The following is a 122,732-nucleotide window of genomic DNA, read 5'->3' on the forward strand; positions in this document are numbered from 1 at the left end:
CATTTTGAAGAAAATAAGCACAAGGTGCTGAGTTCAATCTCTGGTACCAAAAAAAAAAAAAAAAAAGAAAGAAAGAAAATGTACTTCAAAAATAGGTATATATAATATTTGTTCTTATATCACATCATCAATTTTAAGTTGTATTTGGAATAAAATAAAATACTTTTCAACAAAATGATCTCCTATAAGAGCTTTTGTTGGGTAAAACAAACAGAAAGACAATCTAATATCTTATTCAAAATAACACTGTAATTAACCAATCTATTTGTAAAGTAATGAAACGCTTTCTTTGAACAAATATTTTATCTATGAATTCATTTTAATAAACTATGAAGTCTATAGCATTTTTTGCCATTTTATATCACTAACCGTATGTGACTACTGGAACATAAATGTAAAAACTGCATCTTTCAGGGGTAACGTGATGTTTTGACAATAATGTGTTTAAATCAGGTTTAACACGTTTCTCTCCTCAAACATTTACATAGAACTTTTATTTTTTTTTTGGTACCAGGGATCAAACTCTGATCCTTGTGATTGGAAGGCAGTGGTGGAACCACTGAGCTAAATCCCTGGCCCACATAGAACTTTTAATACAGGTTGAATTTCCGTTATCTGAAAGGCCTGGGATCAGATGTGGTTCAGACTTTGAGTTTTTCAGCTTTTGGAATATCTGCGTAAACCTCTTTGGTTCAGTAAAGCTGACATCCTGCTCAGAAGGCTCTAGATTTTGGAGCACTGGGGTTTCTGGATTAGGAATATTCAACTTCTAGAACTGCAGATGTGTAAAAAGTCATGAAACACAAAACATGTTATTTTAAAAGTAATCTAACAAGGTGAAAATACAAAGATTAGTGTGATAAAAGAAATAATTGTTTAAAAATCAAACGATTCTGAGATTTCAAGCAAATACATATTTACTTTTCTCGGCAGGTATTTTATGTGGTTTTTTTTTTTTGGTACTGGGGATCAAACTTGGGGCCTTGTGCTTGCGAGGCAGGCGTTGGAACCACTGAGCTAAATCCCCAGCCCTTGGCAGGTATTTTAACATTAGGTTCCCTTCCCTTTTTTTTTTTTTTTCTTTCTTTCTTTCTTTCTTTCTTTCTTCAAATGACTGATGCTTTTAACTTGTAGAGAGGTATGTCACTGCACTGAGGGTCACACATTTGGTGCACAGTTGCTGGTTTATGTGATTAACAATCAATGCAAAACACAACAGAACGAAATGATAAAGTCCATGCACAGAGGTGACACCATTTGCTCAAATTTATTGTACAGTCACAAGTTACACATCGGAAACCAAGCAGAGCCCCGGAGCAGCTTTCACTAACTTAATCCAAGTTAGCAAATGGCAGATTGGAGAACAGACTCATTTGATGTCCCACCCAATGTGGGTGACCACAAGAGAAGCTAAACAAAGATAATTGCTCCCTCTGTTACCTAGGTAGCAAATTAATTTGACATACACAGCTTCCAACTTGTCTTTAGATATTTGAAAGTGTTTCAAAGCTGGTAAGGCATAGTTCATGTCCAGCCTGAAATAGAATGCAGAATGGACCATTTAGGGGTAAATAACTGCACTTGTATATCCACAGCAGAATCACTCTTTCCTGCTATCAAAAATACTAATAAATCTCAGTTTAGAATAGGTTTACTGAATTAATGATGACTTTGATATTATCTAGGTTTTTGTTAGATTGTTATATTGCACTGGAGAACAAAGACAACAAAAATAAAAGATTCAGTACCTGTCCCAAGAAAGTCATTATGTAACAGAAATTACAAACAAATGCAAGTACACAATGTATGCTGCCCATTCACAGGTTCATTATACAAATTAGCCATGCAACAAGTTAAAAGGGACATTTTTCAAAGCACTGAGTATTTAGTAATTTTATTTACCTTTTTGGATCCCAAAAACAATTTGGGGTTTTTTTTTTAGTTATCAAATAACTACATAGATAAGCTATCCATAAGTACAATCAAGGTGACACTAATAGGTAATAGCCACACACAGGTACTCCCAAGAATGCCTCACCCATCTCCAACAGGCTCATCAATATATTCTGCAACACAGGAATATGTATTGATTTACACATTCTGTTTGCTTACAAAAACCAGCCAATCCATTATATACTACATTTTTGCCACCTAACTCTCCCTTAGGGTCATGATTTACTGTCAAAAATCTTTCACACTCTTGTAAAGAAGCCAGTAAAGTCTCTTTCACTAGCATTTGAAATTTCTCCTTATATAAATATAAAGGATTGCATTCATGAGAATTAACTATGAATAAGTAATTTCATAACAGCACTATGGCAATGTTATTTGGAAAAATTGCTTTGCTTTGCTTTTCAGAATCACTAAGAACTTTTAATCAGAATTAAGATGACAATTAATCATAAGAGAAAATAAAGAGAAGAAAAATGATCCTCACACAAATGTTTCCCAAAATATCAATTCTGAAATAAATACTTCTATAAGAAATCAGTGTTAGTATCAGAATTTCTCACTTATCTCAAATGCTTTTAATAGGCATTAGCTCACTCATTTTTATAAAACTGAATTATGAGAATTTTATACTTCAAATATTAATCTCAATAAATCACAAGTACAGTACGATTTGAAAATGTTGAGCAATTAAAATAGATTTCATAAAACTATTTTTTGATATTTAGTCAAAGATATTTATACATTACTTTAAGGTAAAAAGAACCTCAGCATTTTCCTCAGAGAGTAGAGTTTCAAGTTATACTCTATATATTTATTGAGAGAAATATTTTCATATTTTGAAAGGAAAATCTCTACCATTACTTAAAACTATCCTTTATAAAGGCAATTTAAAACATCTTGTTAATTGCCAATTATAACATATTTCAATCTCAATAGGTTATTCCTTGGTACACAGGCCATAAAAGTAATACACAGTGCAAAACGAAATATTGACACTTTTGTCCAAGAGTGAATTTCCATCTGATGGATATTTTCAGGAATAAAGCTATTACAAAGGAAAACAGATAAGGTAAAACTTGCCATAGACCCATTTAGTGACTGTCTGGTGGCCCTAAGATAAAAATATATTTTTCTTAAAAGAATTTAAATTTATTGATGATAAAAATACTTATTGCGTATGATTAAGATCTTTCAAGCTACTAATAAATTCTACACTCTGAAATCCATTAATTTTAAAATTCACTAAAGCTAAATATAGGGTCTTTCTATGTTCTAATTTATGCAACTCAGATGTGTAAATGCGCTTCTATTTTATGACAATATTCTCCAGATTAGCTCAGCCCCTTGTACATGGAATTATAGCACAAGATAAATGTCAATTATTTTCAAAACATAGAAAAATAGTCAAATTATTTAAGGGAAATATTTATCATTGCCTAATGAGGATGGCAGTTAAAAAGCTATAAAACTCTCAATTTCTTGTGCACAACATGATGCAATTGGACAAAAGTAGGCATAATTGATAGTCATTCCTAGACCTTGAGAACTGCGAATAAATCACATATTCCATGCATATAAAACTATGACTTGCCACCTATGCTTTATTAAAAACCCTAGAGAAGTAATTTATGTTAAAAACCTAAGAAAGCTTTAAAAGGTTTTCAGTAAGTTGAACTGCCTGTAAGAATAACTTTTTGCATTTACTCTGATAGCTGAGACTGGTTTTGCATGTTACTTTGCTTAAACTGAGGTACCAGCCACGTGAGTGGCATCGTGCTAGGGCTAGAAGGAAACCAGGGAGCTTCCGCATAACTCAGACCCCCAGTACCTTCCATGCAGCGAGAGTGGGGCCCCAAGCTCCCGTATGTTACAAAAATGATCTCAACCTGTTCTCAGTAAGTTTCAGAAGTATAAGAAAAAATACAGATGCAAGAGGAAAATAAAGTAATACCAACTAAATCTCTGCTCTAATGTAAGAAAATACTATTAAAATCAATTATATCAAAGAACTACAAGCACAAATTTTTAATTAAAATGCTTCCTTTTTTGAATTGTAAATAACCAGACGAAAACAATGGACTAGAAGTAGTTTGGAAACAATTTCCAACTCCATATAGCTTTAAACATATTTAGCTGAAATTAAACTACTACACAGGAAAAGCCATTTTTGATTATAGAATTAATTTTTAATATAAGATGGTTTAAACGATGATGGAGAACTTAAATTATACAAGTGTCATAAAACAGATTGCAGATTAAATATAAATAAAAATTTAATACCATGTACCCAGTTTTTCATATTCAAATATTGTACCGTGGCTATTATGGGAAAGAAATCATTTTTCCCAGTGCTGGGGGCTGAACTCAGGCTGTGGCCATGCTGAGTAAGTGCTCAGCCCCTGAAATAAACCTCCATCCTCCAGGGAGGAATTTTGATGGTAGCACAGTTTTTAAAAACTTCTACCTATACATGGTACTAAAACCCAATTTCACACAGTTATAAAGTCTTTAGTAGCTTGAAAAGTGAACTGTAGTGTAATGTGTATCAGCACTGAGGCCCTGTACAACAACTGACTGGGCTAAGGTACAGGGGTGGACTGCTTTCAAACTACAACAACAAACAGTGAAAAGCCACACGCTAGCTCAGAAGCAGTAATTGAAGGAAGCACTGTTTTATATCAAGTAGTAACTAGGCACTCCCTGGTTTATGTTGTGAATGAGAATCATTGCTTAAAATTTCATTATTTAAATCTCTAAAAATAGAAGTCAGTGTATACATATTACATGTATGTCTGAACTTATTTATAAAAAGAAGGTTGACAGACATTGCTCTCAATTTTGTGGTTAAACTGAGGCCACTGGGTATCATCAGCAGTCCCGTCTGGAATCTTATTCCTCATGAAGAAATTTTAAATTTATAATCAAGTTGTTAATCCTGATGAATCGAGATGTAGCATAACTTAAAAGTCATGGTTAGGTTTCTGAGTTTCCTTCACCATTTTCTTGAGGCTGAAGCTGTTCCCTTTCTTGTTCTTCTTGAGGTGGCCGGACACGTTTAAAAAAGCCCATCTGTAAGTTGAAGCAAAAATGCCAGTCTTATTTTCACATCAGTAGAAGATATAATAATGTTTTTTGAGGGACTACATTATCACCAAGAAAACTTAACTGGCACTTGGTATAATTTCTCATCCTTCAAATAATAAAGTCTTACCATAGCCCGCAATAGGTCCTTTTCCTCCTTCCTTGTTTCTTTCCATTCTTCTTTGCCACCTTCTCCCCTTTTCTTTTATTCCACCCCCTCTCTCCTCTGCCCTCTTTCTCTGCCCATCACTTACTCTGTACATTACGAACACCAACACAGCCAGCAGCAGCAGTCCCGCGAGAACTGCTAAAATGATCACCCACACGGGAACAGGCATGGGTGTGGGCTGGATCCCCCAGGTGATATTGGTGGTAACCTGTTGGGGGGAAAGTGTTTAGTTTTAAAAATAATTTGCTGGCTTAAATACTTGAGTGCCTATTAAAGTTTATTCTACTGGTATTCACACTGTATTTTTCCCGTGTGACTATTCGGTGATTACATACTGGTATCGCAGCATGGACTGACACACATGAAACTCCCAACCAAGGATAAGGTCTGCTTGCATCTGAAAAGACTTTTAAATAATCCAGTCCAATTTAGGATGGCTAATTCCATTTTCAACCCTTGAAAATTTTCAAAATGCCTTCACTTGTTTTTGTTTGTTTTGTTTTTTGAGATGGGGTCTCATTATGTAGTTCAGACTGGCCTGAACTCACTGTGTAGGCCACGCTGGCCTCGAACTTGTGGCAATCCTCCTGCCTCTGTCCCCCAAGTACTGGGATTACAAGTGTGCGCCAATACACCCGTCTCTAAAATGTCTTTACTTGTTGCAGTTAGTTTCCAACTTTCTAATTTTATGAGGAGGAAAAATCCTAAAAGAGCCCCAATATAATTTAGTAAGGTCAAGATGCTAAAAATACAAGGTCTAGTTTTAATGATTCTAGACGAGAGGAGTAAAGTAACTAATACTACACAAGGTTATAATCCGATCAAATAACTTTATTCTTTTAAATTATTGGAAGAGCTAAACAGCCATTTTTTAAACAAAATACAATCATCTAAGGCATTCAACAGAGTGCATTTATTGCACTTCCCTAAATCCTAGACTTACCAGTGTGGAGTTAGAAATGTCCTCAATGGGAAGGTTCTTATAGGGGAACTCTATGACACTGAAAGAAGCGGAAGACTTCAGAGCGTAGGAATGGTTCTGGTTTTCCTTCTGCGTGGAAAGGACAGTGAGATGGTTTCCCAGCTGCCAGGCCTTTCTTACTTCTTACATGGCTGTTTGCTGAGCGCCAAGCCTGCCTACTTACATTCATGAAGGTCTCAGTCCACAGCAGGGACTTCACGTAGAGAATCGCACTCTTCCCCCTGTCCAGCCGCCCAACCTGGCAGACGATTCTCAAACACTGAGCGACTCCACAGCCCTGCAAGAGCAAAGTGCACACTTACAAGGAAAGTTTGCTCTACCGCCGCTGCTGTCTTTGAGTATGGGGCATGTTATTTGACTCTTTTTCTGTGAAGACCAAAGAGAGATGATCCCAGTCCTTTGGTCTTATAGGAATAATGCTTAAAAGGGCTCATCAATCAAGTCTACACTTTTTGTTAAAAAGGGGTTGGTTTTAATGTGACTTAGTATAGAAGAACAATCTGTAAGATTAAAAGATTCATTTTTATAGCTGGACCTCAAAATTCTTTAAGCAAACCCAGAGCATGGTGATTACGGTAAGATACGAAAGTCAGACCACTGCATCTCTGTGGAAAAGAAAAGTAAGTAGAGTGAATTTTTTTTTTTTTTTTTGGCACCGGAGATCGAACTCAGGACCTTGCTGGAACCACTGAGCTAAATCCCTGGCCCAGTAGAGTGAAGTTTTAATTGACATTCCATGCCAACCTGTAGAAATCAAATAGTGTGCTGGGGACTCCACCACATTTAGGGATTTTAGCAGTGACCTGAAGGTTGGCAGTCAAAGGAAACAAACATTTATCACCTTCTCTGTACTGGTCACACTGAACATGGCACACGCACACACGTGACAAAGTGCAGTCCAGCACCAACTGACGGAGAGGACGCAAAGTGGGAAGAGGGACAGAGCCATAAGGGGGATCCATGCAAGATGGGGTGAGACTGGGTACTTTTCCCCTAAGATCCCAAACACGATGCAGGTGCCCACCCTGCCACCGACACTCAACGCTGACAGAAGGTTCTAGACAGTACAAGTAGGCAGCATCGACATCATAAGGGGATACAGAAAAGCTATGTCTTTGCAGATGACAGGGTCCTCTATATTGAAAACACTAAATAATCCATACTAGAACTAATAAAGAACTAATAAACCAGCACGAAAAGGGGGGAACATCACTATACAGATATGAGTTTTTGTTTCATCACTAGAAATTAAAAATTCAGAAAGGAAATTAAATATCTATTTAAAACAGCATCAAAAAGAGAAAAATACATAGAAATAATATCACTAAGGAAGTATAAAACTAGTATACTGAAAACTACAAAGTACTTTTGAAAGAAATTAAAGAAGACCTAAATAAATAGAAAGCCTGTGTTCACTGACAGAAAGACGCAATATTGTTAAGACAGCAACGTTCCCCAAATTCGTAGTCAGACTCAACAAAAGTACTATCCCAAGTCCAACCACCTCTTCTGAAGAAATGGATGAGCCGATCCTCAGATTCATGTGAGCTGCAAGGAACCACATAGCCCAAACACTCTTGAAAAAGAAAAACCAGAACATGATTCACACTTTCCAATTTCAAAACTTACTACTGAGCTGTGGTAATGAAAAACAATTTCGGTACTGGCATAAGAATGCACTTACAGGACAACGAAATTGAAATGACAGGAAAAGGAAAAGTTGACCTGAAAGCAGAAGAGAGATTATTAGGGATGGGGGCAGGTGGGGGAAGTGGAAGGAAGGCAGATGGATGTGACTGATGCATGCATGTGTGGAAGCATGCAGCGAATTTCATTAGTTGGGACAACTAATATATATCAATAATAATTTTACCAAACAGAATTGAAATAAAACTGTATCTATTGTTAATTTGTTTTCAACGGGGCGCCAAGACAATTTAAGGGGGAGAGAAAACAGTTTTTTCAGCAAATGATGTTAGGAAAATGAAGTAACCATAAGCAAAAGAATGAATCTGGAAAAAAAAAAAAAAAAAGAATGAATCTGGGCCCCTACCTCACACCACAGGCAAAAATAAACTCAAAATGAAGCAAAGCTGTAAATGTAAGGGCTATGTGTCAAAATTAGACAACGGGAAAACCTAAGTGTAAAGCTTCATGATCTTGGCTTAAAAGACGTTCTTTTAAAAATATAACAACAAAAGTTTAAGTAACAAATATTTAAAAACTTTTGTGCATCAAAGATGCTATCAAAAAAATGAAAAAAGTCACACAGAATGAAAAGAAATATATGCAATTATATATCTGATAAGAGTAATAGCTAGACTATATAAGAACTTTTTACAACTCAATAAAAAACAACCCAATTTAAAAGTGGGCAAAGAATTTGAAACTCCAATGAAGATAAACAAATGAAAAGATGTTCAACATCAGCAGTTAATAGGTACAAATCAAATCCACAATGAAATATCTCTTCACACGAACTGGGATAACTATAAACAAACAAAAGCAGACAATAACTATTATTGGAAAGGATGTAGAGAAATTGCAACTGTCTTACATTGCTTGTTTGGAAAACAGTTCTTTTTTTTTGGTACCAGGGATCGAACTTGGGTCCTTGTGCTTGCAAGGCAAGCAACGGAACCACTGAGCTAAATCCCTGGCCCATGGAAAACAGTTCTTAAAAAACTAAACACAGAGTTTCCATATGACCCCAGCAATCCCACTGCTTGGTTTATTCCCAAGGAAACTTTTGCATGCATGTCCACAATGGCATGCACACTATTCAAAAGAGACAAAAAGAATCTCCACCAAAATGATGAGTGGTGTGTCCACGTGATGGAATACTATCCAGTTGTAAAAATGAATCAAGTACTAACACATGCTAAAACATGGACGAATCTTGATGATATGCTAAGTGAAAGAAGCCACAGGACACCTATTGTATCAATGTCTAGAGCAGGCAAAGCAGTAGGGCCTAGAAGCAGAGCAGTGGTGACCAGGGGCTGGTAGGAGAAGAGAATGGGAAGTAACTTCTTAATAGGCATGGCATTTCTTTTTGGCATCATAGAAATGTTTTGTAAAGATACTAAAAACCACTATATTATATACTTGGAAATGATTGCATGGTAAATTTTTATCTTAATTTTTTTTTTTTTTTTTTTTTTTTTTTTGGTACCGGGGATCGAACCTGGGACCTTGTGCTTTTGAGGCAGGCGCCGGAACCACTGAGCTAAATCCCCAGCCCCTATCTTAATTTTTGAAATAAATAATCCTATAGGCTAGGGGATGCAGGATCAAAAGCGGGCTTGGAGGGCCGGGGATTTAGCTCAGTGGTTCCGCCTCCTGCCTTGCAAGCGGAGGGACCCGAGTTTGATCCCTGGTACCAAGAAAAAAAAAAAGAAAGAAAAAGTGGGCTTGGAGGTGGAGTGGAAGGTGGTTGCTATTTCACATGGGTTGGTCAGGGATGCCCTCTGCTATGATCTGTCATTTATGGACACCAGAAGGAGGTGGGGGAGCCAGCCACAGGGAGAGACGGACAGAGAGTGGGACACAGAGTGCTCCAGGCGACAGAGGGGCACTTTTCAAAGCCTAGCGACACAAGCATGCCGGGGGCTGTCTGCTCAATAAAAAGCAGAGTGGGAAATGGGAGGAACACCATGAGAAAGGAGAGATGATGCAGACAGAAGCAGGAAAGGCCTGGGTCAGGTTGGACTTCGAGATAACTGTTCGCTCTGGCTACGTTTTTAGTTAGATGACGTGGCTTGACCTATATTCAAAGAACTGCTGTGGCTTCTGCATGGTAAATGAACTGCACGCGGAGAAAGGCAGTGACAGGAGGGGCTTGGCAAGTCCAGTGAGAGAAGAGGTGGCCAGGTGAGGTGACACTGGCAGAGCTGGTGAGAAGGGGTCAGGTCTTGGGCATTTTGGAAAGTCCATACTGGTAGGATTTGCTGAGAGGTAGGCTGTGGGATTTGAGAGAAAGGGAAGGTGCAAGTTCTAGAGAACGGAGCTGAGAGTTACTGAATGTAGATGACTGTGGAGAGAGTAGAGTTGGGAAAGCTCAAGGTATCACTTTAGAATTAAGTTTGCAATTTCCTATTTGGGAGGAGTTCCAGTGGGCAGTTAAGAGGCTGGAGTTCCATGCAGAGGATCGGGCTGGAAATAAACACCGAAGTCCTCTGCACCAGACAGTACTGAGAGCCATGAGACTCATTCAGATCGTGTGGTGCAGCACCGCCCGGAGAACTCTACCAGGATGGAAACTGTCCATGCGGAGGTGGCAACACCACACGCTCAGGTGCCCTCCAGCCTTGTGTGGCTGCTGAACCCCTGAGATAGGCCTGGATTCCTGATCCCAGACAGCACAGATCTAGAAAGGGGACATAGGAGAAGCAGAGAAGATACCTGAGCCCTGAGCCCTGAGCCCTGAGCCCTGAGCCCTGGGACAATCTGAGGTTAAAGGTCAGAAAATGGAAACTAAGAAGCTCGAGGCAGAAGGTGGAGAATGGGTTGAGAGCTAACATCACTGAGTGGCTGAACTGGATGAGCAGTTGGGAGCACACAGTTTGGAGGTGAAACAGTAACTCGTGATTCTACTTAACATGAACACAACACCAGGCTCTCTCCTCAGTGATAGGTGGCAGATCTGCTAATTTCCAAAAAGTTAGAGGATAAAGTCACTGCTTAGTATGACTCAACAGTAGTTAATCATAATGTTAATTATTCTTCTAATATGTTTTTGCTAGGGGCTTCTCAGTTCAGAAAGAGGTCAGGTAAAGGAAGTGAAAAAAAAACAAGTTGGAACATAAAATATTTCTATTATGAGAAACTAGTCATTTTTAGCTAAATGGATGCATATTGAGGCCATCCTCTTAAGTGAAAGAAATAGGACACACATGTGCAAATACCGAAGAGTTTCTCTAGTGTTGAGAAACTGAAAGTGTAAATAAGGATTAAAATGATTAAAATGAATAATTGATAATTTGAAATTCGAAGAAAAGGTTCAAAGGGGTAGGGGTGGCAGGAGGGGAAGGGGAGAGATCAGAGTTACAGGCTGGAATCTGGAAAGAATACATATATAGATTGTGTTTAAAACTATAGGAAGATGGGGCCAGGGATTTAGCTCAGTGGTTTCGCTGCCTGCTGTGCAAGGGCAAGGACCCAAGTTCGATCTCCGGTACCAAAAAAAAAATAAAACTATAGGAAGAGACGTAGATCAAGACTAGGCTGGAGCTCATCAGTGGGTTGAGAAGGAAGAGTCACTGAGATCAAACGAGAGAAGGGTATGTTTCCAGAAGAAGCACATATAGCTATGTACACAGTACACAGTACTCGATAGTGTGATGACTGTTACTGTTTTAGGTACTTATCATAACATGCTGTGCTTTTCTTCCTTTAGAGCATAACTCTACTTATACAAAAGAGCTTACTGTAAAACAGTGTGCTGCTATGCCAGTGGTAGCCTCATGTATCCCGGGTTTAACTGTGTATGTGGATAATATCAAGGGGCCATCACAGATGATTGACGTATACCTTCTCAGTTTGCACTTAGAAGTTGGCACTCTGTGTGGTACTTTGCGATACACACCGATGAAATTGCCTAATAACATATGTCTCAGATTATATTTTCATCACATGTCACATTACTATATCGAAATTTAAATGTAAAAAAATTTGGCCTATGTGGAGTCTACTAGTTAATTGGAATTTTTTCTCCAGACAACTTTTGTTCAATATTAGTTTTGAGAATCTTTCTAAAACAAATCATATCTTCTGATGTCTTGTTAATGCTTGAGATGTTTTTTTAAATTATGTGGAAAAATGTTTAAGTAGTCTTCAGTTTTGCTTTGGTTGACTTCTATTATATTTGAATATTATTATAGTATTTTTTCCCCTTCCATTGCTTTTCTTTGAATAATTTTAATTTTTGTATATGTGTGTGTTTAGTGAATGATAATAAAGTTATACATTTTAAATAAAAAAAGAATAAAAATATTTCTATCAGCAGTCCATAGAAGAGATGGTTTGAAAATCTGGCACTAATTTGACTAGAAAAAAGGAAGGCAGGATGACTGAACAGTATAAAAATAAATGTAGTTCTTTTTCAGCACAGCTGCTGTTATTTTTGAGAAGTTCTTTGGCATCAGTCCTGCAGCCACATATTTTGAATGTTTCTACCGCACATCCTGGGAAAGGCACTTACCAAAGTGTGAACTTCTCCCCCACTCAGGACGAGGTCCCGCTTGGTGAGGAGATGGCTCCGGTCGCCTTGCCCAGCACTTGTGTCATTCTTCTCAGTTGTTTGCAAAGATGAGATCTGGATTGCAGTGGCAAACCACATGGTAAGTCACGATGGAAGACATTTTACATTGGTACCTTCACCCAAACCCCTATATACGATAAACCAATGGCATATGCAATTTGGGGGGGTAGAAAATTCATCACTCAATATACAGTGAATGATAAGGACAGAAAATAAAGATTAGACTCCTTAAGTTGTCCCAAAAAAGTGAGCTCTCCCGAGCCATGACTTTCTCATATTGCAGAGTCTTAAGGGAAGATGACAAAAACGTACACGAAAGCCTGAGATTCCACAGCATGTCTGTAGTGAGTACGAATATATGTTTAGCTCATTGTTTTTTTTGTTTTTTTGTTTTTGGTGCCGGGGATCGAACTTGGGTCCTTGCGCTTGCACAGCAGGCGGCGAAACCACTGAGCTAAATCCCCGGCCCCTAGGTCATTGTTTTAACTTTCCTTAGATAATACTGGGCAACAGTTTCTTATGCAAATATACATACTAGGATGGAGAGTTCATATCCAAAATATATATAATTCTATCAAATGACATTTTCCTAGGTCATGTAAGACAACAGTCCAAGTAAAATGGTCCATCCTCATTCCAAAAACAGAAATTCCAACACACAACAGCCTAAGGTCATATTACACACTACTACAAACTTTAATGGAGCCAACGTCAAACTGTGTCCTTTCAGACTCTCCTGACGCTTACCAAACACTCCACAAATACACAGTTCATTAGGACTTCAGAGAATTGATTCTGACCCATTCTACAGATACCCCAATTCTTAGAGTACTGGTTATGATCTAAAACCTTTTTGTAGAGTCTGTGTATTCAAACAGTTTAGTTAATTTACAGGTCTAGAAAGACAGGAGTAAAACAACATTATAATGAAGAGCTGCATTTAGCACATTACCTTAATTCTCAAAGGGTTGATCTCCACGTCCGAAGTGCAGTTCATTGGTCCATCAATGTCATAATGAAGGATGTACAACAGAGTGTTGTTGTTATATTTGTAGGGCCACTGAAGATTGAGCATTGCCTTGCTGAATGAACTTGGGCCATTGTTTCTCAGCTAATAAGGAAAAGAAACTGTAAATACCTTGGGCAAGAATCTATTCTATCACCCTTTTCCTTCAACTTTAGAAATCATATAAACAATAGGATTTGAATATCAGCAGAATTCTACAGTTAGACTCTGAATTTTAACGACAGCCTTATGCAAAAAGATCAAGCTCAGTATTTTTGTTCTCAAACTAGAGTAATATGTATGAGGATTAAAAAATAAACAAGAATTAAATATTAAAGAGTTATTGATGAATAATTTAAAATGTTTTTCCCTGTAGAAATAAAATTTTGATTGTTTACTACAGGCATTTTCAATTTTCAGACAGACCTGCAAAATGTCTATGAGAAAATTCTGAGTTACCCATTTCTTTTATTCAAGTAGAACTCATTGGTTTTAAATAACAAATTATATCAGTTGCTTTTGTTAAACACAAAGCTACTGATCTAATACAAATGAACTCCTAAGTGGGGAAAATTCCAATGAAATCGATGGTACATACTTAAGCTATGCAGAGTTTACATAAAAATTACACAGAATTGTTCTGTAAACGTAGCTTAGCTGTTCTCTTTGTTGTTCCCATCAGAAACGTAGCTTAGCTGTTCTCTTTGTTGTTCCCATCAGAACCCACTAAACCTGAGAGCTGCAGACCTCATAGATGTGCTGAACAACTGGCCCAACATCTTCTTCAGTCTCAGGGTTCTCCTTGTGCTCCCAATTTGGAATTGGAAGAAAGATATGATCAGGGCTTGAGACTCTAAACAATGACCAAAGAAAGCCTATCATGAATACCAGAATGATACAGTCAGTTCCTTTTCAAAAGAACCCTGTATTCAAATGAGTAAAATCAGATCTACTTAAAAAATCTTCTGCAAAAAACTAGTGAATGACCATACACACAAAAACTGCTATTATTGCAGACAGGTAAATTGGTAAGTCAATGTGTGTAAAAGTTCAATGAACTTATATCTTGAGACTTAATGCCATATCTGGTTCCTTTTCAGGAGATCACCAAATAACCATTTGGAGCTTTGAAACACATCAAGGAGCTTATTTCTAGACCCAGTGCCCTCGTAAAATCACCACTAACCATGGAGTGTCACTGTCCAAAGGAAGGCAGGGCCTCAGTAACCTTTCAAAGGCAACACAGTTACAAAGCACCCAACCTAGTAACCACACTGACCCTCTTATCTCAACAGCGGCCAGAACGGCAAGGTCAACTCTGTAAGATACAACTGGGCTCACTCGGTCAAAAAGATTAGAGCTGAAAAAGAAAAATATATATATTCAGGACTGAATTGAGCACAATTAGCATCAAAATCATACACAGGCAAACCCAGCAAAACTAAAAATAAGCAAATTCAAAGCAACAAAGGTATAAAAGCCTTATAAATAAAACAATTCTTTTAATTAGAATTAAATTCCAAGATGACTGAATTTTATTTCCTAACTTTTTTTTTGGTTCCAGGGACTGAACTTGGGACCTTGTGCTTGCAAGGCAGGCACAGTGCCACTGAGCTAAATCCCCAGCCCTTATTTCCTAATTTTTAACTTTGTTTTATGAACTCAAAGTTGACAAGTTATTCTCATAATATAAATATTGATTTTCATGAATCCTATAATCAAGAACTGAAGTCTGAATCTCTATTATTCCATAATATTTAAAATACATTACATATTATTAATGTTTGCTCAATAGTTACATAAGCTAATATAAGTTATTTGCACACCTTTGGATCTGTAAATCAAATTTCACAGAAGTATCCATTTCTGATTGCTGGTGTACACTGAAACGAAGGCCAGCTAAGAGCTGAAGGCAAAAGAAAAAGATGGAAACGTTAGTCACTAACTTGAAATTGGAAATTGCACATTTCCAATCCAATGCCCAAATTAAAAAAAACTTATAAAAAACAGTTTTTCTAAAAAAAAAAAAAAAACAGTTTTTCTGAGTTTATAATAAAAGTCAAAGAGGATAATTAAATCTGATTTTTGGGGTGTTTTTTTTTTTTTTTGGTGCCAGGGATCGAACTTGGGTCCTTGCGCTTGCGCAGCAGGCGGCAAAACCACAGAGCTAAATGCCTGGCCTGGGGTGTGGTTTTTAAATGCAGGTTCTCTCTATAGCTTTCTGGCTGGCCTTGAATTCACGTAGCCCAGGCTGGCCTTGAACTTGCAACCTACCTCAGCCTCCCAAATACTGAGATCACAATTTTGCCACCATGCCAGGGTACATCTGATTTTCTATTCAATCTTTTTTATTTAACATACTTACACTAATCCAAAACTAGCCTATTTAACAAGTTATTAATCATAATTACGCCATCCTAGGATATCAACTGCCTTTCTAAAAGATGTAAAAGCAGATGTTTACTGATCCAGGTAAAGTGTAACAGTTAGGCACAGGGAGTCAGTAGGAGGAAGTTAAGAACCGAACTGTCCCAAGGGGCTGGGAAGGGGAACTGGGCAGGTTGCAGGAAGAGAAGAGCCTGGCCGAGGAGGGGGTGAGGTGCGCCAGAGCCAGAGCCATGCGTCTCACCCACTGCACACAGGAAAGTGGGCTCCCGGGAGGTGAGGGAGACCAGACAATGGCACCCTGGGAGCCTGGAAGATGACAGGTTAGGACCCGGCGCCCCGCCGTCAGGGCACTTTGAGTGCAAGGGAAGAAGGCAATGCACTTCCGCCAGGCCCTCTCCCCCAAGATGCTTCTACTGAAAATCACACGTAAAGAAGCGTGGGAGCCCTGTGTAATGCAGATCTTCACATTACCGATATCAATCTGGCATCAAACTAATTTATGATAAAATCGACACAACACATTCTGTAATTTTCCCCCAGACACCGGGAAAAGACAAGCTGTATTCTGCTTCCTTTTCAAAGGATTTGAGAAGAGATGTTTGGTGCTTCTCCCCAAGTTCCCGTGCTCCCGGCCTCACCAACAACCCGGATGGAGCCCCATGCAGCTCTGCCTTCTGTGTGGAACGTCCTCTGTAGGGTTTCGAGTTAAGACGAAACCCTATTCCATCTCAACAAAGAATAACAGTCCTGGTATTTGCCAGAGTGGCCTCTGATGATCCATTTAACCATCAATTTAACTTTTTTTTTTACAAGGCATTCTCACTATATTGCCCAGGTTGGCTTCAAGTTGGAGATCCTCCTGCTTCAGCTTCCCCAGGAACTTGGATTACAGGTGCATGTCATTGCACCTGGCTAAAGCAACAGTTTAAAATGCCAAAGTTAAAATTTCAGTTCTTCGTCGCCTGCTGCGCAAGCACAAGGCCCCGAGTTCGATCCCTGGTACCAAAAAAAAAAAAAAATTTCAATTCTTAACCCACGTTCTTATCCACTTACCAAATAGAAAGCTGCATAAAGAGCAGTTTATTGCTTATTTTAGTATTTTGGTTAAAACTAACAGAACTCTGCTAATTATTAAACTCTAAATGAAAACCAATTTATTTTTATTTTTTTTTCTTTTGGTACCAGGGATCGAACTTGGGACCTTGTACTTGCGAGGCAGGCAGTGGAACCACTGAGCTAAATCCCCGGCCCCTGAAAACCAATTTAAAGACATTATTTTGAAGTGTTTTTTAAAATTACTATGAATAAACCCAGAGAAAAATATGGTATTCTATTTGTGTGTGGAGGAAATGAATTCATTGAAAACGCCTTACTTGGGTTCCGGCCTTCATGGGGTTTCCTAGGTCACACACCACCTGGCGGGTTTGGTTTTCTGTTTTAAATGCACAAGAGAGTCTTGCTAAAGCCTTTGCGGGACAAAGAAAAAGGATATAAAAGGACATTAGCAGGCAGAAAAGCAGAGACCACTGTAACATAGTTCCTACACAGTATCAAGCAGTTATTTACGTTTCTTTATGAAGCAAATAAATGTATTTGAGCAAACAGCAAGAGAGAAGCCAGAACTGCGTTAATGGCCTCATCCACAGGTGCACATGTTTCTGAAAGATCCCTACGGGACGCGGACGCACAGCCACAGCGCGCGCCCCACAAACACTGTGATGGGCTGGCTTAGGTGCTTTATCTCTCTGACCTCATTTTCAGGCGCTCTGCTAGCTGTTCTAAAAACGCTCTATCAATGCATCACGCTAGCGATTAGGCTTTAAAGGCAGCATGTGCGACAGGCACGCTTCTGTCTGCGCACTTAGCCCCAGGAGGACCAGCTAAGCTTGCGCTCGCTGAGCAGGGGAGCGGCTCCACACCGCTACTCAGACTGCGCAGGCGCGCAGGCTCCCACTTCTCACCTCGCTGTTGCGCACGACCCCGATGAAGTCGGCCTGCGGGGGCAGCGACACCAGGAGCTCGGCTTCGTAGGCGCCTTCTCCTTGATTCTGTGCCTTCACGATCAATGTCAGAGGGTTGTCGTCCCCAATATAGATCTTCCTTTGATCACTGGAAGTGAAGACAAATCCAGACAGTGAGCGAAGGCTGCCTGAGGAGCGAAGGGCGGGTGAAGGCAGAGACAGCCGGACTCGCCCGGTGGTCCCAGGATGCGTGTGAAAAGCCTCTTCGCGCCTCAGTGCAAACCAGAAAATAGCGCGCTGCTGCAAATCTCACTCTACTTTCCACAGAGAAAACACCGGGGCCATTAGTAAGCCACCACTATTCATATTCCTGTAGCAATTTTATATCTCTATGCACTTTTTAATTCCCTGATAATTTTTCTAACAGCTGAATTACTTGTCATAAATTTTCACAATAAACCTCCCAACGTATGTCATATAAAATGGCAAGGACATCCCTTGAGTTAAGAGTATGTCTACAATGAAATGTATCTTTCAGATGATACAATGTTACTTTGTGACACTACTTGAAAGCTGAATAGTTCTAAAACTGTCAGGCAGCGCAACTAGTGAAAACACTATAACTAATGCTCATTAAAATATTAATGCTTTCATTAGGAAAAGGTGCTCTTCCATTTAAATTTTGTATGATAATATAAATCGTTTGGAGTAAAACTTACCTATCTACAGAAACCTCCAGCTTGGGTTTACAGATATTGTCTTCACCACAGTCAAGTAGAATATGAGCCTACAAAAAACATTTCATTTTGTAAAATGTAAAAGTAGCAATTAACTTGTATAGGTGATGTACATTATTATATTATGTGTGTGTACGTAAATAAACATATGCAATGATTCATGTACATTCATCACCTTGCTTGTATTCCTGAAGGCAAAAGAGACCACTGGCACTGATTATAAACAGGCCAGCATAGCCAGTCAACAATGGGAAGGAACAAGAGTCACAGGATACAATTACTTAGAACTTTTTAGTTTCTTCTCAAATCAGCTGTTAATATTTTGGAGCACGGTTTAGGGTAGACAAGAAAGTAAGTCAAGCCCACTATCACCACTCCTGTTCAATATTGTTCTGGAAACATTAGCCACAGCCATTAGAAAAGAGAAAGAAATAAAAGGAATAAAGATAGGAAAGGAAGAAGTGAAACTGTCATTATTTGCTGATGATACGATACTTTACATACAAGACCCCAAAAACTTTACCAAAAGACTTCTAGACTTAAGTGACAGATTCAGTAGAGTAGCTGGATATGAGGTCAACACTCAAAAAACAATCGCCTTCCTATACACAAATAGCAGACTCACTGAGAGAGAAATTAGGGAAACAATTCCTTTTACAATAGCATCCAAAAAAATGAAATATATAGGAATTAATCTAACAAAGGAAGCAAAAGACCTCTACACTGAAAACTACAGCACCTTGAAAAAGGAGATTGAGGGGGATATAAGAAAATCAAAAGACATCCCCTGTTCCTGGGTAGGAAGAATCAATATAGTGAAAACGGCCATACTTCCAAAACTGCTACATAGATTTAATGCAATGCCGATTGAAATTCCAACAATATACTTCACAGAGCTAGAGAAAACAATCCAAAAATTCATTTGGAACCAGAAGAGACCTAGAATAGCAAAAGCAATTCTGGGCAACAGAGACATGGCTGGGGGTATCACAATCCCCAACTTGAAGCTATACTACAAAGCTGCTGTCATGAAAAGAGCATGGTACTGGCAAAGGAACAGACCCGAGGATCAGTGGAATAGATTAGAAGATGCAGAAACAACTCCAGACACACTCAGCCACCTTATCTTTGACAAAGGAGCCAACCACCCTCATTGGAGGAAAGAGAGCCTATTTAATAAATGGTGTTGGAAAAACTGGATTTCAACCTGCCAGAGATTAAAACTAGACCCATACCTATCACCATGCACTAAACTAAAATTGAAGTGGATTAAAGATCTAAATATTAAGACAGAAACACTAAACTTGCTGGAAGATAAGTTAGGTAGAACTCTTGATGACATTGGCACAGGAAAAGATTTTATGAACAAAACCTCAGCCTTCATCCCAGGCTCCTAGGGCAGTGAAGCTCAGCCGGTCCCAGCACCCGGAAGGAAGCTGCCCCGCTGCCATCCCAAGCTCCTAGGGCAGAGAAGGTGAGCCGCATGGGCGCCAGAAGCACACCCCCCACCCCCGCCTTGGAAATGAGAAGACACATAAGCCTCAAAAACAGACTTCCAGATCACCTACAGCAACCCCAAAGGGAAATGAGATGGAACACTCTGATACTCAACCACCTGGACTCTCTGAACTGGCAACAAATGAGCATCTGGGAAAAATTAAATCAGAAATAATTACTCAGATAACAGCAAAGATTTTGCTCATGGTGCAAGACATGATTAATAAATCTGGAGAGGACACAGATAAAAAAATAGAGGATCTGAGGAGCATGATGGAATCCCAACATAGGAAACAAATGGAATCCATAAAACAGATGCAAACAGATTTCCAAGAGATTAAAAACTCCATCTAAAGTCTGTGCAGCAGAATGAACCAATGTGAGCATAGAATTTCACATACAGAAGATAAGATTGCAATTAGCGAGGAGGAAAAGAAAAATGGCTTTAAAATTGTGAGGGAACATGAGAAATCAATCCAGCGGCTGCTAGACGATGCAAAGAAGAATAACGTAAGACTGATTGGAGTCAATGAGGAAAGAGGAGAGAGTGCAGATGACATAAAAAAACTCTTCACAGAGGTGATGGCAGAAAACCTCCCAAGGAGGGGAAAAGAACCTGACATACAGATAGGTGAAGCGTATAGGACTCCAGTTAGCCTTAATCAAAAAAAATCTACACATAGGCATATAATAGTTAGGAGTCCAGAAATCCAACAGAAGAACAAAATTCTACAAGCAGTGAGAGAAAAGAAACAAATCACATACAAAGGAAAGCCCATCAGAATCACAGCAGACTTCTCAATGCAAACCCTCAAGGCAAGAAGAGCTTGGAGTGATGTATTTCAAGCCCTAGAAGAAAACAGCCTCCAACCCACATTGATGTACCCTGCAAAACTATCTTTCAAAATTGATGGAGAAATAAGATACTTTCATGATAAAGAGCACCTCAGGGACTTCATGAATACCAAACCGACACTCCAAAAAATTTTAGACAATACCCTAGGAAAAGACAATGAGGATCACAACCCCAGGAAACTCAGCAGAATGAATCCATTGGGTGTGACAAATTAAACGCAAAGGGGGAGAATCCAACAAAAAGAAAAAGTCATGACAAGGCTTTTAAAACTTTTGACTTCATCTCCCTAATGAGTGTATAATTCAATCTTGTTATTGTACTGATTAGTATTTTTCTGATTCTAGAGTTGCACACCATTCCTTGTGCTATACTGGCTATTTATCATCTTCTTATGTCTACTTTTTAATTGGGTTGTCTATTAATGAGCTCTAAGAATTCTTTATATATTCAGCTCATAGGTTATATGCATTGTAAATATGGTCTGTTTAAGGACTACTTTTCATTTTAATGATGTCATTTAAAGTTCAAAATTTTGATGGAATCTCATTTATCAATTTTTTTTCTTTTATACATCATGTTTTTTGTATCCTAGGTAGGTCTTGCCTACCCTGAATTCATAAATATTTTCCCTTATAATTTCTTCTTAAAGTTTTATACTTTCAGGCTTTCTTATTTAGGTTCATAGATCCCTTCAAGTTATTTTCATGTATGGAAATAAAGGGTTGAGGTTAATTTTTTATATATGGATACCAGGTGTTCTAGTGCCATTTGGTGAAGACACTATCTCTTCCTTGGCTCTTGAATCGAGTTTATATTCTACAAAATGCTAATGTTAAATAATCTTTCAAAACTCAGTGAACCATATATGTGTGGTTCTATTTCTAGATTCTCTGTTTTATTTAATGATCTATATGTCTTTCCTTACACCAACACTGCCTTGATTACTGCAGCTTTAGAAGAAGTCTTAAAATTGGGTGCTAAGCATTTTCCAACACTGTTTTTTTGTTTTTGTTTTTGGCTTTTCTGGGTCCTTTGTACTCCTACATAACTTTTAAATTTCAATATCCAGTTCTTCATTTATAGCAAGTATACACAGACCTGAATTTTTATATATACCTTGTGTTTTCTACTCCTGCTAAATTCAAGTACGAGTTCTACAGGCTCCTAGAGATTTCTTAGTATTTTCTCTGTAGATGATCATTTCATCTACATATAAAGATTTTGCTTCTGCTGTGCCAATCCTATCCTAGTTGTGTCATTTTATTGCCAGACTATTTTGGTTTAGACCTATGTTTCAAAGTCTAATGGACAGATGAAGAGTAGGCATATATGCCCTTGTTCCCCACTTTAGGGAGAAAGCATTGTATCATCTCCATTCATAGAAGGAGTTTTTGTTGGAAGTATGGAGTACATGTCTTTGATCTGTTGAGAAGGTTCTGTTGTACTTCTAGCCTCCTGATAGCTTTTACCATGAACAGCTATAGAATTTGGTCCAATACTCTTTCTCCAACTAGTGACAGGATCATATGGCTTTCTCCTTTCCTCTGTTAAAATGATTACTTTTAGGGGTGGATCTTCCAATGCTGAACCAACACTGCCATCCCTATAGTAAAACCACTTTCTACATACTGCCAGATCTGACTTCTAAGTTTGTTTTGTTAAACAAATTTCTATCTATGTTCATACCTTTTTCTTCTACTATCTTTATCCAGTTTTAGCATTAGCACAATGTTGATTTCCTAAAATGAGGGGAAAAGTGTTCCTTCTTTTTTCTGCTTTAAATGTTTGATATAATTTATCAGTTAAAATGTTTATGAGCCTACTGTTGTCATATACGTAGGTTTTCAAGCTAGGAATATACTTTCTTTAATAGGTGCTATTCAAATTTTATATTTCCTCCAGAGTTAGTTTCATTAATTTGTCTTCTAAGTTACTTCTTAGAAGTTGTCAAATTTATTTCAAAAAAGATTTTTGTAATATGCTTTCTATATCCTTTTAAATTCTGTAAAATCTGGTAATGTCTCCTAGATCTTAATATTGTAATTTTAAAAATGTATAACTGATACCGTGTAACAGGAAGAAAAGGTCTAAAAGAGCAGGGGAAGTGGGAGGGGTAGGGGAAGGGAAAAAAGGGAAAGGAAAAAATATGAGAAGAGGAAAAAAATGGAAACAAGGTCTTTGCAAATAGGGAAGGGTGGAGGGGGTGAAGGGAGGGCAAGGGAAGGGGAAAAAAATAAGAACCAAGAGACTCATGTAAAGGTACAAGATCCCAATGATGAATGTAACTGTATTTTATACTGAAAATGTACCAATAAACTTAATGGGAAAAAAAAACCCTCAGTAGCATGGGAACTAGCACAAAGAATCAACAATTGGGATCTCATCTTATTAAAAAGGTTCTGCACTGCAAGAGAAACCACCAACAGAGCTAACAGACAACCTACAATATGGGAAGAAATTTTTAGCAGGTGTACCTCAGACAAAGGTCTACTATCTAGATTATATAAAGAACTGAAAAAAATCAGACCCCCCCAAATTCAAAGACCCAATTCAAAAATGGGCATCTGAAATGAACAGACATTTCTCAAAGAAGTAAAAGCAGCAAATAAACATATGAGAAAATGTTCAACATCACTGGTCATTCGAGAGATGTAGATGAAAACAAAACTGAGATTCCACCTCACCCCAGAAAGAATGGCTGCTATCAAGAAGTCAACCAATAACAAATGCTGGTGGGGCTGTGGAGAGAAAGGAATCCTTCTCCATTGTTGGTGGGAGGGCAGACTGGTGCAACCACTGTGGAAATCAGTATGGAGATACCTCAAAGAACTAGGGCTGGAGGTCCCATTTGACCCAGGTATTCGCCTGCTGGGGATCTTCCCCAAAGAATTAAAAGAGTCATACCACAGTGATATATGTGCACCCATGTTTATTGCGGCACAGTTTGTAATAGCTAAAGCTTGGAAACAGCCCAAATGCCCATCGACAGGAAACTGGATAAAGAAAATGTGGTTTTTTTATAAAATGGAGTACTACTCAGCCATAAAGAACGAGCAACTAGAGTCATTTATAGCTAAATGGATGCATATTGAGGCCATCCTCTTAAGTGAAATAAACAAGACACGTGTAAATACCGAATAGTTTCTCTAGTGTGAGAAACTGAGAGTGTAAATAAGGATTAAAAGGATTAATAACTAATAATTGATACTTTGAAATAGGAAAAGGTTCAAAGGGGTAGGGGTCGTGGGAAGAGATGGGGAAAGGAAAAATTATGAGAAAAGAAAAAAAAAGGAAACGAAGTATGTAAATGGGAAGGGTAGAGGGGTGAAGGGCGCACAGAGAATGGGGAAAAAATAAGAACCAAGGTACATCATATACAGGTACAAGCACCCAATGATAAATGTAAATGTACTGTATACCTAAAATGTACCAATAAAAGAATTTAAGCAAAAAAAAAAAAAAAAAGGCAGTCAAGAGTTCATCTTGGCTTTGCTGCTGGTTAAGCTGTGTGAGCTTGGGAAAAATAAGCTTCCTTCCAGAATTTCTCACAAAAATATGGGTGTGGAGGACAGAGAGTGAGGATATGTAGACTGACTGTGGCAATACAGAGAGGAAGACCAAAGGGGAAAGACGCAGTCAAAATGAGCCCAGCATGTGCATGGCCATTCAGGAAGCAAGAAAAGGAAAAGAACCTCAAGCACTAAAATGGTCGAGACAGGTGAGCAAAGCCAAACCTGAACTATTTCTTCCCTGGATCTTGCCGGGAGACTGAACCAGCTGGAGCAGTATGGAAAAACCTGGGGGCGGGGGGAGAAAAGGCAGGAAAGTAAGGAGGGAGGGAGGGAGGAGGAAGGAAAAAGGGAAGCAGAAGGTGTGAAAGAGAAAATACAAAAATTGAGAAAAGGAGAAATAAAGGTGAAGCCAGTCTTAGTTTGTCTCCTGGCATCCAAAGGGCTTCAGACCCTGATAAAAAGAGTGCGAGGCAGATTAAAAGTAGAGTTGAAAGGACTTTGAGGGGGAAAGAATAATGAAAGGAATTCTTGAAAAATGACGATGATTATATGCTTCTAAGTCACAAGGGACTTAGAATAGCATTATATGACAGGGATCTGAACTGCCATCTTAATTAGGATGAAAACTGAAAATCTATGTGAATTAATTCAATCACCTAGACATAAGCAGTTGCTGTAAGCTTCAGGGAAAAAGAAAAGATCACAACCATTAGAAAAATTTATGATGATTCTTTGTCATGCTAGTTACAAATCACTGCTCAGTTCAGCAATAAGGAGTGGATTTTGCATATAATCAATGAAATAGTGACGTGGTATGCATCTGAAATTTGCATAAATAACTAATGAAACAGCAGTAGAGGGATACTTGGCCAATTACCACTTTACAGGGAAGAAAAGGGACTTAATTGCCATTGGAGCAACTGCAGTATTGGAACGTGTGCTCTGAGGAGAGATGCTCCACAAAGCGGCATCTTCCATGCCTACAGAAACAAGTCTCTGCACGTCCACACTTCATGTCTTGCATGGAGTACCAACTCTACATATAGTCGAACTTCAAAAATGGAGGGAAGGGCCAGGATTTAGCTCAGTGGTTCCATTGCCTGCTGCTCAAGCGAAAGGAGCCAAGTTTGATCCCCGGTACCAAAAAAAAAAAATGGAGGGAAATATTCATGCTGCAGAGAGCAGTATTCAGTCTGTAACTCGGCAGGATGAAACGGTAAACTGGCTCTGTCCAACAGAATTGCCACTAGGTAGCCACATGTGGCTTCTGAGCACTGGCAATGTGCCAAGTGTGATGGGGGTATTGATTTTTACATTGTATTTAGTTTTAATTAATTTAAATTTTAAAATGAGTATTTGAATCCACTACCAAAAAACTTCTAGCATGTTTAAAACAAATTAATTGTATACATCTACTTTTTCAACTGTAAGTTATATGAATTCTAAATACAACAAAATTTCCAAAAAAACTTAGCATCTGAATTTATATATGCTCTAAGTGTATAATACACTTGGGATTTGGGAGATTATAAAAAATGGAATGCAAAATACTTCATTGATAATTTTAAAGTTGATTATGTGTTGAAATGATGATGTTCTGGATACTGTCATGGGCTGAATTATGTGTGCCCCAAATTCCTATGTTGAAGTCCTGTCCTCCAGTAGCTCAGAATCGGGCTGTGCTTGCAGCTAAGTCTCTAGAGCGCTGAATAAGTGAGGTCAAGCTTGGCTGTCATCCAGCATGGCTGCCCTGTGCTTCATAAGACAGGAGTCCAGAGAGACACACGCAGGCAGGAAGACCAAGTGAACATGAAGGGGTGCACCTGCCAGCCCAGGATAGAGGCCTCAGAGAAACCAATTCTGCTCACAGCCTAACTGTGGACTCCCAGCCTCCAGAAGTCTGAGAAAATCAATTCCTGTTATTTGAACCACTGGGTCTACGGTACTTTGTTAAGGTAGCCCTGGTGAACTAATGCAGATAACTTATTCAAATTAACCTCACCTGTTTTCTTTCTATTTTAAAAAGCATCACTAACCAGCAAACTTAAAGTTTTTAAATGTGGCTTGCAGTATACTGTATTTCTGTTGGGCACTGGTAATCTGCAGACAGAGTACAACAGGAGAGTCTGTGGTATGACCTAGGAAAGGAGGGACCCATGAAGGAAGCCAGAGTCTCACTCGGTTGTGTGGCCTCAACATGGTGATTCTCCTGCCTCGGCCTCCCCAGTGCTGGCATTATAGGTGTGTACTAGGAGCAGAGCTGAAAAGAGCTACTTATGTACTCTCTGTGTACATGTGAATATATATCACTTCTTTTAAACAGTGAAAATGTGCATCAAAGATAACACTAGTATTAGCATTCAGGAGCCCATCACAGGCTGATCGTGAGTTCAAGGCCAGCCTGGACCACCTAGCTCTGAAAACACCAAAAAAAGAAAAAGATAACAGAAGTATCAGAGATGGTTAGCAAAATACTAAAACACTGTGTAAATAAACTGGCATTTTTTTCTTGCACTGTTTTACATACATGAACTACAACTGTCTTTCTCTGTCTGCACTAAGTTCCTACTGGGTTTAAGTATCTCTGCCTTAAAAATTCAGATTCTTCCCCTTCTAACTTCTCTGACCAAACATCTCCCGACTTTAGGAAAGCAAGCCTTTATGATGGCTAGAGGCATGAGCTGTGAGACCTTCAAAAAGCCAAAGCTAGCACCCTGGCGTGGTGGTGCACATCTATAATGTCAGCACTTGGGAGGCTGAGGCAAGAGGACCACCACAAGTTTGAGGCCAGCATCAGGTACATACTGAGTTCAAGGTCAGCCTGAACTGCATAGCAAGCCCCCATCTCAAAAAAAGCCAAAGCCAGAAACCCTCCTGCCTCGGCAGTGCGGTACCTGGCGGCTGACGTTGGCAGGCGTGAACTGGTTGAGGATGGGCTGCAGGCCTGTGGCATCGGCCGCCGTCCTATAATCCAACTGGTACTCCATAAATATAGTGATCGGGGTGAGTTTGTCTCTAAATTCAGATTCATCCTAGGAAAGGAAGACGACATGGACCTAAATTATCCAGGGAAATCCACACCGCAAACCCCAAGCCAGCTGTGCTGTCTCTTGAATGGCCTTCACATCTTCCAAAGTGAGAAACGGTGTTATGTCAGCGAAGTAAGAGCTGGTCTTTGGAGAACTTGTTGTCACCAGTGAGAACTTCTAAACAGTTTTTGTTTTACGATGTAATATGCTACTCACATGACATACACGAGACATGTTAATGAGATGAGCACCAAGCACCCGCCCACCACAGTACTGAGAATGACACTGACATGCCGGAGCCACCCAGTGGCCCCTTCCCTTCCCATCCCTCTGCCATCCTTCTCGGAGTAAGGACTATGGAGTGTTTTGGGGTTTTTTTGGTACCAGGGATCAAACTCAGGACCTTGTGCTTGCGAGGCAGGCGGAGGAACCACTGAGTTAAATCCCCGGCAGGACTATTGAGTTTTAGCTTTGCTATTCCCTTGTTTGCTTTTCTATGATCGCATTTTGGGGGGTAAAATTTTAGACATCTTTTTGTGTCCCATGCATCATCAATTTTTACATTTTCAAACTATTGGGGGCCGAAAGTATATAGGTCTGGTAAATCCAGCTTTTGCTACTTTGTATATGTCTGTAAACAATATGTTTTTCAGGTTTGCTTTTTCCTCTTTTATCTGAAAAAGGGATTATATGTAGTCTGTGATTTGCTTCCTGTCGAACACTTTTATTAAGATTCACCAGTGCCCTTGCAGATAGCTAAGATCAAACCTGTGGCTGAGCAACACTGTATTATGTAAATATATCGCAATGTAGTCATTTTCGGTCAAAGGGGATTTAGGTTGTTTTGGGTGTGCCTGTGCTATTACAAAAATTGTTGCAGTGTTTATTTTATACACAGTGACAAGATTTGTCACCTCTATCTTACTTTGTTACTTTCCGGTCTTCCTACTTACACTACCGTCAGCAACGTGTAAGCGCACCACGAATTCACATCTGGACAAATTAATAGCTATTGATGGCTTTGTGTACATTAAAAATTCTATTTCCTTATAGTTATAACTTTGTCTTTGTGTTTCTTAAGTTGTGAATACTTATTTAGTTTCATCCAAAGCTTTTTCTGTTCTAAGTAAGAAGGTCATGTTCTCACTTCAGTCTCTTCATGGAGTAAGTTCCCATTCCAGATTCTGAACGTTACCCTAGAATAAATCTTGCCTGACCTATCTGTCTTCTTTTATGAACTGTTGGAGTTCAGTTCGCTTGTACTGATTTGGTAATTGTACACAGGTATTTTTGAATAAAACAGGCCTGAAATTCCATTTCCTTGTACTATCTATGACCAGTCAAAGTGGTAAGAACTCTTTATTTCACAGGATGAGGTGGAAATTTTTTTAGGTTTTCTATTTTTTGAAGAGTTTGTTTAAGATTAGAAATGTCTCGTAAGCCTGTAAACACCCATCCCTGGCCTGTGCTTTCTTTGTGTAAAGATTTTTTTTTTTTGGTACCGGGGATCGAACTTCGGTCCTTGCACTTGCGCAGCACGTGGTGAAACCACTGAGCTAAATCCCCGGGCCCTATATAAAGATTACTTAACAGCAATTCAATTATTTAAAATGGTTGTAGGATTGTCCAGGCTTCCCGTTTCCTCTCATGGCAGTGGTGTTTTGTTTGCTTCAGAATTTCTGCCTCCATTTTCCTACATATTGGCACAAGGTTATTCATGATATTGTTATTTTAATCCCTACTTTATCTGCAGTTATTTATGTCCCTTTTTAATTCTAATTTTTTTTTTTTTGGTACCGGGGATTGAACTCGGGTCCTTGCGCTTGTGAGGCAGGTGGCAGAACCACTGAGCTAAATCCCTGGCCCTATTTAATTCTAATTTTTGTGGGGAATTTTTGTTCTTTTTTTCCCATTTTTTAATCCACTATTCATTAGCCTATCATTTAAGGGAATACATTGATCTTTAATTTGGCTTCTGTGACATCCACCCACTGTCACATGTAGCACTTTCACACTTCAAATGCCAGATTTTCTCCACTGCATCTTTGCTCTGTGCTTTTCACTTTGGTTAAACACCAATTCATAGGAAGTGGAAATAATTTCACTAAAAAAGAAAAGGTGTTAAGTAACCCGCAAACGCAGAGGTGCAGGAAAGTGTCTCTCACCCGCAGATAGGCCACCAGCTCTTCACACTGCTTCTGGCCCCCCCTTGAGATGGTCATGTTCTTGGAGTGAGCTGGGGACCTGTTATGGAGAAACAGTGCTCTGCGAATTGCTCCTTTGTGCTTGAGTTTATCCAAAAGAAGCTCCACCTGGAAGTCTACACAGATCAAAGGATTTATAACCAACATATTCCTACGGACAGATCCCTGTTCTAGGTATCTAGAGTTTGCATGTGAACAGAAACTGATTTCTGACAAGTGATCAGCTGCTAAGTCAAGCCTGGGTACTGCAGTGAGATGACACCATATGAATTCTGCATAAATATTTAATAATAATTAATCTGACTCTTCCCAAAGTAATGCACATAATGCTAAATAATGATGGTTGTAAAGAAATATCAAATGAAAAATTGTGTAAGCTGAAAAATTTCACATAGGCCAAGGAAGGAGGAAGTCCAGAGGGTAGAACGCATGTGAATGAAGCCTTCCACCATGGGGCAGGAGGGCAGACACAGCAGAGTTCTGCTTAGCCCGTGCCAGGCCCTGGGTCCCATCCCAGCAGCAACAATGCCAACCACAGCAGCGCCTTCTACCCTCAGTCCAAGTTGCAAGACTTGGCCATCCTCCCGATGAAGTGTTCATGAATATGCACCTGTACCATCATCCTAAACACAAGGACGGATGAATGGTGGGGGTCACTTGCAACTCCTGCTACCACAGTGAATGACCAGATAAATAAGTTCCTCATGAAGCATGTGACACGTGGAGCATGAGAGGTGGAGGATCATTCACAAATAAATGTGCAGTCAAGAGTCAGAAGCACAAGTTGAGTTCCATCTCAAGTTGAGTACACGCCTGTAATCCTAGCTCCTCAGGAGGCTGAGGCAGTAGGATCCTAAATTCATGGCCAGCATGGGCAACTCAGCAAGACCTTGTCTTAAAGTGAAAAATAAAAAGCGCTGGGGATATAGCTCCATGGAGTGCTTGCTTAGCACGCACTCCCAGACGGGGCCTTGTGTTCAAACCTCAGCACTGCCAAAAAGCCAAAGAGAGCCTGGAGAACAGTTGTCAGGACTAAGGCCTTCTAAGATTCAGTTCTTTAAATAGATTCTTAAGGAGAGACAAGAGTACAAATTATTTGCCACCTGTGCTGGCTCAGACAGGACTCGAGGTAGGAGGGGAAGGGAGTCAAGTTCAGTGACCAAAATCACTTCCCTGTCTTCTCACTCCTTTTCCTTTGGGGTCTCCCCAGCTACTGAAAAAGTAACTCCCTCCCCACAGCTGACTGGCCAATGTCCAAAGGCAGTGTACGGGCCGCTCTGTGGCTCTCTGGCTCATGCTCATTCATAAATGTGTTATTCTGAATTGGCTCAAGAGTTGTCCAAGAAAGCAATTACTCTGCCATCTTAAATGTCTTTAAATATAAACATTCAAACATTTCTTAACATTTAATGTAACATTCATTAAAAACAACAATAACAACTTGAGCAACTATTCAAATATCCTAAAACTGTTCTTTGTTTTGTTGTTTTGAAAGAGGCTGTCAGCATGTAGTCCAGGCTGGCTTTGAACTGAGATCCTCCTGCCCCAGCCTTAGCACTGGGATTACAGGCATGCTCTGCCGTGCTCAACTTTAAAATATTTTTTAAGTGTTACATATACAGCAGCATTAAAATAGTATGTTTTTTTCCCACAGGACACTTACTAAGCTTCCTCGGAAGTGCTCCTTTGCCATCTGCCTTTAAGCAGAATCTGACATTAAAACTGTAAGAAAATTTTAAAAAAATATGTAAATTCTACAATCCAGTTTAGACACATTTTAAAATATCACCTAATATCACATGCCTAGGCCAGGCCTAGGAACTACCCTCCGACCCTGCAGATACGATGGCAGTGGGTGGCCAGCTCCCTTAATAAAGTGCTGTCCTGTCTACAGAGAATCGCAGGTACCTTCCCACATACATCAAATGGTCTCCATGTCACTATGAGTAATTCAGTGTAAATGCTGTATAAATAACTGTGCTGTACTGTTTGGGGACTAATGATAAGAGAATATCTGTGCACATGTACAACGGAAACAGAGCTTGTGTTTAGATCCACGGCTGCCTGAAACAGCACAGGCAGCAACCTCAGATCAGCGGCTCGCAGTATGCAGCTTCCGTGATGAGGCCTGTGGGTCTCACTGTTATTCTCCAAACACAGAAGCACTCAGCCTGGTCAGTCTCCTCTTTTGGTAAGTTAGGTATATTTCCTTCCTTGAGGAGACAAGGAATCACCCAAGCCCTGCCTGAGTTTACCAAACCTGTCAGTAAACTGAAATGAGGAAAATGACAGCTGAGATTGGAAATTCATGGCAGCATCATTTAGCCAGCAAGCTCCTCTAGATAGAGGAAGGGTTTTTTACAGTTTCTTCACAGGTCATGAAATCTGTTTAATAGGCCAAGCCCAACATCTTAGAAAAATGAAATAAATAAAATGGATGTGAGCATTGTGTTTACTGAATTATGGTGAAAATGTATTTCTTATTGTGCACCATGGTCAAAACTGTATGAAAGTTACTACTGCAGTTAACAATGCACTTCCAGCCTTTTAGTTATTAGCACGATTGTGAGCATATTATTGACACCTTCGCATGTGAGGTGAATAAAGAAAAGCAAGAAAACTGAAAGCCAAAAGCCTGAAACTACTTCAATGCCAAGCAACAAAAACAATAAATGTGAGTGAATGTTTCAAGTAACCCAATAAAAATTATGAAACAAAATCAGGGAAAATATCTTTCATTAGCTCTTTTGAAATAAAATTGTTCTTGCTACCAGCTCCTTGTTTGATGTAAATTCTCTGTGGTTTTTTTATAAGGAACATGAATGGTGCCCCCCTATGTAGACCACTCTTGGTGATTTTAACAGTACATGGGTCAAGATCTTTCAGTTATTAATCTCATATTTATTCCTACATATATGAGAAAGATACTGGTTTCTTTATTTTTTAAGTATTTTGAACATGAGTCAATTTAAAGAAAACTCAAGAAAATATATGCAGAATAAAAATATGGCAAAAATCATGAATGTAGCATATGAGAGACTTCAGAAACAACACTGTAGAGAAGAATTCAGACACTGGACTTAGGAATACATTAGCAAAGGAATAAGTGAAAAACTAAAATGCTAGAGAAAGATAATTTTTTCCATATAGCTCTTCATAGGTAGGAAATTTGAAAAGGGTCATATCTCTTTAATGTTTAAATGTTCAAGGGCCAGTTTAGAATTAAATATAAAGTGAGTTTTGAAATCTTATTGGCTTGTCCTTATTTTTGAATATACTCATTGATCATAATTCTTTAAAAATTATGCTTTTATGCTAGTTTATAGATTATTTCTTTTTTTTTCTTTTTTTTTTTGGTACCAGGGATCGAGCTCAGGTCTTTGCGCTTGCAAGGCAGGCAGCAGAACCACTGAGCTAAATCCCCAGCCCTGAAAAACAATTTCTATAACCCAATCTGTGTCATGAGAACAGAGTAGCTTCACAGAAACTGTTCAGCAATATTTGAGCCCTTAAACGACTGAGCTACTAACCATAATCACAACTACTACTGCACAAATATTCTTACCAGGAAACTTTGAGACCTGTCCCAGGGAATGGGCAAGTTTTATTGTCCTGATTTAAAATGCTGGGCGACACTTCAAGGCCAGCATTGACGGTGATAACTGGTCTGGCTCTAGATTTAAAAAGGAAAAGGAAGAAAAAAGAAAAATGTTATAAAAATTGGAATGATGTAAGCATTTTAGGTGTATATTCATCATAACTATGCTACAATGTTTACTGAAATGCTGTAACAGCAAAAAACAATAGGAACCTAAATATAAGATGACCAACCGTTTCTATTTGCCCAAAAATGTCCTCATTTCAGACAAAAAGCCCTGTGTCCCGGGAAGCCACTCAGCTCCAGCAAAGAGGGAAAACTGGCCAGCCTGTCTGAGCTCGGTCCTAAGCAGCAGAAGGGAAATGGGCCACGACATCGCCACACCTCCGCCGAGCACAATGCGAGCTACCGGGAAATATTAGTGCCACAAACCGACCTGGGCAGATACCAAGTACTCTCTAAGATACCTCCAAGATATCATCTTAGTGCGAGAGGAAAAAAATCCCACAACACAGGGCAAGTGCCTACAGATATACTTGCACATATAAACATGATTTATTTAATGCACAGGGCATTTCTGGTAGAGCATATTAATTAACTGGCAACTGGTATAAAAATACATTTTTATTCTTTTTGTACTGTTTGAATATTTACCACAGGAATATAAACTCATTAACAGCAAAAAAATATATATACATATATGTATGTATATACATACATATACATATATATACATATATATGTATATATATATATGTATGTATTTTTTGTTTGTTTGTTTGGTTGAGACAGGGTCTCACTACATAGCCCAGGCCAGCCTCGAACTCACAGTGATCCTCCTGCCTCAGCCTCCTGAGTGCTGGGACTATAGGTGTCTGCTACCACATCCAGCTATTAACAGCAATTTAAAAAACTAAAACTAAATACAGATTGAACATTCATAATCCAAAATACTTTGATATTCCAAAATCTGAAACTTTTTAAGTACCAACACAATGCTCAAAACGTTTCAGATTTTGAGTCTTTTCAGGTTTTCAGATTAGCCATGCTCAACTGGTAAAGCCTATGAATATATTCCAAAATCTGAAACACGTATGGTTGTAAGCATTTCAGGTAAGAGATACTCAACCTGGAAAAACAGTTTTCCACAGTTCAGATGCACAAGTTTAAATCCTATACAGAAATACAGTAAGCTCTGGTCAACAGGCCCATCTGGCATCACGATACCCCCGAAATCTTCAAGTCCTCATGTCCTCCCACAATTGTGCTGACCTAACACAATCACTATTTCCCAGCACTGATGTTAGTTTTCCTGCCAGGTATAAACTTGCTCTGCAGAAGAGCGAACATCTTAATCCACTTGCAGGTGACATTCTAAGGCATGTGGAACTGGGAGATACAGAAGGGATATGTCTGGAGCCGGGAAGCAGATGTATGAATTTATACATATTGCTCCAGTGAAATATTCACACTGCAGTTCATTACACTCTGCTCTGTGGTCACAGAACTCTGAGGCACAGCATCGAGGTAATTTCCTGCCTTTTATGGAAAAACATAAACCCATACACTTTCTCTCATTGCTGGTTGGAACCCAGGGCCTCAGGCATGCTAGGCAAGCATCGCACCACTGAGCTACCCTACCCCCACCCGTGCAGTTTTTAGAGATAAAAAATACAGAAGGAGAGATTTTACAACACAGGAGAATGTTTTCGGCCAAAATTTAAAACACAAGGCAAATTTATGAATGTTTTTCTAAATAAAAACTCTACAGTCTTTCCTTTGAGATCTCCTTGTATGAGTTGCCTACAGCAAATCTTAAATCAAGAATATCAAACTGCAATTCAAACACTGGCATTTAACTTAAAAACCTCTAGGGCCGGGGATTTAGCTCAGTGGTTTCGTTGCCTGCTGCGCAAGCGCAAGGACCCGAGTTCGATTCCCCAGTATCAAAAAAATAAATAAATAATAAAAAACCTCTAAATAATCTGTAGCGTTCCTAGACTACAGAAGCATGAGGAGCATATGGAGGGTACCTGTATAAGACAGCTCGATCTACGCCAAAAGCGCCCACAATTAAGTCTAAAGGAAAGGCGAAGAAACATGTTAATACACTCGATGTACATGAAAAAGATTTACACACATTTGCAAAACTGAAAGGTTGTAAGATAACATTGATGAGTCTAAAATACTTGAAATAAGTAACTAACTCAGTGCAACTGTTCATTACGAACTGGATTTTCATCCATGCAGACAAGAATTGTTTTAGTGAATACTCAGTAAAAAAAAGGCAGCAATAAGGAACTGTATGTCCCCCTAAGGAAAAAGCTTTACAGATGCCTGTGGATTTTATAATTTCATTGTAAAGTTCCTTTTTTATCCCTATTTCTCCTGTTTCAAAAACAAAACCAAACCAAAAAGCATATATAGGTATGTTGACTGTGACAGCAGATAGCATTCAAATCACCAAGGACCAAATGTAATAGCTTTTTTTGTTTTTTCCGGTACCAGGGATCGAACTCAGGACCTTGCGCTTTCGAGGCAGGTGCAGTGCCACTGAGCTAAATCCCCAGCCCTGCATTAGCTTTTATATGTAACTGGCACAGATGGTTCATGGATTTGGAAGAAAATGAAATGGAGCTCCATCTCACCATACACTTGATAACAAACACAAGGAAACCCTTTCAAAGCAGAAAAGCATATGAGAAAACATAGGCAGAGAGAATTAAATAAAAATTTTAAGCTTCCTTACTCCTAAAATATATAATGTGACAAACTGGAAAACATACACATACAGAGTTAAATATTTAAAGCAAGTTTAAAAAAAATGAGTGAAAGAAAACAAAATCACATTTCAATAAAAAGACATAAAAAAGAAATCATTAAATATACAGAAGTGAGCAAAAATGCCCACCTATACTAACAATCAAAAATGTTAACTGAATTAAAATAATACTGTCTACCTATTATATAGTCAAAATTAATTTTAAAAGGCACTAATGTGGGAAAATGATCCCTTATTTATTGGTAGTGAGTATTTTAAAAGTTGACAAGGGCCAGGGATTTAGCTCAGTGGTTCCTGCGCCTGCCTCCCAAGCTCAAGGTCCTGAGTTCGATCCCCCCTACCAAAAAAAAAAAAAGTTGACAAACACAGTTCTATGGAGGGAATGGGGTTGGAACTTGACACTGTGTACCAATAGCTTCTTTAAAAAGCAGTGTACACCTTTGACACGGCAATTCTAGGGTTTTTCCCCAAGGAGCTTGGTGTGGTAGTACAGGCATGCCTGCCTGGAATCCAGCTCTGGAAGGCTGAGGCAGGAGGACTGCTTCTAGTTTGAGGCCTAGTTGGGCTACACAGTGAGTCCAAGGCCAACATGAACTACAATAGCAAGACCCTGTCTCAGAAACCACACACACACACACAAATTTCCTAAGGAAATATTCAGAGATATGCAGCAGAATTATGCATAAAGATATAAATGCCAAAAAGTAAGACAAAAATAAGATACAGCTATTTGTTAGAATGAGATATTTAAAATTCGTGTCTTTAAAAAATAACAAAATTGGGCCAGGGATTTAGCTTAGTGGTTCCGCCACCTGCCTCGTAAGCACAAGGTCCCAAGTTCAATCCCTGGTACTAAAAATAAGAAAATAAAAAAAATTTTAAAAATGGGGAGGTGTTCCAGATACTTTAAGTGAATAAAATGTATAATAAGCAGTACATAAATAGTGTTTTGTTTTAAAATGAAAATACATATTATAGTTGAATATGGAAAAAAGATTAGAAAGATATAGTTTGCTATATTTTCTAAAAGTTCAGTTAGAAGCATATTGCTTTCATACCAGAAAAACTACGAAACAATGCCAATTTATAGATAAGAATAAAGCTCCCGTGTCATCTGGAGAAGCGCTTCAGCATGCTTGTGCACTGAGCAACACCCGTGTGCAGCGGCCACAGGAGCCCAGCTGCCTAACCCAGCGATTCAGGGCCAGCCTGGGGCCCAGGACCTCTCTGCGACTCTTTCCACGTCTGGAACATGGTCTTAGTAAGCTAACCAGGTGTTTATTCTAGCCTTCCGAGGAGAATTAAATGCAATAATGGATTTTAAAAAAAAATCCGAGTGGGGCCGGGGATTTAGCTCAGTGGTTTCGTCGCCTGCTGCGCAAGCGCAAGAACCCGAGTTCGATCCCCGGTACCAAAAAAAAAAAAAAGTAAAAAAATCCGAGTGATCGGGCTAGTCCAGGGATGGGGACCCTTTTAGAGAGGGGGGCCCAAACCGCAACCCCAAACCCACTTATTTATCGCCAAGTGCACACAAGCCAACTACACCAGAGTACTGAGGCTTTAGTGTAGGAAAAGCAACTCCTACATTAACGTCTTTTGTCTTGAAAGAAAAACACAGCCGCACGCGTGCCATCCTTCACCCGGTCTGCTCTATAAAGATGCGAGATCGTGAAAAACAAAAGAAGAGCCCAACATCTCAGGAGCGCGGACTGAACACGCAGCCTCTGGTCATGGCTTCTGTGGAGTTTTCCCTCCGGTGCCCTCGGGGGTGCGAGTCGTGCATTGGAAATAACAGCTCGGAACACAGCAGGGAGCCCCCCGTGGCTGCAGCACCTGGGTATCCGTTGCGGTCGATGTCCGCGGCGCCCTTGAGCGCGTAGCCGAAGCTGGGCGGCAGGCTCCGCGCGGCCCACTTCCCCGCCAGCGTCTGCGACGGCGCCGGGTTCAGGCCGGCCGCCCGCCCATTGAAGATGTACACCAGGCCCTGCACGTCCTCCCCGCCGTAGGGCGCTGCGATGGCCACGTCTGCAGGGGCAGGAGGAGGAAGGGGAGGCTGCGTGAGCGAGGACACGGGAGGGGAGAGCAGGCGAGGGCGAAGGGCGCAGCTTAGTCCGTCACATGCGAACGCCCGTATTACAGGTCCAGGTGTCCGACAGCTACTCCAAACTAACAGTGGACCCAGGAGATTCAAGCAAAACTATGGAGAAACCACGCTATCAGAGCCAGATCATCTGGATCGGCCCCTGGGACAAACCAGCTACTCTTTCTGGACCTAAAATACTTCATCTGTAGCACTGGGGGAGCAGAGTCTGGGGGTGCAGTCCCACGCTGGGGCAGAGGGGGTAGGCAGGAGTTTAAGGCTGCCCTGGGCCACATGTGGAGGTGGGGGTGAGACCCTGTGTCAAAAAACAAAACTTAAAAATTAAAAAAGTAAATAAACCAGGGACCAAGGGTGAGGGAGGGACCCTTAGCAGAAGGTTCATTCCAGGTCTCCCAGTTCTAGTTAGTTTATTTACCCATGGGTTTTGATTTTTTTTCTGAGCAGAAGTAACTCCAGCTCATATATTTGAAAGTAACGATTTCATCTTTATTTTTCTTAATTTATACTGAAACAGCATAAAGAAATAAAATTTTAATTTTTTTTTTTGGTACCAGGGATTGAACTCAGGACCTTGCGGTTGCTAGGGAGGGGCTGGCACCACTGAGCTAAATAAATCCTGGGCCCTAGAATTTTATATTCTGAGAAAAGATACAATCCCGGCTGGGGATGCAGCTTGGCAGTGCACTCGGCCCACGAGGGTCCCCACTGGGAACACGAGCAGGGACCTCCTCTGTCCCCACTGCTGCTACCCCCAAGCCCTGGCGACCTTTCTGCCTCTCCTAACCCTGGATGACAGAGGCCTTCTTTGCCCACTGTGGGCAGCAGTTTGCTCACCTCTATCTCACTCTCTAGCGCTCGCTCGATTACCTGGCCTTGTTTTGGTTTTGTGACACACGGCCTCACTGTGTAGCTCAGGCTGGCCTTGAACTTGTAGTGATCCTCCTGCCTCAGCCTCCTCAGTGCTACAATTACAGGGGTGTCCCAACACAGCCAGCTTGCTTTTTTTTTTTTAAGCCTAGTTGCTCTCACTACCTGGATTTCTGCAGTATTTCTCTACTTGCTGCCTGACTCACTAGAAAACTAGAAAACTGTTTCCAAGATCGAGGACACTTCCACTGTGCCTACTTCACCCCTCCGCACCCGCACGCCCAAAGCTAAGCATGTGCTATCTTTTAAAAACAAGGTTTTAAATTACATAAAAGAGCCCCTCTTTATGCCCTTTCAAAGCTGTCAAAAGCAAACACAACATCAAAATGGATTTATGCATTAGGAAAGTATTTTAAGGTGGCTCTGATGTCGAATGACTAATATAAATTCTTTAAATGTTCTAAACCCTTCAACATTCCCTATATGCTAATTCTCTCTTCTTGTCACATCTGGAAAACCCTCTTCTTCAGGCAGTTTATTTCCTCCTTTGATCATTTTAGTTGCTCTTTTCTGACTGTTTTCTTCCTCTATTTTTCTGGAGAGATACAGACAAAAACCTCACCAAATTACCCTGGGGCTTCATAAGCTGTTCTACAGCTGCAGAGCAGCAGCCATTAGCCTCCCTCACTCCTGCTGCCATTATACAGGGAACTTTATTGTTTTGTTTCTGATCCTCCTCTTGGTGATACCTACAGCTTTCCTGGCTGAATGAGAGAGGAATACAGGAAGATGGGGCAGTGACTCTTAATGTCATTAGGAAGAACAAAGATCCAGGTACGTACACACACACACACACACACACACACACACACACACACACGCACGCACGCCCAGCCACCCAGCAAGGAGACCCATAATACTTCATACAACACACAATCCTAAACCTGGCCCGCACTTCCTGTTACCCATCAGTAGAGGTTTGGTCTGTTCTACAGTGTTCTCTTTCTGCTTTACCATGAGCTTTACCCCGAAGTTCCATTTGATTTACGTTATTCTCCTGGTGACAAAAGTCTTTAAAATGCTTCCTTAGGAAGCAAAATGTACCTCCTAGTTGTTCACTAGCACTGAAACCCTGCAGAGTTGGGAAAGGTGACTCTCCTATTGTCTAACCTACAGCTGTCCACGAGGAAGGACCGTGGTCCAGAGCCCAGGCGACCTCTCCCTGGACACTGCCTCATCTGTATTTTCAAAGATTTCTTTTTAATAAGTTTCCTATACATTTTAGGGGTCCATCTATGCATTACTGATCACACACACAAACCAACAATTCACTTCTCCATTCTGTGATCTCTAGAAAAAGTTCTTAATAGTATTCTTTACAAAAATCTTGGTAACCTGTGCTCCATGCCTCTAAAAACAGTCATATAGCGAAAGTCAACATTGTTTTTTAAAGATCTCTGTTATGGCTGTGTCCAGATGTCCCCCCAAAGGCTTGTGCAGCCATAGGTGGGGCTTTGCAGAGGTGGCTGCGTCTAGAGCATGTGACTGATTCACGGTGCAATGCTAGGATTAAGGGTGGATGTTTGCTAAATCAGTCCCCCAACTGGCTTGGCACCGAGCTAGTCTTGGCAGTGTGGATATAACATAAGGGACAGAAAGAGGCTTGTCTTGCCCTTTGCTGCGCTCCATGAACTGTTTCTCCTCTGTGATGCCTGTCTGCCATGCCACCCTGCCTTGGAGCCAGCCAATTATGGACTGAAACCGCTACAGACTGAGGTAAATAAAGTCCTCCCTTAACTTGTGGGTGTCGGGTATTTTGTCTCAGCTATGAGAAAAGTAACGAAGACAATATCTGTATCTGCTGAAATGGGACTGTTATAAAACAGTGGGTTCATACCATTGACAATTTCCCATGAAGAGACATATAACCACATTCAGAACTTCTTAGCTACAATAAGTTACGCTTTATAGATGGCAATAGTGCAAGCCTATACTCCCAGCTACTAGGGAGGCTGAGGCGGGAGGATCTCAAGTTTGAGGCTATCCTGAGCAATTTTGTAAGACCCTGTCTCAAAATAAAAAGATCCAGGCATATAGCTCCATTGTAGAGCGCTTGGCTAGTAAGAGTTAGGGCTGGGTCCCTTCCCAGTGCTGAAATAAACAAAATTGTATGAGCTGGCTGGGCAAGGCCTTCCTAAAGTGGTCGGGAGCATTTCTGGCACCTGTAGCCATAAGGACAGTAGAGGGCGCTGTCGCCCAGCAGAAGGCCAGGCAACCACCCTACACTCCACCCTGAGCTGCAGGAGTAACTCCTGAGAGCCTAAAAAATGTGCTCTGATTTTTAAGGAAAGAAAAAAGCTCCCTCCATTTAAATTAGCTGTCTCTCGGTGAGGCTGCATCCTCCCAGGAAGTAGGTTTTGCTTACTACCGGAGACTGAACGCAGGGCCTTCACACTGAGCGACATCCCTAGCCCTTCTTTAAAAATTTCAAGACAGGGCCCTCACTAAATCACTAAGTTGCCTGGGCTGGGCTAGAATGTGCGATCCGCCTGCCTCGGCCTCCCAGAATGCTGGGACTACAGGCCGCGCCAGCAGCCGGGCCTCGTGCACTTGCAGCGACCCGCAGGGGATCGGGGCGCGCGCGGGGCTCACCGTTGAAGCCGTCCTGGTCCAGGTCCCCCAGGGGCGCGATGGCGCTGCCGAAGCGCGCGAAGACCTGGAGGCCCGTGAGCTTGGTGGTCTGGAAGCCCCCGGACGCCGCCTGCAGGCACAGCGAGACCTGCCCCACCTCCTGCAGCTTGCCGTCCGATCCCCGGTCCATGAAGAGCGGGGCTCCGATGAACACGTCCGCGAGGCTGAGGGCAAAGTCCGGCTCAGGCTCTGTGTGCCCGAGCAGCCTTTCTCCGTGACTCAGTTTCCCTCCCCACCACCTCCTCCCACAAACCGATGCCCGCAGTGTGCACTTCAGAGCCGAGCCTCTCTTCGGCGCTCCTACAAACTACAGGTCACTCTGAAACAGACTTTGGCTATGTTACAAAAGCGTTTTTTTTTTTTTTTTTTTTTGTACCGGGGATCGAACTCGGGTCCCTGAGCTTGCGAAGCAGGCGGAACCACTGAGCTACATCCCCGGCCCTACAAAAGCTATCTTAAAACATCACGGAGGTTTGCTCATCTTCAGGACCCGGGCTGACTGGAGTAGAAAGGAGATCGGCAAGAAGGGGAGGAAGGCGCAGAGGAAGAATGTTCAGCTCGGGAAAGCGTTTATAAACAGAGGGAAATGCTTCTGGACACGTTTTAAAACTTACTCATCCCCATTAACGTCAGTGGCAGCCACAGAGAATCCGAAATAGGCGGCCATCTGAAGAAGAAGAAGATGAGAAAATGTTCCAGTTTGGCCCAAGCCGCAGAGCCTGCCGGCCGGTGGGGATCACCACGCAGGGCGGGCGCATCTCACTGTCACAGGGTTTCCGGCTGACTGCTATTCCACCCTCACCATGATGACCAGGAGGGCCCTCTAGTTTCCCAGATTTATTATCAGCAAAATACCCGGCGAGCAAGGCCCAGCAGAGCCAGCTCCCTTCCCAGGCCAGACCCTCCATCCCCTCCTCCTTGGCTGTCCACACACGGACACAGGGACAGACACCAGCGGGAAGCTGGGTTTCTGTGCTAGGGGTGAACGCAGGGCCTTTGCACTGAGCCACACAATTGTTTATACACAACACTCCCACAGACACACAAAGAAACAGAAACAGAGTCAGATGGACTGTCCATGCGACTGGATTACACCCGGAATTTACACTTCTCTTCTCCGAAGTTCCCCTAATGCACGCACAGTTTCTACCAGGCAGCAGGGGCGACGTGGGAAGCCATACCTGCTCACCCGTGAAGTTGTGTAAGGAGGACATATTTTTCCCATCATAAATATAAACCTGTGTGAGAAAAACAAAGTACATGAGCTACAGTGAGACAGGGGATGACCCAGGCTTTGCTGAACCACTTGTTAATCCCTCCTACCATTCCCAAAGTCCTCGCTGCTCTTGGAACTCCCGAAAGAAAGTCTGGAAAGAAAAAAATTAAAACTCAGTTACTCATTTTGAAGAGCAACATGGGAAAAAACAACAGGCCTAGATGGCTATGTCAGAGATCTCTAACTTTTATTACTGCAGTAGAAAATACACAAGAGATTTTTTTAAAATTTGAGACTGTATAATAAACGCCAGCATTGTAAACTATAAAAATAAAATTTACAAAACAGTGTCATTCTTAAGGATTCAAATATATGCAAATAACCCAAATCATCTGTAACCTTGTTAAAGGAGACAGATAAGGCAGTATCTAAGAACTGGGAAAAACTGTATTTATAGTAATGAAAAATAATATAAAGCAAAGTGAAATGGGATAGAGGCTCCTGCGGCGGGAAATGTAATCAAAATCGGGTAAAGTCTGTGTATAAAGTCTGCCATGAGGGCTGGGGATTTAGCTCAGTGGTTCCACCGCCTGCCTTGCAAGCACAAGGACCCAAGTTCAATCCCCGGTACCAAAAAACAAACAAACAAAGTTTCTGAGAGCCACCGAGAGGTCAGTTTGGGTTGTGTGTGGGGAAAGGGAGGCGCCTTAAGACATAATGTTCAGGGAAGTAATCAGACCCACAAGAATATCGCAGGGCTTCTCTTACAAGAGAAACCTGGAGCATACATAAATTAAAGAGCGAATAAAGGCAGACAGCAGGGAACAGAACAGGACAGACTCTTGCAGCTGGAGGGCAGACCGGAGATGGAGGAGGAGGGGGCGGAAGACGAAGCCGTGTGAGGTTCGGGCAGTGACCACCACGCAGTTCAAACACTTCTTACCATCAACGCCGTCACCATTGAAGTCTCCCACAGCCACTGAGTAACCTGAAAGGGAGCCAGAAGGGAAGGCGGTGGTCAGCTTTCCTCCAGTGTGGGCGATGTTTTGTGCCCCTGGCGTGGCCCACGCTGAATCTGATGATAATTGATTTCTTTTTTTTTTCTTTTGAGACAGGGTCTCGCTATGGAGTTCAAGCTGATCTTGAACTCACTATGTAGCCCCGGCTGGCCTCCAACTCCTGGCGATCCTCCTGCCTCAGCCTTGTGCGTGCAGGGATTACAAGTGCAAGCCATCACACCCAGCTCTGATAAATGTATTTTACAAGAAATAACCCAGTACTCGAGTGGGATATCTGTATTAGAAAAATGTGATTGTTTTATTCACTTTATAAATGGGTCTGTTGTAAACAGGATGAATTTCCCATTTGCTAACAAGTAACAGAGCTGCTTGATCAGCAAGTACCATATGCTTTCTCTTGGTTGTGACTGGTTTTCATAAATCAGATAGAAATTTAAATGCAGAGAACCAGCCTGATAAACACTCAGGACCAAAGCTGAGGGTTAACAGTGTCTAACGGCTCGGGCCAGACTGGCTGGGCTCCAATCTCAACACAGCAGGGTAGAAGCGATCAGAGTGCATTTCAAACTTTCAAGGGTTAAGTGACTGAACACAAACAAAACAGAACAAAGCCCCAAACAAAACAAGCATGTCATAAAGGCTAGCCTTTATCACTGTATGAATTATCTCTCTCTTCAGTTTCAATTACTGGTCAGGCATGGTGGCACACGCTATAATCCCAGCACTTGCAAGGCTGAGGCAGGAGGATCACCCACAAGTTCACTGCCAACCAACCGGGACTACATAGGGAGACCCTGTCTCCAAAGCCAAAAACCAAAAAGAAAATCATTTATTAAAATGTAACACAACCTAAGAATTTAACAGAATTTTGAAAATGTATGTCCCCCATATTTTTAAAAAAATCTCTTAATCTACTTCATGTAACTTCATGAAAAAAACTTCATTTTTTTCCCACTTAAAATTCTATATGCAAATTATAGGACCAATATGCCACAACTCCATAAAATAAGTCTGTCCCTGGGTTTTACCTACCCAAATAGCTGTCATCAAAAACGGCTTGTGCCGCGCGAGTGGCCAGCTGGTGGCTATACTTGATGCTGTAGACATTGGGGTCGTATCTGGAGATGATTTCTGCCACTTGATCCGAAATGAGCTGACCTAAAGAATTACAAAGGAAAAGAAATACAGTAACAATTTCTCTTCGGGTCGGTACTTAATAGTCAATGCTAATAAAAATTTTAAAACAAGATTTTTTTTAATTTTAAAAGTCAATGCTGGGGCCAGGGATTTAGCTCAGTGGTTTCACTGCCTGCTGCACAAGCACAAGGACCCAAGTTTGATACCCAGTACCAAAAAAAAAAAAAGTCAATGCTAAGGGCCAGGGATGTAGCTCAGTGGCACAGCACCTGTCTGTTAAGCGCAAGGTCCTGAGTTCGATATCCAGGATCAGGGAAAAAAAATATTTTAAAAGTCAATGCTATGCAAATGGAATAATTAAAGGGGTGGGGATTTAGCTCTGTGGTTCTACCACCTGCCTCGAAAGCACAAGGTCCTGAGTTCGATCCCCCGTACCAAAAAAAATGGAATAATTAAATCCCACACTATTTCCCAATGAAATCCTTAAATCCTGAAAAAAACTAACTGAAACAAGTAAATATTGTGACCTTTATAAGCAGGGTAACTGGTTCAATGTGTTCATCTTAACTGGTTCCTTGAACAGCCTTGTGAAGCAACCTGAATGAGTGAGTTCGTTTTTGCTCACAACCTTAAATTATTAAGCGGACAAGAAATGTAGATGACTACATAAAAATCAGAGTCCACATGCCTGCAATCTCAGCAGGCTGGGCGGCTGAGGCAGGAGGATTCAAAATTTGAGCCTAGCCTGGGCAACTAAGTGACTCAGTGAACCTTGCCTCCAAATAAATAACTGCCCTCCACTAACCACCCTGAGAAATTCATCAGATGCCACAATGCGTCTCCATAATGTGGGGAAAACAATTCTTCACTGCTGCTGTTTTAGAAAGAAATTTGTAAGAGCTGAAAAGCGGCCCCAATTTGTTAGTCACACAGGTAGAAATGCTTTCCATCCAGTCGGTTACTCCCTGTGACCAAAATGTACTGCAGACATAGGAGGAGTTCAATAAATCCTACTTGAATCAAAGAACACGGCAATATGAATCATCTATTAGGAATAAAATACTATCATTTTTTTCTCTTCTTACAGAGACAAAACTGAGATCCATGAAAAAAAACGCCAATTCATTCCAATGTACTTATTTGTTCAAGGTGAAACCTGCTGAATTCATCTTTTTTTTTTTCCTTTGGTGATATCAGAGATTGAACCCTGGGCCTCCTGCGTGTTAGGTAGGCACTCTGTTGTTAAGCTGCACGCGCAGGCCTTTTTAAATTTTTCTTTTATTTTGAGAAAAGATCTAAGTTGCTGAGGCTGGCTTTAAACTTGTGATCCTCTTCCTCAGCCTCCTTTCAAGTATGTGGGATTATAGGCATGCACCACCTCACTCACCTCATTTTAATCTTATTACAATAAAATATTCTTGGCCAATTCACTCAGTCTTTTAGTTATATATTACAGAGCACTTATAAAAGAACTTCAATAAATGTGATATTAATAGTATCCATTTGTCTTTATTTAGAATAAATAGGAATACATAAAGATATCGTGTAATCCCCAAGGTATTAAGAGAACAAGTCATTAAACACATCTAGGGCTGTGTCTCTTAAAGATAGAACTCAAAGGCGGGAATGTTGGTGAACATCTGTCATCCCTGACCCTGCGAAGCTGAGGCAGGCAGGTCCGAGTTGCAGCCCACCCTGGGCAGCTTGGTAAATCCCTCTTTTTTAGCTTTTCTTTCCATAAATTAAATGGAAGTGTGGATTTGCTACAAAGAATCAAGTAAGGAAAACACAGTGTAGAACATCAAAGTAAAATTCAAAACTGAAAAGTACTTTCAAATCAATATTGTTTTCCAATTATTCCAAAAACCGACAATGTTTTGAGTACTGAATGCTACCCTAACAAAGACAAGTTATAACCTTGTAAGCAGCACTTTTTAAACAAAATTAAACATTTTCATATATATTAACTAAATAAACAACTGGGTATCTCCAATGATAAATTAAAGAAAGCAAATAGCAAATAACCAGATGTGGTGCACACCTATAATTCCAGCACGCCAAGAGGCTGAGGTAGGAGGAACCTAAGTCCAAGCCCCTTTTGGATAACTTTGCAACTTAATGAGATGCTGTCTAAAATAAAAAGTGAAAAAGGCCTGGGAATGTAGATCAGTACAAAGGGCCTGAGTTCAATCCTCAGTACTGGAAAAAAAAAAAAAGTAAAATAAAATAGAGTAACTTGAAAATTTTCATAAGTAGATGATAAACCAGGTGGACCAGAAACACAAATGGCAGACTGGGTAATGTAATAAATGTAACTTACCTTGCCAGTAAAAGCTGCCAGGACCACCAAGAAGTACTCTGTCGGCCTAGATTGAACCACACAGCAGAGGGCGGATACTTAAAAACAAGTAGCCTTCAGAGCAGAAATCAATTCAATGAACATGAAAGACAGTTATGTCGTTTATATCTGTCATATAGGTACTCAAGACAACAGAACTGTCAACTGTAAACTCTACTCAGTGGTTTTCATTGTACCTTTTCTAAAATAAAATTAAGAACAAAACTTATAATTTGCTCATTAAATATACAAGAAAACTGTTTTCTCTAGATCTTGGCTGTTTTTCATGTTCTGAATGAAATACTAGTGCAAAGTACTACTGGGTTACTACAGGGAAAGGGTCATTTATTCCTCTCGGACATTAGATGTGTGCCTGTGTCTAATAATCACTTTAGAATTTTCTGCTAAAGGAAAACCAGGTTTAGTGTCTGATACATCTAGACAGGCATGAAGTTACAGGGTAAATTACTACAAATTACACCTGACTAGCATTTCTCACATCTGGGACAAAACATAAGCGTCTAATGTAAAGTACTTTGTATTTGAGCACAGTAACTTGGACATTTCTTCTTGCTGGAATCAAGGGAAAGCTTTTTCCCCTCCAAAAGCTCAACAGTTCCCTGCCCTGGCCATGTAAAAGACCCTTCCAAGTTGCCTCCTTTTAAAATGACATCATTTTTTCAGAAAGGGGTTTAAGAACACAAACGTTAATTTAGCAATGAGTTTCCTGTTATGAGAATACTTCTGGGGAAATGTTTGCAAAGGTACTGAGAACATGGATGCTTTCATTTTGAAATAACATCTACATGAAAATATGTTCTGCAAGTTTAAACCTAATATTTATTCAGATACTTTATCATTCTTTGTTTGGCTTATTTCAAGTTTAAGTAATGTAATATGAAACTGAGTCACTTCTAAATCAATTATCTAGTGAGAAAAGCTAATGCTAAATATCAGTACCTGGTGCAGAAAAATATTTAATTAAACAAAAATAAAGATAAGACTTTTTTTTTTTTTTTTGGTACCGGGGATTGAACTCGGGACCTTGCGCTTGCGAGGCAGGTGCCGGAACCACTGAGCTAAACCCCCGGCCCGAAAATATATTTTATTTTTTGGAACCAGGGATTGAACTCTGGTCCTTGTGCTTACACAGCAGGCAGTGAAACCACTGAGCTAAATCCCCAGCCCCTAAGATACATTTTTAAAAATAAAAAAATGCTCTATCACTTCTCCAGCATCACATGATTTTGTTTTCTGCTGTTTTCATAAATGGATGGCATTCCTCACTCACATTTTTCAAGAAAGCCACAGTAGGCTTCCTAAGGAAATTCTCCTTTTAATCAATCCATATTTTTTTTCGACTTCTCTAGGAGAGGTTAATATTCTCAATTTGATATTTAAAATATGCCACAAAACATAAACAAAATAAAAACTTCTAAATACTTAAGACAATTTATCTTTGAAAGTACAAATAAAATTTTTATTTTAGAAAAAAGATTTTTAAAAAACTATCAACTCTTCCAGGCATGATGGCACATGCCTGTATTCCCAGCACTTGGGAGGCTGAGGCAGGAGGATCACAAGTTCAGAGCCAACCTAGGCAACCTGTCAAGATCTTGTATCAAAATAAAATTTAAAAAGGGCTGCGATCAGCCTTCTTCCTTCAGTGCTTGCTTAAGATCTGCAAAATCCTGGGTTTAATCCCCAGTAGTGCAAAATAACTAACTAACTAAATAACTAACCACCCACAAAGAAACAAAAACGTATCAACTCCTAAGAGCATTTTAGTTTAGTTAAAAATGTAGAGAGCTCTGCATCTGAGATTTTCTTTAATCTGTTTGTGGTAGGTTTGTTTGTGGTAATCACTTATATAATTCAGGCTGGTCTCAAACATGCGGTCCCCCTGCCTCAGCCTCCTGAGTGCCAGGACCACTGGCCTGCACTGCCACACTCGGTGAGATTTTCTCTAATCGTTAAATTGGCTCAGCCACACTTAGTGCCTCTGGGCACATCACAGGTCGCCAACATGCATGTTTTAAAAGGTGCAACTCTAATTCTAGAGTAAAAACCCCACTGGTAGGCTTTGTGAAGAGCCGATTTCAGTTGGAGATAGAAAACTGTAATATCCCACGACTTCACACAAGTGGAAATGAAGCATGAGGTCCTAAGGCTCCTGTCGTTTCCTGAAGAGCCTCCGCTCGCCTCCACCTTCCTCACACGTCTCCCTGTGTAGAGAGCAGCGTGCCCCGGGAGGGCCAGGAGGGCAGCAGGACTGGGGCGGTGCATTACTCCCCCATTCCTCAGGAAACCTCAGGAAGAAGCTCAGTAGCCACCAGTTCATCTGAGGCACAGTTTAGTCAGTGACAGAGCTGGATCGTGTTTGGTCTTCAGTGAGAACTTACTTCAGTAAGATCAATGCTGAATCCTCCTTGGCAAAATCCCTGTCCATCAGCATCAATATTTTCTAAAATAAAGAGATAGGAAATATACACAAACCCCAACAAATAAGACAACACAAAACATGAGAAAAATCTGCTCTCCCCACAGTCGTCATGGAAGGTACTAACTTCTCTGGGGGGCACTCGGTTATGAGCACAGTCCGAACCGGTTAGTGCTTGTGTCGGGGATGACTGGCCTCAGAGAGGGAACAGAGCCGCTGAGGAGCCGGCCCAGCCCCAGGAAACAACACCCCACCCCCGCCCCCAAACAGCAGATTGACAGTGCTTTTCTTTTTTTTTGGTACCGGGGATTGAATCCGGGACCTTGCGCTTGCGAGGCAGGTGGCAGCACCACTGAGCTAAATCCCCGGCCCATACAGTGTTTTTCTTAACAAGCCACACCAAGATGATAGTTTCACAGCCCAACACACTGTGTAAAATAAATATAGAACTGAAACAAAATTTCACACAAAAACATTACTATTACCATATACAATATGTTCTGGGATTTTTGACGTTTTTTATATTTCATTTGATTTCCTGAGAAATTACCAGTGTGACCCCTATGAATAAAACACTATGGAGTTTTGATTTGCTGGCTAAAAACTCCCATCTAAAGAGCCCCTTTCTTTCTACTGTCCTGTACATGCTAGATTGTTGCTAAGTTATTACATATACTAACAACGAGATCTATACATTCTCAATATTATACATGTTCTCTATATACCTGTTATAGCCAGCAATAAAAATAAAAAAACTATGAATAACACAATTTGGAACTTCAGAAAATGGCAAGGCCCAAACTCAGCGTTCTTTGAAGGCAAAATATGTAAATATCCTCACAGTCCATTTAATGCAAGGGGTCTAGTTCAAGTGAACATCTTTAAACATGACAATTTCAAAAGTATTTTCCCCTATAGGTGAGTCAATAATTTTGCTCTTCTACCATCAATACTCTTCTTTTTTGTAGTTCTCAGCAAAGGAAAATAATTCTGAGTTAAAATAATAAACCAATTAATTTAAATTAACTTGAATCATGAGCAATAGAGTACCTATAATAAAAGGAAGGATAACTCTAAAATCTCTCCCTTTGTTTTGTTTTGAGGAAAGCAAGGAACATGGAAAACACCATCCTTCAGTTAGCAAAGAATTCTTGTAGCCAACGTTACCAATATAGAAAAAGTTATGCTGAATTGGTCATCCAAATATAGGAACCAAAGATACCTATTTTTAGTCACAAGGAAAACTTCCAAGAATTTTTTAGCCAAATAATCCCATCAAAAATTTCAAGCCCAGTTTTAAAACCTGGGAACTGCCCCAAGACTACACACTGAATATCCAAATTTAAATTTTTTTTTTAAAGTAAATGGCCTCAAGAGTGTAATTCTACCCCCATGTAAATTTTTCTCACCAAAGGGGAGTGGGAAAATGCGCAGTTGGGGTTTTCAGTGTCGAGTGAATCATACTGAAGAATTCTACTCTAACCTCAGGTCAGCCACTGATTTCCTTTACTGAAACTGCATCTGTGGAACTATTCCAGGCTACTTATAAAGACATCCTATTCTGATTATCTTACTTGTACAACTGTTTTATCTGGTTTCCTAGCATATCCACCCAAAATATGACTGTCCATTAAATTTTTTCTTAATAAGTATATATTAAGCTGAGCGTTTGTGATATTTAAAATTTTTCATGTTGAATATAACTCATTTCAATGAAATGGAGAAACTTGACAGTGGCCAACCAGCTAGCAAATGGGAATGCAGAGCTGGATCCACAAACGTCTGTCCTATTTAGGCTTTGTGACCTCAAATCAATAACATATTCATCATTCTCTGAATAATGAAAAAGTGGAAGGAAATGCCAATTGGAAACCATAACTGAGGAAAACCTGTAACAGACAACATCATCATCAAAGAGTAGATAGAAGGAACAAAGGGCTCAGCCCAAGCATGGTGTTGACAGTATTTATATCACGTGATTTGTGGCTCAGGCACTGAGAACAGATGGACATGTGGTCTACCGCACAGCGCCAAACACAGTCACAGATCCAGTTAGGAAAAGCTGGAAGCAACTCTAATCAGTAAAAAGGTAAGCTGGAAATAGACAGTGAAGTTCCTCACTCAGTTTGTCCACACCAAAACACAAACAAAAACACCTCAAAATCTACCACAACCAACACAAGTAAAGGTTATTAAGACAGCAATGTAGCCCTACAAAATTGGCTTAACCCTATTAAATCAATTACTGGGTTGCATAATTAACTCTATAAAAATCAATTACTGGTTGTATAATTTACTTTAGTATGAAGAACATACAAAATACTAAAATTGTACCTCTGGGGTGCTTTGTTGGAATTAGTGTTTCACCAATAAAGAATCAAGGACTCATAGCTACAAGATGATTATCAGCAAAACTTCAGAATAAAATCCAGAACTCGAAGCTTTCACTCCTAAGTATTTTCTCTCTGTGCAAATGTGAACCTGTAGATAGCTCAATTTTCAAGGGCTAGATCAGAAAATATGTATAAGAATTAAGGGTTGCTGAAGAAAGGCCTTCACTTCACTTTTGTGCTTTATAAGGTTGTTCTTTGAGCTTTTCCTAAGATTTGAAGTTTTATTATTTAGATCAGGGTTCAGTAACCTTCTTCTGTAAAGAACAGATAGTCAGTATTTTAGGTTTAGGAGCCATTCCATGTGGCAACTATAGAACTAAACTTTCCCAGAGGATGTGTAAGTAAAAAGCTGTGGCTATATTCCAATAAAACTTTATTTAATAAAACAAGGTCCACACGCCATAGTTTGCTGACCTGATTTGGATGTTAAATATCTTAGAAAATATGATTTAAAATTATCTCATCATTTCTATGCCTAAACCAAATAAGTGAAAGTTTTAGGTGACAGATAAACAAGGAACTGTGGTTAGAGAACACATTTTCAGGTTTTCAGGAACTAGACATCAAGAATTGTCCAAACCTATAAAAGAGGCAGAATGTGTTCTTTGCAGAAAACCACTGAAATGGAACACATGTCCTGTTGCAATGCCGCCAAAGGTTCCTCAGGAGCAAGAAAGACTCGGGGACAGGGGACAGCATGTGTTTCGCATCCACAAGACTCTGGGTTCAACCCCAGTACCAGAAAGCAAAAAGAACAGACAAACCTGAGTTCAAACCCTCATCTCACCCCTCAGCTCTGTAAGATGAGGAAACCAACTGCTTCAGCTGCTGGAATCTCAGGTCCTGCACTCTCAAGTGAGAATTAAGGCTGCTCATGTGTATGTATGTGTGAGAGTCAAGGAAGTGGTCAGTCGCACCCTGCCACGTAAGGGTTGGCTTTTCTTCAGAGCTATGTCGGGATCCTCTCACGTGAACATTTTTGCAGTATAGAAATTAGAAACACAAATTTAGTCCTGAGCTTTCCTCTACACTACAAAGATGACAGGACCACTCCCCAAAAGCCCCCACCATAGTGGCAAGGCAGATGGCCTGGAACACTGAAGACCAGGCAGCAGGTGCCCCCTCCAAGGCAAAACAGTCCTGACCTCACTGCTGTAACCCAGGTGTTGTGCCTACATCCCCTTCACAACAGGCAGGATTGAGGGGGTGGGCCAAGAAATAAGTGTTTAATGAAATAACCTGCAGTTTCCCAGAGGTCCAATTCTTTAGAATTTTGAGGACCAAGCAGAATCTCTGATCTCCTGTTACACGTCACCTACATGAAGAAAAGGTGTCTCGAAATAAGTAAATGCTGTACTTTTGCTACTAATTCTTTTTACTCAACTATCTAGGGACAAGTGGCACTTGATAAGTAATGGCCAAAGATGGGCATGCTAGAGCTTGCCTGTAATTCCAGCCCTTTGGGAGGTGAGGCAGGAGAATCACAAGTTCAAATCCAGCCTGGGCAACTTAGGAAGACCCTGTCTCAAAAACAAAACAAAACAAAACAAAACAAAAAAGAGCTGCAGATGTAACTCAGTGCAAAGGCTTTGAGTCCAATGCCCAGTATCAGTAAAAATAATAATAATGATTATAATTCACAACTGTCCTTCACAATTGTCCCAGGCAGAACAACTAAGCAGCAGTCCCTTTTTACTTTCCACAATTTCAGTTACTTGCAGTCAACTACAGTCTGAGAATATTGGATGAAAAGTTCCAGAAATAAACAATTCATACATTTTAAATACAGTCTCTTCTATTATAGTACATGGCTATGATTCTCTTTTAGGGACTGTTGCTGTTGCTAGACTCTGAGTGTGCTGAATTTATAAATTAAACTTTATGATACGTACATACGTATGCATAACGGGAAGTACTGCGGCCTTTGGGAAAAGTGCTCTGTGGATTCAAGCGATCACATGACGCCCAGGTGACACTTCCCACCATGCGTCAGATACAAGGCAAGGGCATTTCAGAAGCCTGCGTGTCTGTTTCCAGTACAGAGAAGCTCTGAACAGTGGCCGAAACCACAAAGGTGAACTGTAAGAGGATCGGAATCTCAAGGGGTCAAAGATGCGCAGAGTAAGGAAACCTGCTTGTACAATAGTAACTGTATTTGACATAAGCACGTCATCTTCCAGATGTTCAAAAGAGAAGCCGGCCTGGTCACAAGTTAACAGAGAAACTCTGGGGAAGGTTGGGAAATTCAGACTCAGGCCTCCTAAACTGGTATTCACCCTTTCTGCTTCTCTCATTTCTTATTTTTAACATCATTAACAATCTAAAGTGGTGGTTCCCTAACTTTGGAATCCATCAAGATCCCCTTATAGACCTCGTGAAGATGCAGCAGGTACCCAGACTAACCTAGACCTACCTGGGCACTGTCTCTACTTGGGGGGCTGGCATCTGTCAGAGAAGCTCAACTGAGCATGTGCTGATTAACTGCTTCCCGTCTGTGAGTGGGTAGGATTGTTTCTGTTAGGCTCTCAGCAACCTCACCCCACACACTTAATCATGCACACGCCCTCATGCTGCTGCGCACGTGGGAACCCCCCCACCCTGCCCCCCTAGCTAAAAGCAGCTCAACCTGCTGCACATACTTGACCTGCACGGAGCGTACTCCACAGTCTTCGTCCCGGCTTGAAGAAAGCAGGTCCCAACAGGTTCACGCTCCTGCTTCTGCTCAGTCCTCCAGTGGTACAAGGGAGCACAGGCCTAAGACCGAAGGGTTAGAGCAGGATAGAAAAACTCTACAAAAAAACCAGTGTCTCCACCCATCTCTGCTGCCTCCGAACGCATCACTTTCTACACCTCAATAAAAATGAATCCATTCTCTCCCATGTCTTATCATGATAAAGCCTTTAAAAGTGTTTTTCTCACATTCTTCTGAAGGCCATATTTTAGTCCACATACATGTTTTCAAAATAGATAGCAAAATTATTATTTCAGGTAACATTTCTTCATGCTACATGGTAAGTTCAAGGTCGCTGAATCACTTTTCCAACTACTAACACTGCCATGCATGTCGGATATAATCCTAAATTATACAGCAAATAGTTCTAGAAGAGAGTAAAAGAATTTATAGTGCTTATTATTTTGTTTACTTTCCATAAAAATTAAGCCTTTTGTTTTCAAAGCCCTAATTTCAGTATCGTGTCGTAATGGCATAAAGGACGTCCACCAAAAGTGTAACAGTTTCATTTACTGGAAGAAAGTTCCATGGATTTCTGCAACAATTTGAAGAAAAATATTAACATAAACACTGCATACATCAGCACCGAGTTGTTTTATATTGACCCTGACAAAACTGAAGCTGGGAATCACTCCTTTTGCACACTTTCACGATGAGCCAGAGTGGATGATTTGCTCTTCTGCTTACTTTTGCTTCCTTGCACCGTTCTGCCTACCAGGTCCCTTCTTAGACCCCTCCTCCTTCCTCTCCAACTGCTAAAACTCAACACATCTTTTTTCTTCAGTTGTACACGTTTGCAGCACATAGTGTTTACATTCCTCGTGTGGAGTTGGTACATGCACACGGCACATCTTTGTTCCTCTTTTCGCCCCTTTTCTTCCCTCCCTCCCTCTCCCTCGATCCCTTGGTCCTCTTCCCATTAGAGAAAGATCTCTCTCCCTACTTCCTATTATCCATCTTTTATTTGCTCTTGATTTGTAATTTGAATTTCTCACATAAAACCACATGGTATTTAAGCTTGTGTGTCTGATTTATTTATTTATTTATTCTTACAAATTTTATTCATTTCCTTTTTTTTTTGGTACCAGGGATTGAATTCGGTTCCTTACACTTGCACAGCAGGCAGCAAAACCACTGAGCTAAATCCCCGGCCCTTGTGTCTGATTTATTTCATTCAATATTATGATTTCAAGGTGTACTCGTTTTCCTACACATGACTCAAGCTTATCTTTCTTTAACATCCTTTAAAGTTCTGCTGAAATTTCACCTTCTAAACAAATTTTTCCTGAATGCTCCAAAAATCACATTTAAAAAGCCAGGCAATGGAAATAGGGAAGGGCTCTCTGAGGAAATGAAATTAAAGCTTCCATCTGAATGACCAGGCGCCGCCCGAGTAAAAACCAACAAGAAGACCATTATGAGCAGATGGACACAACACCATTTGACATGTGGAGGAAATAAGTAAAAATACTAGTATGTCTGATGCATAAGCCGGGATGAATCTTTTATGCTTATCCTGAGTGACAGAAAAGCACTCAACTTTTACTCAAGCAGGTGAGGTGCCCTCACTCCCTTTGGTCCTTCTGTATGTAGACTCTAAGTCTGGGTGAGAGAGACAAGAGGCACGCCTGTGCGGGCCCAGATGGGCAATGATCATAGCTCACAGCAGGGCAGAAATAAAGAAGCTGGAGATCTACTGATGGGTGTGGGATGTGCCCCGGAGGCAGAAGTGATAGGACTCACTGCAGGAGGGGCGGAGGGTAACAAGAGTCCCGTTTTGGCCATGTTCATTTTGAGTCATCTACTAGACATCCAAGTGGAAATGCCACTTGGGTCATTTGGAAATATGCCTTTAACAATCCGGGGAGAACTAAGAGCTAGGCACACGTGTCTGGGAATTAGGACTGAAAGCTTGTACTTACAGATGTGGGACAGAGCAGGAGCCGCTCCGTGAAAGGCAGAGTCATAAGAAACAAAGGGACCCAAATGGAGCTCCAGGGCGCCCAACCTGTAAGGACCAGGCGAGGACAGGGCGGGGACAGAGGGGAAGATGGGCAGGGGAGGCCGTCTGCTGCCTGAAAGCATTTGTTAATCGGGGCCAACTACTGCTGGACAGAAATAAAGTGATGGGAACCATCCAGCGTGGCAGGAGTAGTGAAGGACGTACAGGTCGGGGTGGAACGGAGCAGAACCCGGGTCCCCTCGGTGGGGCGCGATCAGAGCTGTCATCTCGCTGTGCCCTGGGCCCCAGAGCACACTGAATTTAGCTCTTAGCCTGAAAACATAACACCTCTTGTGCCTGCCCAGAGACTGATTAAACTCACCTGCGAGGAAACATCCAGAAGACTTACCAAAATTTTGTCCTGTTTGGACCTCACGGAGGCACCAAACCACTGGTGGGACTTAAACTCCAACGGATCGTCCCTGGCATAGTCTCTGTTGCCTGAGAAAGAACACGGTGAGAGGTGAGGACATGATACAGTGTGCTCGGGACAAATGGGCTCATTTCTCTCCAGCCAGGTGGAGGAAGAGCACCTCTGAATCACCAAATGCTACATTCATTATTTATCTCATCTTACAGTTTATATGCATAAATATATGAACACATAGATGTATCAGAACTTACGACAGAAAAATAAATCAGAAAAATAAAATACATCATAATTTGTAAATACCCCAGGATTTTTATTAACGCCATCAATTATGATAAAGCACATGCAATAAGGTAACTGCTAATGAAAATTTCTGGTTACCAAGTTGTTAAATAATTAACTATTAAACAAATACTGTGATCAGCTTTCATGTTCCAGGAGGTCTTTCTGTGGCACAAAAATATTTATGAAAATCAAATCCTATGAAACTCCCTTGTCTCCACAGGTAGTAAAAGACAAGTACCAAGGACATTAAAATACAAAAGTTAAAAAAAAATACAAAAGTTAGAATCCAGGGGATGTGATTTAGCTGGCAGGAAAAGGATTAGGTTTGACAGACTACATTCATTTTCCAGCTTCCCCCTTGTAAGAAAATTATTCTCAATGTACCAAGAGCTGATGCAAAGCACTGTGGAATAGACACACACACAAACACACACACACACACACACACCGTTGCCTTAGAAAAACCCTAGACTTAGTTAAGGAAAAAGTGATGGAAATATATGCATAAAAAATTTTGAGAGGGACTTTTTAAAGTCAAGTTTGTTCTTAAAAGCTGTTTATAATAATCATTCTTTATAAACATGTGTTTCAATAACTACATTGGGCAACACAGGAAACAAATGCCAATTTTAAGAGCGCAGGTCCACAAGAAAATGTCATCAAGGCCTTCATTTTTTTTTTTGAGACAGGGTCTCATGGGTTGCCCAAGTTAGCCTCAAACTCACAATCCTCCTGCCTCAACCTCTGAAGTAGCTGTGATTACCCGCTGCAATTGCAGGCATATGCCACCAGGCTTCATCATAAACTTTGGTTCAGCTGGGCAGGATGGTGTGTACCTGTAATCGCAGCTACTTAGGAGGCTGAGGCAGGAGGACTGCAAATTGGAGGTCAGCCTGGACAACCTGGGGAGACCATATCTCAAAATAAACATTTGAGGCAGATGAAGTAGTGCATGCCCATAATCCCTGCACTGGGAAGGGGTACTCTTTATGTGTCATATGATACTTTACACATGTCATATGTAATACTCTATACGTGGCATATATGATACTCTACACCTCATAAATATGACACTGTAAACATCTCATATATGTTACTCTATACATGTTTATATATATGGCACATGTTTATATATGATACTCTGTCACGATACTCTAAATGTGTCATATATGATACTACATGTGTCATATATAGGATACTCTATATGTATCACATGATAAGGTACACATCATAGATATGATACTCTAAACATGTATATGATGCTCTATATGTGTCATACATACAAAACTGTCATATGGTGCTCTACGTGTGTCATATATATATTCATTCCACTGTTCTTAGTGCCTCCAGCTGCAGCAGTCACAATCTCAAATCATCATGATTTCGAGACACCTGCTCAAGAGGAAGTTTTTCTTTGTAAAGCAGCATTTTCTCCCCAGACACCAAGTCTTCAGTACCTAGCCCGCCCACAGGCCAGGTGGAAGCTCCACTCGAAGAAGCGTGGGTAGTGAGAGTGGGGAGAGAGGAGCAGAAGGCTGCTCTTCAAAGAGACAGACAAGAGGCACTCATGACCTGGCTGCTGGGCAGCTATTCGGGGCCTGTGCACGAAGTAAATATTTTGAGTCACTGTCCCAATGTCACCATGTGGGCGAAGCTGGAACTCCCAGACTGCTCAGACTACACCACCACTGTGGGGAGCGAAGAGATCACAGACAACTGCAAAAATCCCAGTGATGGAAGAAATCTTCCTCCTCCAGAACCAAGATCAAAAAGACTTCTGTCCATTTTCACAAATCTCGTTAGAAGTCACCCAAACAACTCCTAAGCAGAATGTAAACAAGATGTACTACAAATGTGCACTAGTAAAAAAAAGATTTTTAAAAAATGTCACCCAAATAACTTACAGGGGAAAGGGGGTATCTCACACCATGATAAGAATGAGAAGCTTCCTCCTGTTATATAAATTGACATACAACCACACTATCACTTTCAAAAATGCAGATGTGGGCCGGGAATTTAGCTCAGTGGTTTCGCTGCCTGCTGCACAAGCGCAAGGACCCGAGTTCGATCCCCAGTACCAAAAAAAAAACCCCAAAAAACAAACTGGTCAAAGAAAAAGTGGGCCAGGGATTTTGCTCAGTGGTTTTGCCACCTGCTGCGCAAGCGCAAGGACCCGAGTTCGATGCTCAGTACCAAAAAAAACCCCCAAAAACAAACTGGTCAAAAATACAGACAAAAACGTCTCTAGAGACTAGAGGTTTACTAGCAAGTAAATAATTGGAGCCTTGATATTTTAATATCTGTATCTCTAAGCTTTTGAAATCCATGATTTGCATTTTTTCACAGTCCCACGGTCAAATGCTTACATTACAGGCAGAAGGACAGGCGAGCAGACTGTCCTAACCCCAGCCTCACCTCCTTATTACCAGAACTCTCCTCAGTGCCTCAGTATTTTCAAAGGCCACGGTCAAATAGTCAACTTTCTGGAAAATGCTGTGTATGTGTGAGGGTTATTTCTAAAGCAAAGTCACGTTGTGGCCCTAAAGTTAAATTTTGTTTCACATCCTTTGGAACAACAAGTTATGTCACTCTTTTTAAAAAGCCAAAATAAATAAGAATGCCATAGAATTAAAAAAAAAAAAAAAAAAAAAGGAAGGGCAGAATCTTTATTTAGAAATATGGTTTAGTCATTTGGTTCCCATTCATTACCATGACTTCATGAACAGCAAAATAATTTAGGGCCTCAGAGATTTTTTTTTTTTTTTTTTGCTGAAAAATGGCTATTAAAACAACGTTATTCCACACTAATCCTTTAATAAAACGGACAACTCACAGACTTCCTTGAGTAGCTTTTTACTTCAAACATTACTTCTGCTCAGTTGCACTTCCTAAAACAAATTTGCTTGAATGAAAACTCTCCCAATAGAGCTTATTTGTTTATGTAAAACTCACTGGGTCAGAGGAAGAAATGCCTTTGATCATTCATTAAATAAATAAATCATGGGTACCCGCTCTGACTGCAAGCTAGGGTAGAGCAGTAAACGAGAAAGAGAAGGTCTCTGCTTCTCAAGAGGGACAAATAATACATAACTGTATTGGAAGATACCTTCAAATAGCTACCAAAACTCTAAAAGAAATTTAAGAGAAAATGATGAAGCAGTAGTCAGACAGCTACCAGTATCATGCAGTTATTTTAACCTAATTATATTGTGAAATAATGTATTTCATTCAATCAGAGCTCCCAATTCTGACATTAACAGCTCTGAAATATGAGCATGAATTATAATCAGTGTGACATACATAGCCTTACAATCAGTAGTTTTTTAATGGTATATAAATAGTACATTTTAATATCAATTCTACCTACCTTGACATTGACAGATAACTGGCAAAGATACTAAGCAAATTCAATGAGAAAGAAATAGTCTTTTCAACAATGGTACTAGGCCAATTAGATATTATTATGCGAAAGACTGATTTGAGAATCCTACTTCATATAAAAAGTTAACTCAAAAATATATCACATTTTTAAATATAAGAGCTAAGGGCCGGGGATTTAGCTCAGTGGTTTTGCCCCCTGCCTCGCAAGTGCAAGGACCTGAGTTCGATCTCCGGTACCAAATAAATAAATAAATAAATAAATAATAAATAAAAGAGCTAAAACTATAAAACTCTTAGAAGAAATAGAGAAATACATATTCATGAACTTGGGTTAGATAATGATTCAGGAAACCAAAAGTGTGATAAAGGGAGAGTTGACATATTGGACTTCATCAATTTAAGAATTCTTTACTTCAAAAACACCATGAAGAATGTGGAAAGACAACCTACAGACTAAGAGAACATATTTGCTATCAAATGTTCGTTAAGAGGCTTGTGTTCTGAGTAATATGAAAAAAAGGACAATTAAAAATGAGCAAAGGACTCAAATAGATATTTCTCCATAGGAATACAATGGCTTACAAGCATAAGAAAAGGTGTTCAATATCATTAGTCAACAGGTAAACCCAAATCAAAACCACAATGAAATATGACTTCTCACTCACGGAGATGGGTATTCTAAAGAAGACAGAAAATGAATGTTCATAGTAATGTGGAGAAGGGGCAACGCACTCTCCGGTCCCCTTTCTGGCTCTCTTAGACAGAAGCTTTCTTTCTCTCAATAAATTTTCCCTACTCTTAAAGAAAAGGAATGTGGAGAAAATGAACCCACATATATTGCTGTAAGAAGGCAAATGGTCCGGTGATTTCTAAAAATAGTTGGGCATTTAAAAAAAGTTAAATATAGATTACTATAAAACCAGATAATTCCACCCATAGGTATCTATCCAAAAGAAGTAAAAAGAACATATCCACACAGAGACATGCACATAAATAGTCAAAGTAGCATTCTTCAAAGTAGCCAAAAAAGTGAAAATAACCTACATGTACATCTACTGGAGAATACACAAAACATTTATCCATAAAATGTAATACTATTCAGAAATAAACAGAAGTATAGCACTGATACTTATTACAGCATGATGACTATATACAGCTTTGCATAAGTAGTCTACATAAAATATTATAATGAAATATGTAGATACAGAAGATAGATTACTGGTTGCTAAGGGCTGGAAGTACAAATGGACTGATACAGAGAGATGGCCTCTTTTTAGGGTGACTGAAATGCTCTCAACTTTACAAAAATGGTAAGATTCATTAAATTGCACACTTAAAACAGATGACTCTTATTGTAAATTAATCTCCATAAAGCTATTTTAGAAAGTGAAAAATCTGCCAGCTAAAAAAGTAGCTGCAATATTGGACAAAACTTATGTGTACAGTAAGAGCTATTTTTCAAAATTCATCAGAGATAAACAGGTGTGTTAGCAATATAACAGACCAAGAATACAAAGAGAAAACACTAAACAAGAAAACCAGAAACAGCTGACATCAATATGAAAAAGACTCAATCTCCACAGAGGTGACAGAAACAGGAATTAACCACGGTATTTTTCACGTGTCAGACTAAGGGAGATATTACTGCATTTGATTCAAAGATAGGTTGTATCAATATTTTTCTATTTCCTAAATTTTATAATAAAATTCTCAAAAACATTCATTTGGCTTTTAAATTACATTTTAAAAAATTAACAAAATTTAAAATATGAACTGAGACCCATAAGCACATTCAAATTTTTGGTATATTAGTTTTAAAAGGCCTAGCATAATTGGAGGTAGGCTGAGTAAGTTGTAACTTTATGTATTTACACACACACAGTCACACACAAGATCTACTTAGGCCACAACGTATACACACAAATACACACACACACACACACACACACACACACACACACACACACGATGGCCCCTAGTTTCCTGGGTGGGAATATTTAGGTGATTTTTATTTTCTTTTTGCATGTCAGTGCCTTTTCATATTCTCATTAACTGAGAGAGAATTTTTAAAACATTAACATTTCATAAACATTATATATTTTAAAGTTCAAAAATGTAGTGTGCAGCCAGGGATTTAGCTCAGTGGTTTCGAAGCACAAGGACCTGAGTTTGATCCCCGGTACTAAAAAAAAAAAAAAAAATGTAGTGTGCATGTGTAGCCCTTAATCTTTACCTACTACACAAGCCTAAGTTAGGGGCACCCACGGCACCTCTTAGTTTACACTTAGTTACACTTTCATCTCACAAACAAAGAGGACTTGGAGGTCACAGAATCCAAGAACATTCCAGGGCCGGGCATTTAGCTCAGTGGTTCTGGTGCCTGCCTCAAAAGCGCAAGGTTCCGAGTTTGATCCCTGGTACCAAAAAAAAAAGATCATTCCAACTGAGAAAGCTATTGCTAGCATTTTTAAAAAGGCATTAATCTTCCTGGGAACCCCTACACTATACAGAATGGAAATGAGTAGAATATTATTAAACATAACTCCCTAAAAAAACAAAATTCTTGATGTCACTGAAGACCAAAGCAGAAATTAATGCTTCTTCGACTTCCTAAAGAAATAGTTTCTTGATTTAAGAAACTCCCTGATAGACATAGTAAGTACAGTGCTGTTAAGATTTTAGTATTAATGAGAAAATGATTTGCTTTATAAACTACCAAGGTGTTTTAAATGCTCCAAAAACATAAGTACATTGATTTAAAATGGCAACAATCAACCAATCAATCAATACAATGGCAAGAGAAAAGATCCCTAAGTCCAAAGTACTGGAGTCATTTACTAAAAAATTATTGTATGTTCTGAAATCATAATCCACATACATGAGAAAGTGCTATTATGTCCAGAAATACCTTTTATATAAAATAAGATGCAGCTATCCTCTAGAAATAAACCAGAATCAGAAAAGTACATCCAGAAGAAAACAGGATGAAGCTAATTTCATTGGCAGTGGTGTCTGTTTGCTTACTGGGTTATTACTACCCTAGTGGAGCAAGCAGGGAAGGGAAATCCCTGTCTCCTTGAGCAGCCCCGGGCTGGTGCCCAGCACAGAGAATACTGGGCCTCTGAAAACACCCACTGCTGCATCAATGCCGGTTTGTTTCCTCCAAGTGATGAGAAGGAAATGATCCTGAAAGCATCTAGCATTTTAAAACAAAAACTCTTTACTGGAGATTCAAAAAAAAGGAAACCCAATGTTCAATCTTAAAAGACTGGGTATGAACATATGAATCAGATCAGAAAGTCCGGGGAAGGAGGTGGGCTCTACAGGATCATGTAGGTATAGTTTCAATAAAACACTAAAAATGCTAAAATATGGATGAACAACCTCAATGTTAGCTAATTAATAATAAAGGAACTGGGCCACATGCTTTCTAAAGGTGTTTAGCAGCTCTCCAGTTATATAATTCTGAACCGGGCAAAGAAAGGAGACCATTTTTGTTTTTGACTTTAAATTATGGGACTGTTGCAACTGGAGAACTACCTCAACATAACTCTGGAAGGCAGAAGTTCACCAAAAGGGGGAAGCTTAAAAGGAGGTTATGGGCTGGGGATTTAGCTCAGTGGTTCTGCTGCCTGCCTTGCAAGTGCAAAGTCCCCAAGTTTGACCCTGGTACAAAAAAAAAAAAAAAAAAAAAAAGAGGCTATCTAAGAGTCGGCCTGCGAGTTTTAATTTCTATGCGATGAGAACTGGGTGGCACGGAGGCCAGAAGGCCGCTAAAACGTTCCTGTTCTCTATTAAACAAAAAGTCTGTATAAGCTCCAGCCCGCTGCGTTGGAGAAAACACTCCACAGCATGTTCCTTGAGCTGATCTGCCCACCGCCGACAGCCAATCTTCTGGGAACACGGGGTAAGGGTGGAAACAAGATGTTTTTGTGGAAAATGAGCAACCTGACTTCCATGCTTCCCTAGAACAGACACGGTGGGTGGAGGTGACCCCACTCCCGCAATATAAAAGCAGAGGCTGCTCCTGCGTTTGTTGTTGTTGTTTTTGGTACTGGGGATCGAATTCAGGACCTTACGCTTGCGAGGCAGGCGGCAGATCGACTGAGCTAAGTCCCCGGCTCTGCTCTTGTTTTAAGTGACAGGTTTAACAAGCTGCAGGTGTACCAGTATTTCTAAGTCAAGACCCGTGTCCCCCCAGTGGTCGTTCTTTTTGGAAAAGCCATAGTATTGAGAAAACTGGGCAATGATTAGTCTGTTGGTAACATAAGGGTTATGGCAACAGAGGTTAAAATGTAAACCAATACGCAATCCATTTAAGAAAACCCACAATTGTCTTTCTTTCCTTTCCATACTTACTCATTTCCCCAGTTTTCAGGTGGGTGGGTCTGGCATAAACACCTCTTGTCTCGTTCTTCCTCCTTACAAAGTGACTTCAGAGACACAATTTCCTGTGATCTACACAGCGACTCTAAGGGGCGGCATTAGGCTTGTTTCACAAATGAGAAACCCACTTACTGGAGAAATCCAATGCATAAATAAAGAGCGAAATTAAAGACAGGTAATAGGAAGGGAAGAGATAGATCTTTCGCAAATAGGAAGATGACCAAGCGATGGAGGGAGGGAGGAGGGAGAGGAGGGAAGGGACACAGAAAGAATTAAGATGCATTGTGTACATGCACCACCTCCCCATGATGAATCCAATCATGTACCACAGATGTGTACTGGTAAAAAATTTTAAAAAGCAAAATCAAAAAGGGGGAAAAAAATCAAATGGGAAGTTGAGGCACATGCCATAAGTCATGGTCCTAGGCTACCTAGTACGTACCAAAGCCTGAGTGTGAGCCTGTATCTCCTAAATCTAGTTTGCACTTCTCATAACCAAACTGCCAACAGCAAAGAACAAGAAAGGGAAAGATGCCTACTTATATCCGCATGGATCTTGCCTGGAAGTAGCGTTCAGTATAACCAGTATCGATTTTAAGAATATATAAAAAGGCACGGTGGTAGACAGAGCAACACCTCTGCCTGAGACAGCCAAGTCCTGATTCCCAGAACCTTTCACGTGACTATGAGACATCACATGGCAAAAATGCTCTGCAGGTTGGATCAGACTGACAACCTAGAAATGGAAGATTTTTCTGGATTATACGCTTGGCCCCATGAGGGAGGCAGAAGAGTCAGAATTAGAAGGCTGCAGAGACCCCAGGAGCCATCGTTGGCTTGGAAGGGGGAGGAAGGGCCCCAAGTCAAGGGTGCTGGTGGCCTCCAGGAGCAGGAGAGGGAAAAAAGAAATCAGCATCGCTGGCACCTGGATCTTGGCTCAGGGACACCCATTCCGGACAGGAGCGCCGGAGACCTGAGCACAATACTTCTGTGCTATTTTCGACACCTAACATCTGGGGATATAACCAAGTGGCAGAGCACATGCTTTCCATGCACAAGGCCCTGGGCTCCAGCCCAGCACCCAAAAATAAAACAAAACAGACAAAACAGATTGATGGTTCTTGGAGAACACCAGTAGGAGACTAATACTTGGCATGAACACACAAGTGAGGCCGCAGACGGACTGCCCCGGCCTCTGGGTGAAGTCTCCACAGAATCACTGACTACTAATCTTTGCTTCACTTCTGCCTTTGCATTTCCACATGTGGACAAATCGTGACTTTTCTCCATGTCAGTCACCTTAGGCTAAAGCAAACCAACAAATCATAGCCCGAGATGACATTGTCTTCTTCACTAATTCTACAATGCTTCAAAGTTTTATCATTCTGTCAATGTAGAGAACAAAAAAATCAGTTTTCAGTCACTATGCAGGCCATAGTTAAAATCTACAAATTATGAAGATTCCTTGGATGAAAGCATTTAAAATCCAAAGAGGACAACTAAAAATATTTCAGTCACGGCATAAACATGCAAAACTAGAAACTGGCCTCTTTCTTTGTATATATATTCTACTCGTGGCTCTATTTACATATTATGTTGAGAAAATCAGAGAGAAAGAAAAAAATACAGAAAACAAGCAAGAGGGAGAACTTGAAAGAAAACAGAGCACATTTCAAAGCTAAATTGTACAAATCAAAGAGATTACAAATTTTAGATGGAGAATCCCTTTTTTATGCTCACTAAAATAAATAGTATTGTTCAACAATCAAAGCAGCTAGTGGGCTGGCCATCTGGACTGCACTCTCAAGTACCCTCCTCTCAAGCTTCCTCCTGTTCATCCCAGAATCACAAACTTGATTTTTTTAAAAGCATGACTGCAATATTTTGAAGATATCATTATTTCATGGAACTTGTATAATTCTACCAAAAAGGGTACGAGGACATGTTCTTGTCAAGTCTACTTAGCACACAAGACACCAGGAATCCGAGACCTAACGGTGAGCTCTGGACACTTTCATTTGACTCTAAACATTCGAGTTTCGTGGCGAATTTACCTGGGTAGACTATGAGCGCAGAATGTCTTTTTCTTCTCTTGTTTTTTTCCTTTTTGGCAGGCATACCTGTATTCCCAGGTGGTGCACACCTGTAATCCTAGCTACTAGGGAAGCTGAGGCAAGAGGACTGCAAGTTCAAGGCTAGGCTGTGTAACTCAGTGATTCCCTATCTCAAAATTAAAGCTGTGAAAAGAAGTGGAGACATAGCTCACCTGTGAGTGCTGCTGGGACTGATCCCCAAGACGGCAAAAATTCCCCAGAAGTATATAGCCACTATATGCATGCTAGCAAGCCCTCGACCACTAAGATGTATCCTCAGCCCTTTTATTAAATTTTATTTTGAGACAAGGTCTGACCAAACTACCCAAGCTGACCTCAAACTTGCAATCCTCTTGCCTCATTCTTCCAAGCAGATGAGTGTGCAGCACCACACCCACCAGAATATCTTTTCAAAGTTCACTGACATCCTTCCTCAGCTTACCTCCAGCCTCATTTCTCATTGTGCCCTCAGCGTCTAGACTGCACACACACATATTATGCTCATCCCCGATTCCATTTATGTAGCTCGTGTGAACGGCTTCGTTTTCATTCATTAACATCTTTCACTAAATGCATTCACACTCATACTGTTTCCTCTACTCGAAGACTTCTACACCCGGTGAACCAGACCTCGCTCTTCTTTAGCTAACTTACATCACAGACTAATCTAAGATGGCTTCATCAAAAGTCCCAGGCAAAATGGATGCTTTCCAGTCATGCCTTTTCATTTTGGAACAATTTGCTTTTCTCTGCTGTACAGAGTTAAAGAAAAATAAACGTGGACCTGTTTCCAACCTCATCATCAAAATCATACTGTTGGCTAGGAAGAAAAGCACACAAAAACATCCCTCTTTCCAGTTTCTTAGCTTCTTACAAGCTAGGAAACTTGCCAGGCATAGTAACACATGCCTGTAATACCCTATGCAGGGGGCTGAGGCAGGAGGATTGCAAGTTCAAGGCCAGCCTGGACTATCTAGCCTCCCAAAGGTATGAGACTTACCTCCACCGCTCAGACATTGCTACAGCTCTCCAGCTAGGGAAGCAAAGACGCAGAATGGAGAGGAAATTTTTCTCACGGAGCTACTCTGTATTCAGCAAGAACAGTTCCAATGGCAGCAAAATTCATCAACAGTGCTTCCTCTATGAGCTTCTCTCGGTCCCTACCATTTTTCCGGAAATTGTTATGTTACCAAGATCCCTCAGATAAACTCTGCCTCTGCTCAATCCAGCCAGCGCTCAATCCTGTCACTTCCAGTGAGGAACCTGATAGCTCCAACCAAAACACACATACATCTGACACTGCCCCAGGGCCTCTCTGTCCCCTGGTGCCTCGTGATGGCCAGGACTAACTGTGCTTCCCACCTCTGGAGAATGGGAAGTGGAATCAGGAGAACAAACGCATTCAAGATCATAAGAAAAAAAATCAATGAAAATTTCAGTGTAACCCAAAGAAAGAACTGAACTTACTGCTCTGAGGCTGCCAGAATGGCAGGACTTGACCTAACAGGAGGAAAGGGAGAGAAGAGGACTGTTTTATCTACAGTATCCTATTTTATTATAGGGTCTTCAAAATGCACCTTACTGTAAAGGTTGTTACTGTGATTCTGGAGCTGGCTGAGCTTTGTTTCTTTTTGCATAAAGCGATAAAGTCACTACTCTAATTTTTTCTAAGAAGAAACAGAATAAGAAACTACTGTGCCCAGAGCATTTCATCCTGTTACAAACTTCAAATGTTGATGCAACAACCATCTGGGCCTCCTGAAGCCTCAACTAAACTTTACGACACAAAACCGGTCACCAGTCCGTGGAGAGCGAGAGGTGAAGCTCAGCTTCCCTCAGAGCCAGATCAGGCCAGCCGCCCTGGCTGCCCCGGCCTCCTGTCCCACACGGCCCCGAACACAGCATGCACAGCTGTCCGGCTGCTCTCTCAGCCCCACCAGGAGCTCTCAGGCGCACAAAACCAGACCCACAAAACCAGACCAGGCGGCACAGGAGCAGCTTGGTTTCAAAGCCTCCCGCCCCTCGCAGAAGACTGCGCTTCCAACAAGCCCACAGCCCTGTCTTTCCGCCACTCCCCGAGCCAAGGCCAGCCACGAGTCGCCATCCTCGGGAGCCCAGAGCCGCAGCACCATCATCGAGTCACGCATTTGGTCTACTGATGCTTTCTCTGGGAAGCATTGCGCAAGGCAGGGGCGCCGTCAGGACAAGTGGGGATTCTTAGCCACTGAGTCACTCAGGTCTCCAGCAGAGCCGAAGGAAAAACTTAAAGGACATTCAAACTGTCTTGCAGAATAAGACAAGGTCTTGTTCTGTTTCGGGTACTGAACCCAGGACCTCTGCACTGAGCTACATTCTCAGTTCTTTTCATTATTTTGAGATGAGGTCTGGCTAAGTCACTGAGTTGCCCAAGGTGGGTTCAAACTTGACATCCTCCTGCCTCAGCCTTCCAGAGTGCCGCGATCACAGGCGTGTGCCACAGCGCTCAGCAAAGACAGGATTTTGATAAGCATTTTCCAATAGTGGACTATTGATATTCTGTTTTAATCTCTCTATACATCTGGTCCAGCTCACTTTTCATTATGCTGTAGCAACAAGTACTCCCAATATCTAAAGGAGTTAAAAATAACAAAGAATTCTTCCGGTAAGGAAACGTGAGGGTGAGAGTCGAAGCTGACTCGGGTTGCCACAACCTCTCTGCTTACAAATGCCACGTGACTGCTCATATTTTATTGAGCAAAAGCTACAAGGGCATAACAAGGCCTTCCCTGAAGATTCAGAAATGGGAATACAGAGTTGTGTGTCCAGCAAGTGTTATCGTCACAGTGGACCTTCCTGAGACTATTTAAAAAACAGACTATTTCCCAACTATTAAAAGCATGAAGACAGAGCCCTTCTTTGCATTAATGTTTATACAGTGGACTCAGAAACACAAAGTAAATAAACTAATTAACCGAAAGCCTGGCATGGTGGTACACGCCTGTGATCCCAGCACTCCAGAGACTCAGGCGGGAGGATCATGAATTTGAAGCCATCCTGGGCTACCTAGCAAGGCCAGCCTGGTCAATACAGAGACCGTGTCTTAAAAAACCAAAATAAAAGGAAAAAGAAAGAGTAGTAAGAAGCTGGGTGGGATGAGGGGACGTGACAGCTTCAGGCAAAAAGCAGATATTGTGCTTTTAAAGAGGAAGGAACAGGCTAGGCATGGTGATGCACACCTGTAATCCCAACACTCCTGGGAGCCTGAGGCAGGAGGATTCCAAATTCAAGCCCAGCCTGGGCAACTTAGCAACTTCTGGGAGTCTGTTTCAAAATTTAAAAATAAATAAAGGGCCGGGGATGTAGCTCAGTACAGAGGCCCTAGGATCAATCCCTAGCACTGAAAAAAAAGCTGGGTGGGTGGGAGGACTCCTTGGTCATGGGGTGAATAAGAAAGAGGGACCCAATGAGAAAGGTGGGAAGCATCTCCTGAAACGGCAGCCAGACTGCTACCAAGTACTCGGTGATAAGCACTGCTGGGTTGGCACTGGGTGGTGATCAGACTCAAGTGTGTGGAGCACGGGCGATGGAGACAGGATGCCAGGACAGGGAGGGAGAGGGTGACCAGGAGAACATACGTTCCATTGCGCTTTGCTTTCCAGGCAGGACAGACTCGGAAGTGCTCCAGAGTTGGAGAACAGGAAAAGGACACAGGGTGAGTGAAGGAGTCAGTGAGACCGCAGAAACCAGCCCTCTGCTCTGTGGGTGGGACTGGAGCCCAGGATTCCGGGGAGTAGGGAGAACCTGACAGCAGCCTATGCAGAACCAGCTCTGCCATGACGGTGACGACGGGCAGGTCGGAGCCCCGAAGTCTCCTTCCAGACACTGCACACATCTGCGCACCGCCCCCACCCCGCCCCGAGGATGGACACCACAGAAGGTGCTGGTGCCTGATGTGCCCGGCTGGGGCAGGGTGGGGGTCCGGGGAGAGAGGTGCAGGGAGTTTAGGAGGATGCTGTGAAGTGCAAGCATTCCTCCCACCTGGGTGCACACCACCTACACGGTGCTGTGCCACTAGTTCCCCTCCCTCCCTCCTGCTCTCCTTCCTTCCCTCCTTCCTTCCTTCCTTCCTTCCTTCCTTGTTCCTCCCTCCCTCCCTCCCTCTTCCCTTCATTCCCTTGTGGTCTGCGCCTGGTTTTGTTTGTGGCACCGGGGATTGGGTCTGGACCTGGCGCGTGGTCGGCAGGTGCTGTCCCCTCAACCACACCCTCAGGTCCTGGACACACACTTCTTGACTGAATCATGGAACTCTCCATCGTCTTCTTACATTCAAATAAACATCAAACGGATACAAAATTCTAACCTAAAAAGCAAAGTCTTAACTTGTATCAGTTTTTCTTAAGGAAAGTTTCAAAAGTTATACACAAAGATTTGAGAAGTATCGTGAGGAGGGAAAAGAACAGGGATGGGTGGATGGATGGAAGGACGCACAGGCAGACAGCTAGATGGATAAATGGAACTTAAGGACTTTACATACTTCTTCCCAATGTAAATAATTTATATTATTTACTTGTTTATCACCTATTCTGCTTCTTAGGCAACAACATACATCACACATCAGGCATAATCTAAGCGCTGGGGTATTAGCAGTGAACGAAACAGATTAAAAAAAAAACTCTCCTCATGGAATTTAAATTCTGAGAGAGAGGATTTATTCTCTTCACTAAAAATAAATGAGTAAATTACATAGCAGTGTGAGTACTATAGGGAAAAATACAGCAGAGAAGAAGGAAGTACGAGGGAAATAAGATGGCCAGAGCATTCCTGAGAAGGCGACATTAGAGCACGTGTCCAAGATGGTGACAGAGACAACCCAATGGGCCTCTGGGAGAGAAACGTTCCAGACAGATGAGACAGCCCAGGCAAGGCTGAGGCCGGAACGTGCCTACAGGAGACCCAGAGAACTGAAAGGAGGGAGGTCAAGGTTGTTAGCTCATCCATCTCCAGTGGATAATAAATGCCCCCGAATACCCCCACGCTAACGCCTTGGATGCTAGCCTGTGGGGCCACTGGGAAATGTGGAACCCTGAAGAGGTGCAACCTGGTGGAAGAAAGTTGGGTCCCTGGGTTTCTGCTGGCCAAGAGGACACTGGGACTCCTGCTCCTTCTGTCTCTCCTGGCTCCCGGCTGTGCCACCACATCGACACCATGATGTTCCACCTCGTCACAGGACCCAAGTCACAGGGCCAAGCAACCACGGACTGGAACCTCTGAAAACATGAGTCAAAATAAACCTTTCCTCCTTTAAAGCTGACCAACCTGGTATTGTGTCTCAGCAGCAGAAAGCTGACGAACGCTCCCTGCTGTCCCTTCCGGTCGTGTGGGGAGGGCTGCTGCCCTCGGACACAAGCCATGGCCCTGTCCCATGGCTCTCTCCACCTCATCCTCTGTCCTTGGATTCTGCTAACTTCTCCCCCTTCAGGCCTGGAGGGCAAACTTTAATGAGTGCCAGGGCCACACCAACCCCGAGAGCCTGTACAGTCCTTTGTAAACAGTCTGGCTCCTCCAACTCCCCACTTAACTGTGCCGCCTCATTCCTGGGAGGGCCCTAATTCAGAAATCCAGGGCGGGAGTCCAGGTGGGAGACAGTGGCGGCTGGGACCAGGATGTTGGCAGCGAGAGGACATGAAGCAGCCCCACTGTGACTTGCTGACAGACTCCTATCAAGTGCGACTCCAGACTCTGACTAAGCTCTGAAGGATGGAGTGTCCTCCACTGGGAATTCACAGCTCAACAGAAAATCAGTCCAAATACACTGGAAGCAGCTCACAGGACAAGGAAGAATACCTCTGGCTGTCAAATACATGCAAAGATCTGTCTTATTATTAATGAAAAAGAATGCAAATTAATATAACAAAGGCTATTTTTTCCTACAAAATTGAAAAAAAAATATGGTCTTGTATCAACTCCCCATGATGTGTGGTTTTTGTTTTTTTTTTGGTACCGGGGATTGAACTCGGGACCTTGTGCTTACGAGGCAGGCGCCAGAACCACTGAGCTAAATCCCCAGCCCTTCCCCATGATGAATATAATCATTATGTACTACTAACATGTAATAATAAAAATAAAAGTTAAAAAAATATGGCGGTTGCTTGAGACCATAATGTTAAGTGAAGTACATCAAACACACAAGCTCAAATATCACACGGTTTCTCTTATATGAGACCCTCAACACATAAATAGAATGCAAAATAAAAGACAGACAAGAGGAAAAAGGGAGAAAAGTTACTGTAATCCAGCATGAACAATGTATCTAAAGATGCACCTTTATTTAGCGTACTTGTCTTATGTGTTTTATATGGTTTTCTGGCCTATTAGTCTGGCTCTTAATCTGTACGTATGATAACTAACCTCATAAGGACTTACAAGAAAAATAAATGAATCTGATGTTGCTTTAAAAAAGTGCACAAAGGGAAAGAGGAATAAAAGAACTTGAGATGTGTCAAGTACATGTACCAATTTCCCCACAACGAAGGTAATCATTATGTACTTGTCTCGGTCACTTTGCTCACTGCTGAGACAAAACACCCAACACCCAAAGTTAAAGGAGGAAAGGTTTATTTGGCTCACAGTTTACAGAGGTTTCAGTCCACAGTCAGCTGACTCCAAGACAGGGTGGCATGGCAGAGGGGCATCGCAGAGGAGAAACAGTGCATGGCAAAGCAGGGCAGGCGGAAGGCAGCAAGCTATAAGTCGCAATAGCAGCTTCTTTCTGCCCCTTTATATTCTGTCTAGGCTAACTGTACTTAGGGTAGGTAGCACTCACACCCAGAACTATGCCAATCCAATTAGTGGACTAATTTACTAATCACACACCCTTAATCCCAACATCCCACACTCTAGATCCAGCCACCTCTGAAAAAGCCCCACCTTGGACCACACAAGGCTTTGGGGTGACATCTAGACACAAGCTGTAACAGTACTGCAAACATGTACTAATAAAATTTTTTTTAAATATGGTGATACATGGTGTCAGCCTAAGTATCACAAAACATAATCAGAGGATGTAAACCTCTGAAAAGAATAATTTGCAATACCTAACAAAACTTTAAATATACATAACTTTAACCCAAAATGCCCAACTACAACTTTATCACTCAGAGACATACTCAAGTATTTATACAAATAGCTGTGGATAAGACTTCTACTTTACCAGTTTTTAAAATAACAAAGGACTGGAAACAAACCACATATCCATCAATAGGAAAAATGTGTTAAATAAATTAGGACACATACATACACGTAACACTACTAGTGGTTCACAGAACACAGCCCCGTATGGAAAGGGCAGAGGGGATCCCAGGATTCCAGGTAGAAAGAAGGATAACACCTAACTATTTCGAATGTTTCAACTTGTGAATTGCTTTTTTCTAAGGATGTATACATGTATAGAAACTTTAATTCTGGAAAGATAAAATCACTGTTACAAACAATTGCCACTGAGCAGGTTCATGGAAGAACCTTCTGCTTTTTGCTAGACACACTTGTGGACTGACTGAAATTTGTTATCAAGGGCATGGATGATGTTTTTCAATGAACACAAAACTACCTAAAGCCAAATCTCAAAAAGCCACAAAAAACAAAACCAGCAATAGATTATCTTGCCATGCACTGAAAACCAAAACATACCTAAAGAATTCCATGTTTATAAATACGTAACTACAATTCATCTTATTAGCATTCACACTTGACAGTGGATAAATCTCTGACCTATAATGATCTGAATAGCAGGTATTTTCTCCACGTGTGGTAAAACAGCCTTTTATCAAATCTTGGGGTTTTCCCAGAATGGACCATATATGGAAAAAACAACAGTTTAAGGCAGAGAATTTGAAATGGAAAAAAAGCAAAACCCCTATGACCTGGCTCCCCTGAACAGCTGGCTTCGTGATGCTCAGCCACACCATCACTCCTGTTTTGATGACCTTATAGCTCCAGAAACAATGTATTTTAGAACTAGTAGGAAATAACAATATGGAAAAAGAGACTAATTTTGTTCAGGCTTATCTCAAAGCACTCTGTCAAAGCCAGTAATCATTAAAAAGTTTTATGAAACTATTAAACTAAAAGAAAAGTCTCATTTCTCTGAAGATTTTCTAAGCATTCACAAGTAGATATTAATATACCAACATAAATGAGTCCAGGATTATATTTGATTGCACTGATGTAAATATAAAACTTCAATTATTTCTCATCTTCCTTCTGATGTTGACCTCCTTTCCACTCCAGTCCTGACACTGAAATCTGTCCCTAAAGATAAAATGGCCCTCTTATTAAAAACATATATGGGGATTTAGCTCAGTGGTTCTGCCCCCTGCCTCGCAAGCACAAGGTCCCGAGTTCGATCCCCAGTACCAAAAAATGAATAAATAAAAGCATAGAATACACTCTGCTGGGTGAGAGCTAAGATAAGAGCTTTTTAAGTTTTCTCCCCTTTTAAACTGCCTACGTCTACTTGACTGTGAAAAACTCCTCAGCAGGGTTTTCCAGCACCCCAAGGGCTGGGATATTTTCCTGATTAGGGAGTTGTTCTGAGGTCAGTGAGTCAGGCTTCAGTCTGGCTGAGGGAGTTACAGCCAAAAGCTCAGCTGGGTCCATGAGCTCCCTTTTCTCAAAAGCAACACAAAAACATCTTAATAGATTTCCACCGAGTTCCTACACGTTGGCACTGTTGGCACTTCCATTCTGGACAGAAGCCCTCCACAACAATGGAACACAGTGTGTTCTCAAAACTGGTAATCAAATGTAAATGGAGAGAAAGACCACAGTCCCAACACTCACCTGTTGAGTCGAATTCGATTGGCTGGCAGTGGCGGCTGGAGGACCAATCACATTTGAGCACCTGCCCTCCTTCCACGATGCCGGGCTGGGTGGTGTTGGCTTTGGGGGCACCCACCAGAAGAAACATCCTGCTGAAATACAAAGGAATGGGCAATACCGTAAACAACACATGGCAGAAGCAGCATCTGATGACTTAGGAGGTGCAATCATTCTCTTAATATCATTCACAAGCTAGGCGTGGTAGCACAGGCCTGTAATCTCAGTGCTCAGGGGGCTGAGACAGGAGGATTATCACAAGTTCAAGGCCAGCCTGGGCTACATGATGAGTTCATGGCCAGCCTGAACTACACAGTGAGATCCTGTCTCAAAAGCAAACACAAACAAAAAACAATGTTATCCACAAATGCCTTAGAAAACCATTCAGTGAGGGTGTAATTTTCTCTATTTATTTGGTAAGCTCTCACATACACACATTATTTGGTATAGACTATTCATCCTGGCATTATAATTTCAGAGTTACATTCATTTAAAAATGCGTGCTGTTCAAATTGTATGCTTTAAATATGAACAGTTTATTCCATGTCACATGTCTCAATAAAGGATATTTTTTAAATGTCTGCTGACTACAGAGCCCGGGAAGTTTGGTTTGGTTTCTGTTAGTCTTTTGACATCGTTTCATATTTTTATTTTGAGGCAGGGTCTAGTTAAGTTGCCCAGGCTGGCCTTGAACTTGTGATTCTCCTGCCTCAGCCTCCAGAGTAGCTGGGATTACAGGAATGTGCCGAACAGTCTGGACAACGCAGAAAATGCTGGAGGATGGGGTCCCTGGGAAGAGCTGGGGCCACTTCTGAGAGAGGCTGGATGTGGCACAGGGAGAAACTGGATTCCATGTCCTATAGGGAAGGCATTAAGAAAGCAGCAAAAGGGCCAGGGGTTTAGCTCAGTGGTTTCACCACCTGCTGCGCAAGCGCAAGGACCTGAGTTCGATCCCCGGTACCAAAAAACAAAACAAAACAAACAAAAAAAGAAAGCAGCAAAAATGGAAGTAGGAGAGCAACAGCCCAGTCACAGCCCCAGGAGGTGACTGTGCCCTGCAGGGGAAGGAAAGACTGGAGAAGGATCTGGATTTGAAGGAAGAGAGGGCAGCAGGGGCTTTGAACATGGGAAGGAGGGATGACAGGGATGCACCATCCCAGGATCCTGGGATGACAGGAGTGCACCAACACACCCTGCTCAGCTTTATTCTTGGGTCTGGAAGGCAGAAGGAATGAGACAGTGGAGGGAGACACACAGGGAGCCATGCAACCAGGTCTCAGTAGGCTGCTGACAGCCGCCAAGACACCTAGGTGGCAGCCAGGGCCTGAGGTCACTGTGGTGGAGATGTCACAAAGAAGAAGTCGAAAACCCCACACGGGCAGCAGTGAACCGACACTGTCTTGCCACCATCTCTTTTCGCTGAACACTAAGGCCCTTACATTCTCCTGGCTAACAGAGCTCACGTGTGCTTCTCACTTTCCGTGAAGTTAGGAACAGATCTTGGGGGCTCACTTCACCTTTGCCATCAATTTCCACTTCGTTTATTCTGGGCAGCACCTGTCAAACCTCACCTGGACCGGACAAAAACTGGCTGTGGGCAGGCCAGGTCACAAACATCCGGCTCCCTAAGACTTATCTGGAAACCCGCAAAGCCAGAATCACAATCAAAATCAAACTCCCACCCAAGCCTCACCCTGGTGAATAAAGCTTTCTGCAGTCATCTTTGGCACCAGCAGAACAGCAGTGCTGGCGCTCCGTCACTGTAACAGCGATTCTGGGTAGGAACTCAACTAAGTTTTCATTCCACAAGAATCTTTCACGAGAAAAATAAAATAAGGCAGCACCCCGGTCGCAGCATGAGGAAGACACCAGCTTCCAGTCAGCTCAGGCCCCTCCGGGCTCCCTGTAAGCAGAGTTAGCTCACACAGCTATATCACGTATATAAGCAAATCATCATGTGCAAATTCACACATTTGTAACTATAAATGACACAGATGTTTCTCCCTTTCAACAACAACAATTTGACCAAAGGGCTGGGCATGGAGTCCTTGCCTGGCACCTGAGAGGCCCTGGGTTCCCTGCCCAGCACTGTCATAAAAAAAAAAATTTGACCACAAAATCCCAAAAAACTGCCCTTCTTCATCAGAATGAAATGATCTTTTCTTTGTACACTGGAGAAGAAGAATTTCAAGCAAGTGTGCTTTTGAAGTCTCCGAGGTGAAAAGGACTTGGGTCTTCCAGGCAGCCCCAGGAAGAGTGATGCTGCCGGGTGCCGGGGGATCAGGAGAGGAGCTCAGGGCCACAGCAAACTCACTTCCGGGCCATCCTCGGGGCATGCCAGGAACTTCCTGTCATTTTTTCAAAACGATGCCCTGCACCTGCAACTCCTTTGAACACAGCAGACTGATTCATCCTCATACCTGACAGCAGAGAGGCAGGAAACTCAGCAGCCTCAGGCCTGGCTCTCAAACCAGCTAGAGCAAGAAGCCGCTTCCCAGCAGGCCCGACCTCTCCATCACCGTCCAGCTGTGCACTCACACCCTCACCTCGGATCAGCTCCGTATGGAAGAAAGGGCGAGGCAGGGGGATCTCTGAAGGGAGCCCAGCCCCTTGGTGCCCAGGGACAGCACACCCCGGCCTGGGGCCATTTTTGTCTCCCGGGCAGGAAAGAACGGTGGAGAGACTCAGGTTTCACCCCGTGCCCCGCAGGGCTCCTTCGTGTGCGGTCTTGCTGCCGGGTCTGGGCCACAGGAAGAGAAAAATATAAATGGAATGTGTGCGCTTGTCCATACCTAGATGCTAGGCTATTGGGAGGAACAACAGCTATTTAATTGAGCTTTTGAAGTGAAAAATGGAGAGGTGGAGAAAGTAAAACGACCTTAGACAGATGTTAAAGTCTTTTTTTTTTTTCCTTTGGTACCAGGGATCAAACTCGGGACCTTGCGCTTGCTAGGCAGGCGGTGGAAATACTGAGCTAAATCCCCGGCCCAGATGTTAAAGTCTTAAGGGGGACTTGTGTGTGCTGAGAAAATACTTGCATAGAATAAAGGTACAAGGTGGTCAGGTACGCTGCCTGGGAAAGGTAAGGGCTGTAAAAAGCAAAATACACTGCAAAAAGAAAAAAGAAAAAAAAACCCTAATAATGAAATGCTTTGTAAAAACAAAATGAAATCACTGTTACTTAAAAGTTCTTCTAAGAACATCTGATGAGTGTCTACAACAGTGTAATTCAAGTAAGAAAAGCCACACACTAGAAATAAACATTTGCAATCTCAGCAACACTATCTAAAGGAAACAGCTTGGGCCCAAGAGTTACAAACTCTGCAAACCAATGAGGAAGTCACTTGAAGTCTCCAAAATTCTCAGCCTTGTTCTAGAGGGTGGAGATCAATAAGGACCACTGTAACCATCCAAGGGAAATTTCCTCAAGGCAGACAGTGGATAAATGCAAACTTAGAAAATCAAAAAGCATCATAAAAATACAAGATTAGGGCACTTGAAAGGAAAAGCAATACAAAGTTTAAATAAACTTGCAAGCGGTTTTTATGAGGAACAGCTTTTCTTTCCTCGGCTTTCTCAAAGGGCCACTAAAAGTCAGGGAAGGAACCCGGTGGAAAGGAGAGGCTGAGGAGCCTGCGACACCGTGGCTGGGGTCTGCACCTGGTAGGGTGGGAGGAGGCCGGCGGCGAGAGATTTCACTGCCTTGCAGATCTGAAGCTGAGCAACTCAGTTTCAGAAGTCTTCAACTTTGAGCTGATAAAGTGCCTCTCCCTCCAACAGTCTGCCCACGGACCCTCAGGATGCCAAAACCCGGCTGTTCCGCCCCACTCAGAGGCCCCTCACACTCCGCTGAGGTTTCTGTCCACGCACAGGCTCTTAGCACGCACGTCAAGAGGTTCAAAAGCTGCGGGGGCGCGGGCGCAGAAGAAGGCTGCCAGGAAAAACGAGAAGGGAGAGGAGGAGGAGGAGGGAGGGAGGGAGAGGAGGAGGGGGACAGAGGAGGAGAGAAGGCGGAGTGAGAAGCAAGCGGGCAGCACCAGCGGCAGGGAGCCCTTGCGGTCCACACATGCCCCTCCACAGTGTGCTGGGCCCAGCTCTGGACTCCGGCTGGCTCCCGGCCAAACGATGACAAATACATTTTTCAAACCCTCCAAATGAACTCAGTTATTTGGCGGCTTTCGGCGGGGCCCTTTCCAAGATAAAGCAGGTTTCGTCTGCTTAGCTGACTCTGGGTGACCAGTGGACCTTGACCCAAAGGGACTCCTGAAGAAAATGTGCCCGGATAGAGGAAATAAAGTGTGTAAAATAGCGCTGAATGTTACTTCTGAGATCCAATTCCAGTTTGAGGTTTACTCTCGTTTAAGAAAAAAGTTACTGAGTTGGCAATTGCATGATGCAGAACAGAAGCAGTTGCTACAAATTCCGTACATTGTCCCTTCTCCAATGTCCTACAAACCTGGGGCCTTCAAGGGGAGGAACCTAAGGTTTGCTTTCTAAATAAAGACAATAGCCTGTGTGCACACTAAGTATGCTGCATTTTATGCAAATGAGCTGGCTCACTTCGTGAAGTGTTATGACCACATCTTCAAAGGTGAAGGGGGAAATGGAGGAGACAGAGTACAGGGAGCCTTAACCCAGTTTAAGCCGTCCTGGCTTTCTCTCTGGCAACAGAGGCACTGCTGAGGCAGTGTCAGCAGCTGAGTGTCAGGATCAAAAAGATGTTTCCGAAATGTAAAACGAATAGAAACAGAAGAGGCCTGGCGGGTCCAAGAGGCCAAGAGGTTAGGGAGGAAGTGGGTGACACCAGGTCACACCTATACTGACCCTGGCAAGTCTCGGAGGTGGCAGAGTGGAAACAAAACCTTAACTAGGAGGAATCTGGGAGACCTTCAGCCTGGTGACTAAGTACTGACTAATCCTGGAGGAGTACAGCAGGAGAGACAAAGAAAAATAGAAAATGAGAAGGAGGAATATGAAATCATCTCCAGGGCAATAGAGAAAATGATGGCACTATTAATAGAAATGAAGGTGAACCTGACATCCTTCCGTGAAAAGAGTTCGTTTTTAGTCTAATGAGTTAAGGTGCAGTCAAGAAGAAATGGCGCACAATCCACTGGAATATCAAGTTAAGACTCCACTTTTGGATCTGAGATACAGTAAGGTGGCAGTGTAATTTAAAAACATTTCCAAAGCTGGACATGGTGGCGCAGGCCTGTAACCTCAGCACTCTACTCTGGGAGGCTGAGGCAGGAGGACCACAAATTGGAGACCAGGCTGGGCAACTTAGCAAAATGCTATCTCAAAATTTTTAAAAAGTTAAAAAAAGGGTGGAGATGTAGCTCAGTGTGAAGGCCCTGGGTTCAATCCCCAGTAGCAGGCTGCAGGTGTTGTCATGTTAGGACTGAGGACAACTGAAGATTCAAAAGGACCTTTGGAAACCACCTAGCCCTTGTCTTTGGTGTCACAAGAAGACTCCGTACTGTAGGGAGAACAAAACAAAACAAACCCACGCTTCTTCCTAATGAGAGAAAAGGCAAGAATTTAAATCCAGGGTCAGCGTTATTCATTATAGCACCATATTTATATGTAAAATAGAAACTATATAACATAGTAGCTGGAGAATACATGAGATTATTTTATTCATTTAAAATTTAATATTTGAAGATAAGAAGTGAGATCTGAATTTCTCACACTTTTTGACCCCTACCTCATAGTCACCTGCTCACACCACTAAGGGTAAAGTCACAGCTGCAACTACCTCACCATGTGGTTCAGGAACTGGTTCACGGGAGGAGTTTGGGAAGGTTTAGAGATGCCAGATGGAGAAGCAGCCTTGGACCACCATAAGTGGATCGTGATAGGAGATTCTGGTTTTTTGTTTTTGTTTGTTATCTGAGATGAGGTGCAGTTCAAGCTGGCCTTAAACTCACTATGCAGCCCAGGTTAGCCTCAAAATCATGACAATCCTTCTGCCTCAGCCTCCCAAGTGCTGGGATTACAGTCGTGTGCTGGAATGCTGATAAAAAAAAATGCAGATGGTAAAGACCAGACTCAGGAGGGTTCTGCTGCAAACACGGACTGCATTGGCAAGTGGATTTCATGCCATGTGTGTTATCCTTTGTCTATATTTTGCTCATGTCCTGAGACTTTGCAGGAGACTGAAATTAAGAGTGGCAAGACTAATATGGTAGAGGAAATTTCAAGGCAATCCATTGTTGAGGCTGTGGCATGGATACTGCTTGCCCCCTTTAACCAAGCCTATTCTGAAATTCAGGAGCAAAAAACCCTTTTGAAAAGTTTTGAGTTTTGCCAGAAAGGAACCTCTCGTAAACTGAAGCCAGCAGAGATAAAGCACAGGAGAGTCAGGTTGCTAAAAGATTAAGATTTAAAGGAAGCCAAATACTTTACAACAGGACAATAGGAAAAATAGCTTGAGGGCATGAAAGGAATCAGCTAGGTTCCACCCTCAAAATTACAAAAGTGAAAGGCTTTCCTTTGGGGAAAAAAGCCCCAGGGCACCATGCTGCAGAAGGGGCACCCAGAGAATCTGTTGCCTAGGGTTCAGTTCTTATCACGCTGCACTGCAGGCACTTAGGAGACTCCTACAGCCCCAGACAAGGAAGCCTAGCTACTGCTCAAGCTGGCAGCAGATCTTGGTGTTGTTGGTGCTGAGTTTATAGGCATGGAGAATGCAGGATTCGTGAGCTCAGGAAGGCTTCCACTCAGGTTTCAGAAGAAGGCCTGGGAGGCCACACAGTATGCCCAGGAGAGGACAGTGCATGAAGCTGTGAGAGTGAAACTAAAAGTGCACTGGAGATCCCAGGAGGTTGAAGAAGCCTGGAACGTGGAACATCTGAGGAGAGCCACAGGGAGCGAGCAAAGTCAGCCCAAGACAAACCACGAGGGCTACAGCCACCAGGAGCATCACAGGGCAGGGCCACCAAGCCCTTTGGAAATCACATCTTACCACATCCCGTCCTGGGTGCTAGACATGGAACTTTGGAATTTAATGTTTATCCTGCTGGGTTTCAAGTTGCTTTGGTCCAGCGTCTTTCTATCCCCCTGTTCCTCTCTTGGGACAGGCATGTTTACCACAGGCCATTGCATATTGGAAGTGTTTAACTTTTTTTTATTTTTACAGGGGCTCACAGCTAAGAGTTTGCCTTAAGTCTCAGGAGACTTTGGACTTTTCAGCAATGCTGGAACCCTTAGGACTTTGGCAGCTATTAGAGATGAACTAAATGCCTTTTGCTCAGAAATATGCATGAGTTTCTGGGGGTCAGGGACAGAATGTCACAGCTTATACCTACATGTCCCCCTAAAGCCTCGGTGGTCACAGGCAGGACCTTGGAAGGTGACTGGATTATGAGGACTCACAGCTGACTTGCTGTGAGGAGGTGGGGTGTGGTGGGAAGAGGGGGTCACCGTGGGCTTGACCAGGAAGGCTGACTTCCCTCCCCACTGCTCCCTGGACTCACTCCCTGCCTCCTGGACTCCATGCCAGGAGCAGCTCTCCTCCACCATGCCCCGCTGCTCCATGCTGCCCTTCGTTGGAGCCAGCCAACCACAAGCAGACCCTCTACACACTGGGAGCCAAAAACCTTTCCTCCCTAAACCTAGGGTGCCACGCATGGTGACAAAGACACTTCCCTCGCCCTACCGCACAGCACCTGCTGGAACACTGCAGGCTGACTGAACTCTTCCGCCTCCTTCTTCTCATCTCTAACAATGAATTTATCAGCGTCCCCTGCCACCCTCTGGTGGTTCAAGCTGTAGAATGAAATGACGTCTGAATAAAGTGGCTCTGCAAACTATAAAAGAGTGTTACTGAAGTAAAATATCAGTATTATTACAATCAACCTAATAGGCAATGTTTTAATCTCCTCAATTATTTTCCAAAAGAAAAACATAACTAGTTCTTGGCCTTCACACAATTTTAAATGTCATGCCATTTTAACAATCTGGTACCCACAAATTAAGGCTTACCAAAAAAAAAAAAAAAGACATAGAATGCTAACTTTTTATTTTTCATAATTTTTATCACTATTTTTGTGAATTTTGACTTCAAACCTAACACTCATTTCTGAAGTGATATTTTGAAGGACTATTTTCACATTTTTGCTTAGGACTTTACTTTCTCTCTTGTTTAGTAAACACTGATCTATTAATTTTGACGATATGACCATAATTCAGTAATAATTTTCTGTAACAAGAAAAATGATGCTTAAAATGATTCTCCACCTTACCCAAGGTATTTGAGTACTTTAAAATGGAAGAGGCAGGAGTTGACTTCAAACTGTTTCCCCACTAATTCTTCTACCAAAGAAGGGAATTCTTTAATTACCAAACACATTTTTATTTTGTTTTCATTTATAAGTCTATGACAATACCAAACAACAACCACAATACACCCAACTAGTAACAGAGTAATGATAGCCCATGTGCCTTGGATTCCAATCATTATTAAATTTAAAGGTGCCTTTTTATAAAATTAAGCATACTTTTACATAAAACTTTGTTTAATCTGAAAAATTTTGAAAGTAGAAACATTTGTTTATACATTTTGTTTTTAAAAATCTGGAAGTTGGTTTCCATTTTTTAAGTTAGGTTATACCTGGAGGCTCTCTAATCCATTAGTAACAAAGTTGCTGGTGAATATTTCAAAATATTATACTGCCTCGCAAGCACAAGGTCCTGAGTTCAACCCCCGGTACCAAAAAACAAAAACAAAAACAAAACAAACAAAACAAAACAAACAAACAAAACAAATATATATATAAATAAAATATAATATAACATTTCAGGTCAGATTCGTAGTTTCCTGATCATAAATGACTGGTCTAAGATCAGCCACATGCTTACACCAAACAACACCAAACACCAACAACAGTTCAGTATTACTGCACTTTCCATGGTAGAAACTCTTGCAAGTTTGTACAAGTGTAAAAGAGATATGGTGAGGCACACCTATAATGTCAGCACTCCGGGAGGCTGATGCAGGACGCTAACAAGTTCCAGCCCAGCCTGGGCAATTTATGAATTTAGCACGGCCGTCTCAAAATAAAAAACATTAAAAAGGGCCGGGGATATAGCTCAGTACAAAGGCCCTGCGTTCAGTCCCCAGGAACACACACACACACACACACACACACACACACACACACACCCCTACCTTTGTAAGCCTATCATGTATCATTATGTTAAACTCTGAGGGTCTTAACAATTCACAGCAACATTTCCAAAACACACTATCATCTCTGAAGTATTTAAATGCCACCTCTACACAAAACAGGTAATATATTTTCACAACTGCCAGAATTTCTGTACAAATCACATCTAAAAGCACCCCCTTGAAAGTAACTAAGATGCTCTATTCTAATAAGGCACACACTTAAAATAATCTGGAAACAAAAGTTTTAAATCTAAGGCTAACTAAAATCACCAAAGGGAGGGGCTGGGTCAAGCAGATGCGTGGCAACCCTGGGTTGGTCCCCAACGCCCCATCAAAAAAATAAACAAATAAATCGAATGTGAAGGTGGTAAGTGCTGCCTAGTTAATGACTGAATCTATCGATTTGGAAAATCTGTGCGCAGGTCTCAGAGGAAGCACTGTAGCTGGAAATAACAAATTCTGCTACAGAAAGTCACGGCTAGTTTCCATTAACCGCACCTACGCTTTGTACTGCTGCGAAGGTGGCAGCCGAAAGCCTTGATACTCAGTAACATTCAGGAAAATGCCAAGAATGAATCCTGCAGAGTGTCCCGGCATCATTAAAAAAGATTCAGATTAGGGCCGGGAATTTAGCTCAGAGGTTTCCCCGCCTGCTGTGCAAGCGCAAGGACCGGAGTTCGATCCCCGGCACCAAAAAACCCCCCAGAAAACAAAAAACCCAAGATTCAGATTAGCTTCAAATCGGGCATGTGTGCCCAAGTGCTGACTACCAAATTACCCTGTAAGGACACCTTCCGTCCCGGAAAACGTGCAAAACCCGGCTGCGGCTTCTGGGAGCCTCTGGCTCGCGCCCGGTGTAAACCTCACAACCGCCAGGGGCACGGATCGGATCGGGGCTCGGCCGGGAGGGGCGCGTGAAACTTTTAATCCAGCGACCACACAGCCTTCAGATCCGGGCGGCCACCGCCACGCGGGATGTGAACAACTCAGAGACACCCGAGCCCCTAAAAACTGCGGCGTGGGGCGACCGCAGCCCGTCACCCCGGGCGACCCCGCGACCCCTGGGAACAATGAGCTCCGCGGGGGTCGCCCCACAGGGTCGCCCCCAAGCGCGCCAGGTCTCCCGCCCCGGGTAGGGAGGAGAGTGGGGCCGGAGCTGGAGGCCGCGCGAGGGCGACAGAGGCGCGGGGACTCGAGCGCCTCCGCGGCGCCGCTGAAGCCGGGCGCCCCCGGGTGGGCCGGGTGGACGCGCGGCCCCGGGCCCGATCGCGCGGTCCAGCGTGGGGGGCGCTCGGTTCCACGCGCGGCTACTTACGAGGACGCGCTTGGCGCGAAGAAGTCCACGGCGAAGCCGAAGTAGCTGCCCTCGGGGCCGGCGTACTCGGCCGGGCTGTCGGCGTCCAGGTTGAAGGCGCCGCCGGGCGGCGGCAGCAGCGAGAGCGGCGGCAGCAGCAGCAGCAGCAGAGCGCGAGCCATGGCGGGGCGCACGCGGGGCCCACTGCGCTCCTCGGCAGGCGGCCGAGCCTCCCGGGCCGGGGGCAGTGGGGCGCGGGGCGGGGTCGGCGCGGCACTGCGTCCGGGGCCGGGGCGGAGCCGCGGGAGGAGGAGCCGGGCGCGGGAGGAAGTGGGGGTCCGTCCCGGGTGTGGGGGGTGTGGGGGCTCCCCGCGCTGTCGCCGCCTCCCCAGCCGAGTACGGGCCGCGAGGGTCGCGGGTCCCCGCCCGCGCGATCCGGGGCGCCCGCGCCAAAGTGTACGACGCAGCGGCCTCCGAGCGGCTCGCTCCGGCTCCTGCTGCTCGGCCGGGCCGGCTGTCACGGAGGGGGAGGGCGCTCTGTCAGGGTTTGTCGCTTTCTGCCCGGCGCCAGCCCACACACGAACTCCGGACGTAACGACAAACTTCCAGAGCCAGCCCCGCCTCTTGGAGGAGCGCTGGATACACCGGACTGGGGTGGGCCGGGCCCCAAACTCGGCAGCAAGCCTTTGAAGTCAGAGTGGTGGAAGCCTCGTGCTCCGCGTAGGATCTCCCCAGCTGGAGGACTGTTCATTCCTGAAGGCCACTGAGCTCCGAGACGCCCTCTTTCACTCCCAGTTCCAGTCATCTGATCAAGCACAGAATAAGCAATGGATAAAATGCCCGATCAGTGAATGAATGCAAGTGAAATGGTAAGCAGGCTCGCAGAAGTGCTTTCCAGCTTGTTTGTCGTGTGCGAAGAACTTGGTAAAGAGGATAAAATACAAGTGTGTTATGTGGACCTTAAATTCTTACAAGTATTGCAACAGTAATTGTGAACTCTTTTCCAACAATAACCATTAAAACTGAAATCACAGGCCAGGCGTAGCAGTGCTGAGAGTCTCAGAGTTCTGGAGGCCGAGGCAAGAGGAAATCTGACTCCAGTTCAAGATCAGGCTGAGCAACATAGATCTCATGTCAAACAATAAACAAGTAAAATCCCAATCACAATGTGCATTAATCTGATCACTATTAAATAGTCCTGTAAAGGGACATGCATATAAATCAAAACTAAATGCCTTAAAGTTAGAATACTTAGCTGTATTATTTTGATTTTTAAATTTCACTAAAAGATAAGCAGCAAAATGTCTGGTGTATTTTATAACCCATAGCCCAGCATTTAAAAGAAGTTACCATCCACGACAGGAAATCTCACTTGAACATTTACACATAAATACAAACCCACTTTACTCCTCTCTGTGTTCCTAATACACCGGGAGGCCATAAATACGTACCCAGAAACCCAAAGGCTCTGTTAGGCCTTGAAAACCTGAGAACCCACCCCTGTGGAAGGGAGGTCCAGCCAGGCAAGGAGAGCAGCAGACCTTAAACAGGGGCTGGGTCCAGTAAAACTCCTCGTCCTCACTCAGCCCCAGGACACAAGTTCAGACCAGAGGAAGAGGGAAGAAAGATACAAGGATCAGGCAAAGGCAGAAGCCAAAAGACCAGCAAGGCATGTGTGTGCACCACAGCCGGAGGGTCGATACATCCCCAAATAGGCCAGCAAACTGGCACTCAGGACACTATGCTTGAGTCATTCTTCATGACTTTATTTCAAGCAAATGTTCTTGGAGGCTTTGGGAGGCAGGTATCGAGATCTAAACCATAACATTCTGGCCCTGGGCCCTTCAAAAGACTCATGTGCATCTCTATGCAAAATGCACTTAGTCCATCTCTTCGGAGTTGCCAGAGTCCTAATGGCTTGGACCGGCTTTGTTCACTTCTTGCAGCTGTCCTCAGAGGATCCATGTTCCTGGCTTTTCCAACATTCTGAGGTTTTCACTGCACCTTCGGCTTCACTCTCACAGCTTCACACACTACCCTCTCCAGGGGCACATTCTTTGGCCTTCTAGGCCCTCTTCTGAAATCTGGGTGGAAGCCTTCCTGACCACAAAGCTCTCACATTCTGCATGCATTTAAGACCAGCAGTGCGTGGATGACACCAAGGTCTGCTGCAAGCTGGAGCTGCAGCCTGGCCCTTTTGCAACTTGCTAGTTGCAGAGGCCTCTGTGTGCCCAGATGGCTGAGCACAGTGAGCGGAATCCCAGGGAATCAATTCCCTTGAGCCCTTTCTCCAACGGAGTACCCTGGGGTTCTCTTCTCAAAGCAAAATCACTTCTGCAATTTTGAACTTGCAAAGGATTGGGCCTTACTGCTTCCTCATGTAGCCTCAATGCAGCCCTCCTACTTTCCTGATGTAAAGGCTTTTTTTTAATCTAATATTCTTAGCCACCAAATTCTCCTCTGCTCTATCTCTGTAGGCCTCAACTTTACCAGAGCTTCCTTTCTGTTTGAATTAAAAAAACTTTTTACATCACTCAGCTGTTCTCTTTGCTGGTCATTCTCAAATGTAGAGCAGCTAAAAGCTCCCAACAGTACCCATGCTACAGCTGCAACAATAGGCTGTCTTGAAATTTCCTCTATCAGATTAATGAATCTGATAATCTGAGTCTCCTACAAAGTCTGGACAGGAACAAAATGTAGACAAATTTCTTGCCAGAGAATAACATACATGATTGGAAGTCCTTGTTCCCAAGTGAAACCTCCTGAGCTTGGTCTTTTCCATCTGCATTTCTATTAGCATTCTGGTCTTCCAAGCTCTGACCAGAATCTCCCATCAAGATCAGTTACATCGTCCTAGGGCTGTTTCTCCAGCCTGCATCTCCAAATCTTTCCAAGCTTCTCCCACAGACCAGTTCCAGAGGCTTCTGAACAACATGTCAGGTAGTTGCAGCAACAACCCAACTCTTCTGGTACAGAATCTGTCTTAGTTATTTTCTCACTGCTGAGACACAATACTATACTCACAACTCTAAGGAGGAAAGGTTTATTTTGGCTCACAGTTTGTAGAAGTCTCAGTACATAGTCGGCTGGCTCCAGGGCAGGGTGGCATGGCAGAGGAGAAACAGCTCATGGCATGGTAGCAGGAAGAGAGAGAGATGAAGGGAGGAGGGAGACAGACCCTTCCAGGCCACAGCCCCAGTGACCACCATTTCTGCCGGACTTCACTTCCCAACAGCACATTTAGCTATAAACTCATCAGTGGACTAATTCGCTGATGAGCATCATACTCCTATGACCAACTTACAAGAGCATGAGGCTGTGCAGGACATTTAGATATGAAGCATAACACAAAGCAAAGAACTTGTCTTTAAAAACCAACAGCTGGGCATGGTACTGCATACCTGAAATTCCAGCACTCTGGGAGGCTGAGGCAGGAGGGTCACAAGTTTGAGCCCAGCCTAAGCAACTCAGTAACTTAGGGAGACCCTCTCTCAAAATCTTCAAAAATTTTATAAAGGGCTGGGGATGTAGCTCCGTGCAAAGTTCAACCCCAAATACCACAAAAATAAGTAAATATAAATGAAATACAGTAAAAATTTCTAGGAGAAAACAGTGAAGTAGCCCAATGCCTTAAGGAATTTAGAGTTGTAAACAGGCATCACTGTGCGACCACATTTGGGCAGTCACCCACAACCCACATGGCGGCAAATTTTATTATAGACCATGTCAGTGCAGCCAATGCCTGTCCAGAGCCCACATTTTGCTGAGTACCTGGTGCCTGGGAGAGAGGAAAAGCATATTTTATTCTATGAAAGAAAAGCAATGCCCCTCCCCATCCATAGTGCAATTCTTTGTGTATATGTTAATAATTTTTCCAGTTAGAAGAACTGCTTGAGATGTCCACAGTAAGTAGAAACCTCACTTTTTTTTTTTTACAGAAAAATACATTAAGATATTATGTAGCAAAAAGATTTTTTTCTCTGAGTTTTCCTTAAAATCTTAACTTCTTTGGTTTCCATCAGTTCAACTGCCAGGATTCAGTTCCTGGCTTCACCAAGCTCTGGTTGTGTGACCCTGGCAATATCAATCCAACCATCCCCTGCCTTGATTTTTTTTTCTATAAGATGGAAATGACAATAGTGTCTGTCACATAAAATTGAATGCACTTGCTACCATGAACACTGCTACTACCACCATACTAGCCTAGCGCAGTAGTATAGTGAACTTGCATTATTGTTATTGATTTCTTAGTTCTCAGACCACTTCTCCAACAGTTCCTTTAATGACTGTCATCACTAGGGCCCCCGGCTTTGTTTCTCTACTCAGTTCAGTGATATCAAAACAAGTGAAAAGAAATCTCCAACTGTATCGCTTAAGGAATAGCAAGGTGTTCCTAACAGACCTAAACCCTCCTGCAGTCCTCCCCTCTGCCCTCTGCTCACCCAGCCCCAGGGTTTATAGCTGTGATCTGTCCAGCTCTCCCCTGCTGCCCCCACCCTATTTCCAGCACAGTGAGCCTGACTCTGCCTCTCTGGGCTTCAACACCAGCCCCAGGGAAAATGTGGGGAAAAATCTTCACCTGCTGTTCCTCAGACAAAGGTCTACTATCTCAAATCTATAAAGAACTTAAAAAGATCAGACCTCCCAAATTTAAAGACCCAATCCAAAAATGCTCATGTAAAATGAACAGACGTTTCTCAGACAAAGAAGTAGAAATAGCAAGTAAACATATGAAAAATTGTTCAACATCACTGGTCATTTGAAAGATGCAAATGGAAACAACACTGAGATTCCACCTCACTCCAGAAAGAATGGCTGCTATCATGAAATCAACCAATAACAAATGTTGGCGGGGCTGTGGGGAAAGAGGAACACTGCTCCACTGCTGGTGGGAGTGCAGACTGGTGCAACCACTGTGGAAATCAGTATGGAGATGCCTCAAAGAACTAGGACTGGAAGTCCCATTTGACCCAGCTATTCCCTTGCCGAGTATCTTCCCCAGAGAATTAAAAGAATCATACCACAGTGATATATGTGCCCCCATTTTTATAGCAGCACAATTTGTTATAGCTAAAACTTGGAAGCAGCCCAATTGCCCATCAACAGGAGACTGGATAAAGAAAGTGTGAGTTTTTAAAAAGAAAAGGGAGTACTACTCAGCCATAAAAAATGAGAAATTAGGGCCAGGGATTTAGCTCAGTGATTCTGCTGTCTGCCTTGAAGGCAGAAGGACCCGAGTTTAATCCCTGTTACCAAAAAAAGAGAAATTAAAGACATTTATAGATAAATGAATGCACATTGAGGTCATACTCTTAAGTGAAATAAACAGGACACATATGTGTAAATAGCAGATAGTTTCTCTTGTCTGAGAAACTGAAAGTGTAAATAAGGACTAAAAGGTATAATAGATAATGTGAAAGAGGAAGAAAAGGGGTAAAGGGGAAGGGTAAGTGGGAGGTGTAGGGGAAAAGAAAGAAGGGAATGGAATTAATATGAGAAAATGAAAAAATGGAAACAAAATCTTTGTAAATAGGGAGGGGTGGAGGGGTTGAAGGGAGGGCAGGGGAAGGGGGAAAAATAAGAACCAAGAGAGATTATGTAAAGGTGCATATCTCCAATGATGAATGTCATTATATTGTATACCTAAAATGTACCAATAAAATTCATTTAAAAAAGTGAAGATTGTGATTCTTATAAGATTGAATAATTCGCCAAGATCACAAAGTTTAGTATACCAGAGGTAGAGTTTTACAATATAAAAACACAGAAGAATAGAATAGTCAACAGAGACACAATATACTCAAAGTAATCTGAAATTTTACTTAACAAGTTATATTTTCCATAGCATGTTTGTCTGTAACGGGTTCAAATTAAATTTTATCATTGATTGTATTCATCAAATAAGTTCTACATCGCCAAGATTTGTCCAAGAAGAAATTATGAAAACATGTGGAGGGATGATTTTATTAAAAACTAATAAAGGTCTTAACTACTGAAGTATTACTTTTTTTTTTTTGGTACCAGAGATCGAACTCTGGACCTTGCGCTTGTGAGGCAGGCGGTGGAACCACTGAGCTAAATCCCTGGCCCTGAAGTATTACTATTGAGAAAGTATTCCTAAGTGAATATTTTGTGGACCAATATGAAAGAGACAGCCAAATGTGGTGCATGCCTGTAATGCAGCTACTTGGGAGGCTGAGGCAGGGAGATCACAAATGGAGGCCAGACTGGCCAATTTAGCCAGACCCTTTCTCTAAATAAAAAAGGAGGGGGCTGGAGATGTAGCTTAGCGCCCCTTGGGTTCAACGCCTGTGTCAAGAAAAAAGAAGAGAGTTTTATACGTGTCTTCTGTGGGCTAATATCTGTACGTCTCCTGGTCTCCACGTCCTCGTGGGTTAGGAGGAATTGGTGACAATCTCCAGTCTTCCTCATTCCCAAGAGCCTGGGAGCCCGAGACCTCCGAGGGTCACTAGGGCGGTCACTGTGGCCTCATTCCACTGTCTTTACCTCCGCTAGAAAGAGCAGAGCAGCGATCACCGAGGCCACTTAGCAGTGTCAGGAAGGAGGGGAAATGTTTCTCATCCTCTTTGATAGGCAGCGCTGCTCTATGTTACAGCTATGAGAAACTGGCCACTGTCGGTCGTTCCGCACGTTAGGAAAAGTTTGTCATACACTGAGGAAGGAGTTTCGGTTTGTTGGTGGACATATAGACATACGCTAGTTCTCTTGTGCAGAGAAGGAAACAAAAACTAAGATTTTGAAGCTTTAAAAGCAAAAAGTACTGTTTTTCTAATGGGTTTAACTTAAATATTAAGTGCTGCTTCATAGTAATATCTACTGTCTAGAAAGCTTCTCTTGATTTCCCCACTTAGGACTGAATATGTTAATAACAAAATACTGTCTTTTTTCTCTAGTTTGAGTAAATAAAAACATTTCACCCTCCAAATATTTCTTTTCTTCAACATGCACGCATTTCACTTATATAATGTGGTTTTAATATTTTTATTTTGTCTTTTTCAACACGAAAGGACTTAAAGATTTTTGGGGGGGGTACCGGGGATCGAACTCAGGACCTCGCGCTTGCCAGGCGGGCTCTGTGCCGCTGAGCTAAATTGCGGCCCCGCGACTTCAAGATCGTATTGATTATTTTCCGGATAAAAACCCTAAGATTGTAACACACACAAATGCCAAAATTGAAAATGAATGGCAGAACTATGTAACCTCAACTGTGAAGAAAAATTGGTGAACAGATCAAGAAAATATATGTTAATGCTTGGCTAGCGTCCTCAAGCCCTGGGTTTCACCCTGTGCACCGGAACGGAAGGAGGGAGGGGGAGGGGGAGAGGGGGAGGGGGAGAGGGGGAGGGGGAGAGGGGGAGGGGGGGCGGGAGAAAGGGAGCCTGTGATTCAGCACCTGGAGGTCGGGACCCGAGGCCCAGCAGCGTTTCCGTTTCCGTTTCCGTTTCCGGGGGAGGGGGGCAGGAAGAGTGTGTGACCCATGAGGCTTGCGGGTCGCCGGCTTGTGTGGGGACAGCGTCCCTTCCTCCCAGCCCTGCCCCTCGGGCACCTTCCTCCTCCTTGCGGACACCGCTGACTCTGCTCTCGCTCCACCGTAGTCCAGCCTTCAGCTCTTCTCGGGAGGTTTACAAAGAGCCTCATTTTCTCCTTTCCCTCTAAAATGGCTCATATTTACAAGTCTAATGCAGTCACAGTTTCACACCCAGTTACTTTCTTGTATTTGCTTCCTGGTGTTTTTAACAGTGTTTGAATATTGTGTTTAATCTTGGTATTTTTTTCCATGATAAATCCCCAGTTCCTTAAAGATAGGGGCAATGTCTCCTTAATTTACGTGTTCTTCTGTGATCCTGAACACATAGCACTGCATTCATATTTTTAAAATGTTCTGAAGAACTCACAGTTGCCAGATGGTTGCTGCTGAGCAGCAAGAAGCCATTGTGCATCTGTGGAAGGACAAAAGGAAGGATCGCCAAATACGAAGGCCAGCGCTTGCCTCGTGTATGCCCAAGGCCCCGGGTGGATCCCCAACACCGCCCCAAAATGTACAAATGAAAAAGCAACTGGCAGCTTTATAAATGGAATGCATGAGATAAATGCAGTAGTGCATATTCTTCCATAAATGAATGTGTCCTTTTCAAGAAGTAGAAAAGCCAAGGACATGTAGTGGATTCCTTATACAATTAGCAAAGAAATAGGATTGTGCTACTAATTTAACTGTGAATCGTGTGTCTTAGATTCTGAGGTTATTTTTCATTTCTTGTTGCAATTTAGGATTAAAGTTTGGGGTTTATGAAGAAGATCAGAATTAATCACAAAGAACAAGAGATGTCCACTCCTGGGGTCCTCTGTGTCTCACTGGGGAACCATGGTGCCCTCAAGTTGGGCATCCTCAACTTAGGCTGTGCGTGGCAACTCTCAGGATTGCTTCACATGATCAACATGCAAAACACGGGGGATCATGCATCTTATTGTACCAAAATTGAAACAATCACGGCATTTCTTACCTTTTCACTACTGCAGGAGATCCTGTTTTTTTCTTTTTTTTTTTTTTAGGACAGGGTCTCGCTATGTAGTTCAGACTGGCCTTGAACTCACTGTGCAGCCTTGGCTGGCCTTGAACTTGAGGCAATCCTCCTGCCTCAGCTTCCTGAGTGCTGGGACTACAGGTGTCTGTCCACCACCATGCCCAGCCAGGAGATTTGTTTGAAAGACTTGAATGAAGCGTTGAGACCTCTAATTGGTGGGAGGAAATATGGCACTTTTTTCAATATGGCACTTTGTACTACAAGAAAGATCCAGGCTGAGAAGAGGGTGATATTGTCTTAAGTTATTTTCTATACCTGAAAGCCAAATTAGAGGCTTAGCTATAGAAATCAAAGAGGGGTATGGCAGTGCACACTTGGAATCCCAGCACTGAGAGAGGCTGAAGCAGGAGGATCTCAAATGTGGGTCCTACATGGGCAATTTAACAAGACCAAAAAAGTGAACGAATGGGTGGCAGAGGATAGCACTCAGCAGCGAGCACCCTGGGGTTCAGTCCCCAGTGTGGGGTTGTGGGGGCGCAAGCTATTTGTGGTATGTTTGGAATTAGCTTCCAGAACACGCAGGGCCGAGGTGTCTCTCAGCTCGGAACACTTGTCTAATACCTTCGAGCCCCTCAGTTCAAGCCCTGCGTGCCACAAAAACAAAACAAAACCAGAAAGAAAAAAAACATAAAAATTTTTAAAAAATCACTCATTTATGTCATGACTCATAGACAGAATCAGGTGGGGTCATTTAAAATGTTTCCGGCACCTGATCAATGATTGCTAATACTTTCCTCATCATCATCATACTGCACAATCAGAGCCAGCACTACTTCCTGTGGGGTTATGATAAATGTAAATCTCCAGCACCAGGAGACCTTTAAAATCTATTTTACACTTATATTTATTTTGTCCTTGAAAAAAACCAGCAAAAAATATGTTACTAATGACAAAACACATGCCTCACATAATACCTTACCTACCTGTAATTCCTGAAACTCTTTGCCACCTGTTTTCACCCTACTACTGTTTAGTAGCTGTTGTCTAAATGATGATGAATTTTGTTTAGTAAGTCAGAATCATCATGTTTCAGAGGCACAGGTAGACATATGCCTACAGAACAACAATTTTTGCAGAAAAACTTTTTTTTGCTGGTACCGGGAATCGAACTCAGGACCTTGCAGTTGCCAAGAAGGCTGCACCACCACTGAGCTAAATCCCTAGCCCCTGCAGAAAATATAAATATCAAGAGTGCCTGGAGGGTTAGCTGTGGAGGAAGCACATGCTTAGCAGAAGCAGGGCCCTGGATTCAAACCCCAGCCATATTGGGTAGGGAAAGGGGCAGACCTGGGGCCAGCTAGGGTGGGGACAGGAATTGGAGGACCAGCAGACTGACTGGTCCCTGGCTAGGCCGGATCAAGGGTCAAGAGGCCCAAAACATGTTTAGAAGAAGGAGGAAGGACAGAAGGAGAAGCTGACTTAATCATCAAATGTGTATGAAGGGCCCCCCGCCCCGAAAGCCCAAGGCTTCAAAGTGGGCTTGAGCCCCCAGCATGAAATGGGTAAGACCCCTCTCGAGAACTGGTAGATTGATTAGACAGATCTCAGTTGTGAACAGGACAATGCTATGTGCCAAGCTCTCTATTAAAATGTTTTACATGGATTCAGCTGCTTACTAACAATGCAGTTGTTGAATAGGATAATTTAACAAATTCGGTGCTGGGCATGGTGGCATATGCCTGTAATCCCAGCACTTGGGGGGGGGGGCTGAGGCAGCAGGATCACTGTGAGTTCAAGGCCAACCTGAACTACCCAGTGTGAACCTGTCTCAAAACAAAACAAAACAAAAAAAACAAAAAATCAACCAAACAAAAAAACAAATGTGGTGATCTTAAATGATATTGTCTTCAGGAGGATCCCAATTCTCCATCTCTGGGGTGGAAGCTAGACTTTGCAGATTGTCTTTGTTTATTTTTGGTTTTGTTTTCTGAAACAAGGTCTTGCTCTGTAAGTCCAGGCCAGCCTCAAACTTGCCATCCTTCTGACTCAGCCTCCTGAGTGCTGGGATTCCAGGCCTGCACCACCATTGGGATGGAAGTGCTTTTAATGATTACAGAGTGAAGAGGAAGGGACGGAAGCTGTAAGACAGTGTTTGCCCTGGAGTTTAATACACTTTGGGAGCTACTTGTTACTCAGCAGTAGGTAACTAATACAGTGCATCGAGAGAGCTGCAGTTTGCTAGGGTCACAGAGCTCGGATGTGTGAGTCCATCCCCTCAGGTCACCACAGCTGAGGCGACCACACAACTCACTGTCCAGCTGAGGTGCCCTAGAGGGTAATGAGGGACTAGAATTATTAGCAATGACGTTGTTACAGCAGGCAGCAGTTATACCCTGGAATGCTCCAGTGAACCGGAGCGTGTGGCAGCACCACTGATTATAGCCTGTGCTCAACTGCTGCACAGTTGGGTTTCCGACATCTGTAACTCTCCATATGACTGCCCAACAATGGAACCTGAGCGTGAAGAAAGGATAATCCATCCACCTGTCTGACAGCATCTGCTAGTGTCTACTCCATATTCACTGCCCCCGTTGTGTTCGGTAATAAAACCCTGATATTGTGTGGTAAGAGAAATCACCCAGCTTGAAACACATCAGTAGAAGTTGTCCAGTGAGGCTTCAAAAGTGCTCTTATGATTTTTGTGGTACAGGAGATTGAACTTGGAACCTTCTGCTTTTGAGGCAGGCGGCAGAACCAGTGAGCTAAATCCCCGGCCCAAAAGTGCTCTTATGAAGGGGCGGCAAGCTTAAGTCCCGGGAACCCTTCTTCCTCTGCAATTTCTTTACAGCTGCTACACGGAACGTAAGTGTGATGGGTGGACTTGCAGCAGCTGCACTGTGAACAGAGAAACAGCTTGGTAAGTGACGTCAGGATCTAAGAAGTACAAACCAGAAAGTTTCTGATAGCTATGGATTCACTATGCCAGGCTTCAACTGTAAGCATTCACACTGTGCTTTGTGAGGGGAAAATATGTCAGTCTTTGGGTAAGATGCTATTATTTGGGCTTTCAGTTATACTTCCACTAATTTGTTTCTCATTAATAAATCCACCTTAACTCCTCAAACAAGGAGTTAAATTAACTGCCAACCATTTTTATTCTTACCCTACTTTGACAGAAATAGTTCTGATCCCTTCTCCTACTTTTTAAAGTAGCCCAAACAGAAGCTTTGTCTAGCAGATTTCTTGATGATGCAGAATTACTACTTCCAGGGCCAGTCTGTCCCCATTTTGGTTACTTTGTGAGCTTTCTATGCTCCGTGGAAGCTCGGCGGTGTTAATCAGACACACACGAATGGAGTTGTCGTGACTAACACCCTAATTTTAGATGACCTGGTGCTTTCCCCAATGCTGTGCCTTTCAAATGATTCACTTGGGGGTTTTCTAAAATCTCCACTCTTACTTCCTCTAAAACTTGCACCCTAATTAAGGATTTCTACCTTTCAATCATTCTGGAAATGTGCTAGGGGATTTTCATGGAATGTTAAATATTCGGATTTAACAGGAAACGATAATGTTCACTAAGGAGTTGGAGGCAGAGCTCCTAATTACATAATTGAATTAGGTTTAGCTCGCAGGAACAACAACAACAAAAAAGAATCAAAGGTTTGGCTCATGTTCCGCATTTTTGTGAAGCACAAAGGCAATTCTACAGACCTTTCCCCTTAAGTTCTGAAAAAATAATTACTATTATGAAGACAGTTACATGCATTAATTCCACTGTTTAGACATGGGCTAGATTGCTTAGGAATCTGAGCTAACTTTTCTTTCTTTTTTTTTTTTTTTTTTTTTTCCAGTTTTTTGAGATAGGATCTCACTAAATAGTCCAGCCTGGTCTTAAATTTGAGATTCTCCTGCCACAGCTTCCTGAGTACTAGAATCACAGGTGTGTGCCACCATGCCTAGGTTGAGTTAACATTTTTTTATTCTAAATCTGTCAGTTTAAAATATTTTTAACACAATTTGAAGTAACTGTTTAAAGTAACTTTAATAAAACACTCCCTATGTGGACTAAATCTTCATACATCTAAAAAATCTGGGATAACTATATGGAAGAAAACTGCAAGGACAACCCACTGATTATGGCTAACCCAAAATGTGATATAGTAAATGACATTGTCAAGAAGAACATAAGACTCAGCCATAAAGAACGAGAAACTAGAGACATTTATAGTTAAATGGATGCATATTGAGGCCATCCTCTTAAGTGAAATAAATAGGACACACATGTGCAAATACCGAAGAGTTTCTCTAGTGTGAGAAACTGAAAGTGTAAATAAGGATTAAAATGATTAAAATGAATAATTGATAATTTGAAATTCGAAGAAAAGGTTCAAAGGGGTAGGGGTGGCAGGAGGGGAAGGGGAGAGGTCAGAGTTACAGGCTGGAATCTGCAAAGAATCCATGTATAGATTGTGTTTAAAACTATAGGAAGAGATGTAGATCGAGACTAGGCTGGAGCTCACCAGTGGGTTGGGAAGGAAGAGTCACTGAGATCAAAGGAGAGGAGGGTGTGTTTCCAGAAGAAGCACATACAGCTATGTACAGTACACAGTACTCGATAGTGTGATAAATGACTGTTACTGTTTTAGGTACTTATCATAACATGCTGTGCTTTTCATCCTTTAGGGCATAATCCTGCTTATATAAAAGCATTTACTATAAAACAGTGTGTTGCTATGCCGGTGGTAGCCTCATGTGTCTCGTGTTTAACTGCGTATGTGTATAATATCAAGGGGCCATCATAGATGGTGGACATATACCTTCTCGGTTTGCACTTAGAAGTTGGCACTCTGTGTGGTATTTTGGGATACACACGGATGAAATTGTCTAATAACATATTTCTCAGATTATATTTCCATCACATGTCACATGACTGCATTGAAATTGAAATTTAAAAAAATTTGGCCTATGTGGAGTCTACTCGTTAATTAGAATTTTTTTCCAGACCACTATTTGTTCAATATTAGTTTTGAAAATCTTTTTAAAACAAATCACATCCTTTGATGTCTTGTTAATGCTTGAGATTTTTTTTGAATTATATGGAAAAATGTTTAAGTACTTTTCAGTTTTGCTTTGGTTGAGTTTATTATATTTGAATATTATTATGGTTTTTTCCCTTGCATTATTTTTCTTTGAATAATTTTAATTTTTGTATATGTGTGTGTTCAGTGGATGATAATAAAGTTATACATTTAAAAAAAAAAAGAAGAACATAAGCTGGGTGTGGTGGCAGATGGCCATAATTCAACTCTCTAGGAGACCCAGGAAGAGGGTCATAAATTAGGGCCCAGCCTGGGCAATTGAGTGACTTAATGAGACCCTGTCTCAAAATTTTAAAACAGTGCTGGAGGTACAGCTCAGTGTGAAGCCCCTGGGTTCAATGCCCAGAATAAGACAAGGAACAGAAAGAAGACAAAGAAGGGGGGAAAGAAGAAGAGATGGGGAAGAAGAGCTCTGGAAACAGTGGCACAAGCCTGCAATCCCAGTTACTTTGGAGGCTGAGGCAGGAGGATGAAAAGCTAAGGTCAGGCAACTTAGCAAGACCCTGTCTGACAGGTAGAGAGAGAGAGAGAGAGAGGGAAAGACAGAAAGAAAAGGAGCGAGGAAAACTAAGGAGGAGGAGAACTAAGACTGGATGTGCACTTGATAGGGAAGGAATAGGTCATATTGTCTAGTAGAACTTAATGCTGTAATGGGAATACTCTATGTCGATACTGGCCAAATCCTCATGTCGCCCACATGTAGTGACTGAGTCCCCCACCTTTTGGAGACAGGATCTCACTCTGTAGTTCAGGCTGGCCTTGAACTCACTATGTAGTCCAGGCTGGACTTGGACTCACAGCGATCTTCCTGCCTCAGCCTCTGGAGTGCTGAGACTACAAGAGTGCACCACCCTGCCCAGTTTTTCCTGAGTCCTTGACATGTGACTGGCGTGATGAAGAAATTAAACTGCACTCTAAAAGCTGCACTGTCACTCGTGCAGCTCCAGGCCGGATGGTGTTTTATTGCTGGTGTTCCTACAAAGGCCAGAGAACCAGACTGGGTGGGTTCTGATGCCCTTCCAACTTTCTCTTGACATTGCTACCAAAATCAGTACTTACATTTTATTTCTCTCCATTTCTGCTCCACTCTGCAGCACATTTTTTCTGGTTCTCATATCTGGGGTGGCTTCATTCACTCATTGTCATCTCAAGAGAATGGCGCGCCCGGTGCAGGGCAGAACACAAAAGCAGCCCCGCCTCCACCTTCCTGACTTTCTTGCTTTTCCTTTCCGTGGCCACAAGCCTCTTCCCTTGGGAACAGACGCACCCCTCACCCTCAGAGGCAGTGGCCAGTGACCAGGCTGGGAACCAAGGGTAAATGCTGGCACTTCCTGCTGCACCAGACATTTCTCTGCCCAGAAGCAGCAAAGTTGCAGAAACTGTTGATGCAGGAGAAATAAGGGTTCTGCATGAGATCAAGAGGCCCTTAAACACTGTGGCATTTGTGCCTCTGAGACTGGAGCTGCAAATAATTCCCACCATGGCCTGCCTCCTCCCCAGTGTTCCCAAGGCCCCTCAAAGGGACTTGGGACCCAGGCTAGCACCCGGGTCTCAGTCTTGCTGGCACCTCCTCTTGTCTGTCACTCCACCCTGCATGAAGCCTGTCCTAGCCTGAAGACAGAGCATGGCTTCTTTCTCATTGACTCCACAGAACAACCCAAATGCAAGGTGGTTGCACATAGCAAATTCCATGGAGACTTTGAGGGGAATGGCAGAGGGGACCAGCCAACCACTCACAGCTAAATATTAGATTTTCCCATTCTTTTAAATACTCAGTCATTGCTACTGCAGGAACTGTGTTGCCTTTTGTTGTTATGACAAAATACCTGACATAAACACTTTGGGAGTATAGTTTATTTTGGCTTACAGTTTCAGGGGTTTCCGTCCATGATCAGAGGACTCTTCTGTTTAGGCCTATGGTGAGGCAAAAACATCATGGCAGAAGGGCATATAAAGTAATCAAAAATAGCTTGACAATATGTATTATATGTAACTTGCTTTACATTTCACATGGGAATATTAAGAGTTCAGCCAATATGTAGGAAAAGACTTTATGAACAAAACCTCAGTTGCCCGTGAACTAGCACAAACAATCAACAAGTGGGATCTCTTCTTACTAAAAAGCTTCTGCACAGCAAGAGAAACCACCAGCAGTGTGAAGAGACAACCCACAATGTGGGAAAAAATTTTAAAGGTCTGCTATCTAGAATCTATAAAGAACTTAAAAAGATCAGACCTCCCAAATTTAAAGACCCAATCCGAAAATGAGCATCTGAAATGAACAGACATTTCTCACACAAAGAAGTAGAAATGGCAAATAAATGTATGAAAAAATATTCAACATCACTGGTCATTCAAGAGATGAAAAATGAAAACAACGCTGAGATGCCACCTCACTCCAAAAAGAATGGCTGCTATCATGAAATCAGCCAATAACAAATGCTGGCGGGGCTGTGGGGAAAGAGGAACCCTGCTCCACTGCCGGTGGGAGTGTAGACTGGTGCAAGCACTGTGGAAATCAGTATGGAGATACCTCAAAGAACTAGGACTGGAAGTCCCATTTGACCCAGCTATTTCCTTTCTGGGTATCTTCCCCAAAGATTTAAAAGAATTGTACCACATATATGTGCACCCATGTTCATAGCAGCACAGCTATTTTGTAATAGCTAAAACTTGGAAACAGCCCAATTGCCCATCAACTAGAGACTGGATAAACAAAATGTGGGGTTTTTTTTCCATAAAATGGAGTACTACTCAGCCATAAAAAATGAGAAATTAGAGACATTTATAGCTAAGTGGATGCACATTGAGGCGATACTCTTAAGTGAAATAAATAGGACACACATGTGTAAATACTGAATCGTTTCTCTCATGTGAGAAACTGAAAGTGTAAATAAGGACTAAAAGGTGTAATAGATAATGTGAAATAGGAAGAAAAGAGGCAAAGGGGAAAGGTAAGTGGGAGGGGAAGGGGAAAGGAAAGAAGAGAATGGAATTAATATGAGAAAATGAAAAAATGGAAACAAAGTCTTTGTGAATAGGGAGGGGTGGAGGGGTTGAAGGTAGGGCAGGGGAAGGGGGAAAAATAAGAACCAAGAGAGATTATGTAAAGGTGCAAATTTCCAATGATGAATGTCATTATGTTGTATACCTAAATTGTACCAATAAAAGGATATACAAAAAAAAGTTCAGCCAATATAGCAATGATCCAATATTACATATAAGAAAAAGAAATTAAAAAAATAAAAAAGTATGTCTCATCTTCATGGAGATTTTTTTGAATAACTTCTGGCACTTATGTAGGGGAAAAGAATCCCTAATGTGCCTCCAATTTTTGTTTTGTTTTGTTTTGGGTACCCGGGGATCGAACTCAGGACCTTGAGCTTGCGACGCAGGTGCCGGAACCACTGAGCTAAATCCCTGGCCCATGCCCCCAATTTTTAATTTCAATATTAATGGGTTATTTTGACAGGAAACTTTAACAATGTTCCCATTGTCCTTTGTAATCTACATCTGTGTTTTCACCAAGTGTGAACCTTGTATGATTGATTGTTGGCAAGCCACTGTTATGGTCAGAACGCAGGATCGGCTTCAGCCTTCTCCCTCTACCGTGCACTGGAAGTGTGTCTCAAAGCAGCCACTCCCTCGGCAGCCTGCTTCCAAGGTGGGAATGCGCTGCACACAGCTTCTTAATGTTGCCACACTTGGGTTGCTGCTATGTTTAGAAACAAATTACTTCAGACTCGACAACAAAACTTTCCATTATTTTTGTGGAAACTTTCCTCACTGGAAAATATTAATTGTATCATTTTTTATTATGCTACCTTGGTACCCATTTTTATGAACTGTGCCTTGCATGCAATGGACTGAAATACAAGCTTTTGCTGCTTTAAGCTACTTTTGACAGTTGAAGAGAGCCAAGCCAATCCTGACCGAAAAAGGGAAGTTTAACTGCATGCAGGCACAATTTATAAACAGAACGATCACAATAATTATGCAAACACGATGTGTTTTTCCCTTATTACAATGTGTATAATTTATATTCTAGGCACAAACACCCCTACTTCCTGTCTCGTCCAACCCCAGCAATCAGCACTGTGAACATCGTGACTAATAGTCCATTAGATAGAAGACCCATGCTTGGAAGAGAAGATTCAGAAGCTCAAGGGAAAAAAGTTGTCCACTCAAAAGCAACAGCAGACAGGAACAATCAGTAGGAGAGAATGGTGTGTTTTCACAACTCTTTTATTCAGGGTTGTTCCATCAAAATTTCCAAACCATGAAAAATAAAGTCAGAACTGGCTAAGGTGAACGTAGTTTCCTCTCCTGCTGTAGATTATCCTTGAGTGATTTTGAGAGCTTGTTTGGAGGTTCTAGCAGGGGAGCGCAGCTACTTGTATACATACCCTTCACCCAGGAGACGGCCCTCCCCTATCGGGGGTGGTCATCCACTGAGACACCAGACTTGCGGGCAGCCGCAAAGCTCACTGTGTTAGTAACACAGGAAGGGAGCCGTCCAGTCCAGGAATTGCCACTGTATTTGCTGCTGCGTGCAGTGGCAAGAAGACAGATTTAGGCTGGAAGCATAGCTGTGCCTCGCTCTCACAGGTCCTGAGTTTGATGCCTGGCGCTGCGAAGCAACAAATAGACTTAAAAGGTGTAGCGCTAAAATAGCACTAATCCACAAGCAAAAGCCTGAGCACAGCAGTCAAGCCCTGAAAATGTCTTTAAAAAAAAAAAAAAAAACAAACAAACCCGTTTTAATCAACTGAAAGCAAACATAATTTATTTGCCTACGCCCTCGAGTTAAAGCGTTTGCATATATATTTTCCTGAATTTAACATTTACCTTGGATTTTTTTTTCCTTTCGGTTTAGACCGAAAGAAAATCTGCCAAGGCTGTGCCTCCCTGAGTCAGCAAGTAAATTTCCCACTGCCCTGGAGTCCGATGAGTCACCGGCGGGCGGGCGGGCGGGTAGGGAGTCACAGTCCCAGCTGTCTGGCCCGGTGAGAAGCCGCAGTGCGGTCAGTTAGTGTAGACTGCAGCTGCAGCCGCAGGGCCATGTATGGTATCATTTCCTCCCTCTGGCCTTGTCCCTCCTAGGAGAGCTTAGCGGAATCTCCAGGGAGTATGCATAAAGTTGCCAAATGTAGGGGATAAAAAAATACGGGCAGCTCAGTTCAGTTTGGATTTCAGATAATGGATGAATGCTTCGTTAGTACACACGGCCTGGTGGCATTTGGGATGCCCTCTCACCTTTTCCGAGCTTATGTGGTATGAGTCTGGTGGTCGCCTGTCTTCCCTGGCAGCCCTGCCCGAATCTCTCACTTGGGATTGTCCACCTTCAGTGACGTGAGGCTGCAGAATGTCCTGGAGATGAGTCAGCCTCCCTGAGTTTTAGAGAAGGAAGGTTGTCATTTCACTTTCATCTTTGATTAGCTGTGTCACTACTGTCGAACATCAGAAAGAGACAGGAGTGATCAATGACAAAGATCCCTCAGAGCAGTGCTTCTCAGACTGAGGTTCGGGGAAGCAGGGTGTCCTGGGGGATCAGGAATTCGGCATCGGGGGTGGGGGGGCAGTGTGTAGGGAAGAGCCAGCTGCCCACCTGGACCGTGCTGTGGTCAGTAGCAGGGTTTTTAGTGGCTCTCACATTTTGTTGTCTGTAAGAATCTCCCGGTGAGCTTTTGAATTCTTTTTTTCTTTTTTTTTGGTAATGGGGCTCAAACTCCGGACCTTGCACTTGTGAGGCAGGCAGCAGAAACACTGAGCTAAATCCCCGGCCCGTGGAATTCCTTTTTTTTGGTACCGGGAATCGAACTCGGGTCCTTGTGCTTGTGCAGCAGGTGGCAAAACCGTGGAATTCTTGATAATCAGGCTACACTCCATACGTATAGAATCTGAATCCCTGTCGGGGCCAGCCAAGTGTCAGGATTTCTTTCAGAACTCCTCAGTTGCTTTCTACATGCAGCCAACAGCAGGAACTGCTGCCTTTGATGAAGGAGGTCACGTCTACACCGGCCAATGTTCATTATTATGATACTGCTTGAGTGGGAGGCAAGTCCTTAAAACACTGACATGCTGCTTGTTGTGCACTACTGTAATCTCTTCCATTTCTCCTCCTTCTAATTTTTCTTCTTCTCATTCTCTCCTCCTCCTCTCCCCCTCTCCTTCCCCCCTCTCTCTCATCCAGACCCCTCTTTCTTGGAGATGGGGTCTCCTTCTGTTGCTTCAAACTCTAGATCCTCCTGCCCAGGCTCCCCAGTAGCTGAGATTACAGCTGTGTGCCACCACACCTAACTTACTGTCATCCTGAGAGACTGGCATTTGAAGGATTCACCCTCGAGTTTTCAACATAGCCACTTTAAGTTGTGCTTTTTAAGCAGCTGAGAAAAGCAATAGATTTCTATTATTTTAACTGTCCTAATAAATGCTTTCCATATTTGAAAATTTTATATCTATAACATCATGGTTGTTGGAAAATATTTTTTTCCATGAGACTAAAATAATGTATTTTTCTTAATGTTTCTAATGGAAACCAAACAACCGCCACCTCAGAGTTAGTCTGGCTTGGAAAAGCCTGGGATTTATGGTCTGTTATTCCTTGTGACGCCTGGTAGAATAAAGGAATGTGACTGAAAGGGAGAAAACGAAACCTTTACATTCTTGTTGTTCTTCACATAAATGGATGGCAACACAATAAATCTTTCAAAGCTACAGATATCAGTTCAGCATGGATAGCGCACACTTACAAAAGGTGGAGTGGCCTGCAGTTACCTGCAGAACTTTTTTTCCCCTTAAATTCTTTTATTGGTACATTTTAGGTACACAATACGTTTACATTTATCATTGGGTGCTTGTACCTGTACATGATGTACCTTGGGTCTTATTTTTTCCCATTCCCTGTGCTCCCTTCACCCCCTTCCTGCAGAACTTCTATAGCACCCTGTTTCTCAACCAAATTGCTTCCTTCTCCACGGCATCCTTTCATTACCTCTTCCTTAAATCTCTTGCCTTTCCCTTCTTTTCTCTTCCTCCCCCTCCCATTCCCCCCCCTTCCTCTCTCTCTCTCTCTCTCTCTCTCTCTCTCTCTCTCTCTCTCTCTCAGCTAAATTGCCCAGACTAGCCTCCAACTTTCTATCCCCCTCCCTCAGCTTCCCCAGTGGCTGTGATTCCAGGCCTGCATCACCGTGCCGGGCTCCGTCTTCTCTGCAGCCTGGTTGAGACTGAGGGGGTCTTGTGTGTCCTGTACATTGTGCTGGTGTGCCAGCCCCTGGAAATGTTTTCCTTCCTTTTTTATCAAGATTTTCTTTGCCTGCTCAGTTCACCCCTTCCTGCATCCCATCTGAGCCTCACCTGGTCTCTATTCTCTTCCTCTCAGTCTCTGCCCTTCCAGAATCCACAGGCAGAGCCTTCACTTCCTCAGTTCCCTGCCCTGAGAGACAGCCAGAAGGAGCCCGAGGACCTCTGCACCTGCCCCCGGCCCAGAAAGGGCCTCAGAGGAGGCACAGAAGCCTCAAAATTGTGCTGCAGACATGAGGGGCGCTTCCTCCCACAGTGCCCTCAGAGCTTCTCTGGGGCAGGTGAGGGCCTCAGGTTCTGTCCTTCATACAAAGTCAGCCTCCTAACAAACTCCTTGTCCCTAAACAGTGCTAGCTTTGCAAGGGTGTGGTGGCACCTGCTGTAATCCCAGCTGTAGGGAACAGGAAAAGCGGACCTTACCAGAACCCCAGCGGTGGGTCCTGGTCCCCTGTGAGCCACAAAAGCACAAGGCAAATTAAAGAATAAAGAAGCTGGGTCTGGGCCTGATCAGTGCTCCTCCGGGAAGCCAAGACGAAAGCATCCCAAGCTCCCACTATTTATTGGGTTCGCAGGGAGTAACAGATGACTCAGAGGGAGGCGGTAATCCTAAGACCATGAGGAGAAGGATCTTATAACGAGATGTCTCGGATCTATAATGAGAGGATCTATAACGAGATCTTATATGAGATGTCTTGGAGGGTGACGGTAATCCTACGACTATGAGGATCGTATGCTGGTGAAGCTCTTAGGTTGATTAGGATGGCAAGATGAGCAAAGATGTTCTTACAGTGGTAAGTGAGATGAGGAATAAGGAATTTGTCCCTTCCTAGGTGAAATCTTTCTCTTACTACTCAGTTCTCAAGGAACCAGGATGTCTTCAGTTGATGTAATCTTGCCCTTGAGTGTCACAGCATCACAGGATCTTTGAGGCAAAAATGGAGTTATGTTTTGACATGTTGTAGCTGGCCTGTAGGCAAGAGGACTAGGCCTAATCATAATTTAATTGAGAAATGACTTTTCCCCAAAATTATGTAGAATGGCTCCCGACACCCAGCACTCAGGAGGCTGAGGCAGGAGGATGGCAAGTTTGAGACCAGCCTGGGATACACAGTGAGAGCCTGTCTTAAAACAAACAAACAAAACAAAAACCCCTCCCAAGCTCCTCCTCCTAAAAGAAATGTTTTTATGCATTTTGTGAAGACATTGCTGCCTTACACGCCTAAATCTTAATAACAAACCTAAACAACTGCTCTCACTACCTCATTTTGCAAATGAAGGCAGTGAGATTTGGAGAATGACTTGCTGTGGCCACAAGGAGAACTGGGTATGGAAGATAGGATCAGCACAGAGGGAGGTGGAGGGTGGAGTCTCAGGGTACTCAGCCGCTGTGTATCTGAAGGTACTGTGGGCCTGCACCTTGCTGCGCTGCCTCGTTCTTGCAGAAACTATTAAGCTCCTAAAGACCCCTCATTTTAAGTATGATGATAGTAAAGGCATTAGCTGTCATAGTTTGCTCCCAGGAGTTAAGGAGGTTTTCAGAAGTGCTACTCAAGCTTGATATTAAATCACAGTCAATCGCAGGAAGAATTTTATTCCCTTTTCAATTTTCTTTCACTTTCTGATTCTGCAAAAGGCAAGGCTCCAACTGCTGTTTATTGGGATTAACATCTACTCATGTTTGTTAATATTTTTCTTAATGAGGAAGAGCATGTCTTAGGCAAGGGAACTCCAGTAGCATTATTTTATATTCATCTCTAAGATTATCTTCACATGTGGCCAATTGTTTCTGTTTATGTACTTAGTTTGGACACACTCTTTCAATAACATCCACATATCTTTTTAAGAAGTTCATGGTAGAGTTGATGTGCCCATGTGTCAAAGTGTGCCAATATATGACGTCTGGAGTTCTCTAAGAACTAAACTGAAAGGACTCTGCAGTCTTATTTCCACCTGCTGCATGAAAATATTCAGATTAAGGAAAAAATGAAAAACCCTAAAGAGAAAAGAAGGTCGTTAGCTGTTGAATTTCCCTAACTCTTTGGGCAGGTCTGTCCAACCCACAGCCCATAGCCAACCCTGGACTGCTAATAATGAGGCCCCACAAGATCATAAATCTTTAACATTACAGTGGAACCTTGACTTACAAACTTAATTTTCTCTTGAGGGCTGGTTGTAACTCAAGTTGGTCAGTGAAGGCTCAGATTCTTCTACACAGCCTTCAAAGTCTGTCCTGTACACAGGCAGATCTCAGTGCTCTTAGAGAGACACTGGGCCAGGATTTCTCAGTTAACCCCACACAGGAAAGGATGCTGTCATGTTCCTTCCAGAACTGTTTAAGGGTTAACTCTGAATCTGAGACCATCTGGAAGCACAAGTGGTTGGCATGTAGGTTGTAACTCAAGACTTTGGTCGTAAGTTAAAAACTAAAATTCCAGTTGTAACCCAAGTTGTTCATATGTTAGGCCAGTTATAACTTGAGGGTCCACTGTACTTGGGTATTTGTAGCAATATTGTTCATGTCTTGATTGATTGCCTAGTTCTGGGGGTAGACTGCACAGGGGATGCAAAATTCTGTGAAGGGAGGGCAGAGCACATTGTTGACTCAGCTTCCTGCCTGTCAGTCAGCGGTTGCATGTACCAGAGATCACTCGGGCCTGTGAGACATGCCGAGTCTCATGCAGCACCGAGCGGTGACACCATTTCACCTGCCTACATGTGTAGCTGTACCTGCAGCTCCACGTTCAGGTGACACAGATCCTGCAGATTCTCAATGACATGGATAGACTTGCTGTCTTAGTCACTTTCTTGTCGCTGATACAAAAGCCAACACCCACAGCCAAAAGGGGGAAAAGTGTGGGTTTGGCTCATGTTTCAGTCTGGAGCCCGGGCTGCAGAGAAGAGAGGGCAGGTGGAAGGGCCTGGCGGAGGGGAGCTGCTCACAGCGACAGGAAGCAGAGAGAAGGCAGCAGCCGGGGAGGGAGAGGGACCCTTGCGGTCACACCCGTGACCAACTCTTCCAGCTGGACCCCATGCTCCAGTCACCTCTGCACACGTCAGGCTTTGGGGACCATTCTAGAACTAAACCATGTTACTTACAGTCACAAATTCTACCCAGAGAACAATGTGATCACTAGACTTCTGTTCATTTTTTAGCTAATTAGTACATGTGTGTAGTACGTATTGTCCACCTCCTTGTGTGCATTTGGCCCATGTAGATAACACATCTTCATTCTTTTTTCCTGTCCTTTATCCCTTCCCACTCCCCCACTGCCTTCTTTCATCTCTCGATCTCCTTCCCCTCTGAGCCCTATGTATCTCCCTACTGCCTATTGTCTGTCTTTCACTTTGCTCTTTGTTTGTACCCTGGGTTTCTCATATAACAGAAAGAGTGTCATATTTGAGCTTGTGTGTCTAATTTATTTTACTTAACATTATGGTCACAAGGTGCATCCGTTTTCCACAAATGACCCAAATCTATCCTTCTTTATGGCAAAGTAGTACTCCATGGTGTATAAATACCACATTTTCTTTATCCATTCACCTGTTGATGGACATAGCTATTATAGTTGATGGATTTAATTATTATGAACTATGCTTTTATAAACATGGCTATGCAGGTATCCTTGTAATATGATGTCTTTAACTCTTTGGGAAGAGAACTTGATGGGGTATCACCAGGTCAAACTGTAAGACCTATCTTTCCTAAAGACTTTCCTTGTTCTTTACAATCACTTCTTATTCATGCCATCCTTTTTTGGCAACATGTACATTTGTGAACAACTATTTTAAAGAATGCAGCACATAGAAGTAAAACTCAATTTAAAAAACTCCTGACCAGAGTCTTGAGAACGAAGAATTACAACTACTTTCACAGAACCAGACATTGACCCATTAAATTCACAAAAAGAAGGCCAACCTTCCTCTAGTACAGACAGCTAAGTAAGGTAGAAATATTCTAGGCAGGCAGACAGGGCTAGGCTTTGAGGGAGTCTATGCTGAGGATGAGAACACATCACAACTGTGGCTGGAGGCACGTGTCTTAGATGTCAGGCCTCTAGGTAAAGACAGAATGACCAGACCCACATGCCTCCCCGAGGGACAAGTGATATTACCAAGTACAATAAAGTCTAGAAAGGCATCAGTCACCCTGGTGGGTGACCAGGACCTCTTCATCTATCCCTTCCTATAAAGTTCCTTATTCTTCCCATGAACACTTGCTACACGGCTGCCTCCCCATTGGTTTGATATTACCTAAGGGGCTATACTTGTAATCTTATTGGTTGATATAGTTTTGACTATACTGTACCCACCTCGTGGTTTTGTACCCACCTTGTCATTTTGCTCTATAAAACTTCCTCTGTGAAGTGGAGTCCTTGGCAACCCACTTTTGGGTCCCCTCCCATCTCTCAGGAGCTATATCTCTCAAAATTTTTTCTACTCTTAACGTGTGTTGTTCCTTAGAATTCATTCTTTGATTTTGGGAACATGAACTCCATGTATCTGACATCGAGCAGGTTGAGCTACATGTATTCCCCCTATGTCACTTGTGCTTTTATATTTATGTTGCCCTTTTTCTTTTTCTTCTTTTTTTTTTGGTACCGGGGATCGAACTTGGGACCTTGCGCTTGTGAGGCAGGCAATGAAACTACTGAGCTAAATCCCGGCCCTCCCTCTTTCTTAACATTATAATAAAAATATTTTTAAATAAAGGAAATTTTGTTACTTATATTCCACATTTTGTTACTTATGTTTTTATGTGGCCCAAGACAATTCCTCTTTATTCAATCAGAAGATTGGACTCTCGTGCTTTAGGGTATGGAAAAATTAGTGATTCCTCCTCCCCGCGATGAGATGGTGGCCTCGGAAAGAGCTCCTGACTCATTCTTGGAGGCCGCAGCCTGGGTCACGCTCTGTCACCAACCTTCCCCAGGCTCTAATTCCTCCCTTGACTCCAGTTTCTTCATCAAGAAATAAAGGATCCAATGAAGTATTTGCTCTAGACTTTCAGTGTATGAGTCTACTCTTAATGCTTCCTTAAGGCTCCTTTGATTTTTTTTCTAGGCCACCTGGGAACAGTAAATATATGTACATGTGAAATCCTTTTGACTGTGTGCTTCTTATGTAATTATATATGTATATTCACTATGGTGCCTTTTTTCCAAAGCACGTACTTAGCAGAGGTTTCGCTAGGTCTATATAAGTAGTTTTTTTTTTTTTTTTTTCCAGAGAACTAAGCAATTCTAAGACTTTATTTTAGAAAGCTTCTGTTTCTGTCAGTCAAACGCTATCAATCTGAAAGGTGTATGTGTGGGTGGAGTGAAGGTTCTGCTACGGGTTTGCTGCCTGTTACAACTTGGTTTCAATCTGGGAAGACATGAGGCTTTCAAATTTTCTTTACACCATTCAGAGAAAGGAGCTTGAATTCCAAGAATGCGGAGGCATTTACCAGACACAGCCCTTGGGGGTGTTTGTTTGCCTTTATGCTGCAGCAAAGTGCAGTTATGTATGGTCAGCGTACTAGAATGAAACTACAACCCAGGTTAGGTAACTATGACCAAAGGGCCTTCTCTGGTTGAGCGACTCTGAGTGCAGAGATCTTTTGCAGAACTGCCTGTGCCCAAGATCACCCCAGCCCCTTCGCTGAGCACTGACCACCTGGAAAAATGGGTCACTTAATGTTGGTGCCTTAAATCTTCCAACTCCAGTGCCTGGCAAAACCGAAATTCAGATCTCACAATGAAAACACAAAAGGCAAAAACCATGAGGCTGGTTATTGTCAGTTGCATAAGATCATTTAACCTCCTAAATTTCTTGCATTCCACTTTAGTAACAAAACATTTTTAAAGGTTCTAGCAGTTTTGGAGGAGAGGAATTGAGGAAGCTACAGCATCACCACCTGGCACCAACCACATAATGCCCGCGTCTTATTCTCGTAGGTGTTCATTAACGTTTTGAGCACTTTATGTATGAGATATTATTATACACAGCTAAGTTAGGTAGAAATATTCTAGGCAGTCAGACAGGGCTGGGCTTGGAAGTAGTCGGTGCAGAAGATGAGAACACATCACAACCGTGGCTGGAGGTGCATCTGTGGAAGCGCAGGCCTCAAGATAAGGATGGAATGACCAGGCCCGCATGCCTCCCTGAACAATAAGCAATATATTGAAGATTGTACTATAATTGGTATCACCTGGCCCAATACAGTCTAGATAGAGATCAGTCACCCAGGATCATGATCCAGCCCTTCCTAAAAAGGTCCTTGTTCTTTCCATGTACACTTGCTATGTGACCTGTTTCCCCATTGGATCAATACTACCTAGGGGGCTACACGTGTAATCTTATTGATATAGTTTTGACCCATGTTGTACCTGCTTCATGATTTTGCTCCATAAAACTTCCTATGTAAAGTGGGGTCCATAGCAATGCACTTTGGGTCCTCTCCTGTCTCTCAAGAGCTCTCTCTCTCAATAAATGTTCCTATTCTTTTTTTTTTTTTTGTGGTATGGGGGATGGAACTCGGGACCTTGTGCATGCAAGGCAGGCAGTGGAACCACTGAGCTAAATCCCCGGCCCTTAATTTTCCTGTTCTGAACCTCTGTTGTTCCTTAAAATTCATTCTTCCATTTTGGGGAACAGGAACTTGGCGTATCTGACATCTAGCAGGTTGGGAGTTATATTATTTCCTCTATATAAATATGAGGGGGTATGACGAAAATATGAAAACAACAGGGTAAGACCCTGACTCAGAAAAAAAACTGAGAATGTAGCTCAGTGCTCCCTGAGTTCAACCCACAGTAGCACGTGTGCGAATGTGTGTGCACACATGCACACACACACACGCACGCACGCACACATGCACGCAAAGTAACTGTGTGCTCTGGATATGGCCCCAGGTAGCATCGTCCCTCCCTGTTTCTGTGATTTGGTCATTGTCACTGCTGCAGATCGGTTAACCTGGTCAAACTCTTCCTCAGCCTCTATTGTTTGGTTCAGAGTAATTATCTGCAGATTGATGTCACCTTATTGGTAGGCTAGTTAGGACACAGAAAAAGAGCTAACTAGAACAGAGCCCAACTTTTTTTAAAAAATGTGAAATCCCCTTCAAATCTCTTCTTAAACATCACCCAAAAGCTCATCGACCCATCTACCTCTAATCATACCTGGACGCCCACTGCTCAGCCAAGTAGCTGTACACAACAAGGGGCAAACACTTCCGAGTTGTAGAGAAAAACATGACTTTTTCATTCATTGTCTTAGCTACTGATGCAACTGTTTGCTCATGAATTTATAAAACCCTTTCTACTGACTGTACCAATTTCAAACCTTTTTATTTTGACTTGTTAATTCCCTACAGAAAAGCCAAGGTCTATTGTTTGTTTTGCATCCATGTGTGAGTTTTGTTAATATGCTCACTATAAAGGAATTTCATCAAGTCAAAGTCAGACCCTTTCCCTCTGAACTCGTTCTGCCCTATAAGGAGCTGCTGTTATCGGGGAGCTTGTTTCTAAAACATCTCTCACCACCTAAAAGTTACCAGGTTCTGGATAGCTTGCCTCTCCTTCTGGAGATGGATTCCAGGTTCTTCTCACCTCGAACAAAGAATTGGACAAAACAAGCAAAAAGCTGAGACAAAGTTTATTCAAGAAAGCGAAAAATGAAGAGTGGGAGAGAAACTAGCTCTGCAGAGCCATCTTGGGCTGAGTGAATAGAAAAAGAGGGCAAGAGCAGAGACAAAGCACATGCTGAGGCTGGGAAACACAGCGTGGGCTGTCACAGAGAGGCATGATAGCAAAGCCTTCAGCCCCAGGGGTGTCCTATCATGCTGTCTAAACCTGGAAGAAACTCTGAGAACTTCTACGTCTGGGTCAGAGGTGGTGCTGGGATCCCATGCCTCAGGCTGACATCTGGTCTAGGCATCCTACTGAAAACCTGCCCCAGTGTCGGGCATTTAGCTCAGCGGTTCCACCGCCTGCCTCGCAAGTGCAAGGTCCCGAGTTTGATTCCCGGTACCACAAAAAACAAAAACAGAAAAACCACCCTGCTCCAGTTTCGAGGAGAGATCCACATGCAGGGGTTTGGGGCCTGTTCTAAGCATGTCCAAGATCTTGGTGAGCTTTGCCATGCCCTACTCTCCTCTCTCACTGGAGCGGATCGACTGACATTTATACCCTCAAGCACGGAACAGTGGAGTGACTTCAAGCAAGTTGCTCACCCTCTCACTGATTGTAATTTTCTTTTCCGGTTATTTATTCTACCTAGTCCTTTTTCAAATCCACTTGCTTTTTTAAAAAATCATAATCCTGAGTAGCTGGGGTCGAAGGTGTGCACCAGCACAACCAGCCGGTTCTAAAGTTTAAATCCTGAGATTTTAAAGCCTATTTTAAATTTATAACTACCCTGAGGTAAAACTTACCTACCAAATTTTAGTTCCTTCCTAATGATTCCCATTCTTTTCTTTTGCAAACTCCCCTTAGTATTTACAACACAATTTATTTTGCTAACAGCTGTAGGTGTTTGTAGGATGGATTTTCTATTATTTCAGTCTACATTGCCTACAGGACCATTTTCTCACCTCTGTAAACTTGGTGATCTGCATATGTAAATTAGGGATAATGGTACCATGTTCCCCATACAGCTTGGGTAAAGATTAAATTTTTAAAAGTATAGCTGGTGCATGGCTGTAATCGCAGCATTTGGGAGGCCAGCTAGGAATACAGAGTGAGATGCTGTCTCAAACCAAACAAACAAACAAAAACAAGTGGGGTAAGGTGGCTCACGGCTGTAATCCCAGCACTCAGGAGGCTGAAGCAGGAGAATCACTGAGAATTCAAGGACAGCCTGGGCTACATAGTGAGTTCAAGGCCAGCTTGAACTACATAGGGAGACTGTCTCCAAAAAAATTAAATAAATAAAAAGAAAATGCTTAGGGATGAACCAAGTATATAATTAACTACATTTCTGCCTAGATGTTATGGGTAGGGTCAGTAATCTCTTGGGATTAATCTCTGCAAACAGTTTGCTCAGTCTATTCTAACTCACCAGATTAATCTGGAAGTTATTTCTCTACAAGATCCAATAGCAGCCTGGTTTTCATGGTTTTCTCCTAGCAAACTAGAGACCTGGCAGGTCAAGGTCTGAAGTACCTTTCCCCTGTGTATCAGTCAGTTTTCTGTCACTGTAGCAAAGCACCTGAGACAATCACCTCATAAAGAGAACAGATTCACTTGGCTCACAGCGTTGGAGCATCCAGTCCCTGGCTGATTGCCCCGTGGCTTTCGGTCTGCAGTGAGGCAGCTCATCATGGCAGAGCCAAATCACTAACATCACAGAGGGGAGCAAAGAAGAGGTGAGGCCGAGGTCCCCAGCACCCTGTGAGGGAACCCAAGGTGTGGAGGACTCCCACAAGGCCACTGTGCCAAAGTGCCACCACTCCCAACAACACCACCCTGGGCACCACACCGTGAGCACACCAGCCTCTGTGGGCATTCAGGATGCAACTACAGTGCCCCACCAGGATAGCACTTGGGAGTAAGGGGAGCCAATCCTAAAGGAAGCAAGTGAGTCAGGAACAGGCTGGCTGGATCGGGACTGGCTGCCAGGATAAAGGACCAAATATGAGAAGCTGAACCTGGACATTGCAAGTCAGACCAAGGAAGGCTGATCACCCAGACTTCCAAGGTGTCACCTTAAATGTTTGCTGCATTCTCTGCAGGCGGGTGGCTGTCTCCTGAGCAGTGGGAGGCTAGGAGGCCAGTGCACCAGCCAGGTGCTCCAGGAAACCTTCCCCTGAGGACTATGGTCTGAAACCTGTAGTCAGCCATGACTCAACCTAAGTCAACCTTTCGGCACCAGCAGTCTTTTTGTCGATGTTGCCTGCAGCTGTTAACTAACTTTCCTGACTACCCCTTCCCCTCTATCCTCTGGTCCTTGTACAAAATTCAGGACATCTCAGGCTGCTTCTTTTTATCAAAATTAACACTTTTGGGGGTGGTATCTAGATTGTAAACTCTTCTAGGGGAGGCACAGTGACTGTATTATTTATCTATTGCCAAGGATTGTATTCCTGTGCCAGGTACACAGCAAGCAAGAAATGGGTGTTTGATGAATTCATGAACATTTCAAGAACACACAGATGGGAAAAGGATGCGGACACAACATACAGCAAGACACAGTTTCTGGACTGAGCCTGTTACTGAGAAGCAACAGATGATTTGGGGGGCATCATTTCTTTCTAGAATCATCTTGCCTCTGGGTAACTGCAAATTGGAAGACGTCACTTTCCTTGTAGTTATACACTATTGTTCTCTTCCTTTCCTCCCTAGATAAGATCTTATTACTGAACTAGTAGATTCATCCACTTTGTCTCCATTAATGGGACTCCCTCTGTCCTCCTTGCACCCTGTGAAGTACGTAAATTATCAGTATATGGGTGAGGTCCAGAAATGCATAGCTAAGATTCACAGGAAGATGTATATTCCATCTCATCCATTATGGGACTGCCACTTACTGGTTGTGCAATCTTGGGAAATTATAACCTATGCTCATGCCTGCAGTTCCTGATCTAAAAGTGAGAATAACAACAAACTCATATGTCAGGATTGTTTAAGGGATACTATGAGGTAATCAATGTGAAACTCTTAGCAGGGACTGTCTCGTAATGTGCACTTATCAAATATTGGCAATTAAGCTCACCCACTGGGATATTGCAAAATACCTATTTTGTCTTCATTTCTGTTTCCTGCCACACAACCATTAGAATCTGTAGGATCTCCAAAGGGATGTGTCTCTCTCTATGCCAATGGGTTGACTGGATGAGTGGTGGTCTCCAGGTAGCTTCAGGATCAGCACTGGTCACCGGAAGATGAGGGATGATTAGAGAGCTGGGACCCTCAGCCCCTCTCCCCAGCCACCAGGAAGAGGAAAGGGCCTTAAACTGATCACCAATGGCCAATGACTGAGTCAACCACACCTATGCAATAAAACCTCCCTAAGAACTTAGATAGGATTCAGAAGCTTCTGGATAGCTAAGCAAGTGCTAATCCCAGGGAGGTCCGAAAGCTCCATACCCCTGGTGCACCTCATCCTAAGTGTATCTCCATCTGTATCCCTTGCAATGTTCTTTATAATTAACCACTACGTGTTTCTCTGAGTTCTGTGAGCCACGTAAGCAGAGCCATCAAACTGGAGGAGGTGATTGTGAGAACCCTCATCTGCAGCTGGCTTGCAGTTGACATCTAAGGCTGGACCTGACACTGCTCAAGGTAGATGAATGTCAGAACTGAATTGGTCTAGAGGACACGGAGCTGCTGTCCACTGCTGCAGAATGCTGGCCTGTTTTCTTTTTCTCTTTTGTTTCCCCTATATTCTCTTTTCCTTTTAAAAATTTTGACATAGGGTCTCACTAAATCACTAAATTGCTCAGGCTGGACTCAAACTTGTGACCCTTCTGCCTCAGCCTCCCAGAGTGCTGAGATTATAGCTGTGTGCCGCCATGCCTGGCTCCCACACCTCTTGAAGTCACAGTGGTGTGGGAGCAGAGGAAAAACAGTTTCTTTTTTTTTTTTTTCAATAAACAGATAGAACAAAGTACTAGGAAATGAAGCCTTCATTTTCCTTGGTAGTCAAGCTCCTCCCTCCGTGACAATCACACAAGGGCACTGCTGAGATGAAAGAGGACAGGAGTGGTGGCAGTGAATGCCAGTGGAGGAAAGGAGAGGGATTTCCAAGGTCACACAGCCAGGACTATGAGGTGGGAAGTGAGGAGAGGGAAATCAATGAGTCCCAGCCACACTAGCTTCTGGGCACCTCCACAGTCCTGTGGGTGGCAGATAAAAATCTGACTTGAGAATTTCCTCCCAGAGAAAGCAATAAAGCTGGCTACAACTACCTGGGTTCTGGAAAAAAACATTGATTCAATTGATTGGAGACAAGGGAGTGCCTTAATGTCTAATCCTGAATTAGCTGTTGTTTGCCTAACATTAAAGTTAACACACTTGCAAATGTGAGTCAAAAGCAAAACAAAAAACAAACAAAAAATTCTATTATGGTTTAAGTAAAAAATGTCCCCTAAAAGGCTCATGGGTTCAGAGGTAGGCTTTTGGAAGGTGATTGGATCATGGGCCACTATATTCATCAATGGATTAATCCATTCATTCATTTACACCTGAATGTGCTAGAAGCAGGTGGGGTTTGGTCAGAAGAGTTATGTCCCTGGGGGCTGTGATCTGAAAGGATGTGTTGTTGTCCTTGGTTCTTCCCTTTTCTCTCTGCTTCCTGGATGCCATGGTTTGAGCAGCTTTCCTCCACCAGGTCCTTCTGCCATGCTATTTCTGCCTTGGAGTCAACTGACCTTGAACTGAACCCTCTGAAATCATGACTTGAATCCTAGATGAACCTCTTCTCCTATAAGTTGTGGATGTCAGGTATCACTGGTCTGAGCAATGATAAAACTGACTAACAGAAAATCAGTACCAGAGAAGTAGGGTCATTGCTATGATTATACTTAACCATGTGGTTCAGGTGACTTGAACTGGTTTGTTGGAGGAGTTTGAAGGGTTTGGAGATGTGAGCTAGAAAAGTCCTAGATTTCTCTAAGCAGAGCCAGATGAGCAGTTCTGGTTGGAGGATAAAAGCCCAGAATGCTGATAGGAATGTGAACAGTAAAAGCTAGGCCCATGAGGTTTCAGATGGAAAATTGGACATGTTACATGAAGGCAAAAAAAAAAACCCAAAACTTATCTACATTTTGCCTATATCCTAAGATTTTGTGTGAGTCTGAATTTAAAGGTGTTGGACTAATAGATCTAGTATTTAAATTTCAAGGTAGCCCAACATTCACACTGTGGCATCGGTACCACTCATTGCTTTTAGCCAGATCTACAGTGATGATCAGAAGCAAAAAAAAAAAAGGCCAAAAAATGTGAAAATTTTGCAGGTTGGCCAGAACAGAAGAGCATGTAAAGTTGTGGACAAGAAGAGTTTGGTTGCTAACAAGAAGAGTTTTAGTGCATCAAGAAGAAGCCAAGTATTTTGCACCAGTACAATAGAAAAGATGCCTTGAGAGCATCTCAGGAATTTCTCAGACTTTACCCTTTCCAGGCTCAACAGTGTAAAAAGGTGAACTCCTTTGAAAGACTTTGCTTTGAGAAGAGAGCCCAAGCTGCCCTGCTCATTTGGGGTTGCCTAGGGATGTGTTTCCCCAAGTTCAGCTATTTAGCACTGGAGGCCACTGTAGCCACAATCTAAGGGGGCCTGCATACTGCTCAAACTGACAGTGCACATTGGCATCATCCATGTGGTGCTGGTTTTATAGGTGTGCAGCATGCAAGAATTACAAGGTTTCCACATAGATTTCAGAAGAATGCCTGGGAGCCTAGGCAAAAATATGTGATAGAATCACAGTGCCTTCCTGGAGCTCCTGGGAGAGTGATGCCTAAAGCTATGAATGTGAAACCCCAGGAAACTGGAGATTCCAGGAATGTGGAATGCTGCTGAGAAAAGCTGTAGGCAGTGAGCAGAACCAGCCCAGAAGAGAGGCCATGTAGGCTGCAAGCAGAAAGGCTGCCAGGAAGGGGCTGCCCAGACCCTTTGGAACTCACACCCTATTGTCATGTACCTGGGGAGCTGGATATGGAACTTCTGTATTTAAGGAATTTGCCCTGCTGGTTTTCAGTGTTGCTTTGGTCTGATTCCTTTCTATCTCCCTATCCCTCCCTTGTGGAACGGGAATGTTTACCCTGTGCTATTGTATTTTGTTAAGTATTTAACTTTTTTATTTTTTCAGGGGTTTATAGCAAAGAGTTTTCCTTAAATATCAGAGGCTTTGAATTTGGGCTTTTGAGCAATGCTGGAACTGTTGAAACTTTAGCAACTCTTATAGATGGGCTAGATGCATTTTGCATACCAAGATGGCTGCGAGTCTTCCAGGGCCAAGGGACCAATGTTATGGTTTAGATCTAAAATGTCCCCCTCCAAAAGTCTCATGTGCTCAGAGGTGGAGTTTTTGCAAGGTGATTTGGTCAAGGGTGCTCTACTTATCAGCAAATTAATCCACTGATGAGTTCATACCTAAACGTGCTACAGGAATGTGGGGCTGGGTTGGAAGAGGCAGGTCCCAGATCCTCCATTCTCTCTCTGTTTTCTGACTGCCATGGTTTGAGCAGCTTTCCTCCTCAATGATGTTGCTGCTTTGGAGCTGGCTAACCATGGACTGAGCCCTCTGAAACTGTCAGCCAAGTAAACCTCTCCTCCTTTAAATTGTGGGTGTTTGACATTTCGACCCAGGAAACAGTAAAGTTAATTAATACAAAATATCAAATACAAAGAAGTTTAAGAAAGGAAATTTATTGGGTTACATTAACTGAACATTCCCAGTGCAGAAAGCTTTTGACTTCTATCTCTCTGCTCAGCTCTACTCTCCATGTTAGGATCCATGCACAACATGTTCAGGCTTCATTGCCAGGGCCTTCATAATGATGGAAGTGTGGCAACCACCCCACCTTCACAACATTTCTGGAAGGAGTGATTATGGTTTATATCCACATGTCCCCCTAACGCCTCATATGATCATAGACAGGATTTTTGGAAGATGATTGGATTATAGAAACTTGTATCTGACTGGTAGTTAGGCAGTGGGGCTGGGTGGAAGAGGTCAGTCACTGGCGACATGGCCTAGAAGGGTTTATCTCCTTCCCTAGTTCAGCCCTTCTCTGTCTGCTTCCTGGACAGCAGGGTGTGAGCAGCTATTCCTCTGTTATGCACTTCTTCCATACTTCCCTGCCTTGGAGCCACATGTGGACTGAAACTTATACAAACTGAGAGCCAAAATAACCTCTCCTCCTTTAATTTGTGGGTGTTGGGTATTGTGTCCCATTGACAAGTACAGTAACTAAGACAGGAGACCAGCAAGAAAGAAGGAGTCTACTGCACTGATAGTTCTGAAAGTGTCTGAGAGTCTCATTAGCATGATTGGCCTGGTTATGAGTTAGTAACAAACACCA

General features: G+C 42.5%; 1 protein-coding gene across 4 annotated transcripts; it reads right to left on the reverse strand.

The window, feature by feature from the left end:
* Positions 1–1,248: 1,248 nt before the first annotated feature.
* Positions 1,249–87,938, reverse strand: Itgav (integrin subunit alpha V). Of its 4 annotated transcripts, none has more exons than XM_087209639.1 (30): positions 86,808–87,938; positions 76,285–76,412; positions 57,302–57,393; positions 54,859–54,973; positions 49,789–49,850; positions 47,369–47,414; positions 44,944–45,069; positions 43,836–43,880; positions 43,000–43,043; positions 42,858–42,914; positions 42,291–42,343; positions 41,638–41,840; positions 37,851–38,042; positions 35,269–35,314; positions 33,203–33,310; positions 31,301–31,359; positions 29,599–29,753; positions 27,299–27,436; positions 18,522–18,589; positions 17,803–17,950; positions 17,215–17,307; positions 15,280–15,359; positions 14,733–14,813; positions 14,201–14,306; positions 13,400–13,558; positions 12,388–12,501; positions 6,349–6,462; positions 6,147–6,254; positions 5,289–5,411; positions 1,249–5,022 (listed from the first exon to the last, which is right to left on the reverse strand). In XM_087209639.1, exons 1-30 carry the CDS (start codon positions 86,966–86,968, stop codon positions 4,927–4,929), a joined length of 3,120 nt encoding a protein of 1,039 aa, XP_087065765.1. In that variant the 5' UTR covers positions 86,969–87,938; the 3' UTR covers positions 1,249–4,926. The 4 variants fall into 4 exon arrangements, with proteins under 4 accessions (XP_087065765.1, XP_087065764.1, XP_087065767.1 ...); XM_087209638.1 differs by having other exon boundaries at positions 76,285–76,415; XM_087209641.1 differs by lacking the exon at positions 86,808–87,938 and adding an exon at positions 83,991–85,062.
* Between the last annotated feature and the right edge of the window lie 34,794 nt (positions 87,939–122,732).

The sequence above is a fragment of the Heterocephalus glaber genome, unplaced genomic scaffold (assembly GCF_053883595.1).
Source record: "Heterocephalus glaber isolate CG9 unplaced genomic scaffold, H.glaber_assembly_v1.0 deba00001058, whole genome shotgun sequence".
In the NCBI taxonomy this organism is placed as follows: Eukaryota; Metazoa; Chordata; class Mammalia; order Rodentia; family Bathyergidae; genus Heterocephalus; species Heterocephalus glaber.

Bases quoted from the DNA above. Each gene is read 5' to 3' on its own strand.
- Itgav (XM_087209638.1), bottom strand. From the start codon at position 86,968: ATGGCTCGCGCTCTGCTGCTGCTGCTGCTGCCGCCGCTCTCGCTGCTG. The intron at 14,814-15,279 runs GTGTGCAAATAA...TTTCTTTTTCAG, and splicing joins TTTGATTTACAGATCCAAAG to CTCTAATCTTTTTGACCGAG. The intron at 6,255-6,348 runs GTAAGTAGGCAG...CTTTCCACGCAG, and splicing joins GGACTGAGACCTTCATGAAT to AAGGAAAACCAGAACCATTC.